Here is a 144,179-nt window from a genome sequence, read left to right as displayed (position 1 = left end):
TGACCTGGGCACACTGCCTCAGCCATGAGAGGATAAACACAACATGTCCCAGCCCAGCCCCTGAGGCAAATTCGTCCTGGAGCATGAAGGATGGGGCTTCCCTGGCCCCGGGGCCAGAAGACTGGTCTATCCCGGTCTCTTCTCTCACCCAGGCCATTGCCCACCCATCCCCATTCCCTGGCTGTAGCGGGTTCCCACTGGAAGGAAGGAAGGAAGGAAGGAAGGAAGGAAGGAAGGAAGGAAGGAAGGAAGGAAAGAAGGAAGGGAGGGAGGAAAGATGGAAGGAAAGAAGGGAGGAAGGGAGGGAGGGAGGGAAGGAAACCCACCAGCAACTCAATTTCTTAGCATCCCTAATGACAGAGGAAAGCAATCAGGCCTTTAGAAGTGGGACTGATGGAAATGAGAACACAGAATGCATTGTAATGAAAACCATATTATTTCAAAACTGAGCTTTGAGAAAAAAGCTGTTGACACAAACATTTGTAACTCTGACTGCAAAAATGTCAGTGACTTTTTTTAAATCAAGCCTTTAATGGAAATCATGTTTGAAATTATTATCACATCTCTTGGCTTCCCAAATTCCACAACGGTTTCAAGAACAGTTTTTTAACAATATTGCAAGTTGTATGGACTTTCTCATGAAGTGGAAAATGAAAACAGTTTCCATACAAAGTGAAATAATTTTGACATTCTCTCTGTTTGTTAAATCAAGCTCTTTTTTTTTTTTTTTTAAGGTCTCAGGGATCTGAATCATCCTGGTAGACACATGGCTTCTGTTCTGGATATAATATATAAACACAGGCCAATATTAGACTTGCTAAAGAAAATTAGATGCAATGTCTGTTCCTTATATATATTGTGATAAAATATAAACAAGTCAAAAAAAGGAAGGTTCTGCGGGAGTAGCTGTGGGAATTGTGGTACCTCTTGTTTCCACCGAGTTTCCATTGTGAAGCTTGGACTGACAATTGATGTCAAACAGAGATTTTGCCATTTTTTGGCGTGATATATTGGTTCCATTGAGCCATCCTTTTTCACTCTGTATATTTTCCCTTCTAGTGCAGCATAGAATTACAGAAGTTAAAAACGGTTTCAGAAATTGCAAGACGTATTATGTTTGCTGTCCGTCTTGGTTAAAAAAAGATTATGTCCACCGTGCTTCTCTGTGGAGGCTGCCAATTGTACCCACATGGGAAGTAGTTTTGTTACATTTGGAAACATCCACTCAATATAATTTAATCATTAAAATCCCTCTTGCTTGTGACCTCAGGCAGATGTTGAAAACAGGTTTCCAAAGCCTTTGGAAACATAGTCCATTATAGTAACAGAATGTATAAAAGAGACACAAAAGAGGGATGGGAGAAGGTCATTTGCTCCTGAAAAACAGTGTTTTCCTTTGACTTCAAGGAAATGTTTGTATCAGCTCGTGAGGTATTGCCTTTCCTGACCATATTGGATTCTGCCTGACCTCTGTCCCGGAGACCCACTGGTCTTCACCGATGTGCTGGATCGCCTGGCCGCTGCAACCAGAGCCTCCTAAATTACAGTATTGGCTGTCACAAGTGCTTCCTCCAGATGTGCCAGAAGTGTGCTACCACTGACAGCCTCGCACTAAAGAATCCAGCCCAGAGAGACATGGGCCAGATGAAGAAAGATGTAGCAAATGTTTGCAGACATTTACTCATAAGGTAGCACAGGAGATTTTCAGTAATGCCTGCTTGCAGCCAGGCCACGGATACTGTGTGGAAGTCTGTTCTCGTGCATCTCAGCCCACCTGCTTTCGGGCCTCAGTTTGTTGCTGAAGAGAGTGGAAAAGAGGGCTACAAACACCATTAATAGCAAACCAGTTCACAACTTCTGAATTTCCAGAATACGGCTTGAATGATCGGAGTCAAATATTGCCTCAGATTCAGGTTGCTCTCTTTTGTGGCCTACCAGATACCTATATGACTGCTGACTTTAAGTAAGACAACCTATTCTTCCGTAGCTGCTCATGCACGAGAACCCTGCGGTTCCCACGTTGTAGCACGCTGTGCTTCTGGATCCAGCATCGCAAGGTGACATGCAAAAGCTCACTTGTGCGGGGGATGAGGGGAGCCAAGAGGCATCCGTATCAGGTTATAAAATACCCACACATTTTTACTATATATACACCCACTGTATTACTGTGCTATGCCATCATAGCATTACTAATTATTTAGGTGATAATCTCTATTGCGCTATAGTATACGATGCAATAAGCAGCTGGTGCGATTGACTAAATGGCAAAGCAAAGCTTTTAAAGTACATGCTATTTCCAGCTCATTTGCACACCTGCCAAAATCCACTGGTGCTCTTCTGGATTTATGAGGAGGAGGAAGAGGTTAAATTTTGCTGAGGACTTCAGGTTAGCCCAGAAATTTAGAAAGCTATCAAAATGGGAAATCTGAAATTTTTTTATCCTGCAAGTTTGACTTGATACCTGTGGTCCTGTGCCATTTGTAAAAGTTTACACTCTCATCTAAAACCAGGGCATAAAACCAACACTGTGTAATTTTACATGATATGAATACTGACCATACTCTTACTAAAAACTAAGTAGCTAGCAAAATTTGAGACTAAAATTAGAGTCTCCACAGACTAAAACATGCTTTTAAAGACAAGGCTTGCTAAGCAAATATAAATGCAGTTGCACATTGAAGAAATATTGACTGATTTTGCATTAGAAAGCTTGCTGTTCATAAGAAATGTATTGAGACACAGATATTGGCACATCAGATAATTCTACCCTATAATTACATTACTGCAACTCTTCTGTAGTCCTTAATCCTGTTCCTCAGGGGTTTATTTTTTTTTCCTGGCATTTCCGAAAGTACCTGCAGACACAGGAGCAGATGTGTGCCATAAAAAGTCCTTAGAGTAACAGTACCAGAAGTGACTAACTGTTCCAGCTCCAGAAGCATCAACCGTCAGAAGTCACCTCCACCATATAGCAACCCGTGCTGTCATATTTGGGCTGAAATCACAGAATCATAGAAATGTTGCTTGGAAGGGACTCTGGAGGTCCTCTGAACCTCCCCAAAAGCACTTGTGGACATTGCACATCCCCCTTTGCCACTCCTGAGGCAAGTTTGGCTCTGTTGTCTTTGTAACCTTCAAGCAGTTGCCAGCTGCCGTTGGATTGCTCTTCACCCTCCTCTTCAGCCAAACACTTGGGAATGTCCTGTGACAGAGAGTGCACGCCGTCCGGTGAACTGGTCAAAGTGGAGGACCTAACAAGAGCTGTCAAGATGCTGGGAAGGGAACTAACTGTTTTAAACGTCCCAATCTGCTGTCTTTCCTTTGCGATACAGGCAGGATTAGATACCTGTGTAGCTCTTTACCAGCTGCCTGCCTGTCACTATGGGAAGTGAGTTTTGTTTACCAAGGGGACAAAAGTGGACCTTTATCTATCAGTAATGGGGTGCTAGCACTGTAACGATTGTCCCTTTCCCTGTTCTCATATACACTAAAGAAATTGGTATTAAGGAGCTTGATACACCTGATACGTCTAAAGCGGGGGTGTGGCTCAACAGTACACTGAAATTTCCTTCTCACCATATTACTACTAACAGCTGAAGCGAATTTGCTTATGAATGTCACAGGAAGGGGACCATAAGTTTATGCTACAAATCATGAAGGATGGCAATTTTTTTGGAAAGCAATAAAACCTGATCTCTTAATTAAACCAAGAAACGAGATGGTACCAACCCCAGATCATCAGCTCATGATCTGTGATCTGTCTGTGTTGACTGGAATTGTAGTCGTTAATATATTAATACATTTCCAAGCAAACCATTTAGCATGCAAGTACTCTTGGAAGAGTAAGCACTGTACAATGGATGACCAGTGCCTTTCCTGTAGACACAGACAGTGCTGGTATTTCCTACTTGATACCAGGAATATTCTCTCTCTCTTTCTCTCTCATCTTTCCTTATGACTCTAACTAAAGAAAAAACTAAGATTTGACATACCTGCTTGCAAGACTTGGAGATTTGCAGCCAGTTGAGTATGTGTAGTAAAAGAAGCTCAAAAAGGTTTAACTTTGTAAAATATTTGCTGTCACGTCCGTAGTTATCCTTTTAGAATGTCTGGAAAAAACATGAGATATGTGCAGCATGGTTAAAATGTAATTTCCTTCCTTGGTTATAGGATAAACTTAGAATCGGTTTACTGCCTACTTTTTCATCTCTGTCGCATTTTGACCTTGTTTGGATGATATAGTCAGTTGATTTTGAAATTTGTGTTGGTTAAGCAGAATTAGCTGATATGGACTTAATATTTCATTCCCCACGAAGGTATAAGAACTTGTTCAAACTTGTCCAACACTTAACCATTATCAAGGCGGTAACAGCTGTTTCTGACCACACAATTTCCTGAGCTTTAGAAGATCCTTTCCATGTTTTATATAGAGCTTAGTAGACTCTATCCATCTCCTCTGCTCAACAAGGGGTGTTAGGAAGAGAAGTAAGTGACTCCCCACGGGCTTTCCTTCCTTAGTGCCTTCTGTTGTGCAAGTTACCTTGTTCTGGTCACAGCTCAGTTGGTGAACTCAGAATAAGAACCATGGAGCCTGCAGTGCTTTTGGAAAAACTCACTAGTGAACCCTCATGTTTGGCAACAAGTTAATCTTGTTGACGTTTTTACTGTCTTATGCTATGCAGTGCATTTTGTACAGATACAACTGATGCAATTATATATATATATACACACATGTAATTGCAAATACATACTTGAGGTGATCTTTGTAAAAGGAGGGAGCTAGAAACTTACTTCTTTAGAAGCAATAAACTGAGCATCTTCTTTATATTTCTACTTTATATGTTTATATATCTAAGTATTTGAGACATTCACTGGCCCCAAGGACCAGTTCTGCTGATCACTAGTATATACACTCAAAACACTGGAAAATATCCAACCAAAGTATCAGTCTGGCTGATGATTTAAGGGCTCAGCTGCCACAAATCTGGGGTCAGCAAGCCACAGTTGCAGTCACCGTGCCTGGAAAGCAGGGCTGGCTGGGATCATTTGGAGCCCCAAGGTCAGCTTTCAGAAAACCAGGGCCTGAAGTCCTTATTGATGTTGGTGCCTGGGTCTCCACATGGAGCCTTGCTTTTCCTCCTGCCCATGTTTTCTCCTCCGCTCTCCCAGACACGGCTCACGGGCAATGCCCTGTGTGGGGCTGGGTGCCCTCACCAAGGTGGGGAGATGCGGTAAGTGAAGAAAGATGAGCCAGACTGGAAGGAGGTACCCATCTGCTGGTGTTAGCTGTGCGCTGGCAGCCACCGGGCCAAGTTTCCTAACCCGTCTCTTTTCCTTCGCAGATGGTGCTGCTGGCTCGCTGCGAAGGGCGCTGCAGCCAGACGTCGCGCTCGGAGCCCATGGTTTCTTTCAGCACCGTCCTGAAGCAACCTTTCCGCTCCACCTGCCATTGCTGCCGGCCCCAGACGTCCAAGCTGAAGGCCATGCGGTTGCGATGCTCGGGGGGGATGCGGCTCACCGCCACCTACCGCTACATCCTCTCCTGCCACTGCGAGGAGTGCAACTCCTAGGGATGTACCTGCCGCAGCAGAGAGGGGACTGGGATGCTGCTGTTGGGGAAGGCTCCCAAGAAGTGATCCAAGGTGAGGCTGACGCTCCCAGCACACGATTGTAGCGAGGACAGGACTAACCAGGCTGGATCGGATCTGAGAGCTAAAGTGTAAAATATCCTGGGGCCCTGGATGGCGCCGGTACCGAAGTGTATGCTGTGACAAAGGCAAAAGCACGAGGACTTGTTCTTAAGAAGCCTTTCTGTTTTTCTGAAAGGATATTTTTGTGAGTTTCTTCTTTCTCAGGCTCAGCTCCGACTACGGAAAGGTGCTTTTACTTTAGGCCAAGGGCAGCAGGGGAAAAGAGAGGAAGGTCAGCCGATGACAGCACTGCGCTCTGGAAGTTGGCGTTCGGACAGAGGATGGGCATCAGTTCCCACATACAACCTCTTAACCTATCAATTTATTCTCAGTCTCCTAGTTATATTGGCCTTCAAAACAAACTGTGTTGTTGGCAAGGGTTATCTGTTACTGATCTAGCAGCCAAGCGCTGGATGACTTTAACTGTGGTTTAGCAGAAATTACAAATAAATCATTGAAAATTGAACTGGATATGAAATGTCATGCTGGGATTACCCAGCCCTAGCCAGCTGAAATGATTATTTGCAGCGTGCGGCATCAGAGTTCAGTGGCTGAGTGACTCTTGAGAAGTGAAAGGTCATGAGACTCATTATTCCCCTCTAAAAGCCTGGAAATGTGACTTATCACAGCTGTCACAAAAGCCATTATTCAAATGCTAAAAACTAATCAAAGATTAAAATGACACATACTAAATGGTGTCTTTTCTTAACTTGGGTAGACCTGCTGATGTACAGAGCCAGAGCCACCAAAATAATGACCAAACCTAGGATTTATTTTCATCTATAGCTCTTAGGCCATTGAGTAAGTAGCATTTTGCCTTTTAAAGACAGGCAGTCCTTAACACAGGGGAATCACGCTGACGTGCCCATAGGAAGTTTAAGGCAGAGTCTGAGTCCCAGCGTTACCCACTCGACCACAAAGGCTGTGTTTTGATTTACCTGACCATCGGCTACCTGGGGTCCTAGTTGACCCACCATCCAGCCTAGCAGCTGCTTGGGGAATGGCACAGCTCTTGGCTGGTCCATGTGCCCAAGCGTTCTTTGTGCACACACAAGGATGTAGGATGCTGTGGTGGGGTTAGTGCAAGCCCAAACCTCACCCGTGGGTGAAGCTGTCCCACAGCCAGGGCATCAGAGCTGCGGGGTCCTGCAGAGCAGGTGTAGCTAGAATTTCTCTGTAAGAAGCAAGTGAGGCCATGAGCTGCTTTCCCCTGTAGGACCATTGCAGAAAGAAATGCCTTGAGGAGCTGAATGAATTGTAGTGATTGATGGGGTGAAAGGATCTCAAAATAACAAAGGATCCCGAGTTTTGGAATGGTATTTGGTATTGGCAGAGAAACTCTGTCTGTCCTCCATTAACAGGAGGTTTTAGGAAGGTTCAGTCATAGTCTCTTGTGACTGCAAGAAAACAACATAACAGTTCTTATCTCATATTACAGTTCCTATCTGCTTAAATGGTATTATATCCAGTCAGTCAGCAATATGTCTGTGATGCTCACATAAACCTGTCTAACCCATTTTTTTGATAGAAGTCATGAAGATGTTGAGAGCATCTTTGCTGTGTAAGGATTCAGAGTCAGTGCACTTTCTACCCGTGTGAGTGGTCCCAGTTATTCTCTGGGATGTGCTGGAGCAGCTCACCTGCACAGCAGTGTCTGGCAGGGCCCCATGGTGAGGAGGGGAGGTCCTATCCAAGCCCAGCATTTGGTCCATCTGTTCAGCACCATCCAGTCTGTCTGCAGCAAATGCCATACGCAGCATCTCAAGGATGCACACTGACGTTGCAGGGGATTCCCAAGGTCTGCCAGGGAGGGCAGTTGTCCTGTGGTCTACACAGGAGTTACTGTGGCTGCTCAGGCAAAGCCAAATTCCTTTGCCACTGCCTCCTCGTGGCGAAGATGTATGGGATGTGAAGGCAGGCAGGTGGCAGACACTGGCCTCGCAAGGCAAATCCTGGAGCAGGATGGCAGTCAGTACTGGAAAGCGATGGGGGACAGGTACACCTGCAGACGCCAGTTAGAGAGGTTTGTGATACATGGGAAGGACTGTCTCTGTCTTCTGGAGATGACTTGGAGATGGCCAGTTTTCAACAACACAGGGCTGTGGGCAAACAAAAGGGTGAATCAAACTGTTAGAAGCTGAGGGGCTCAAATTAAAATGTCAAAACCGGGAGTGATGAGCCCCAGTGAGCTCGTTAGACTCTATGCGTTGTTTCAGCACTGTCAGTCATTCCATTCCATCTGATGCATGGTCTGAACATCAAAGGGTGAGCGAAGGGAGCGTGAGCTGGGCATTATCACCAGACTACTTTATATGAAAGATCATATGTGCATCTCTTTTCCACTCTCTTTCAACCTCCAGCATCTAAAAATCCCATTATCGAGAAAAGCACCACCCCCTACTGTTAATTATATATAGAAAATCCCAGTCCTTATCCGAAACATCAGCTATACCTTTGATAACTAAATAACTATACTGCAAAATATGTGTGACCTCTGAGCGTGGGTATAGACACTGCTGCGCACAAGCCATGCTATGCAGTTATCTAAGGAACAGGGAATGTCTGAAGGGTAACTGCTATATCCAGCATCACCTTCCCCGGGGTCGTGCTGCCGCTGGCCTCCTTTGCTGGTGCAAAATGGGATACCGGGGGCTGTGACATGAAATTCGGGTAACGATTTGTGGTGATCCTGCCACACGATGTGGCAGAGAAGTGTGGCCCTGATAACGGTCCTCTAGTAAGGAGAGAGGAGGGGGTTGAGCAGAGACCATGCCTGAGCCAATTTAGAAAAAAAGAGAATATTTATAGTGAGAGAAAATCTTGGCTGGTATTTATTCCCACATCCCCTCACTATCACAGTGCCAGAGCTATAATTGCTCCAATCAGTTTCACAGAAAATATTTGTGTTTCAACAAAAGCTTTTTTTTTCCCTCTCACACCCCACATTCCTTCCACTTTTGCTTGGTTCCTCTAATGAAATCATCGCCTTGTGACCACAAAGGCTGTTGCCAGGCGTAAATGTTGAGGTGAATTCAACATTATCTAATTTAACTGTTGAGTCAAATAAATGCATGGAAGGAATATAACAGAAATTATGAATGACAAGACAATACATACTTGTAAATAGCTAGAACTGGATATTAAGCAATGAATCAAACTTTCAAATTCTCCTTTTGGCTTTGTCAGGCAATCTTCATATTAACAGTTAAGAAAAGGAGGAGCTATTCTTCAGAACCAAATGCCCCAAAGTCACTTATAAATCCATATTTTGATACTTTTTAATCTGTATTTTAGGCAACTAAGTGCTGAACGAAGCACACAAGTGCTACCCATGTTAAAATTCAGGAGGCGTATTAAGCAAAAGAAAATGAGGCTTCAGGTAAAAACTACAGGGTATGGCTCATGGTGAGAAAGAGTATAAGTGGTGCTTGGAGATGAAATGGCTTCCTGATTTCTTAGCCTGACACCACTCTGGATACTTAAGCTCTGTTTTTCAAGTCAGACTACCGTGTAAGCACTTCTTAAATTTAACAACAGGGAGGGCAATGTCTAGTTGTGCAGATAATGTTATGGGGCTTTTTCTTTGCTAAAGCATCCTCCCGCTGGGACTCAAATGAGAAGGCTTTGTCCTTTTTTCTCCTCACCCTTCAGGCACTGTCTGCCCTCAGAGGAAGGCTGGCTCAGCTGTGATCATCCTGTGGTTTGCTCAAGATGAGATGTGTTACAGACTTTTGACTGTCACCACCCTATGCCCTCTTTTCTTTTGATTAAGTTTCTGAGTCCAGCTTGGCTTACTTTTGAAAGCCAGCCATCCCAGCAGTGGTGGTGTTAGGTTTCAGCTGGATTGACTGTACTCATGGAGACCAGAGGGAAACGCCAGACCTTTGCTGGTACCCTTTGCTTGTAAGAAAAGCCTTATAATGCCACTGCATTTTGTGCTTATCGGAAATAATCTGTGATTAGCCAGAATGAAAGAGCCCATGACCTAGCAAATTTTAATTATTCTGCTCCCAGCGTCAGTGGGTCTGTTAAGCGCTTAAAGCTGGATAGATACAAAACCGGTTTGCTGGTTCAAGCTTTATATGAATCATTAAACTGAAGAATTCACTGCTTCCTTGGAGATGTCCCCACTGACTTTCCTTACACCTCACCTTGCCCTCGGAGCTCAGAGAACTTCTACCAGAGAAGGGATCCCGAGCCTGGCTGTCTCCTGGTGGCCTTTATTAGGGCTTTTGTAAGCTACTGTCACAGTGCTCACGGCAATCACAGAGGCGAAGTTCGCTGACGTCCGTGGTACACCACAGCCTGTGCTGGACCTTCACATCAGCCTCAGTGGAGACCTGTTGGCCAAGTCCTTGCAGTTCTACCGTGAAGCCCTGAAACTCAGGCAGGACTGTGTAGCTTGCAGCCAGAGTGTTTTTGTGAGAGAGGAGGGAAATAAAAGAGGAGAGGTTACTGTCTCATAGGAATAGTCCGATGCTCTGCTGCTCTGTGTGTGTCTAACTTCAGTTCTTAGGACCTGGTGTGAGAAAAGAGATGCCCCCGAGCTCCCTTCTGTGGGTGAATGTTTTTTCAGTGCCTAGTCCTACATGTTTAAAGACAGTGGGTTCTTACTGAATTTGTCTGAAACAGGATTAAACCCTCTAGGAAACACAGTTCTACTTAGCAAGGAATTTTTCCTCTGACTTGGACCATCAATATTATTGAAAAATCTTAATGCCATTAAAAAGGTCAGTGTAATGGGGAGGGTGTGTGTGTGTGTGTGTGTGTGTGTCTTACTTTCTTTGACTCTGTAGTTAGTTAAAATACAAGGGCTTAGAAAAAAAAAAGATGACTTCCAGGGTAAAAGTGATTGACAGCTTTCTAAGATTTCATTATAGCTAAAACATATCGAGACAGATACTCTTACAAAAGTGCAGCAGGCTGTGTTGGAAAGTAGTAGCCCAGTTAAGTTTGCTGTGTGGCATGTATACAAATAAGCTGGTTGGAAATCCAAATAGTGAATCTATCCTTTTTTTATTTTGCAAGCAAGGGGTCACAATCTTTATGGTTCAAAAAGGAGAGGACAGGTAATCACTAGTCTGCAAACTATGACAGTACGCAGGCTAATGCACTGAAAATGGTTCTTGGTGGTTCTATGATATGAAGAAGAGGTTTTATGTACATCAAGATACAAAAGATCAGAGTTCACTAACAAGAATAAGTAATCTTGTTTGGCCTGCACCAAGAATGCATATTTCAAAATGTTTTGTTTTGCTTTTTTTTTTTAATAGACCATTAGGGAGCAGTCTAGGAATCAAAAACATGTATGAAAAGATAAAAGGACGTTGATCATTTGCTGAGTCAGGATTAATACTTCCTTTACTTGCTAACCAACAGTACATCCCATGAAAATGAAATATTAAAAACAGTTAATCACATTCCCAAGTAATCTACATATATTAATCTGATCTTTTTTCTAGGAAGAATTAAAAAGCAAATCCGGAGTTAGAGCTGGTTTGATTTGGATGCGAAATTGCTATTCCAAGCTCTACATGAATGTCAAGACTTCATAATTTGCCATTCTTTTGAGGCTTTCCAGACACAAAACCTAATGGATGTTAGCATTGATGTTGTGTAGTGCAGACAATCACTGTGTAAAAAAGAGGATTAATCCGGGAACAGCAGTAAGTGTTGTGCCAGGATTTATCTCCCCCAGCTCCCTACCCTAAGCACTAGAGACTTTGTCTTGTTGGGTCTAGTTCTGCCTCCAAAGTGATTGATACTCTGGATGAGAGGTGGAAGGTCCTCTCCCTGGAAAGCATCGATCTCCAGCTCTGTAACAGATGGGGATCAAACCCTGTTTGAGTGGAGGAAGGTCTGGAATCAGTCTCCACTGCCTTGGGTGAGCATGTTTTCCCGTGGGAGATGTGCAAAAGTGAGGTGGTAAAATCACCAAAGCAGTTGTCACTAAATGCAGTGCAGTCTGAGTGAGCTAAGCACGCTCTCAGCATTGGCAGAAAAATGAAGTTCCTCTTTGGATTTGAATTTTCTATATGCCAAATGATTTTATGCAGATGTAAGTTCCGAGGTAGTCCCTGTAGGAAAGGCAGAGATAACCTCTGCTGGTCAGAGAGACTTCTGTCTGAAATTCTGAGGCCAAAAATGTCCCAGGTAGGTGCCTGAGTGTATTAGAAATTAGATTTGCAGAATTCACACAAATAGCATTGAAAATACATTGAAAGTATTTGAAGTATTGAAATATTGTGCTTACTGCCTGCTTTGCTCTCTGAAAACGAAATCAACATGTTTTTGCAAAAGTCAAATATTCACAAGAGCAATCAGCCCCATAGCTTTATTAAGGAGCAGTTTGGTACTATTAGAAGCAATAACTCTTAATCTTTTTGTTATATTCCTGTGTATATCTATATGTACATATATGCACAAAACAAGGCTCCATTTCACAGCCATCTCCCTTCAGCTTCACAGCCGTCTACCACTCCCTGAGAGCCTGGTAGCTGGAGAGGAGCAAAGACCTCTCCTAGACCCTCTCCACTGCTCTCAGAAAGCAGCTATATTTCACCACTGTTTGCAAGATGGACAAAATTTAGCAAGCAGGTGGCCTTAATCACTCATCATTCTCCTGAAGTGAGGCATCACAGTAGGCACCCAAATCCACCAAAGTCCCTCAGCGGACTGCTCAAATACAGCTCCCGGGGGTCACATCAGGGGTCACTTCTTGGAGCCAAACAGATATTCCAGACATAAAGTTCTGTTGCTCCTGGTATAAAAGCGATCAGAATGATCCCATATGAAGCTGCATGTCTACATGTACTCTTTTCATCTGTGCTTTTTATGGGTCTCTTATTTTTTAAATTGCAGATCTTCCTGACTCTTGTTTTCATCCCTTTGGAATATTGACAAAGAGATTATCGGCACTTTAACAAAACTGTTGTATGGTGTTTAGAAATTGTGCCATTCCTCATCTCTGGAATTATATTTTAAAATGTAGGTCTTTTCTACAGACTGTAACTGTGGGAAAAATACATCAGAAGATGAAATGCAGCAGAGGATGCTTGGGGGAACTAAGACACCATATTCTACACTTTGATGAAATGACAGGGATTTTCTTTAGCTAAAGAGATCCCATAATTAATACTTAATTGAATAAACAGTAAATGAATTCTAAGTGGGATTTTTCAGAGGTGTTCAGTATTGACTTAACTCCAGTTTCATTCACACAGAAGGAGAGCAATCAGTAACTTCGGCGAGAACAAACCCTGGCCAGCACCACAAAGCCTCCTGCCTGAGGGTGATGGGGGGCCAAGGAGGGAAGACAGGGGGAAGGATCCAGTTCTGCGATACACCTGCTCAGGATATTAGCAGAGTTATGCTCATTTAAGATTTCTTCATCCCTTTTGCCCGCCCTGCTCCTCCTCACCCACCCTGCACCTCTAACACATGGAAACAATCGTGCTGCTGGGCTCCCACTGCTAATGTCAGATACATCTCCACATTGTCATGTACAGAGCTTTTCCAAACATTCCCAGTAACTGGGAATGGGATGCTGGAAGAAGAAATCTGTGACCGGCTGCAGCAAGACTGTGCAGACTTAAACCCGATTCTAATTTTGTATGAGCGAGATATGTTCAAATATTACCACTCCAGGGACTAGAGTTACTACTGCCTCACATATTTCATTCCTTTTGAAGTGCAAAAGAGACCCTACACTGGGAGAACCCACTCCTGTGCTTCCTAATTTCTCCCATGTTGTTTCTTTGTTTATATATGCTGCTGCCGTTAAGGCCTTGAGCAATGAGGAGCTGGTAGTCCACTTCTCTTCCTCTCTACTCTCCAATTTGGAAACAGCCTCGGGGCGGCGGCGGGGGGGATATATGCATAATCCTCCTCTACAACTAAAGACTTCTCTCCTCTCTTGCATCTTGTTTCAAAGACTGAATGATGTGCTAGTTCTGGCTTTTTCATCTGCAGGCGCTGTAAAGTCCAGAACACTGGGGCTATTCTGTGACCTGGTGTTGGAAACTCACTACTGACTATTTTGTGATTATTTTCCCTTAAACTGTAATGATAGATACAGGCATATGTGTATGTGCACACACGCACACAGAGAGAGACAGAAAGACAGGGAGGGTGAGGCTGTGTTCACTCTAGGATGGGAAAAGCTATAGTTTCTAGCCTTGTCTTGGACAATCCCAGCTTTGTAGGAAATTATTTATATTACAGTCTTTCAATGAGATACAAAAGAAAAACATACAGAGACACACACAAATCTACTTTTATATATTTTTATGCATTTATGCATTTAAACCTCAATAGTGCCATCGCTGTCAGACAAAATAACGGCGTGAATGACCTTGAACACAATAAAATAAATGTGATAAGTACAAAAAGATGCTAGGTCAGCAGCACACCTGGCTGCAACGGAGGCAAAGGGCATTACTGACTGCTCCCATATTTTGCTGAGTAACCTACGCTTTTCCCTGGAGGTGGAGTACAGCTTGAGGCTCAGGCATGATGAAATCCCTGCGGATTCCTCCTCCTTTTCTGGGAGAGAGCTGGGCTTGGGGCTGAGCCTTTAGGTGGAGCTCACGTACCGCAGCTCCTGCTGGACACAGCCAACCTGGCCCAGCCCTGTAAGGAGAGTGCCAGGCGAGCAGAGCTAGTCTCCTGCTTTTCACAGCTCAGGTTAATAGCCAGGTTCCTCACAAGCTGAAAAATGGTTTCTTTCGAAGCTGTTTGAAGATGACTTTTGTCCTGCGTACACAGCGTTGACTAGTGTCTACGGGACATAAGGCTGCTAGTGGATCCACCTTGGCTTGGCTACGTTACCTGGGCTGGAGGTGTTGTGTGCACCTGGCTACTGCTGTAGGATGAGTATGGTCTCAGAGACTCTTTGTGTAGGTCCACACAGCCACGGAAGCTCCCTTCAGGTCTACCTCACATCCCAGTCTAAAAGGATCCCATGGACCTTCAGCTCCAGAATGAGACACAGCATGGCCCAGGAGCACGGGACAGCGGATGCATCTGGCGCATTTTGCTGCACGGCTGCAGAAGGCTGTGGTGGGGTGTGGGATGGGGAGAGCAGTGCGGAGGCTGTGTGACTGGGACGAGGGCCATTGCACAAGTGGAGTGCAGTGGAACGCATGAAGAAGCAGGCTTCTGGGCAAGTTTTGTGCTCAGCAAGGGAAATTTGGCAGGCTTGCATCAACTGCAAAGAAGTGTGTGGTTCCCAGTTCTTCCCATCCCTTCTGTGAGATCTGGCAGGCTGGAGAGTAAGTAGAAATAAGTGGAAGAAAGCTTTATGCTAGCAGCAAATCCCAAATCAGTGGACTGCAATTAAGTCACATGTGAGGGCTTGCAATTTTGTCTCACAAAGCCAAGCTTCTAAAAGCTGTGTTTATTTCACGCTGTAAAAGGGATACCAGGCATCACAAACAGGGGTTGTGTCAGCTCAGGAGGACGAAGAATGTGAGCGTCCTGGATAGCACAAGGGGATAGCTCTAGATGGCAGAAGGGGACAAGAATGATCCTTAAACCTGCAAAACACGAGAAGGCAAAATCACTGCATTCCACATTTCTTATTACAGATGAAGCTGCCAGCAATATCACACCATACTCACAGAAGAGCTTGAGATAACCCCAAATCTTGCCCACCATGTTTTTAAACTCCCCAGCCTCCTAGGACGAACAGATGTTTGGGACAGAAAACTTTTACAAAAGCAACTTTACCCTGAGGGTGTCCTGCTGCCAGCTGTGGGATGGTGAGGATCTTGCATGGATATCAAAGAAGGATCAGGAGGTGCCCAATGCCCTGTTGAAGCCCTGGCAGTGAATGGAAATGTAAGATTCATAACAACTGCCCCTAGCCTGTGGCCACAGAGCTGAAATAAAAGTTTGGTGGTTAGAGTAAGCCTGGGCTGTGGAGTCAGCTTGCAGACGGCCTCATCCAACTCTGCTGCTAGAGTGGTGACATATGTTAACAACAGAGTTGCTCTAATGCTCTTGTCATTTCATGACATTTCATGAAATACCATGACTATGAGCTCTTGCTCTTTCTTGCACTTCATATAAGTTGACGTGAAGTTTGGTCAGGGACAAACAAGGCTGATATTGCCAGTCTACAACTTCATCCAGGAGAGTCTGTCTTACAGTATCTGAGTTTATGCAGCTGGGGCAAATAAAGGGGAGGCAAAGTTCAGATATTCAGTTAGCAGCCAAGGCCTTTGAAGAGCAGATTTTGTGACTGAGCTTCAGCTTTGTACTTAAATGATATTTAAGTCTTTACAGCCGAGAATCAGTGACAGGTAGAAGAGCAGATGTAAAGCGATGCCTCCAAGGAAGAACTGTCTGCAGCCATGCTATAGATAAAGGAGAGTCCAGAAGGGCAAGACGCATTTTGGGAAAAAAAAAAAAGAAAAGAAAAGAAAACAAAGCCTAAATCCAAACCAAATAGGCTTCGTAATTCTGCAGCCTGCAGAGCTACTCTTCTTTCTTACTTTAGTGCCTGCTTATTTCAGTTGGACTCTCACAAATTCCTGGTCTTTTTCTCTACTTGTATAAGAAAAAAACCCCAATGATTGTGAATATCTGTAAAATAGCAAATCGTTTGGTGAACTGTTTTCCAGACAAAACTTCATTAGCTGAAACTACATCTGTACCAAAAATCCTTCTTCATTTTGTGATCTCTCATACCAGTATCCAAACCTCCCTCTCATGTATGTGATAAGAGGTTTTGAAAGGAAATCAAGTTATAGGGAAACAAATTTTAACAGTGTTGTTGGTGCATGCATCTCATTCTGTTATTACTTTATTTTCCTCCCCAGTACACTATTTTTTTAAAGGATAAAGTCCAATTACTATAAACGTAAGTAACAGTAGTAATTTAAGATGATCTCATAGGTCAGGGTTAGGAAGACTCACTATCTCTTTCACGTGACAGATCACTACCCACTACTCTAAGTAGTTACTGAGATCAGCAATAACAAATTCCAGTGTGGCGGCATTACTCCTATTTGCACTGTAAATATTACCCTTCTCGCTGGTTTTCTTCTGCACTCTAAAACTGTGTACCAGAACATGGCTAGAATATACTGAATACAGTGTATTATCCTGTCTGTTGTACAGAACTTAGCAGGCAGGATTTGTCTCACAGATCAAGGCACCCAGAATCAGGCCTATGTCTAGCTTCCCACTGCAGTCGGAGGAGATCCAGTCAAGACGACTAAGTCTAGAGTCAACCCAGCTGACTAGATATTAGTGTAAACCTCTGGGTGAGCTGAGTAGCCTTCTAGACTGAACTGACCCAACGAGATGCCCGTGGATTATAACAGGAGGTTAGACACCTACTGCATAGGTAGACATATCCTCTCCAATCTTAATCTGCAATCTGAATCAACCTGCTATTTCTTTCCTCAAAGAAAAAGAGCAATTCTGTGACTTTTATTATCATTCTTATTGCAGAAAGTCGCAGGTACAGATCAATATACTGTACACACAAAAAAAGGACAATTTTAACCCAAAGAATCCAGATCCAGGTATAACTGCACAGCAGCTGTGGAGATCAATAGGAGTCACAGGGATGCTCTTAACATAAGTCGCTCTAGTGATATCCTCACAAATAAAATGAGGAAACATGATCTAGATGGAACTTCTGAGAGGCGAGTAAGCAACTACTTTCTAAGAGTAGCTACTAGTAAACAGTGTCAAAATGGGAGATTACATCAGTTGGGGCCCTTCATATTTTCACTGATGACTGAGACGATGGAATAGAGAGGATGCTTACTGTATCTGCATGTGGCATTAAGCAGGAGGGACTGCAAATACAAGTTAGTATTCAAAGCAATCCTGACAAATTGAAGGTAGCGCCTAAAGTAAACAGAAGGGAGACCTGAAAGATACAGCAGACAGGAAAGAATAATTAGCTGCACAAATACAAACCTTCAGTAGGAGGAGATACGGGGGTTATGGTGAGTCACAGCAGAGCATAAGTCAATAACATCATGTTGTTATGAGAAAGCTAAATGCAATACTGGGCGGCATCATGAGGTACCTGAAGCAATCCTTCCACTTTATTCAGTGTTAGTGAGGCTTCAGCTGGCATAGTGTGATCAGTTTTGAGGCCAAGAAAGATGTTCACTAACTGGATAAAATATAGAGAAGAGAAATTCGAAGTATCAGAGGGCATGAAAACATAGCCTCTAAGAACGAACTGAAGGAATCAGGTTGTATAACCTAGAAAAGAGAAGGCTGAGGAAAAATCTGCTGAAAATATCAACATTTGCAAAAAGCAGCTGCAGGGATTAAATTCCTAGTATCCATAATGAAAAATCATTCTTACACAGAAGACAATGAAAGACTGGAAATAATTGCAGCAGGTGGCTGTTAAGACATATCCTTAGGTGCCTTTAAGAACAGTTTAGATAGATAAATGTTTAGGTATAGTCAATCCTATCTCCGGATGGTGCAGTGAATTAGATGATCTCCTCAGTACTCTTTCCATGCCCCCGTGTGTAACAGTGCGTCACGACCATTTTGTCACAATATCTTTCTCTTGACCGCTGAGGAGAGGGTTAAAAAACTGTGCCACTAAACTAAGCAGAAGAGGTCAAGGCATGCATCCTCATTGCCAGGGCTGCTGCAGAAAAATTATGTCAAAGTGATTCTCTGATTGGGAAGCAGAAAAGGAGAGTCATTTGTGAGGTGCTGTCAAAACTGAGCTAAAAAGACAGCAGAGCTGCAACATTTAGAAAAAGTAAATATACCGTGAATTTGTTTCACATAACAGGGCAGCCTGTAGAGGCCTGGCAACATTTGGCTTGTTAAAGTGTAGGCTAGGGTAGCCTATTTGTTCTGACTGTTCTTTGCCAAGAAGAAATCTAGCTTTAGCTTGCAGCTGTGAGCGTGAGCTCTCAGTGCCTGCTGCAGATGCCTGTAGAGCTGAGGTAGATTTAACCCAAAGTCTTGAAGATACCTCTCTGCATCTGCTTTTAGCCATTTTTTCCCCAGTTTTCTCTCCAAGAGTGACTTGTTTCTTTTTCCTCCTGGTTTACGTTTCCTACTCCTGTTCTTGTTTATACTTTGCACTTTCCAAAGACCTTAAAACATTTGTCATGTAGCCAGGAGGCTTAGAAATCTCTTGAGGTTTGAAGTCAGGTCCTGGACACAGCCAGTATCAACATTAATCCTTCCTTACTATAATCATTAATCCTTCCTTACTATAATGCTCCAGCAATAAACAGATATGCCACTGGTCTAAAGTACAGTGTCAGGACCGTAAGAAATAAGATATCTGGGTTTTGAATAAAGGAAAAGAGAGGCTTAGGCCTTATAGCTGTGAAGGTATATAGGAAAGGGGATGTCCAAAAGGCAGGGAAAAAGGTGTTTTGAAACCTCAGTTAACAGCCCAAGAGAAAATATTTTGATGGGAGAAGGTAGTGGTGAGGCATAGGGATATGACTTGTAACTACAATGCAAAAAAAAGATGTAAATGCAGGTTCTGTAGAAAATAGGCACACAGAGGTACACTGACTATAAGGTCAGTCATCTCCTGGGAGTCTCTGCTAATGGCAAAGAGCAAAGGTTAAGTGAAGAGGTGTGAGGAACCTCAGTCTTTTCCTGAGTGAGGTTTGCTGTGAGTATGCCTCTGCTAAAGCACTATAGCTTTGAGATCCCTATTCAGGAAGCTCCTGGGCAGCTTCGCTGACTTCTTGTAATGCAGTGTCACCTTTTACTAACCCCGTTTTTCACTAGAAATGATCAAAGCAAGTACTTCTACTTTGAAAAAGAGCTGATTATGCTTTCCTCCTATTCTTCACCCCCCAAACCCCAGCTGAAGAGGGAGTTATGTTTGTGTATTCCCTGCTTTCCTACCTACTTATCTGTGCTCCTGGAACAGCTGATTTTCAACTGAAACAACATTAAAATGCCCTCCCTTGAATTCAAAGACAAGCTAGCGGGACAGGGGGATGGGGGGGACACCAACACAAAAACAGACCTGCAGTTGCACCAGGAAGGAGCGAGGCCCAATTCTTCATCCTTTAGATACAGCAGGTTACCTCATCATATAACATAAAGATGTGCTACACCATGCTTTTTTCTGGTTTTAAGGTTTGTAATGTTTCTTTCCGCTGTCTGCACTGACAGACAGCAGCAAAAGCCTGCTGGACACTGGCTCTTCTGCTGCCTTTCAACATCCGAGGCAATGAGCAGCTCCATGTTGCCTGGTGTTTAGCACCATCCAGCTGTATTTTACAGGCTGGTTGGAGTGTGAGAGGCAGCATGGAAACAGGATGATTGTGGGGAGCTCTTCTCTTTTTTGTGCCAAGTGTAAATCCTTCAGTCACAAAGAGACCGCAGTTACATAGTCAGTTGAGGAACAGAAGTGCCCCTTACAGCTCATGAATGTGTATGACCTATGGACCATTTTGGACAATAACTATGACCCGGAATATAATCTATGGCAACGAGGACATAGGGTGACATTATCATAGTTTATTTGAAGATTACTTCATCTGTAATCTGTCTTGAAATCACTAAGGTTATGAACCTTCTGGAGAAGTATACACCAGCCAGTAGAATGCTTTGCCTCTATCTCATTTAATTGCCATGGCCTTTTCAAATGCCAGCACTGAAAATTTTTCTGTACTGAGATCTAAGTACAGGACATGTGTTCAGGCTCTGCAGCTTCATAGGACTTCAGTAATAACAAGAATATAATTTTTAATTGTATTCTGGGATGTCGTTCTGATTTTGCTGGATTATGAATCATCATTGAGTATCAGACAAATATACCAAAGCTAGACACGTAAAGGAAAAAATAACCTCATTGTTGAGAAAACTCAAGATTTTCCATTTTGCTGCTTCATACATTTAAACCAGGTTGTTCTATCACTTTCATTATAAATAAAAACAGCTTCTCTGTCTTCTGGCAGGCAACATATGTGCTTCTCCCCTCCTTCACTCTCCCTCAGGGACTGATACTTTGATGGGAGCATGATTAGATATTGGAAAAAGAAGAGGAATCTCGCTAGAACAGAACCAATGTCAAGAGAATGTAATAAAAGACCACACTGTTCACACAAAAGACAACAAACAGGTACTTCATAACATAGCTGAGACACATCACCTTTTTGCTTGCCTATTCAAAAGCAAATAGTGACAATACAGTTTGTCTTACATTGAACGTGGATCAAAATGCTAACGAGATGAAATCACTATCAAGTAATGAGGCCTGTGATACAGATTGTTATTCTTATGATATTCCTCTTCAGTATTTATCTCTGTTACAAATATTTAAAAAGAATTCCTCTTGTAGAGCATTAATAATGTTGAAATACAACTAAAATTGCTACAGTCTATGACTAATATTAGTCTAGGATAGGATGGGACTAATGCTAACTGCAAAATATATGCAGTGACAGCTGTCCTTTGAAATAAACTGTTTGATGCTGTGTATGTCATGCTTCAACTTTAAGCTATAGCTTGCACCTGGAAGTGCTGGAAGTATTTCTTCACAGTAAGACATTCAAGTCTTACACTATTTCTGGTGGAGAGAACTGAGGTGTGCACTTCACATCAGCCAGAAAAAGACAGACATTTATGTACAGAAAAACCTTCTTTTTTTAAACATCTCTAATCATGATCAAACCAATTCCTCTCTCAGAAAGAATGTTGTTCCAGACTTAGGAATTAATGATATAATTTCAATTTTATGCTGTATCATTAAGCTGTCCCCAGACATTGATATTCATTTATATTTTATCTTCACTCTTTCATAACACCCAGAGGTTATGGAGTATGGCATTCTTTGCCCAGTGATTTCCAGATTTTTTATCCCTCAGGCCCATGTCACCTCTCAGAATTTCTGTAGGCAGCCATGCATCTTTAGCACAGTTTTAGTTGGAAATACTGTGAAGGTTATGTTAGCTCCATGATCATCTGCAGATCACTTGCCACAGTCTCGGAGAACACCATGCTTTGAAGACAAACAGTTCCTCAAGATTCATTTACAGGGTACAAAGAGTAATTTCCTTTAAAATTCAGTATGACATTATTTGGTGGCTAATAAGCAACACTGTTATCTCTGGAACAGGTCCTTGTTCAGGATGCATTTTACAGTTGGTGGAATGATGAAGACCAGCAAGCTATGAATGTTGGAAACTGTTTTAAAGAAATTACACAGTTACTGCCCATGACATCATATTATCTAACCTCGGTCATTTGGGGAAAGATTATTCTGAATGCACAGTGCCATCTTAAGACATAAACCTCAGAGCCAGGTTCCAATGTCCCCAGGTTTAAAAAGGCCATCAAATCCAACAGGGAGTGCCCTGGCCACATCAGACTTCCTGTATGCCTGCAAGATTATCCACAGAGAAACTGGGCTCTGGGTCTGCAGAATCCCTGTGCTTACCTTTATTAGAGTGTGCCCTATTCACAGGTGCCATACCTGTTTCTGGAGTCATTGGTCAACATTTATCTGGAGCTCAGAACACTTTGCATAGGCTGTTATCATGAATACTTTTCAGAGGGGAGTGAAAACAAATTACAGCTATTCCTAATGAAGAAATCAATCAACATCAAACAGCTGTCATGACAATATTCCATGTCTGGATCAATTAAATGTCACTACATGCACTCCTTTACAATACCTGTGCCAATATTTGTGCTATCTTAACCTCCTGTCACCATAAAGTCCTTCATCTAAGCTTGACCCGCACTTCCCTGTGCACTGTTCATTGCCAAAGTCTTGTACATCTGCAACCTCTTCTTCAAGTATAGCAAACCACTGCGAAAGTAGGTGTAGCAACACCACCATATCACAACAAGACGAGAACTAGACACAAAATTTCACAACACAGTTTAGAAGGCATGAACACTGTTTACTTTACAAAGGCTTATGCAAAGGAAAACATGATATGGAAAATTCCAGGCATGATCTTGGAAGAGATAAATCAAATTTTTAGATAGAGCAGAGTTCACTGGAAGGAATTTGTTGCGGTTTAAGGCATGACTACCACCTCCCCATTCAAAGTGGCGCGAAAGACTTCAAGTGAACAACAGCACTGCTTTTTTTGCTGGGTTCCTCTACACCTTCTTAGGCCAAAGTCTCACTATTTCCTGACATGGATTAGCAAATGTGTTCAGTATCAGCACCGCCTGAAATAGTGTGAATGCAGCCACCATCCTGGCTTCAAGAGGCCTCTCTGGCGCTCCATCAGCACGGAGCTCATGTCAAACCTGCGAGTTTACCTCTGACCTTTTGATCAAACTGAGTAAATACAGACACTACCAGCCAGTCCTGCTCTGCAACACAGTTTGCAGTAGCACTGAACCTAGAAGACAGTTTTATGCATAATGATCTCCTAGGGGCATGAAAATGGTGCTGGCTTTCCCCATAAGACAGCTCAAGGGAAGAACAGACAGTTTTAAGAGTTTGACTCCCAGGTATTTAATTCAGTGGCTACTGATTAGCTTCTGCAAAATCTCTCACCGCTCACCATGGGACCAAGTCTATGGAGGCCAGACCCCAGCAGCTGTGCAATGCAGTGCTAATCCAAGTTGTGCAACACCTTCTCCAGAGGAAAACGTATACCTGTTTCTCAAGGGAATGATATTTTATAATGCAGTAAAAGCCAGTGTTCATGGGGATATGGCTACTGAGTGCCAGCTTAAAGATACAGGTGCATTGAAGAATCTCACTTCAGAATACATTCCCTCATTAAGCAAGCCTCATGGTTATGTAATGTTTACAGTCCCAGAGTCTCCTATGAAAATGTCAGGATTTTTTTTCAGAAATACCACATATATTTGCTAATTAATCACAGTGCTTACTTTGCTTATCTCTACTATTTTTATTGGTCAGTCAATCCCAGATGAAATGCTGACTATTCTAATGAACTCAGGGTATTTGAAATCACTAACCAATATTCAAAAGGCCATTTTTCTGGTATTGTCTATACATATTCTCCAAGTATGAAAGTATGCAAATATACTTGGTTTATTAAAATCTTACATCAGTGCTAAGGCATTTATGACTGTGAATTCCTAAGACCTGACTGACAGAATTGCTTCAATTGCTTCACTTGACTGACATAACTTAAATGTCACATTTATTTGAGATATTTCTTGTACATTTGTCCAGGTATCTCTGGACATGTACCAGTTCCAGAAACCTGTGTGACTTAGACAAAAGTCTGTCTAAGTTCAGTGAACTGCTTGCACACATTAATGTTCTTTTAATCTAAAATCATGCATGAAAAGCAAATCAGCTTTTTTCAAACCCAGGAATTTTAGAATAGCAATAAAAACCATGATACAGACTCTCAGAAAACAGTCGCTGGCATGAGTATGAATCTCTCCACCAGCTCCAACGGTCACCAGAACAATGTGACACCACTCACAAAATACATTGGTGATCAGGAATACGCCAAGCAAAAAAATGTGGCAGAAGTTGTAGATGGCTATAAACTAGCCCCTCACACCACAGTCTGCAATACTAAAAAAACCCAAACAGTGAAACTTCTTTTATGACCTATCTCCAAACTGGCAGAGAGACATAGCAGATGAACCAACCCACAGCTGAACTGGCCACGTGCACAGTATAAACAAGAGCAGTAACCAGGGCTACTGTATTCAGAAACACATCAGAGCAGTTTCTCTGATCGCTATGCTTATATTGCAGATACATGCAGGTAACGGGGATAAAGACTGAGGAAGTTTAGGCTCACTCAGCCACGGTAGAGAATGCCAACAATGGGGAACCAGCAGAAAATAATGCAAAACAAGACAGACCAGAAAGATGTCAGGGAAGCAGGCAAGACTTCAGAAAGAGTACAGATGCAAATTAGTGCATGGTCTGATCCCAGGGCATCATTTGGAGTTCTAATAAAACATTTAAAACAAAAGAATACTTGTCTGAACAAGCACCATCAGGTATCAACCATTCCCCAGAAGGGCATGAGAGAAAGTAATGGCCACTGCATACAGAAAGGAGGCAGTCAAATGCATGCGATAGCTCAGGACCAAGATTTTAATCCCAAGAGAGAAAATGCAGAAGGCTCACCTTGATTTTTTCTGCCATCTGCTGTGAAACGATAATTGCCAGAAGATGAAGGATCACTGCAGTTCTTCTTCCAAGCATGCAGACCGTAGGGTCAGGTATTTGAACATGACAAGCTACTGTTTTCATACCACAACCTAGAGGGTTGATGATATTCTAGATTTTGGATGATATTCTGATTCAAGAATCTACTTCATGAAGATAGAGTGAGGACCAGGTGAGGTCTTTAGGTATAATAGTTAAAGTTGCTCTCAGCTCTGACAACTCCATTCAGTCACCAGCAACAAGAAACTAGATCTCCTTAAACTAAGGAATGGGACAGAGACAAGGTCCCCTGGTGCTGTCTGGCTGGTTGCTGATCTCTGTAAAGTAACATAATTTTAAAATATCCTGTCTCTTATTGACCTCCTCTAAAATCTACCTTTTGCGAAATACAACCCACAGTAACACTAAATGCTGGCCACCTTATGAAACCAAAACACTGATCATGAGAAATGTGAGAGGAGATCAAATAATATTTTTATCTGGAAACTACTGTTCAGTGTCCGTATGAGACAGTAGTTAAAATTCTGATGTACCTAAACTCAAAATATTTTTATTGCATTGAAACTAGAAGATTGGCTTCTGTAGGAGATCTGTAAACATAAAGGGAATGTAGCAGTCTCATTTTGCAGAAAACAAAGAGACTCCTGACTGATCCTAGCTGCAGTGTAGAGAAGTGCTAATATAAACAAAACACCTTTGCAAGTTAGGCTTATTAAAATAAAAAAGTGTTTCAAAAGAAGCAGACTATAAAATGGAAGACCATAAGTGAAGACAGACCTAAATACTTAGACAAAAAAATAGGATGAAGACAATATGAAAAGCCCTGCTTAATTTTAGATCCAGATTCTACAGATTTTAAACTATTGTACATCTAGTAAGTGGATACATATGTATTTTTTAATTCTCTGAAGGAGGTTGGTCTTTTATGGAAATGAGTTAAAGGAAGCATGCAAGGAAAAGTTGATGAGGAGCTGGACTAGAGAATTTATAGGGTAATTAAAGATTTTGGAGAAAGTTTAGACCTGAAAAGAATGAAAACTGTGTATACAATAGAAAGAAAAAATAACATGAGTATGGAAAATCTATCCCAAGCCTCAAAGAACAGGATCAAGTCCTGACCCCAGAGGATTTAGCACAGAAAGATTTGGATTAAGCTCAGCGCTTTGTAATGCCAGGATTTTGAATGTTTAGAAAACACAGAGTGCAAAGGGCAATTAGAACATAAAAACTTGATTCTGGTCTAGCATACAGCTAATGCTGTTTGTGTTTGTGGGTGCTTAAAATCTGTGCTATGATGTTAATAATTAGCAAGGCCCCAGCCTTTCTATGTAAAGGGGTTCTCCAAGCCCATTCAGGAAGCTCTGTCAGCTTTTCTTCAGGGCACTGAGGGGCACTAATGAAAGGCACAGAGGATGAGCAGGACAACACAGGCCTTTGCAGAGGTAGTCCTAGCCTTTAAGGAAGAGCAAGGAGCCAATTCACCTTGAAGTCACAACCTCCTGCTGCTTCTCAGGAGCAAAGACAAGACCCTATGATCTGTACAAGATAACCCGAGTGGTAAGTTTCCAGGGGAAGTTTGGTATTGATTTCTCCTTTTCTTCTAGGTTAGAAGTATTAGCACTTCTGTCAACTTCACTGAAGAACTCTATGAGTAGGTCTTTGCTTCCTAAGTACATACCTGGAATGGGACTTAGTTCACTATTTCTAATAATCTGAAAGTTTATCTAGTCCAAGTCAATTAGTCTCCAAAGGTCCTTGGAGAGAGCCAGGCATCTCAGGAGGAAACTTTTCCCACCTCTCTTGATTAACTATTGTAGTATAGTAAAAATCAGTCTCTAGACCTACCTATCTCTTCCATTGCCCAGAGAAGGGAGCTCGTTGGCCAGTGCAGATGGTCAACATAAGATGAAATGAATCACACCTGTAAAAACTATAACCTCTTAACCTTCTCCTCTTTAAATTTAGATTTTTCACTAGCAAGCATATTTTCCAATCTGTTAAGTATTTTCAGGGCTCTTCACTGAAGCCACTTGAATATCACACTGGGCCATCTTGGACTATGGAAGTGTGCACAGAAGAGTAAACAACATACCCCTAGTAGTGGCAGCAGCATTACCATATACGTGCATAGTAATACATAATACATGCATAATAGCCTCCTCAGTGATAACCTCCATATCAATACACGATAGCCTGTCATTCACTATTTCAATTATTTCCTAAGTTTCCATGGTAGGATCTCCCAGAGTATCTTCCTGTATGCTTTCTCCTGCAGAAGAACATGAGTTTTGCTACTGATGCTGCTCTATTTCACCACAGCTAACAACTAGGGAATGAGGCATTAGAAGAAACACGGGGGGAAAGACATAATTAGAGAATGAGGAACCAGAGGAATGCAAACCTAGGAACTCCTTTTGACTCCAGCTCAGGTGAAACAGGTTAGCAGTGAATTAATGAAGGCCAGCAGTGGCCAGACTGAAAGGGAGCTATCTTTCAAGTGACAGATGGAAATGGTGTGCTGTGACTTTGACAGATGCAAAGCAGCAGGACCAGCATGATTAAGAAAAAATAAAAGGTCACCTGCCATTATTCACTAGGAAAACATTTGACATGAGTAAGAGGCATAACCTGTCTCTTCAGGAACTCTTCAGATTAGGTTATCAGCAAAGGACATGGCAGTCATTTTTGTTAAAAGGATCAAAGTGTTTTATTTCCTCATGTGTTCTGAGGTATGCCAATTCATATTACACAGGGCACTGTCTGTTTAGAGGTATGAGAAGGAATTTCACTGCTATCATCTGCTTTACTTCTTTAGCCTTTGCTCATCTAGTTCAAGAAGAAAAAAACTGAGGGCAAACAGACTCTAAACAAGGGTCAGAAAAAAAAATAGGCATTACACAGCAGACGCTGTTGATTTTCAGTTCAGAACATGTCTTCTGATCACTGCTTACAAAACAGTGATTATTTTGGAACAATACCCTTTGATTGCAAAATTAAGTCTGGCTCTGTCTGAAGCAAGAACAACTCATTTGGACTGCTCTCTGCCATTCCAGGTCATGCCCTGCCTGCTGCTCTCTTTTGTGGCATTTAGGCTATAGGTGAACTGGAGGGCTTGGGAGCACCTCATTCAGACTAGTTCTCCAACACGGACAGTGGGGGCCAGTGCTCCACCTTGCCATGATGCACACATGGAGCTCAGTTTAGCTGCTGCTGTTGAGATTTTTTTTTTTTCTTTTCCATCTTTGTTACCTTCTAAGAGACTTCAGTTTTTCTAACTCCTCTATATATACTTAAAATGTTGCTTTCCATTCTGTATCCTTGCCTGTATGGGCCACCTGTGGACCTGTCTGCTAGGACTTCTGTATGGTGGGAACTGGAATTGTCTGAATGAATGCAAAGTGTCTTTTGAAATTGGTAGAAGTCCAAGTCACAGATGCCATGGCAGTACCAGGCACCTCTGCCAGATACGCATGCTAATGCCAATAGCGAACATCACTGCAAACCTGATGGTGGATTTCTTTTGGAGAAAAATTTTGCAAAAGAGAAGAGTAATAGGAAATTGGACCAGCTTATGCTGTAGCTAACGGTCAGGAGGAGGTTAGCATAGTGCAAGGGTGAGCTTGACGTTGGGAAAATAATTTATGTTAGTTTAAGTTTTTTTCCCTGCTTTTCCTTTGTTGGCTACATTAGTAAGTATGCATATACTTGTATAATTAACATAATTGTTACTAATCCTTGCATCGGAACTGTGGTTACATCAGTCACAGATTTGTAAAAGCAGGCTCATTAGGACAAAGAGGGGGAAAGGAAACTAGAGACTATGAAGGAGAACTAGCTGGAGTGGTTTGAGATATCACATCAACTTTCCTCCACTCCTTCTTGGGGTTTCATTACACAAGCAGTCTTGATGAATGGGTTCTCCGTGAGATCTAACGAGGGGACATGTGATTGCCTCCTTGTTGTGTTAGAGCCTGCATGGCCTCCCTCCACTGAACAGGAGGCTGCATTTATACCCATTACAGATGCTTTTGGCCAGGAAGATCCTTAAGTCTAAATAGACAAAGAGCTAATAAGAAGAAAGCAAAAATTATTTGGTGCTATAATGCTGCGGTCTAGAAGCTTGTGTACCTGTATTTAATGATTATGGTATCAGTAGGGACCGAGTTTTACTGATCTTTCTGACTAACCTGAAAATACGCAAAGCAGTTTTCACTCAGCTTCGGGGCCCTGAAGGCACCACCAGGCCTGACTGCCCCATGTCAGCCCCCCGGGGCTCCCCCCCTGCCCACGGCCCAGGACCCCATGTCAGCCCCCCAGGGCCATCAGCCCCTGCCCCAGCGAGACCACGGCAGGGCCGGTCTCCAGCTCCGCACAGATCCGCCCTGCCTGGCCATGGGACCCGCTGAGCTGGGTCCACCTGCAAGTCTATGGCCTCCCCCGGCCTCAGCTCATCCCCATCCTTGGGGATGTGCCTGATGTCCGGGGCTGGGGCTGCCCCGGTGCCCCCGGCTGCTCCGGGCTGGCGGTGGGACAGGCCTGGGCTGCCAGGGCCTGCCTGTCCGCCATCTCATTTTGGGGGGGACCCCCACGATCGTGGACCCCGGCCCTAGGCAGCTGCTGGCCTGGCTGCACCACGGCACTTGGACCCTCGTTCTGTTCTTGCACTATGGCTCTGTGTGCTCAGGAGTGACAAGTTTACATTCACTCATCGCTTCTACTAATGGGCTTAATCTCGTAGGTTTTACGTTTAGTGGACAGTCCTACTTTGAATGGAATCTGACTGATAAAACATTCAGTTTTTGCTTATTAGCTCTAGATTAATGTCAGACTGTTTATGTTGGATTAAAAAATCTTGGCTGTTAACATTTAGCCTCTCCAGTTAACATTTGCTGCTAATCAAGATACATTTTGGTCATGGCTGATGCCACCATAGGGCAGAGAGACAGACTAGACAACCTCCTGAGATTCCTTGCAGCAGTTCTCCTTTATTGGAAAGCCTGGCATGGAGCTTATGCTCATTTAATTGTACAGTACTTCAAAATCACTGACATGTGCTTTTCACAATTTCTGCACTGACTGCTTTAAAGAAATTTGAAGCTATGTAAAATATATGTTTAAAAATTTATTTAAACCCACCTGTCCTCTGTAACATCAGTATTCAGCAGACACAAAGGTACTAAGCAGAAGAACAGCATGACCTGGTTGCAGACTAGAGAGGTAGCAAGCCATGTTCACCCTACCTTCAAGGGATTCTCCACCACAAACCAGTAATGAAGTACAAGCACCGCATTCACTAGATGCCTGAAAGCACCAAGTCTCAGTGTATGCTCGTGGATGATGGAAGATGCAATCTTGCTCTTCACAAACAATCTCTCTGTTATCTTTCTCTTCGCAGTTTCTCTGTATGCGATGGTGATGCCCTAAGGTTGTGTCTAGACATACCTGTGCTCCTGGGCCCGAACTTCTGACCATCAAACAGCCTAAAACCTGTCAGGTCCTTGTACCCTGACCCCAATTACAAAGGTCTGGGACCCACTCTGGTGTGCCATGGTGTCCACCTTGCCTGCGTGCCTGGGCTTCCTCCCTGTGTGGTAGGGTACAGCGGCAGTGGCAGGGAAGGGTGGGAGGTGGGATGAACACCCAGGGCTTGCTGACATGGACCTGGCACAGGGGGAGTTTGCATCCAGACCCAGGAATTTAGAACAAATCCTGGCTCTGATCATATCACTGTCACTGAAGTACCCTAGCGATGCAGGTGCTAATACAGCTTGCAGGTAACGGAGGAATCCATTCTGACGCTTTGATTAAAGGTGATGTCAACATGTATTACCCACCAGCAGCAAATTTCAGCAGTGAAAACTGACTTGTCCTGAAGCAGAGAGTTTCCTGCTGAATATGATGAAGAGAGACTGTAACAAATAACGAAAAGCTGGCTTATTAAACGCACTGCTGTTGAAGGAACAGAAACTGAGAGGATGTGTAATTTAAAATGCCGCACTATGTTTTTACCAGCCACCAACCAGACAGTCATGAATCATGTGCCTAAATTCTACCTCTTAGTCTTTGCAAATTTGGAAATCTTTGGCTTTGACCCCTACTTCATCAGCTTTCCACTACTTTCTCAAAATTTAGTCTAGGGCTGTCAGTACATTTTCCACCAGACAGTATAGCTATTTATGCCATCTCATCACCACAGTGTCTAAGTGCCTAATAAAATTTATGAAAACAATGTACTTTGTCTCAGATGAGTTCTCTTCCAAGGTAAGAAAATGTGGAGGCTCTCAGTTGCTCTGTTTTCTCAGAAAGTTTGCTTTGCTTTTAACATTATGCATTCAAAGAACAATGCACCAAAATCCAGGCAGAAGACTCTTATCTGTTTAATTAGTTAGAACCACATGGGATGAGGGAAGTAATGGGGCCATAAAAACCAGAAACAGAATCCTAATATGATTAGAAAAGAGGGTTCCAGACAAAAAAAAAAAAATCTTTATGCCATGAAAAAGGCTTTATCAGGATTATGTATACCATTCTGGTCATACCTGTTGAAGATAGATACTTACAGACTGAGAAAGGTGTATAAAAGAGCTATTAGGATCAGCAAATGTGTATCCCAGTATGTGAGGATACTAAAGTGCTCGACAAGCATCAACACTGCAAACAGAAAAGCAGAAAGGGGAATATGGTATCTGTTTAAGTGTATCATGGTGTAAATACTTTGGCAGCAGAAGCTACTGAGATGAAAAAAAAATGAACCTTTGAAACAGAATTATTGTGGGAGAGAGGAGAGAAAAACTACAAACCAGGCTTTGGGAGAGGTTTGGCCTGCGCTAGACAGAGCTAGATTTATTCATTAGAAGGATTATATAATGTGTCCATGATGATAGAAAAGCAGTCTTAATGACACAGATGTTTCCTCTATTGTATCTCAATAGCAGCTCTTTGCAGGCTTTGTGCCTTCAAACACTCTCATGGACCTTCATGTGACTCCTGGGCATGCACCACATACCCTCAGTTGCAGGCAATACGGCCCTCTGTTTCAAACGCTCACATTAAAACAAAAATTAATTACTATCCCTTAGAGCCACAGGAGGAAGATAAAGGCCAGAGGAATCCCAGGAATAAGTGCTATATATTGTGGACACTGGAAATCTGTGGCACTTGGCATTAAGTACATAGATGTAACCGTAGCTACCCTGGCCAACAGCCCAAATAAAATTACCCACTTCTGCATTTGGAATAGCCTCCCCTACCTTTCAGTGTTTCTTATGGGGTTTGAAATAATCTCTACAACTACTGTTTCTGAGAGCCATTTGTGTGTCTCTCAGTATGAAGAGGTCTTGGAGTTGGATTTAACCATCTTTGAATCAGACAGATTCTTTTAATCAGAGTAAGAATATGTATTTCTGAGCAGAAACCAAAAAATGGCATCTTCTATTAATTCAGCCTCATCAGTCTCCCAATAACTTTTTATTCAGGTTGTTTGGAGAGATGTCTGTCTGTCTTCTCCATTAACCAGTTCTCTCAAAGAAAAGTAATTTCTCCCTGTAAATGATCAACCATGCAGTATGGCTTCAGGCAGGGCAAATATCACTCAGAAAAACTGTTTTGAGAGGGAGATATTTATGACACTTTTAACAAGGCAAAGGTTCGTGTCTTCACATATCTTCTAGGTAGAAATGCAATAATGAAAGTAAAAATGTAGATGGTCTCATTAGACTGCTTTCTTTTGTAAGAAGTTGATACATATATGGCCTTAAGGAGGAAGAGATCACACCTAAAAGTAGACAAAAAAGGTAAGCAGGCAGCTAGGCAAAGATCTAGAGAACAGACCTTTGATAAGGAAAGAGAGCAATAGAGAAAAATGGGGTAAGGAGCAATAAATTTTATTCACAAATTTTCATAATTTTTCAAAGCAAAAGATCAGTTCGATCAAAGCAGACTTCATCAGCACAAAATAGAATCAAATGTCTAAAATTATCTGGAACTGCAGTTCCAGATACAGCGTCTAACCGCAGTACGATATTTGTAACTACAGTGGTGAAATGAGACCCAAATCTCATATACAATAAAATATCCTAGACATTAAACATATTAGGTGTGGCAAGGCAGCTAATTGCTGACCCCATCAAAAGGAACATATGTACTAGCTAACTACTGCTTAGGACTAGCATCCTCAGAAAGAAATCCAGTGAAAGTTCTAAAATATATTGGTTGATTTTTCACATTCAGAGAATTAAAAGTGAATTAAAAAAATGTTCATAGACAAGAGGCAAATAAATTAGGGCCACTGCTCTCTCCTCTTCCTCTTTTACTCCTTTTTCTTCTCCTTTTATCTACCCTGATCTCTCCTCTTACCAGCAACCAGCCTGAACTTCAGAAATATAAATGTGGCATTCTGCTAAGCATATAAAAAGAAACAGCACCATGTGTCCCTTGCCTTGTAATGAATTTCCCTGTATATTCCAAGAGGTGAACTGGCCCTCCAGATGATGTCTGAATCCCTAGCACTCTGACATCCCTTGCCCCTCTGGCATGCCTTCTCCCAGACAAAACAGAAAATACTCATGATCACGGAGGAATTGCATTCCCATGAAAGATAAGTGCTGCACCTGTTTTCTGGGTATCACTGCTGCAACTATTAATGTAATAGCCACAAAGTAATAAAGATATCAGGTAAATCAAATGAAAATTTCATACTTCGGATATTGAGAACTGTGATAAACTAGTTTCAGCTAGATATTGACCTTTCTCTAGGTTTTGGGGTTTTGTTTGTTTGTTTATTTTTTTTTTTAATTTAATCTTTCCTTTAATCCAAACTTCCCCTTATGAAGAAATCATGGGGTTTAGTTCACTAGTTCTTCAGGTTTTGGAGGGCTTTCATCCTAAAGGCTGGACTTCATCTGTCAATTGGCAGCTTGGAGAAAGAGTGGGTAAGATACAAAGAAAGGAGGTATCCAGGTGGAGAAGGCTGTGAAAGCGATTAAAAGAAGGGCAGGAGAAGTATGGTGAGCACATCTTTAGGGAATGAGAGATGAAGCAGAGATGGGGAGGAAAGTGAGGTGGAAGCACACGGAAATTTTTTTTGTGAAGAAATTTTTTATGATGAGGGTGGTGAGATACTGGAACAGGTTGCCCAGGGAAGTTGTGGATGCCCCATCCCTGACAGTGTTCAAGGCCAGGTTGGATGGGGCTTTGAGCAACCTGGTCTAGTGGAAGGTGTGCCTGTCCATGGCAGAGTGGGTTGGACTAGATGGTCTTCAAATGTCCCATCCACCCTAAACCGTTCTATGATTCTGTGATTCATCCAGATTGGCCTGCATACTGAGAGTGGTCTGCTGAGACCCCCAAGAGACTTACTCACTGGGAAAAGGACGGGATCCCTTTATTAGTCCTCTGAGGACTGTCTCCCCTTGTGTATGACTCCTCTCAGTAAAGGCCTAATGATCGCTTTAGCAACACCAAGGGAATCCTGCTGACTACGCCAAAAATGTCACAAACCATGCTGGACAGACCAGGGAAGGGTTGTGGTGAGTTCGGAATTCCCTTGGGCTAAATTAAGGTGAAGTGACACCAAATGATCAGTTACACTTTTTATTTATGGCAGGAGCAACCTAAACCTGGAAGGTGTAATAGTAGGCAGCATGGTTTCTACTGAAACATCTACAAAGGTAAGGAAGAGAAAAAGAAGAAAAAAGAGGAAAACAAGAAAAGGAGAGAGATATCACCACCCTTGGATCCCACAATGAAGTTAACGGTCAATGATGCTGACGGTCATGGTAAACCTCCGGTGATGGGCGCACACGGAGCTCCTCGTGCCTGCATCTTTTACAGCCCAGTTCCCGCCTTGGTTTTCTACACACTGGCCCTAAGGACCTATGTAACTCTCAATTTTCTGTGCAGGCACCTTCATGGGGGGTGGTTGTGAGCCCCTCCCCAAATAAACTCTGGGTGACCCCTGGCCATATATGTGGAGTTGTTCCGCCCAGTTCATCAGGATGCGGGACTGCCCATCCTCTGAGATGCCTCTGGCGTCCCGTGTCACATGTGGTGTTGCTATGCAGAACTTTATCTTGTTGCAGTGCCTTGCAAGCAAGTTCCGTTCCTTCCCTCAACAGCAGAAGCCAGGCCCCAGTCTCTGTCCATCATGACGGGTGTTTGAGGCATTCACTCTGTCCAGTCTCTGACAGACCATCCAGCCAATTCCTTATCCACTGAGTGGTCTATCCATCAAATCCATGTCTCTCCAATTTAGAGACAAGGATGTCGTGTGGGACAGTGTCACATGCTTCACACAAGTCCAAGTAGATGACGTCCGTTGCTCTTCCTTTATCCACCAAGGCTGTAACCCCGTCATAAAAGGCCAGTAAATTTGTCAAGCATGATTTGCCCTTAGTGAAGCCATGCTGACTGTCACCAATCACCTCCTTATTTTCCATGTGCCTTAGCATAGTTTCCAGGATGATCTGTCCATGGTCTTGCTGGGCACAGAGGTGAGACTGACTGGCCTGTAGTTCCCCAGGTCTTCCTTTTTCCCCTTTTTAAAAATGGGGGTTATGTTTCCCCTTTTCCAGTCCCTGAGAACTTCCCTGGACTGTCACCACTTCTCAAATATGATGGAGTGTGGCTGAGCCACTTCATCCACCAGTTCCCTCAGGACCTGTGGATGCATCTATCAGGTCCCATGGACTTGTGCACCTTCAGGTTCCTTAGATGGTCTCAAGCCTGATCTTCTCGTACAGCGGGTGGTTCTTCATTCTCCCAGTCCCTGCCTTTGCCTTCTGCGACTTGGGAGGTGTGGCAGGAGCACTTTCCAGTGAAGACTGAGGCAAAAAAGTCATTGAGTACCTCAGCCTTCTCCATGTCCCGGGTAACCAGGTCTCCTGTTTCCCTCCGGAGAGGGCCCACATTTTCCCTAGTCTTCCTTTTACCACCAATGTACCTATAGAAGCTTTTCTTGTTGCCCTTGAAGTCCCCGGCCAGATTTAATTCTGTCGGGGCTTTGGCTTTCCTAACCCGATCCCTGGCTGCTCGGACAATTTCTCTGTATTCCTCCCTGGCTACCTGTCCTTGCTTCCACCCTCTGTAAGCTTCCTTTTCGTGTTTGAGTTTGTCCAGGAGCTCCAGGCACATCGACGCGTGCCGCTGTCGCACGGCACAAACTGTGGTTGGCACAAGGTGCCGCCCATTTTGAGGCGCTCTCAAGGAAAGCACTAACCGGTCTTCCAGAATCCACGCCGCCACCTGCGGCAAGCCACGGGTCCCCCTACGGAGAAGTAGACGCCACGGCCTTTGGAGAGCAGAGGGCTGCTGCCCTTCGGGGGCCGCGCTCCTCAACCGGGGGCACGCTCTCTCCCCAAACCCCCTGGGAGGTGGCAGAGAAACCAGCACCACGCACGGCTCTGGCTGCGGGTGAGCGAGGCCGATGCGAGGTGTCCGTCAGCCATCACCCGGAGGGTCAGCGGCCCCTCAGCAGGAGCCCTGTTCGCCCCTCACCCCGGGCGGGCCTGCGGCCCGGCAGATCGCCCTCACCGGGCCGGCCCCGGCACAGCCCCCGGTGCGCGGCGTTGCGCCTCGCCGCCAGCCCTCGGCCTCGCAGGGGGGCGGCGGGAGGCGGTGCCCATCGGCGGGGCGGGCTGAGGCGGGGTCCGCCCGGGGGAAGCCACAGAGCCGGGCAGGAGCAGCCGCGGGAGGGAGCGGGCGGCCGGTGCCGGGGCAGCGCCATGGCCGAGCGATACGACGTGGTCGTGGTCGGGGGCGGCATCTCAGGTGAGTCCGGCGGCCCGGGCCGGGGGGGTCCTGTCAGCCCCTGAGGCGGCGGCCCGGGCCGGGGGGGTCCTGTCAGCCCCTGAGGCGCCGAGCTCGGGCGGGGCGGCGGCACCCGGGGCGCAGCTTGCTTGGGCCCCGTCGCCCACCGGGGGCCCCCGTACAGCCGCTGGCCCGCCCGGCCGCGGGGGGGAGGCGGCGGTACCGGTCTGGCGGACGGAGCATCGCGGCGGTGGCGGCGGCGGGGGAGAAGCTGCGCTGGTGGTCGCCTCCTCCTCGGCCTGAGCGGGTCTCTCTCCTCCGGGAAGCCCGAGGTGCGAGCGCATCCCGACCGGCTCGGTAAAGCTGGCTGAGTAGAGTCCCCATAATTCAGGCTGAATGCCGCATGGTGCGGGCAGTATTTTATTATTTTTTAATTTCATTATTTATTATTATTATTATATTTTTCTGAGTCTTCCACTGTCCAGCCCCAGCATCCTCTGAACCTGCGTAACTCTTACTGGAGCCCCTGGAAGTTTTGGGCAGATGAGGCTATACGCACTCTGCATCCTCTGCGCCGAGTCCAGGGGTGTACGCAGAAGCCCTCGGTCACACACAGCTAGTTTAAATCTTGGGGTGCCTTCTGTTTAGAGCAGGTAGAAGCATAAAGGAAAAATGCCTGAAGTCTGCTGATAGTAAATTTCTAGTTCCTCATTCAGCACAGCTATGGATTTGAGAGCATGAGCAGTCTGGCAGAAATGGGCAGCAGGCCTGGAAGCCCTTCTTGCACTGAATGGCAATCTGCTGGTTTTAACCTAATCCTGGCTGGAAGACCTCTGTGCCGGCCCAGAGTGAATCTCTCTCTAGTGCATTTTGTTCTGAGATACACATGCCAAATAAATTGTGTATGTGCAGGAGATTTATTTTTTTTTTTCCTGTGCCTTTGACTTATCAAACAGTTGCTTTTTGGCCTGTTAGTGTCGGGAGGTATGCAGTGTGATAGCTCCTGTGCTGTATGTTAATCTCCTCAGTGCGTAATGAGTATGCATACGTCCACAGATCCAAGTAGTATCTCTTGCCAAACTGCAAACAAATTACTCGGGATGTGTTACAAACCATGATTTTAATAATCCTTTTTTAACATGGCTTTTAATTTCCCCTATTTATTTATATATAATTCTAGATATCTGTTTAACCATTGTATTAAGATGTGCAGCGTGCAATTTGAATGATATCCAAAATCCAGTGAACAAAATCATTGGCATTGTTTCCTAAGGATGATTTTCTGATAACAAACTGCTTTATAATTATAGAATGTTTCAAGTATGTTTATGTGATTAGCAAAAATTAACCATTGTTTTTCTATAAAGCACAGTTGATTCTGAACGCAGTGTTATGGCTAATTTTTAACTTACACCGTGGTTCACAGTGAAAGCTGATTACAGAAAATTAACCAGTGGTAACTACCTGTTCATGCCTTCTAAACTAAAACATTTCCAGTGGCCTGTTTTTATACAGCAGTAGTGCTACAGGTTCCCTCTGTTGAATGAGTTGGAGTGAGAGTTAGTGTAACAGCTTTTAATATACCCTTGTTTTTCATGGTTGCCATGGAAATATTTTCATGGCAGGCCTGCACAGCCCACATATCTTTTTCTGAAAGAGCAGTCAGAACAGAGAAGCAGTGCTATGCCATGTTAAATTGTGTACATCGCTCTTTGCTACCTGCAGACAGCAGCAAGTGGCGGGGGGGTGTAAGGAACCAGTTTTCTCCTTGCTTCCTTTTACACCAAATCTTCACTAAAGCACTCTGGTTTCGTGCTGTAGCAACTTTTCTCCTGTCTTCACACAGAGGCTGGAAAAATACATGTGCACAAAAATTACTAATGACTAAGCACCTCTTTTCAGCCACTTTCCTTCATCTACTGTGTACCACTCCTGCTTCAGCTCTGTCTTCTGCCCACACACTTCTCTGTAAATCATTGACCTTGCAGCCAGGTGATGAAACTATGGTTTTGTATCTCCTTGCTCTGATTGAAAACTCCTACTGATGTGCCAAACTGCTGCAGAGATCTCTTCTCCTGTCTACTGAAGAATGAAGTATATGATTTTTAAAATGAGTCACTCCTTGGAGAGCAGGTTTGTTATTCCTCCAGATTTGATGTGCATTCCTTCAGAAAGTCACTGTATTTGAGCCGCCTGAGGCACAGCTGACTGAGACTCTACTGTTACTGCCTTTAGGTGAGGAAGGCATCAGTCGGTGCACAGCTGTAGAACAGCAGAAAGCTCTTGTAACCTTCACGTGTGCTTGAGTTAGCTGCTACAGCTGTAAGCAAAGCAGGTAATCACAGAAGAAACAAAGAGTTGCTGTGCCCATGTGAGGATGTGAACAAACGTGTTACAGAGATGCCACTCAGCTATCTCCTCTCTATTTATTTATTTAGGTTAATGCAAGCTGTCCATTTCCAGTGCTCTGACTCTTTTGGGCAGCAGTTCTGCCCATCTTTTTATTCACATTTAATTAGCAGGGTCTAAAATTTAAAGAGTAAAAAACCTGATAATGGAATAGCAGTGCAGAGGCCTTCAGAACCCTGACAGTCACTGTTCTTCTCTGAAGGGCTGATGTTTTATCTGAAGATACCACTTTCTTTGCTGAATCATTTTCAGTGTCCTTTATTACACGTTTGTTGAAAAGCAAAGAATAAAACTAAAGAACTGGCTAATTTAAGTATTATGTAATGAAAATCTACTCAAAATTAGTCTTCATTAATTTCTTTCAAGTCTTAAAAAAAATGGTCTGTGGCTTCTCTGAAGATTTCAGATCATCTCAATACAGTTGATGACAGCGAAGACCTTTGAAGAGCAGGAGGATTTACTAAGGACTAGATTCTGGTTTATGGGTAAAACTTCTGCTGAAGTCCTTGAAATTTTTGTGAATGGTGTAGGTTAAAAAGGAATATTTTAAAAGAAAACTTCTCAACTTAAAAATGCATATATGAAAACGCTTAGCCACACACTGTATGTAGTGTGCCTGGTACTAAATAATATTTAGATCAGAAACATAAAAAGTCCTCACAGAGCTGGAACTTGTGTCGTCACAGGTTCTTCTGTTTGCTCAGAGCCATCTCTTTTTCTTTGAAGGGCTCCTCAAGCACAAGGATGGAAATGACTATGAGAAAACTATGAGGTTGTGTCATCAAACTTGCTTATCTTCTTAAGACACCGATGACAGAAGTTTTCTTAAAATCAAATCGTGGAATCTGTTCAGAGGTTTTGTTTAAAAACTTCCTCCACGTGTTTTCAGAAGTGCCTTCCTGTCTCTGCTTTTGCCATGCGGACCTCTTTCCATTTTTTTGTTTTCGAAAAAAGTTATCAGATTTTATCCTAATGTTATGCCAGTCCTACTTAAGACAATGCTTCTCTTAAATTTCTGGTGCACAGATTTTACAATCAAAGTGAGGTGAATTGATTTTTTTATTTTTTTTTTCTTCCCTGAAAGGTGGAGACTTTTCTTAATTGTGGTGAATGTTATTTGGAGTATGCTTAGTGTTTTCCTGTTCACAAGCAACCTGTCATGTTCCTGTAAGTGTAGAACCAAAATCTACTGTAAGATAAAATATTTCTGTTGAAATGTTAGGTTTTTAAAATATTTAGATACCTATTCTTGTGTTACTGAGATGCTACTGTGCTCTGTACTCTCCTTCTTAAGCCTTGCTTTGTATTTGCATGGTGATCTAATATGCTGTATAATTACAATAGCTCTCACTGCATCTGTGGGCCAATTTCAAATTACTCAAAAAAACCCAAACCCCAAATCCAAACACCCCAAAATCAGGTGTTTTGGGGGTTATTATCTGAAGGTGTTCAATCTGTTTTAAAATAGACTGAAGCAGAGAGCAAAATTGTTTTTCAAAACAAAACCGGGACATGTAGTAAGACAAGTATACATGAGATGCATAACCTCCACTAGTTACTTGTTTCTTTTTTGCTCTGTGGTAGTAACTTACAGTGTCATAATACTCCTCCTTTGAAAAGATAGTTTGCCAAATGAGACACTATTTTTGGAGAACATTACTAGTCTAGCAGTCCTATACTAGATGCCCATTTGAAGAGTAAAAAATCCCAGACCAAAACAAAACATAGGCATGGATGAAATAGCTGTACATGATGAAATGGAATGGATCCATCCATGGGAGGACTGTGATTCTCTCTGAGGGATACCACCCTTTCCAGGATGCCCTCAGGCAATGGGGATCCAGGACGTTTCCCTGTCATTTGACATGATGAAGCTCTTCGTTCATATTTTCAGTTGTCTGTCTCTGTATCTGCCATCAGGGGGTTCTTCCGTTTATATTCAGCTACTCTCATGGCTACTGCAAAGGAGTATGAGGCAGCTAGGTGGAGCCTGCCATTTGACTTCCAGATTTTTCACAAAAAAACCTTGGCAATACACAGTAAACAGGACAGAAAGCAGCTTTGTAATGTTGTGAAATAGTTTGGTAGCCTAGGCAGCAGGGACAGCAATTGTAATTCACTGAGTGATACCTCCTAATTGGTCTGAAAGTTGATTTGATAAGAAGCTTTCCAGTCCACCTGCAGGAGCCATCTCATCTCCCAAGGCTCAAAGCAATGGATCATTAAGGAAAGCTTTTCCGTTAGCTTATTTAACCATTATGAAAGGGTGGTATTAGGGAAAGTTATTTAAGTCTGTTCAGCAAGAGGTGAAAACCACCCTGGAAGGGGCAAAAAAGGGGAGTTAGGATGGCAAAACTTTGGGCAAGGGACTCCTGGGTAGCTATTATGGAAATAACTGGTGAAGAACCCAAGTTTGTGTGTAGGAGTTGATGTCGGGGTTACAAACTGCAAAGTCCACAGGATTTTCTTATATGTACTGCTGAATTGTGTATTTTTTTTACAAACAAGGTTAGACACAGGAGAGGCTGAACATTCTTCACAAGAAAGTTGAGTGCATTGTTTACTTGGATAAGCACCTGCAGTGGTGCTTTGAGTTTGTTAGATTTGTCAGAGTCTAGTCTAGCACTTGGCTAGAACCTTATCACACTGCAGGTGGTGGTAGGTATTCATCTGCATTAGTGTATTGGTTTGGATCAAGTGTGTACCTTGAGCAAACCTCCTGACTGACCCTACTTACTGCTGTATGGTGTACACCACAGAGCAGGCTCAGAGCATATGCACTGGATTCCTTTTTGCAGGAGATCAAATAGGAAGACATGGTCTAGGAGCTCACCTTTTGAGCTCCAACCCCTAATGGGATGTTCAGCCTGTAGGACCACACAAGAGCTAGTCTGAAATAAAGCCCCTTTCATGCATATAGTATGGATACTGGGTATTCAGGATATGACTGTTTTACTCTGCAGATCTTATGCTGTTCTGCACTATTTGCTAACATAGACACTGCAAACTTGCTGTCTTGGGATACTTTTCGTTTTGCAGATCAAAGGTAGTAACATGGAAAGAGCAAGTATTTCAATTTGTGCTCTTTTTCCATGAAGACACAGTCAAAAGTAATTTACTTGGTCATCCTGACCACAGATGTGCACCTGCATCCTCTGTCTCTACCCTCTGTCTTCTCCTTACCTACCTTTTTTCTTTCTTTAATTTTCTTGTAGCATCAAGAGGTTGCCAAAAGATCATATTCTGTGTACTCATGAATTTTGATTTGCTCGTTTTACTCCTTGGCACCATCAAGGACAGGAGTAGTTTTAAAGACACATAATTCAGCATGCTTACACCCCTGTAGTGAGTGACCATACTTGTCAGTCTCCAGCAAACAGCAAGATGTCAGTTGCCACAGTGATAAGAGTCTGGGTCAAACGCTGGTGCCTGCAGTCCCGGAGGCTATGAGGAGCAGCCCACTGCTCTGCCTCCACCCTGGGAGCGTTCAGGCTGTCTAACGTGATCTCAGGAGTACGCGAGGACTTAAGGACAACTGCTGAGTGGAGGTTGTCATATCAAAAGGTGGAGAACTGTGGCAAAAAGCTAAGTAAGCATGCGTGTATTGGCTAAGTAGGCAGCCTGAGCAGTGCAGGCTTACATAGCCCTGATAGTCCCAGAGGTAAACTTTGAGCACTGCTTGTAGTATCATAAACCAGCAGAGAGTTTGTTATATATTTACATATTTTACACAGCAGCTAATGACAATGAATTAGGTCTTATGCATAATTTAGTCAATTGAGAAGGCTTTTCTTCTTCAGAGGTTACTATTCTGTATGTAAACAATCTGGGTAATTTTGGCACATTGCCCACTGGTGCAGTTTCTTTCTCTATAGCACAACTGACAACTGTAGTTAAGTAGTTCTGTTATTTAAAGATAAAAAGCCATATTGTCTCACTGCCGCTTCCCAGAACAGGGGTTGCTTGCCTTTGTGTTTTGTCTTGGTTCTGTAGAAGCTACTTCACAGAGTGCACTGATACAATGGTGAAGTTCAGTATGGTTATAAAAGTTTGCTGAGCAATGCCATAGTGGATTGAGGACTTTCCTTTGTTTTTCCTTTACAGAGGATGTGTCTCGATGCATTTACAAAGCTCTCAGTTATGTTTCTGAAATCAGTCATCATTCATAGAATTACAGAATCATAGAGTCATAGAATGGTTTGGGTTGGAAGGGATCTTTAAAGGTCATATAGTGCCAACCCCCCCTGCAATGAACAGGGACATCTTCAACTAGACTGGGTTGCTCAGAGCCCCATCCTATCTGACCTTGAACCTTTCCAGGGATGGCGCATCTACCACCTCTCTGGGCAACCTGTTCCAGTGCCTCACCACCCTCATTGTAAAATATTTCTTCCTTGTATCTAGTCTAAATCTAGCCTCTTTTAGTTTAAAACTGTTATCCCTTGTCCTGTCGCTACAGGCCCTGCTAAAAAGTTTGTCCCTGTCTTTCATATAAGCCCCCTTTAAGTACTGAAAGGCTGCAATAAGGTCTCCCTGGAGTATTCTCTCCTCCAGGCTGGCTTTTTTTTATAGGAGAGGAGTTCCATCCCTCTGACTGTTTTTGTGGCCCTCCTCTGGACCTGCTCCAATAGGTCCATGTCTTTCCTGTGCTGAGGACTCCAGAGCTTCAGCTGGGCTTGAGTTTCTTGAGGAAATTCCATTCATCTCATTGCCATTTCAATAATTTAATTTTTATATAGCCATTTTTTAACTTAACATGTTTTTCCTTCTGGGCTGGTAACCTATTTCATCCTTGTAAACTTATGGCAGATATTAAGGTTCTTGCTGCCTTGTGAAATGGTTTGTCAAAATGTGATCGTTTGTCTAATTGACTAGCTTTATTTCCTTACGGACTGATTTGTGTCTAAGGTTTATAATTTTTTAATGTTGTATGATAATTGTTTAAAGTTGTTTTTTTGGGTTTTTTTTTTCTGATTTCAGTGGTCAATGAGAGTGCACTGCAGCACATTGGTATTTAAACCATGAATGTCTAGCAGTCTTTTAAATAGCCCACCCATGCACTTGTATTTTGCACAACTTTTTCTGTCCTGTCAATTTTCTGTTCAAACAGCTTGCTTAAAAATAATGTCTGTGTGAGTCCCTTAGAAACTGTATTTGCTCCACAAACCATTGTTATGACCAGTATTTGGGGCTGGAGTGCTGTAAGGGAACAGAAAGAGGAATGGGCATCAATATCTCAGTTGTGGAGACCCTGAGTTCTGGGTAAGTTAGCAAAAAAAGAGATGCTGGAAAGTGCCTGTCAAGCCACAGAGGAGTTGCATTGACTTAGTCAAGAAACAGTGATAATATTTATGGGAAGAACGGGCTTCCAAGGAGAAAGAGAGTGAAATATTTTCAGGGACAAAGCTGCCCAAGGGAACTCAACCCATCTTTTTCTTCTCTCCTATCTGTTTTTCTCTCCCCTGTCCTTCTTTGTGCTGCTCCCATTGCCAGACCGATGTTCCCACCTCCCTAGCAAGTATGTGGGGCTGCTGTCCCCACACCACCCACAGCCCCACGGGACTCAGCTGCCATGGACTTAGTGTAAGGAGGGATGGGCTCTTGATACCATCAGGAGCAGTAGCAGTCATGGATGAAGAGCAGGGAGCTGCTCAAGGAAATGATTGGCATCAGGATTTTTGTAGGGGGCCTGTGTTTTTTTGTGTAGAAGAAGGCAGTGCAGGGGACAGGATAGGGGAACACAAAGTGCAGACCATCCCTGGAAGAAAGGGTAGTTCAGTCTAGAAAGTTTGAGACCTTGTGAGCTACTTCTGGTAACTGGTGTATATGGCAAAATACATCATAGATGTGCTAATTTTTAACACTGGCTTAACGCTGAAGAGTGGCTGTGGTTCATTAGAGCCTCTGGCATCTTGCAGTTACAAGCATTAGGTTATGGTGGTGACCACTGGCACTTCATGTTTCAGGTGGTTAAAGAGTTCCATGAAGTTTTAATTAATTTGAAAGCTGTTCATCTTACAAATATTACTTTGTACTATTCAACTTCATCACATTTTTCAGTTTCCACCATATAACTCAGCTGGGAGTGAGTGGGGTAGGGAGTAAAGATGCCTTTGTAGCCTCCTGCCTCCCAGCCAGCTGGTCTTTATCTTGATGGTATAATTTGTATATAAAACATTGAATGCAGTCTGTTTAGTTGACTGCATATGGCAACAGCGGATCAAACAGCTGGTTCATACTAAGCGTTGTGATGACCTGGATAGCTTGCATCTAAACTTGCATTCTGTTTGCTTGAGTGATAGATCTGTGTTTGAATGCACTAAATACTGGAGCAAGACACCTGTTTTGTTCCAATATGAGTTGATTTTTTTAATGAGGCTAGCTTGGTGTCCTGGTTTCAGCTGGGATAGCGTTAATTTTCTTTCTAGTAGCTGGTATAGTGTTATGTTTTGCATTTAGTATGAGAATAATGTTGATAACACACTGATGTTTTTAGTTGTTGCTAAGTAGTATTTATACTAAGTCAAGGATTTTTTCAGTTTCTCATGCCCAGCCAGCAAGGAAGCTGGAGGGACACAAGAAGTTGGGAGGGGACGCAGCCAGGGCAGTTGACCCAAACTGGCCAAAGAAATATTCCATACCATAAGACGTTATGCCCAGTATATAAACTGTGGGGAGTTGGCCAGGGGGGAGCAGATTGCTGCTCTGGGACTAACTGGGCATTATTTGGTGAGTGGTGAGCAATTGCATTGTGTATCACTTGTTTTGTATATTCCAATTCTGTTATTATTATAATTTATTATTATTATTATCTTCCTTTTATTATTATAATTTTATTATTATCATCATCATTTTATTATTATTATCATTATTATTATTTTCTTCCTTTCTGTCCTGTTAAACTTATTAAACTGTCTTTATCTCAATCCCTGAGTTTACTTTTTTTCCTTCTGTCCCCCATCCTACTTGGGGCGGGTGGTGGGAGGAGTGAGCGAGCGGCTGCATGGTGCTTAGTTGCTGGCTGGGATTAAACTATGACACTTGGCCAGAGGCTGAATCATTGAGTTATGCTAAATAGTGAGCACAAATGAAGAAAGGGAAGAGTGTAAATTCTTTTATTTTACACTTTAGATACTTCTCTTTTCCTCTATGCTTCCTTCACTTTTATCCCCCATGCACTATATCAGAATGATACAAATCTAATGGTAGCATTTTTTCTTTCATAACACTGATGTTTTTATGAGCTGTTTGGCTCAAACTTTCTCCTTCCTGCACTTAGAGATGGAGGGAAGACAGTCACTTTAAAGTCTTACCATTCTGTAGTTCCCTTTTGGACTTCTCTGGATGATGTGTATGTACTCAGTCTTTGGTATCTCAGCCAGGGAATCGTTCAGCATGAGCTGGCCATCAAGAAATGGTCTTTTTGGGATATCAAAGAGCTGGCTGCAATGTGAAGTGATTATACAGGATGCTGGAAAGTGGAGGGGTTCATCTTCATTTTTCAGTTGTTCAGATAGATAGAATGTTCACAAATCCTTTTAAGCTTTACAACCTAGTAGTATCTAGCCAGAATGTTCACAAATCCTTGTAAGCTTTACACCCTAGTAGTATCTACCCTGTGTGTGCATGTGTGTGTACACTTACCAACTTGTATACGTGTGCTATGATGATGATAGGAGTTTCCAGAGAGTCACTGGGGCATGGCTTGGTGGATATTTGAAAGTGACACCAAGACATGCTCAATATAAATCCATAATTCTTAGGTGCAACGGGGTGAAAATAGTTAGCGGAAGATCAAGGAAAACATGAAACGAAATGGATAGCCATAGAATGAGGGCATGGGGGCTTTGCTGGGGGTTTTGCTAGCTGCCATGAGAAGTGACCTTCTCTAGATGGATGCGTGTGAGTCATCAGATATTGAGAAATCTGGGAAATTACATGTTACTCTTTATTGTCAAGATAGCCTCTGTTTATTTTTTAAGTTCACATCTTTTATTTGATCATGTATTTTGAGCATTTACTTTTCCTAGGGGACTAAAAAAAAGTGAATTCTTTGCTTGAGAACATGCAAGAGTTGGCAAAACAGGTAAGCATTTCTCTTCTGAGGCAACTGTTGCATAATTTTGCAAAATTTGCTAGATGTAACTTAGTCTTTTTTTCCCCTCATTGCTGTGTATGGAAGGCAAAACTTTTCTGCAGAGTAAATCTGGCTGGCATTTTATTTGCTTGTATATCTCTTCATAATAGTAATGCCTAAAAGGATGCTTTTAGTAAACTACCCATATATGTCTCAGCCAGTTCATTGTGCTCAGCTTTGTTTGTTCCAATGCTATGGTATGTTTGTTGTAGTGCTATCTTGTCTTTCAGTTCTGTCTCCTTTATTTCTTCGCTCTGTCTGTTGTGTTTTGAGGCAGCCTAGGTTGTAAACTAGCAGAAAGGGATGACCTAAGCCAAAGGAGATCTGGGATTGAGAGTGTGAGATAATACTGCAGTACAGATAATAATAATAATAATAATAATGATGATGCAATTAACTTTAACTCTTTGTTATATCCTGGGGCCATAACAAGGACATGCAGAATGTGTTTGGGACTCTTTTTTACCTGACTGGAGCCTAGAAACAGATTTCTGATTCTTCCTTTTGAAGTGTGAGGTGGGCATTGAATGGGTGTACCACTCCATGTGTAAGAGATGACAATGAAATGAACAGACTACTGAGTAAATGATTGATACTACAAATACTCATCCTCTGAAATGCTGGAGTGTCCAGTTTTGTCAATCTAAATTTTCATTGGAAACTTCAAATGTAAAAATGCAATGGAAACTAAAGGGAAGCCCTGGGCAAGGGCAGAACATCTGTGGCTTCAGCGCTTGAGCCTGGGCACCACCACACTGAAGACACTGGGTTTCCATCCAAATGTGACAAGCTGTCTTCATGCTGTGTTTGGCAGGGCTTGAGCTTAAGGCACCACCAGTTTGCTTATCTCATTCGTAACTGGACAGGCTCTGTATCACTTAACCAGGTGCAATGCCTGGGACAAATGTAGACTGAATGTTTTTAATGTTGTTTTTAAGAACTCTGCTTAATAAATACTGCTTCCAGCGCCATGGATGAGTCGTCTAGGAGCACTGCCAGGGAGAAGAGGTCACAGAAAGTTGGGACTAGAGTTTATGCTCATGTAAAGTCTCATTAACTTGTAGGGACGCTCGTACTGACCTCAGTGACGAGGTTACAGAACCAGTGCTCAGACAGAAAAACTCATTGCCTCGGCTAGACAATGAAATGCTAACAGAAATAAATTATATTTGCTCGTAGAGTGCAGTATTCTAGGCAGACATGTTATGTTCTTTGTACAAATATTTTAAGTAAATGTAAATTTTAAGCAGATAGGCAGGTTGATAATGTCTTTTTCTGCTCCTTGGGGTTTCAGAAACTGTAATTTTATTATTTTATTATTTTTTAAGTTCTCTAATGTTGTAGGTGAGTGATATTCATTTTAATGGCATTCATTGCCGCACAGTGATACAGCTTAGGAAGAGAGAGTGTATCTTCCCCCATGGTCAAAATGCTTGCATCAAAAAAGAGTTGCTTTGATACTTTCACTGTACTGTTCAGCACATGAAGGTAAGGCATTGAGAATAACAAAGCGACAATTTACAGAGACACAGCTCTACCATGTTTTTAGGTTCTGAACTATAATTTTTGTATCTTTCTTCCATGAGACTGAGTCAGGTATCTAAAGTACTTTTGTAAAGGTGGCCCAAATTAGAGAAGTTAAAAATGTTATCTTCACCATGAAAGCATGTGGATGTAGGTGAGGGACTAAGTTTATAAAAGGTATTGTCAAGTTACAGTATCTTGTTCTCCTTGTAGCCCTTTGCTTTTCAGAAGTATTGTCACCTAGACAACTCTTGGAGCAATCTGGATGCTGTGTACCTTGTCTTGCAGAGGACTAAGAGAGCAATGAAGCAGGAAATCTGACTGTTTATGCTCACCAATTTTGATAGCAGTGTGTCAGCCTGATGTGAACTGAGTTTCAGGCAGTGTGATCTTAGCTGTCTCTGTTGTAGTGCTCCCATTACATTCTGAGCATGTCCCTTGAATTTATAAAGGGGTAGTATTCTTCACGAGAGCAAAATCCCTTGACCTTTCTATAATGTGAGGAAAGTTACAAAAAATGCCTGTATCACCCTAACTCACCCAGACCTGGGGCCAATGTTGGTTTTGGATTTTGTTGTTGTTTTGTTTTTTATTTTGCTTACAATACTTATCTATAATGCCTTACAGGCATTATTGTCTCAAGCCATTATTTCAATTAAAACATTTTAGCTGGCTAATGATGAGTGACAGAGGTAAAGGTGACCGGCGCCAGGTTCAATCTCTTAGTGGCAGAGCAGTAATCGAATTGTGTTCATTAGAGCAGTCAACACAAACAAAACCAATGCTATTAAATTGCAGTTTCTAACACAGTAATGCAATAAAGAAACTGTGGAAGGCTGGAAGGAGAAAACCCACTGGTGCAAAATGGCTGCTTAGCTGCAGATAAGAACATGCCTTTTCTCTGGTTCTGCCCTCCATCTCTTCAGTATCGCAGTAGCATGCGAACTGTATTACGCTAATGGCACTGAAATAACAGGATGTTTTTGTGACATATCTTAAAAGGAGGTCAGAGAACTCTGAGTATAAACAAGGAGGGGTTTTATTTGAAGTTTAGAGTAATTAGGTCTAAGCAACAGCAAACGGGATTCTTCCATTAACTGATCTAATTTTTAGATGCTAGGAACGTACCCAGAGGGTATTCCTGGTCAAAGGAGTGTTTTTCTGCTTCCTCAACAATTTACCTCAACTGCTTGGGGCATATTCCTCTTTATTTCTTCCTATTGCCCTAGATCGAGCACTGCAACTGTGTTGACCACTAACAAAGGAGTTCTCCTCAAAAGTTCTTCTGCAGTGTTAAGACAGATGGATTTTCTTTCACTGGGTACAGTGCAGCAGTTTTGGCCAAACTCATTTATTTGCTGTATGCGTTTTCTACATATTTCTCAGCATCAGAGATGGTAGGCAAGGGTTACTGTATGAAGACTTCTAATAGTGAGGAAAGTTGTGTTTCCTGTGTGATCTCACAGCAATACCAGCTTCTATAACTTTTCATAGATTTTGATGGACTTGCTGTTTTTTCTTAAACATTACGGCTACTTCAGGTTTCGTGATTTTTGTGAGACTCATCACTTTCATTAAGCAAAAAAATTAAATTCCTGGCCCCTCTGGTCAAAATGAGACTTAGACTCAAGATCAAGAAGAAGAATACAAATACTGAGATTCATAAATAACAGCTTCAAGATGTTAAATGTCCATGGACAAAGGTGGTCTGACTAATATTTCTGAATACTTACGTTAAGAAATATTTGAGTTCATTTACCTTACTGACCCTGAACTCAACTCTTATTTGTTTATCTAGAATCAATTATGTTGTGTTTCCTTTTCTTGCTATCAGTCTTGTGAAACTTTTTTACATCCCACAATTTCTCAACACCAGGGCAGAGGACTGTGTTTGTTGTGCAGGCTAAGTATTATGCCATTTCCAAGGTGCATTTTGTGACAGATCCTCATGCTGAGCCTCATGCTGTGCTTGTTTACTGCCCTGGACCCCATCGAGGTGCTCAGGCTCAGACTCCAGTGCTGCACGCTGCTCTGCCCACTGGCTCTGCGTAAAGGAGCATGTGTTACCTGACATCTCTGCAGACAGCGATTTAGATGTGGCTGAACAGGTTGAGAGCAAGGAAAAAAATCCCCAAGAAACACATCAGTTTGGGCTTTATTTACAAGGTATGTTACGGCAGCCACTTCTCATGCAGGCAGGCTTGAGCTTTCAGCTGGCTGCCTGGAGGATGACTTGCAGTGCAGCTGCTGCATCTGCAAATATGCTGGGAAAACCAGGTGTTAGCCCCTGCTCAAACACATGATGTCAAGGGGGACGCTCTCAGCAGTTAACCGAGCCAGTGTAGAGCTTGTTCCGCATGTATATCCAAGTTGTGAAGGCACAACAAAGGTAGAAATCAGCTCCTTGCCTCTTTTTAACTGTTGGGTGTTTCTAATCTATGTGTACAGCCCATGTTTGTACGCAGAGCCCAAGTGTCTGGCATGTGTTACAAATGTTAAAACTCCCTTGGGCAGTACTTTGTAAACATATCTTTGGTGTCTAAATAAATAAATAAAGAGGAGGAAGGAGAAATATCAGCAAATCTCATGATTCTGAGGAATTCCAGGTGTGAGACATGCAAGTTCTGCAGTAAGACCTGCAAATGAGTACAGCACAAGTATGATGGCAGCCTTTCTTCCTGCTCAGCTTACAATTTTAGTTGGAGAGAGACATTGTTAAGGTTATAAAGTAAACAATTTTTTTACAGCCATCTTTGAAGCTATTAAATGAATGCCAGTGGCTTAGAGGCTTTCTTTGCTCCCTACATGAATTAAAATTCAGAATTTTTAGATTATTTTTATAATTACTTATATAAGAGAAGAGATTATTTATTTTTGCTCTTAGAAGAGAGATAATAAATGTGGGGGAACATGGTAAAGTAGTGAATAATAGAGAAAGTACATCAAGAACTGCAGGAATGCCTTCAGAAATAAACTTTATTTACAGCTTTATAATCCACCCCCCTCCAAATTACCCGCCCTGTCCCTCGTACACTGCAAGGGAATTGGGTGTAGCGTGAGTGAGAACTATAATCTTGCTGATAGGCTTGCTGTTGTGTATTGGTTGTCTAACCATCCAGAGAATGACAGAAGTACCCTATGGAAAAAAAAAAACCAACAAACCCCAAACCTAAATGGAAGAAGACACAAGTATTATTTAGAGACGTATCAAAGGTCCAACTTCCAATCATGTCCTTTCTGGTGAAATTTTTGTGGAAATGCTAAGGTTAAAAAGATATTTCAGTAAATTTGCTGATTCCAAGCAGAATCAGACTGGTGTTACAAAATTTCAAACAGTTTTTTAAAAATTTACTTTAAAATGGTTTTTAGATAGCCAGATGTGTTTGATTGTAAGGCTTCATTGTAGTGCATAATACATGGGGGTCAGATGAAAAATGTGACTCTTGTCACATTTGTCAATCCAAATGCGAGTTTGGATTCTGCCCTAGCACAGAAATTTAAGATTTTCTCTTAAAAACAAACAAACAAACAAAAAAACTCCACCTGAATTAGTTGTTCTCTTAATTAAAAGAAAGCTGTTAATGTTAGGAAGTGAGATTATACTAAAGCTGTTTAATCAAATGGTGCAATTTAAGATGTTTAGTAGGTACAGAGATATCAAACAGGAAAGAAATAAGTTGGACCTGACGATGAAATAATTATTGTCATGATTACATTTGAGTAAGATCCGTCTGAATGCAGAGTGCTGTATGACGGAGAAACAATTTTGATGGCTTGAACTTGCATTATAAAATTCTGGGGGTGGCAATCTCTCACCAGTATCTCTGAGTGGCTGCGGTTGGGTACTGGGTTGCTACGGTAACGGATGAAGGCTTGCCCAGTTAAACATCCTCTAAGCACAATGGTATTTTCAGTCTGGGGCTTCAAATGAGACCGATCATCTTTGCTTCTTTGTTGTTTGCATTAATTGCCTGCCTATCAATTCTCTGAGCAGAACTGCAGGTGGGGCTGCTTAACTGTATGTGTTCTGCCATATAGATACGGCTGTCTGTTGTCCCTTGAAGAAAGCTGACCTGCAATGGAAACTGAACCCAGTTACTGTCCTCTGCAAAGTGGTGGCAAAAGTGGCTGAGCCCTTATGTTGCAATTCAGATATGATGCTGTTGAAATGCTTCTGGGGAGGAGGGGAAAGTAACACTGGGTGACAAAACATTGTGAATGAAATGGGAGTAATAATATCATCAGTCACATTTTTGGATGAGCTTTACGTTTGAATGTGGCTGTTTGCCTCACTTGTGAGGAGTGGGGGCAATATTAAAGATTTGCCTTTTGTTAGTGATGTGCAAGAGAGTGAGAGGTAAGCCAGAGGCTTACCTTGAAACTTGTGAAGGGTTAAACTTCTCAAGAGGAGATCTTGCATCATGTATGATAGGTTTTTCCAGGCTTTGCTTCAAATGCTTTGTGCGTGCTCTGTTTGCAGCAATTGGAGTATTAAGGACGGAGAGGCCACTCTGACTCTTGCCCAGAAGAGTGGTTTGTAGGAGTTTCCTGCAGCAATTTTTAGTTTCTGAAAAGCAAACCTCAACCTCGTGCCCCAATATTCATGTGCTAGTATTCATTTCCATTTTAATATGTTTTTGTTGCTGTTCCTGGCCCCTTGTCTGTCCTTGTATCACTTTGGTTGGGAGCTGTCCTTCCACAGCACCCAGTCTTTTTGCTGTTACATTAACAGTCCAAGAGCCCATTTGGGGTCTTGGGTCCAGCTCCAGGTAACAGGTGGGGGGGTGATGTAGCAGTACCATGATTCCAAATGTGTGAGATACCAAAAATAGCAACGTTCCCAACTGTCAATATTGCACTGTAGTGCGGTATCTGTGACAGCAGTCTTGCCTTACCCTGTACTGTGTGTGCTATGAGACCCAGTCTTCGCTGTGCCATCTGACCCTCCTGTGGCACCTGCCCCAAAATAAACAGTAGGGAGTAAATAGTAGGTAGGTGCAATAGGGTGGATGAAAGGTGCATAAGGAAACAAGGAGGTGGTATCTGAGCTGACCACCACAAATCGGCTGCAGTTCAATTGAGTCTAGAGAGCTATCCTTCCACAAGCTTCTCTGTCTGTTCAGCTCTTGGGAATAAACTGCCTTTGTTCCCAGCTGTACTGAAATGTTTATTCATTAGATTTTAATAAAGAAAGTCAAAAGTCATAAACCTTAATAAGTGTTGGTAACTGAATATTATTAATTGATTAGTCAATACCTGTTGGCATGATAAGCCAACAGAAACCTGCAGTGACAACAGCCTTCAGATTATGTATTCGTTCTTTAAATTATTAACTACTATTGATCCTCTCCCAACTGTCTTTTTTGAGGAGCAACATTTATTTTTTTTTCTTTAACTGGTAAGCTATATTTATTTAGGAGTTTTGTTGCCTATTTTTCCTTCAGGAGCCAATCTCTTTTTACAAGTTGTTTGAAGGAGTGGTCCAGGTTTGCATACCATCACTGTTTTCTGTATTTTGTTCTTCCTTGGTATCTTCAAATATTTGTGAGTGTAGTCAAGGACGCTGATCCAGCCAGCTGTTTTTTTCAATATAATTTCCTCAATAAGGAACTATGGAAAGACCTTTATCAGTGTCATTACTGGTTTTCTCACTAACATGTGAAAATCCAAGATAAATAGGCCCATGAAGCTAGATATAAAAGCAGGACAGTACAATCTTTTAATGGAAATGTCTGCTGCTTTTCTTCAGAAAATGTCAAATGCTTCAGATAGATAGGTCTACACCATCCTGTCTTTTTTTACAGATGGGGAAACAAAGAGCTTAAAGTGGTTTAACCAGCACAGTGCAGCAGATTCACTGCAGTGCTAGGAACAGGACCTGGTTCTCCTACTCCCAAGCCACTAGTTGATGACCAGGATGTCCTGTAGCACCTTTAGTAGCTCTCATTAATATTCTTTCTCTATCCAGGGCTGCTATACTTTCTTCATTATCATTTCATTCAGTCCTGCCATGCTAGCTTTGGCCATCTGTTTTTCCTGCCAGTGCTTTTGCCATTTCTTCCATGGCTGCCTTATGCTTGGAACAATCTGTTTCGATGATGACTCCTCAAAAACTACATGTACTAGAACACAGAGAGGAAATTGATTGCCTTCTGATGGTGACAATGCAGAGAGCCAGAAAAGGTAGCTAAATTATGATGTATGAGTGTGGCTTCTAGCTTGGCCTGTGCTGAACTGTATTCAACACATCCTATCGGTTCAAGAGGATGATGTAACCCTCTAGAATATAATTCTTGTCATCCCACTAGAAATTCACTCACATGTGGCCAAAGTAAGAACCTCAGCTTATACAAAGCTCAGTTTGTGTGCTGAAGTAAAAGGCAGAGATGGTCTTGAGAAGTTGAGAGGTTGCAGGCTGTATTCCCTCCATGTTGTGCACCCTTTCTAGTTCCCTTCGTTCCCATAGCGGCTTGGCACACTTGCTGCAGGGTGTGACACTAATATTTTCCTCTGCAATTATGAGGATTTATGGCATCAGAGCTAAAATGAGATGTTCTCTTCTGTATTCCCATTGTTCCATCCCTTGGTGTCTCTGCTTCAGGAATTACAAGATTGAAATAAAAGTTTGTGAAGAGAATGGATGAGTGTCCTGGTTTCAGCTGGGATAGAGTTAATTTTCTTCCTAGTAGCTGGTACAGTGTTGTGTTTTGCATTTAGTATGAGAATAATGTTGATAACACGCTGATGTTTTAGTTGTTACTAAGCAGAGCGTATCCCAAGTCAAGGGTTTTTCAGCTTCTCATGCCCAGCCAGCAAGGAGGGACACAAGAAGGGAGCACAGCCAGGACAGCTGACCCGAACTAGCCAAAGGGATATTCCATACCATATGACATCATGCCCAGTATATAAACTGGGGGGAGTTGGGCAGGGGGGTGGTTTGCTGCTCGAGGACTGACTGGGCATTGGTCAGCAAGTGGTGAGCAATTGCATTGTGTATCACTTGTCTTTCTTGGGTTTTATTTCTCTTTTTTTTTTGTTATCTCCCTTTTCATTATTATTATTATTATATTTTATTTCAGTTATTAAACTGTTCTTATCTCAACCCATGAGTTTTACTTTTTTTCCCAATTCTCCTCCCCCTCCAACCAGGTAGGGGGAGGAGTGAGTGAGTGGCTGCGTGGTGCTTAGTTGCCTGCAGCAGTTAAACCATGACAGTGAGAAAAGAAACGATGTTTTTGGATAGACTTACTCATATTTTTTCTTCTTTTTGCCGCACACAAGCGCACATTCTGTCTCTTCTGAGTCAGACCCTGTGTTCTTCAGAAGAAGAAACCTGTGACCTGACTGTGTGGGAACTTTGCTAATGTACTTCAGAATATTCCAAGCTGGAAAGCAGACACGTACAACAAGCTTCAGGAAAACTTTTACAATTTAGGACAGTTGTAATAAAAATTCACCTCTTCCTTTTTTTGTTGGGGTTATAAAAGATGGCGTGCTGATGTTAGAAAACAAAAGGCTGTCCTTCCCAATTTCTCTGCCTCGCTGACTGACTGTCATTAGAAGTGCTGCCTTATGCATCAGAAGAGCTGAGCATGTGGTGCAAAAGGTGCTCAGCACATGTAAAATTTGACTACAAACTGTTCTAATATGTGGCTTCAGTGTCATTTCATGATTATTGTTTTTCTTTTTAATTCCACCTTGCCCCCCTGGCAAAGTGTTTGAATGAAAAATTCAGGATTTGGACAGATAGCTAGGAGTGTTTACATATCAAGTCACAAAAGCCATGGGGTCCGTATACAGAAGTATTCTTGTAACTGTTTTTATCTTTTAGGTCTTTCAGCTGCCAAACTGCTGACTGAGTCAGGCTTGAATGTGGTGTTGCTGGAAGCCAATGACAGGGTTGGTGGAAGAACTTTCACTGTAAGGGTAATTATCTCCAAACCCATTTATACTACATATACATACATATAGTATATACTATAGTATATGCATATGTATAATTATACACAAGTATGGTGTATGTATATATATATGAATAGTATACATATACTACATGAATAGCGTACATAAATGTATTTATTTATCTTTCCTGCTAGAGGACCTACTTAAGGGAAAATTTCTAGAGCACTAACAGGTGGGAAATTTCCAGATATTGTACCAGGAAGAGTAGGGATAGACTGCCATAATGGTGGGGACAGAATATTTCCATGTGATCTGCAGGCTCTGGAGTCATCAGTCCTTTCCTCTGGGAAGGAGAACATGATTAGCTAAGTTTCAGAATAATTTCCTGGGGAGAGACACTGGAGAAATATCTATGAAAAAATACCCATAAGGCCAACAATGCCGTGAAGATCCTTGAGCTGAATCCTAACAAGCCCCGTGAGGAGTGATGGAGACTAAAGTAATGGTGGAGGTGGCTAGGAACTAGAACCGGCATGTCTCCCATCACTCCTCTACCTTCTGCTCTACCTTGACCTGGGAGACCCCCTCCCACTCTGCTCATTAGAAAATCTTACCTGTGATACTTCCTAGTACAGTCTGTGTTGAACTAGTCATTGGCAAGATGCCTGACTGAGCAAGAACCGCACAGATATCTCTGACTCTGTCCTCTCTTTGCCTGTCAGGCTCTTTCCTCTGGTGTTTAAGGCTGTAATGTAACAACAGGCCAGCTAAGCTGGTTATGAACTCATTAGCTAAATATCTTGGTATAACGTATCTTGGTAATCGCCACGCCAGAACCCTACCAAAGAACTGAAGTTTTCCATGGGGAGAGGAATCTTGGCCAAAATGTTCTCTGAGTGTTTCATTTAAAGAATTCCTCTGGATTGCTCTTTTAACTTGTGTGCTATTTACAAAAGGCTTATCTTTTTTCAATCCTTTTTTTTTTCCTTTTGTGTGTTGTGTGTGATAAACTAGAATAAGCAAGTTAAATATGTGGACCTTGGAGGAGCTTACGTGGGGCCAACACAAAATCGTCTCCTGCGGTTATCTAAAGAGTTAGGAATAGAGACGTATAAAGTGAATGAAGTTGAGCACCTGATACACCATGTCAAGGTAAGATGCTCTCAAGCATGCTGCTCTAAACAGACAAGTTGTAGTGATCTCCTTTATCATTGTTTTCCATCCATGCTACAGTGGAGTATACCTGTTTAACTACCTGAGTTTCTCGGAGAAAAATAAGTATGTTAGTAATGAAGAATTCATACAAATTACTGTATGCATGCACATCTACATGTGTACACTGTAGATGCATCCTGTTAACTGATGCCTTGATTCAGGTCTGACCTCTTAGTTAAAAGCTCTCAAAAGGCTTCATTGTTTATGAACAGTGCAACTGTTGACTCTTCTGTACAGGTTAGCTCTCATATATACTGCCTAAGGTGTCTGAAAGCCCCTTTCAGAAGTCCTAGAAGTACCTTCAATCAGGCTGAAAATTTCTCAGGATGGGCTTCCTAAACCAGTGACAATTATTATCCTCACTGAAACAAATGTGAGAGGTTAAGTCTGGTTTTGCTGATGGGGAAACTAACATGCAGAGTAGTAAAGGCATTGTAATAGTAATTGCAAATGGCCCTGGGAATCAAATGTTCTTGTGGAGACAGATCTAAATGATCTGTTCACAATCTGAAACAGGACAGCTATGGCAAAGCTGTTAAAAAGCCCACATATTCTCAGTATTAGTACTATGCTTTCTCCAAAAGAGCATCCTTTCTCCTTTCCTGATACAGAGCAGTGTTGCACTCCCACAGAAGGGAAACTTTCTGTGTTAGTCCTGAGGAAATTAATGTTGAGTTTCATTATATGCGTATGAAAAGCCATTGTGCAATGACTAGCAAAACATTCGTCAGATAGTAGTTGATGTTTGATCAAAGGTTAAAGAAAACATGGACAGATTTAAGAACAGGAACAGAGAAAAGGTGTTCTGTCATGTTTCCAATATTTTTTCCACTCAGTTGTTATTAAAAAGAAGTATGTTCTCAAAGTGATTTGCTATGGTGATTGTCCACAATTACATCTGCTGTGGTAGAACTGATGGCTACATCCACACTGTTCTGTTTCGTGTGCCTCTGGCATCATCCTCAAAGCTAAATTTTCTGCTTGTTTACACTATTTAGCCTTCAGAGTCTCCTCGATAGCAATAGGAGGTCATGCCATGAAGGGAAACCTTAATGGTAGAAGACAATTGACCTTAATGGTAGAAGACAATTGACATGGCCAGTCAGGATGACCAGCTCTCAGGACAACCTTGCTGTCCTAGCACAGGGGCATTCCGAAATGCTGCCAGAAGTCACTGAAGCCAAAACTGAAGCAGATGTGGTCCTGATTTATTGTCAGCAGCCAGTCAAGCATGGCTGCTTGTTTGGTAAGCCAGACCCCATTTTCTTTTAGGATGTCTAGGAACCAGCTTGTGGGGGGATATGACTATGCTGGTTGAAACAGCCTTTTTTTTTTTTTTTTTTTTTTTTTTTCCAACAGGGTTTTAGAGTGAGGAGAACAGAGAATGGCACAAAAGTAGAAGTTTGGGCTCTTGACAAGGGCAGTCTGTCTTCCCCTTGACCACAAGTGTTCTATTGCATGAGTTGCCAGAGGTTGCACATAGCCTTTTATTGTTGTCTCTGGGTACCTTTTAGCCCAGGATGGTGAGTGCTGGTGTGAGTCAAGGCTCTCAGCTTTACTCTCCACCAGCACTGATAGGACTTGCTGACATTCAGTGATGTATCCCAGGCTGGCAGAGAGCGGCATGCCTTGGCTTTGTCTGTAAGTTGGTCATAGAAAGGGCCTTGAATTGGACACTAAGGCATTAGGACACAATTCCAGGGAATCTATACAGTAGCATGACTCGTATCCGCAAGTCCAGAGGTGGGGGAAGCCACTCTGCCTCTGGAGGCATTCAAGCCATCCAAGCCTGCAGATACGGGGCGCTTGCTACTTTGGTTAATGCCTGCATCTGTGCAAACAGATCCTGGGGAAGCTGTGAGGAAGGCTGAGGGCCTGGGCTTGCTCCAGCACTCATGTGCCTGTGCTAAGACCTGCTGAGAGATGCTCATAGATGACAGGTTATGCCCTTGTATATGCCAGAGGGATGAATCATCCATGGCAATATGATGCAGGCAAGTGGCTCTCTCTGAGTGCTGGCAGGCATGTGTGAGATTGGCACTATGCCTTACGCAGAGCCATTGAAAAAGCTGCCCTGGAAGGGACCCTTGGAGGTTCCTACTCCACCGTGGCCTTGGAGCAGTGTCTGCCTCATAGTTAGGTCTGTTGCTTGGGGCCATTCCCAGTCAAGTGTTGAAAGTCTCTGAGGGGAAAGAGATCCCACCTGCTGGCTGAGGTGCTCCCAAGGCATGCTAAGAGCCTGCAGGTTGCTTTCAGACAGTGTGTAGGCTCAGGCTCCCAATGTGGCTGCCTGTAGGAGAGCTCCTGAAGAGAGGAGGGAAAGAAATGTGTGCCAGGACTCCCTGGTAGCCAAGCTGGAGGTTAAGAGAGGAGATATTCCAGAGTCACCGATATATATTTCAAGAGGAGATAATCCACAGATATATAGCAACTCCTTTGAATCTCCTAATTTCATTCATTTTACACCTTTTATTTCCTTTTTGCTTCTGTGTGTGTACAACTGTGGAAAAGCATTAACATAGTTGAAGAATTACTCACAGTTAAATGATTGGAACATGAACACTATATAGTAGACATATGCATTGTTGTGTGGCCAAATCAGTGTAATAATCTTCAGCCTTTTGCATTTCATGTATCTGTAATACGTTCTTTACAGGTGTCTCACTTTCAGCCATGTGGCTTGCCCATGCTTTCCCTGCAAGTGCACAATGCTCCTGTGTGCTCCCTGAAATCTAAGCGGTACTCTGAAGTCATAGCTTGCAAACCACATTCCAAAATATACACACGTCTGTCGCCCCTGTATGAATTTGAATTCACATGCTGACCCAAGTTTTGTGACTGTGGTCACATATAATTAAATTCTGGACCACAAAATTCTGTGAACCCAGAGAGGCAATGAAACCTAAAGGTTTTAATTCTTCTCTCGCTACACAATCAGGCATCACAGTGCATCTTGTAAAATCAGCTGCTGTTTTTACATATACCCAAAGGCAAAATCAAGCCTTTCATCGTTAATTAAATTCATTTTAGAGGCTTTTTAATACAAGTAATATATGCAGCTTCTTTGTACTACAAAATGAAAAGAATGCTTTTTGTTGATCTCTGGGTGGGTCTCTGCTAATTAGGCATTACAAACTTGATTGGGTTGTGTGGGGTTTTTCCCCTTTAATCTTTTTTAATGTCAGGTTCTATTGTGAGAATATTTTTGGTCTCACTTGTATTGTGTGTGATATCTTCACAGAAATTCAAAATTATATTTCTTGCCCTACATTTTTTTCTTTCCCTCCACTTGTTAAGCAGCCTTTTTCATGGTCTTTGAAAGGAGATTAGTATGTTCTTTTCGTTTGTGTAAATACCGGTACAACAGTCTTAGTGAGAAAATTAGTATAGCTCTGCAAGTAGTATTTGGTAGGCAAATTACTGCCTGAACACCATTGCTTTTCAATAGCATACCTGAAGTTACCTTCATAAATCCAGATTTAAGAAGCAAAAGCAGAACTATCTGAGAAGTCATCATCTCCTAACAGTCCTCCCATTGGACTCGTAGGCAGATGTAAAACACTTCTTAAAATAAGGTGACTTTTCCTTAGCTGCCCAAGAGAGGATTCAGGGCCCTACCTTAGATAGGTAGATTTGCAAGTTTTGACTGGTGGTGTTTATTTTCCTCACCAAAATGACAGCTTTTGTCTTAGAAAAACAAGCCAAAGTACATATAGTCCAGGATCTTTCCATATACCCTGGAAAGAAGTGTTGAAATATGAAAACATGTCAATTATCATGAGGGTTTAATCATCAACATATTTTCTGCATTCATTCAAATTGCACTTCTCCTTTATGCAGTCCCAATAGCCATGCAAACTTCCTGCATTTTAAACCACAAATTTACCAATGTTATCAAATGTAACGCAGGTTCTTTTGCTAAGTAAGGTAACTGTGGAACTGGTTTACTCTGCTACCCTAAATCAATGTAAAGAAACATTTCTCTGTATGACTTGTTTGCCAAATTAATCTTTTTAGAACTTGATTCCTTCATATACAGTAAGGATGATCTACTCTTTGTCCTGCTGTGGTGCCAGCTGAACATCCTCTGATCCTGTTTTTGCTGATGGAGAGCTTGCATGAAAACCTGGCAACACGGACTGGCAGCAAGACTGCTTACTGGCTACATTAGACCAACAAAGCTTGTTTCTCAAAATACAGTCATTAGCCTGTGGTAGACCCCCTCCACTGCCATTGATGGTCCTTGTCATTTTTTTCCAGATTTTTTTTCCACTGGAACTTTCTATGGGCTAATGCTGTAATTCTTCCTGGAATTTCCCCAGATCATAGCATCATTGCTAGAAAGTGGTAGTAACACTTGTTCCTTTTAGTCTCTGTGTTGTCTCAGTGCAGACTGGGGATAGTGCTAACAGCTGGCTTAGGTAGCTGGCTATTTTGACAGTGTGTTGCACCTGAAACATTCCTGATGTGGTTATAACTGAGATAAGTCCTGCTAGTTGTTTCCTTAGGGCTTTTTCAGGTTAAAATGCTGGGTGAAACATGAAGCATCCCCTGCCTAGTCACGTTCTTGACAGCGACTTGCCAATACCTCATTACCTCAGTTAAGTTCCCTGTAAGAGGATGGAATTTCCTCATACTCATTCATCTGTCAGCAGCACTGGCTAGAGGTGTCTGAATGCATGTCATGCCCTCTTCAAGTTTAGCACCGCTTTCATACAGGTATATACAATCGACACCTCTGGGGAGAATGCTAATGTGAACCTTGTTTGCCGCACATCACTGAAGGTGAATATTTAGTCTTATATATGTAGTACTTTTAACTAGGACCACAAATCTGCACTAATGTTACTGGGTTACATACTGATCTACAATAGATCTGCAGAAAAAAATTTTACAGCCCTCTTGGGTGTCATTCATTTTCAGCACTATTGTGCTTATTAAAATGCAGTTTGCTGTGGTCTTGTTCATTAATAAAAAATGTGATGGTCGTGTTGTACTGGGATTTAATTAGCAGCTGGATAAGCGACTGCTGTATCTAAAGTTACAGAATTTGGTGGTATTTCTTCTGTGATGTCAGTGATACATGCACTGAAGCTAAGCAATATGATTTATTTAAGCTTTTGACCTGCTTCTCTGCAAATCTAAGGGCAGTATCTCCTGCTCCTGGCATAGTCTGTAGTAGAGAGTGTAACAGCTTAAATGGATTTTTGAACGACTAGATAAAAGTGCTTTTATTTTTCTTTGTGTATCTTAATTAGAGTGCAGTCAGAGAATGAAAAGTCTGTGAGAGTCTCCGTTGCCATCAATTTAAGCGAGGCGAAATGGCATCACATCTTTTGTTTTTTCCACTTTTTGCTGACAGTTTGTAAGCAAGAACTTGGGGAACTCAGAAGAATACATCTGAATCTATAAGAAGCTGGGCATCTGGTGTCTTGAAAAGGAAGCCAAGTAAATTCAAAGATGCTTAAATTACTGCAGGGCCTTGGTAGTTTCACATATCATTACTGGAATGCAGATCTATGTTATTTTAACTCTTTACTATATATGGCAATGCAGGCATTCCTGTCACAAGACGCCATGTCATTAATCACACTCGCTGGTAGCCTCAAAAGCAAGTCTGAGGATTGAATAGGCTGAGGTTGGTGAAAGCATCTTCCAGACTCCCACAAAGGGTATCCTCCACACTATGAATTGAAGAGCAGGCATTGGCAGGAGTATAGGAAAGGCTGGTCTTGTTTTGGTCTTGTTGGACCTGCCCTGTAAATAAAGGGGCATCTTTCCTTCTTTTTTGTGCCATCCACCTGGCAGTAATTGCAAGAAGGAAGTTTGTAATTAGGCCTTTTTTAATTAAAAAAGGATAATATTTGTATTACAGCAGCCTAAAAGAAGCAAGATTACATACAGCAAATCTGCAAAGTGATCTCTGTCAAAGGAGACTGTAAAGCAAGGTCTTGCAAGGGATGTTTACTGATCAAGAAGATTGACTGGAAGACTGGCAGCTGTGACGTAATGGTAGCATGAGGATGAAAGTAGTAAGAAAAATGAACTGGAAATAAAGTATGCATTTCTTAATTAAATCTGAGTGGAAAGAAACTTCCTCAGTCTTTAGCCCTCCCAGACCCCAGGGTCTGTTCCCTAGGAGATAAGGAAAAGGAGCTGTGCTCCCACCTAGCTTATTTAATTCAAGCTGCTGGGAGGAAAGCTTCAATTGCATCTGATTGTAAGAACTAATTTTTGTTTCCCTTGAGAAGCTGATTGAGGTCTACAGAAAAACAGAGTTAGAGAAATGTGTATTTCATACGAAACAGCTGGCTGAGCATACTGGGTTTCACATGTCTGTAAAATTTTATGTAAGGTTTCTTTTTTTTTTTTTTTTTTTTTTTTGGTAAGAAATTTAATAACCTGGAGTATCTCAGAAACAAAACTAGTGAGCCCAGTGTTGTTTTCTACTTTAAAGACAGTGGTTTAGTTGTGAGAGAGTGTGTGTGCCCTGTGTGCTTGGTTGTGTTATCTGTGGGCAGAGCTCATATGATGGCTTTCTCCCAAATTAGACTCCTCTTTTCTTGTGTTTTCATTTATTTTTACCCATTTATCTGCTTTTGGGAGGGGAAGGAGGGTTTTTTAAGACTAATCCTAGAAATACTGAAAAGTTTTCTGTTGATTTTATCTACTTTGTTGGCAGGTTCTGTGCTTGATAAGACACCTGGCTGCTTTTTGTAAAAGTGGTTTTTTTAGTGTCCGAAAACAAAAAAACCCTGTTCTAGTAGGAAGGAGACTTAGTTAACTCTTTTCTCAGCTGATAAATATTCACTTTTAAATTCAGAGCAGAACCTTAATTACTCTTTCTAAATCGCTTCAGTGTTGTTTTTCTCATTCTGCCTTTGTGCAGATAAGTATTCCAGCGATTGTATGACTGATGTTGTGACAGAGTGAAGATGGACTTTACTTCTATAATATGGCAGAAACAAATTGTTCTCAATTAGCTCCTTTCTTTTTCAGGATGCATGTTTCAAGCCAGTGTGTCTGGCTATGCTACACTTAAAACGGAATTACTTTTGCTGACCAAATTTCACAAAACACTGGCATCCACAGCTGATGATCTCAAATTAGATATTAAAAGATATTTGGGGGATATTGTGGCATGTCTTAATACTGTAGCTTTGCACCATTAGTTATGTAGATTTTCTTGTGCTGCATTTGGATTTTCTAACCTATATATCTTTTTACCTTTAGGATATCTGTCAGTATAGTAACCAGCTAAGCGTATGAGCTCCTGAACAGTTTCTCAAAGAAGGGAACTTCATTGAAGTTCAACACTGTTAACAGTTTTCTGAGTAGGCCTGTATACTATCTCAGCTTGGTCCAACTAGTTGCCATGTTTTATTGAGAATTATGATTACACAAGAGGCTTAGTCCCAAAGACACATATTGTTAGATGCTTTGGATTAAAAAAACACACCCCCAAAACAGCTCCCACAAACGAAACCAAAAAGATAGTTTTCCACAGGGCAGCAGATGAGAAACTGAGTATCCGAGACAGGTACTGCGTTACAGCCTGAACTGATGCTTTTCTGTTTCTGGTTTTCCTTCTCACAACTTTGCATCTTACAGTTTCTGTGCTTTGTATGAATGACATTACCAGGATTTTAGTTGAGAGAACAAGGTGTGTGTGATGTACCAGTGCTGTGAATCAACAGAGGGCACTGCGTGCCTATAAACCTATGTAACTGAATTAACATGCAGTGTGACATCTTGGTGAAGTTAGCATCAGTTACTCCAAGGTTTAGATGATTTAGCTGAGGGAATATCTGTGCTCATTCAGTGATGCAGAGAATGCACCACACCGTCTCGTTCCTTCCAATGAAAGCTGACTATATTTATAAGATGTTTATACCGTGCTATAAAAAAATGCACACATCATTGGCACCAGGGGCTTCGATTCACAATACTGCATCCCACTTGGGTGCTACCTGGGTACATAATGTTTAGGGGAGCATAAAGTTATCTTATGCATGCAAAAGCAGACTTTCTCCTGAGATACCACTCTTCATTGAGATACTGGTGTTTCCTGGCAGAGTGTGTCCTTTCTCAGCTAACCATTCACTCACTCTCACCCTCACAGGAAAAAGTGTGGGGGATCCGGTCCCCATGCCCTCCCAAGTGCTGGGCCTGATATTCAAGTGGCTACTGATATTCAGCTGCCACGCTGTGGTTTTTTCCCCCTGTAATAACCTGCTTCTTATGTCAGCTATGTGACCTGAAACAGAGCTGATGTGTGCAGAAAGTTTATTTCTATTTCTACTCGTATTACATGGGTCCAGTGTAACTAAGTCAAATATTAGTTGATGTGAAACAGATGGATGAGAAAATCTATTGGGAATTGTAATATTTGTGACAAACACTGGATTTCTCATTTCCCTGTTTGTTTATTCCTGAGGCAGCTGGGTTGCAATGAGTTTCCTGCCTATAGTTTCAGCTTCTTCAGTATGCTTTAGCCCATACTGCAGCAATAGCCTTCATAAGCAGCAAAGCAGCAAGTGACCCATACAATAGCAGGTAGACCTCCAACTGCTGATGCTGGTGTTCTGTTTTTGGAAGCATTCCAAGTGGCACTGTGAAACAGTTTATATACATATATATATATATACACACCTGTATTAAACACCATTAAGCCCTAAAAAAAGAAAAAGGTAAGAAATACTTCTGAGCATTATAGTACTGGTGTTGAAATATCATGTGAAATGATCAGAAGGGGTGGTTATTATGGCTGGTTTTATACTGCTCTGATTTAGGTATAAAAATACTTGAAAAGGAAATGTTTTGTGCATCTGGGGCATATTTTTCATCTGTGTCTTGTTTTCCTTTAGAGATTATACAGCACCAGGAGGTACGGAGAATGCTATTCCCAGCAGTAAAATAGAAATAGGCAAATTTTGCCTAAGTATCAAAAAGGTGGTTGTATTTGCAAAAGCGCAAATTCATCAGAATTAGAGCTGAAATGTTTCAGTTTGTTGGAAACTACTCAGAACTATGTGTAGTCTTTCTTTAGTGCTGCTATTTTTGTTTCTGTGTAGAGCCTAGTCTTGCAATCTCTTCTCAAACAAAATTCTGATTGACAGCTCCTGGAGTTTTGTCCGTGTAGGAAATAAAGATCAGGCCTTAGGTAGTGTCTTAGAGCTCTTGAAAGTAACTTTCACAGGAGAGTCCCTAACTTTGATGATCATTTTTATTTTTGCAGGTTGAAGTTGTTCTTGTGCTTTATTTGATTTGTCACCCCAGATTTTTGCACAAGAGACATACCCAAGATTTCCCTTTCTGCAGTTCAAATTCAGTGAAATAGAAGAATAGTAAAACAAAGATATGTTTGTGTATCTCTTAGCTGTGCGCTCATGAGGAAGCACCACAGGGAATTCATAAGACTTGAGTTAACTCAGAGGGGATAACTCAGTTGAGATTGCCTCTGGCAGAGCAGGAAGCTGAGAACAAAATCAATAATTGGAATAACCCATTCTGATGCTGTCCTGGTTTTCTTGAGCATAGAAGTATACATGTTTCATAAATCTAAATCTGGGAAATGCTAGGTACTTAAAACCAAACTGATATGCTCTGTCCTTGGAATACCTACATGGCGTTTACACTAGTGAAGGGTGGCTCCAGTGTTCAGAAGAAGGCACAGTAAAAACTGACTTCTTGCTGCCGAAGGAGTGAGTTATGGAATTTTAATGTGCCCAAAAGGCTAAAAGGTAATTACCAACATGGTTCAGATGTTACTAGCTGGGATGGGAAGGTACTCAGTCTGAGAGCTTTTGCTCTTCTTTCATAGCCCTTTGGCAGCAGAGTATGAAGGTGTGCCCCAGGTCAAATTAATTTCATGTTAAGAGATTCCATAATAGTACGCAAATGTCCATGTTGGGACTAAATGCTTCTGATGAAACATACTCATTGAGTTCATCTCTATCTACAGGGATATGTTTTCCTGATTCCAATTTAATGTATTTTCATATGGTTGAGCACAAGAGCTGTAGAAATGTGCTTTTGCTCCATGCTGAATGAAAAAGAAAAAAACAAACCTCCATTTTCTGGAGTATTTGTGAAGATGTGCTATAATGTCCATTCTTAAATTGGAAATGCTGGGTTTTCAACCATGGTGCCTCTGGCTCATGAAGTGACTGGAGATCTGCTCTGGCTGTGACAAAACTTCTGATTGAAAACTTTTTAAAATTTGATGTTTTGGCATTTTACAAACCCTAATCTCTCCTCAAAAGCACTGCAAAATGAAATAGTTGTTTTGCAGCTACTTCATATGTCCATGTACCAAAGAATTAAATCCTTTCCTCCCACACTTTGGTTTCTTCTTAACTTTTATTACCTTGGTGTTTCTGACAAGGATTCCGTTAGAGTCCTGCGTCTGTACAAAGACTAGGTGAAAACCAGTTTTTTCTTCACTTTCTCTAGCCTGTTGTGGTTTTTTGTAAACTAATTTTCTCTTATTCTTAGGTTTGATATTTTTTTGTCCTTACTGCTTTCTAAGTATCTCTCTCCTTGAACTGGAAGTCCTCAAAGTTATTAGCCAGCATTTTTCAAGGTTATATCTCATTTTGTTATTTCTGGACCAAGTTTTGAGTCTTTCAGGATCCCTTTGTGTCCTTTTACTGTCTCTTCTGGTGCTTGCAAACACCTGCAGATTTGCATAATGTGCTCCCTGTCCCTCCTTTCACATTATTAATAAAGAGGCTAAATCAAATCTAGCCCGACACTTCTTTGTGTAAGTGGTCTTTGGATACTTCTCCTCAAGAAGACACGGTGTTATTATTGTTACGTGGTTCTAAATATTAAATCTTGAGGCAGTATTTCTTTTGAAGCCAGTGTAAATATTTTTTTAGTGATGGATTGGTGTGGCATTGCATCAATTATCTATTAAAAGTTGGCACTTCTACCAATTGACATTCATGCTGATACAGTGCCCACTTAAATACATAATTCAATGTAAGTTTTGAAAAATCAGCTGTGGCACACAATATGGCCTTTATTATTTATCTGTTTTATGGTGTCCAGAATGCATTGTGGAAAAATGAGTAACCACGTAATGCTAATGAGCATTTCTTTGTGAATTTTTAAAGCTATTATGCTGCCATCCATAGAGTCAGCCAGGGAAATCCCATGTAAATAAAATAGCTCTACAAATTCCCTGTTGTCTTCCACTCTTAATTAAGCTAGACTTTCTGAATTCTAGTAGCAGAGATACAGATATATAAAATCTAACTGTTAGATATATAATGATGTAATTGGGACATTTGTATTGGCCATACTGTCGCTTTCTGGAATTTATGGCCAGAGGTGTTGGATTGGAAGAATGAGTCATTATTAGTAAATGCTACATTTTCTGTAGGGCTGGGGATTTTTAGGTTAGCAGAAACCATTTTTTTCCAGGAAGGTCTCTCAGCTATGATTTTAGTGTATAGTAAAGCTCATCAGAGACGCTTTTGTCTGATTTTGAAAGAAAAAAATCCCACTAAATACAATTAACAGTTCAGTCTTTTCATGAACCTTTAGGAGAAAAAAAATGTAACATATATTTCTCTTTTTCAGTAAAAAATAGCCAATTTTTCATCCCAGTTGAGCAATGCTGTTCTGTCTCATTTTTTTGGTCTGATCTTAGTGACTCTACTGCAGGGTATTCATTTTGTTGCCCAGAAGCACCCAATATAAAGCTTTGAAGATATAAGGCAGTGTAAGTTCTGCACACAACTGACTTAATTCAACTGTGTGTCACACTTAAGTTGCACATGCAGAATAACAGGATCACAGAATGGTTGAGGTTGGATGGGACCTCTGGAGGTCCTCTGGTCCAACCCCCCTGCTCAAGCTGGGCCACCTAGAGCTGGTTGCCCAGGACTGTGTCCAGGCGGCTTTTGAACATCTCCAAGGATGGAGACTCCACAGCCTCTCTGGGCAACCTGTGCCAGGGCTCGGTCACACTCACAGTGAAAAAGTATTTCCTGATGTTCAGAAGGAGCCTCCTGTGTTTCAGTGTGTGCCCATTGCCTCTTGTTCTGTGTGCGTACACAGACACAATCTGTCTGAAGCTGTTACATGTATTGATTAGATTTGTGCTTTCTTGCAGTGAACACTTAACCATTTGGTGCAGCTTTCTGCACATGGAAGCCATGATTATGGTTGTATTTAGTTTTTATGATGTTATTGTTTGTTTTTTATCTTGTAGGGTAAGTCTTACCCCTTTAAAGGTCCATTTCCTCCTATGTGGAATCTGTTGGCCTACCTGGACTACAATAATCTATGGAGGACCATGGATGAAATGGGAAAGGAGGTATGGCATGAGGAATTGCAGCTGACCGTCTCAGCTTGGCTTTGCCTCCATGAGGGGCAGAGTGAAGTTGGGAGTAGGATGCAGATAGGCAAAGCTGCTCTAGCTTGAACAGACCTGGTGATGGCGAGAGCAGCATCATGCCATGCATTCTGGTATGCACTGATGGTCAGAGCACGTGTAAGTGGCATCCTGGCAAGCTCTTCTGAAGACCGTGCTGCTAGGTCTCCAGTCATACCTTCATTTTTCTGGATATATGAACATTAGGGTTTATGCTTGTGATCTTTAGCACTTTGCCTGACGATTGGGTAAGTAATATTTTAAGAGGCTGGTAGACCTCAAGTGTATGCCCTTCTCCACCCTCAAATTCAAGTTGTCTGTTTTAGTTTCCAGTTGTGTATGCTCTTCATTGACTGAGCTACAAGACTTTGAGAAGAGATTGCTGTTACTTGCATAGATGGATGGGAGGGATATGGAATAACTCAGAGAAATTCCCCAGCACTGTATGTTGCCTTTCTAGGCAAAGTTCTTAACTCTAAAATTATTCTGTATTCTTCAATCTAAAAAAAAAAAGATCTTAAAACAAGCAAACAAACAACAAAAAACCTAAAAGCATCCTCTGTTAAGTTGGCTGTATTACCTGCCAGGAATTTGCAGGCTGAATTACCATGTAAAGATGAGATTGATTGTGATTGATTGTGTTTGTTGTCTTTTTCTTATGCCATTCATTCATTTGGTGATGAATGCTCTTTTGTGTCTCCTTAGATTCCCAGTGAAGCCCCATGGAAGGCTCCACATGCGGAAGAATGGGACAAAATGACTATGCAAGACTTCATAGATAAAATTTGCTGGACAAAGTAAGAAACTCTTTTAATATGAAATACAATAGCTTACATTTATATACCTTAGAGCTCCAAATAAGTGTTACTGCTTTGCAAACAGATATAACTACCACTAGAATGCAGCTATTTTAAAGGAATGGAGTGAGAAAATCTTGTAATAATGGACCACAACACCTGTCAGCACACACAGTAGATTCTGTTATATTTCCATAACTTTTAGGCTAAATAAAGATAAAATGAAAATTTGGGGAGGGTTGCTTCTGAAGATAAGGGTAGTAACTTCATCTGTTATGTGCACTTTCCCTCTCTTTACTGTGTGTTTAACCTTTAAGAGAAAAATGCTCTGGCTACAGCAGGTTTTTGAATGAAACTTTTGATGGAACAACACCCATTTATTCTGTGCTGGACCAGCTGATTTTACCAAAGTGCTATAAAAATAACATTTGTCTTGAAATAGCACTAAATCACTTTAATACCTATCATTCTGTTGTTTAACTGCTGCACTATATACCACACAGTGAAACTGAAAATGCTTCCTGTTTTTATGTATACATCAAAGCAATTTTTCTTTACTTGCCATTCAACAACAGTTTGATTGGTTTTCTTCGCACTGAAGGAAAAGAAAACAGTAATTCTGCCTTGCTGTAAAGCAGATTGATTTCTACAGAAACCTCTTCAGAATTGCTAAGCACCTGACATGTGGCTGCCACAAGTCTGCATGAGCTTGGTGCAGAAGCCTGCTAGCACCCACTCAAGCTGACACTGTCATCGACAGGGGCATTTTTACGGCTTCAGACAGTCTCTAGAGTGCAACATGATCTTTGTTAATGGACAGTAGGCTCTTGTCCAAAAACTTTTAATCTTCTGGTTGTTTTGCTTTAACAAGAGTGACAATTGCACAAAAACATATAGAAACCCTTTCTTGTTTGTATCACCATCCATGTTCAGTAAAACCAAATAGAAATGTATGCTGGTGGTTCTGCTGGCCATCTGAACCTCTGATTTGGTAAGGAGCTATACAAGTTAGCAAAACACCACGCATCAGTAGTCATTCAATATCCAATAGCTCACGTGACTACCGACATATTTTTTTCAAATTCTGATGGAATAAGACTTGACATTTTACCTGAATGTTGGCATAACTGTCAGCCTTCCTTAATTCCAAGATGCTTTTCAGATTTTATATGTGCATCTCAGCTTGATTTGCCCAGTTGTTCAAGATTTAGGTAACATGCCATAGAAACTTCCCACCCTGGAAGGTAGTGATCCAGAAGGGTAATCTTCTACTGTTTCCTCTCAGCTAACAGACTATACAGATTTGCTTTTGGCTAGAGTTGCATGCTGGAAATACCCTGAGTGCTCTTGGTTGAAATCATACTGCCATTTCTAGGTAAAACACCAGGAGAAATTGGGGAACTGAAATGCTGAAAAGCACTGGGAGAAGGCAGCAGAAACTAGGAAAATTTAACCACAATCTAACAGCTTTTGCTTTTGAAATATTAATAAATACATATACTAATTCTTCCATTAGACAAAATATCTTTCAGAGTTGATCATATGTGTTTATACAGACAAAAATTGATAAATATTTTCTGTATTATTTTTGGCTATCAAGAATGAATCCAGAATGCACCTGTATTTCAGAAAATGGATCAGCTCTTTACTTCAGTGAGACTATGCCTTTTTAAAAAGCACAGAAGATGCCTTTTTTTCTATGTAGAGCTACAGCTGTTTGAAATAGTACATTTAAGTTACACTTTTCTTTTTTTCTTTTTTTTTTTAAAGTTCGAAGACCTAAGAAAGAAAGAAGTGACTAAAAGTGGATTCTGTACTGGCTTTGGAAATTATTGATTGCCTGATGCCTGGCATATGAAATACCTATAAAATCTCAGTCCCTGTCAATCAGCAGTTAAGCTGAGCATTTCCTGGTCCTGTCCATGTCCCTTTAAACTCCTCCTCAGAGTGAGGGCAGAGAAAGTATTTACTTCTAACAGGTGGAATGTTTCCCTGAGCCTTAATTAACTCTGTCTTAGTGCACCCCAAAATCTTGTATAGATTTATACAGTAATTTTCAGTAGGGCTGTTATGAAAGCACCAACTGGAGGACATAAAGCAGTGATTCTTTTTCAGACAGAGGACAGTTTTCCACTTCTGTGTTCATCACCACTAGCTACCAGACTGCTGTTTAAAATGCTGAGTTGGGCAACCAAATGCATCCTTTCCCTTTTCTTGCCAGAGTTTTGCATGAATGTGTGTGTGCTGTCTCTTCACTTACGGCTTTCTACTTACATTTCTTTCCTTATTGTGTTCCAGCTGCAGCACTCTCCCTGAGCACAGCAGAGGAGTGGGCAGTGAAGGGATGCTGACTAATCCAGAGAGCTTAGTTAACTAGCTTAGACAAGATCCCTAACTTTTTTATGACAAGTGTTGAATAATCTCTATGCTGTGTGCTTGAGGGACGGGCATTCAGAAGGTGCAAACGGAGCTGTAGATCTTGTATGTAACCCAAGAACCATGGGAGAACATGGTGGTTTTGGAGTCCAGTGAAGACGGGAGGGCTTGCTTCCTTTTATCCTGAGTCTAGGATGACAAGCTAACATTGCATTAGTAGCATAAAGTGACATAAGCTTTCATGGGCTCTTATGAATCCCTATTTTGGCTGGAATACAGCAGTGCTTGATTAACACTTTTTTGCAGGGTTACTTGAAAAAATGTTGGGTAAAAGGGATTGATAGATTCCTACTTCAACTGAAATTAAGGAATCCTTTGCCCGCAGTGAAAGAAGAGGTTGCTGAAGACAGTCTCTCCCCTACTAAAGAACAATCTTGTCACCCTTCTTCAGTTTTTAAATTAACTCACTTTCTTGTCTTTGTTGCAGTGCTGCCAAGAGTTTCGCAACTCTATTTGTGAATGTGGATGTCACTTCTGAACCCCATGAGGTCTCTGCCCTTTGGTTTTTGTGGTACGTGAAGCAGTGTGGGGGGACAACAAGGATATTCTCAACAACAAATGGAGGACAGGTACTGTCAGCCATCACTTTCTGTGGCTTGTGACAGGCCTTGTTTTAACTTCATTCTTTTGCTGCTTTATTTTAGTTCAGAGGGCCGACTGAGGTGTCCATGACTTTGAGCCAGTAGCACATTGATAACTGGTTCTGTTCATTTACATGTTAATTGAGATCTTGCAAAACTGGTGCTGAAGGCTGTTCCTGTGCTGAAGGCATTGGCCCAGGCATCAGTAGATTTGTATCTGTATCCTGTTTCCTTTGGGGCTCTGGTTAGAATACATACTTTGCTTATCCACATGGAAAAAATAAAGTTTTACTTATTCTTATTTCTGTCGTGAGGCTGAAGCAAGCCTACCACTTCAGAAGCACTTAATGGAGATGGCAATGCTAGCTACACGTGTGTAGAGTGCTTCCAGATTAATACTGAAAATGTAGCCCAGAGCTCGGTTCCTAAAGACGCAAGCTTCCATGGATTAAAACTGTTAAGATTTTAAAATCAGTCTGAAGAAAATGAACACCCCTGCTTAAATATGATATTGCTCTGAAATATTTGAAATCTGGTATATTAGTGCTGCTTCTGCATTTCAAGGAAGTAAAGACTCTGTTAACAGTCTTCTACTTGAGAAATGTAAATTTTACTAATTGTATTAGAAAGAATTATTTTTTTTAGAAATGCAAATTATTTAATAATAAATAAATAAATAAAAATATAAATTCATTAAAACATGTTAAAATGCATAACTCTGCATAGATAAGCAATAATTATAGATAATTTAACTGTAAATACATTGAATAAAATATTACTTGAATTCTGTGTTATGTCAGAGGTGATTTGAGTTTAAATTAGGTTAGATTATATGCTGCAGGAGACATTTTTGGTGTGAGCTACATCACTTCTTATACCTTGTTATTTATTATGAGGATCAGGGTTCCTACTTCTGATACACAGACCTCTGCAGGGATAAGAGTGAACTCAGAGAAAGGTTTAAAAGTTTAAGCACTTTCCAGAAGTCTTGCTGCTTCATGCAGGTCTGTGGAATCCATTTGGAGACCCCATGAGAAGGGATTTTCTCATAAGGTTACTGATACTTCTAGTTGTGGCTGGTGGTCAAATATGGGAAGTATTTGAGGAGTTCACTGAAAAAGAAAGTAATGTGGATACGTTTTCCAGGTGAGACTGCCAAACTTCCCCAAAATGTTTTGATAACAACAGAAGAACAGGGTTTGTTTTGAATGCCAAGCAAAATGTTTGTCATGAGACACGCTTCACAAGCACCGGTCTGCTGAGTTGTTGTTTTCTGTGTTTCAGGAGAGGAAGTTTGTTGGGGGCTCTGGCCAGATCAGTGAGAAAATGATGGAGCGCCTGGGAGGCCGGGTGAAGCTGAGGAAGCCCGTTGTCCGCATCGACCAGTCGGGTGAAAGTGTCATAGTGGAAACCTTAGATCATGAATTATATGAGGTAATGAAACCTCCAGCATTTAAGCAACTGTGTGTGCAGGGATGGCTAGAAAACCTTCAGCTTTTCCTTTTTGACTTCTCCAAAATCCTGTACAAAAATGTAGCAGAGATTTAAGTGAGTATGACAGACAGTCACACTTTCTGATTGTCCTGAAGTAATAGCAATGATAGAGCTTTAAAGTGATGCCTGAAAAGCAAAGTATATATTCAAACTCTTCCTTTGCTAGCATCTCTTCTTTGTGTTCAGTTGCCTTTTGAATTAAAGGATAATTGTAAGGTGAACACAAAAATGTAGTTTAGTAATGAACCTTCTGTGAAAAACATGGCAAGCTTTGCTTCCAGGTTGTAACAGGGGAGTCTAAATGGAAGGGAGACCAATGGACTTTTACAACAGAGTGTTTTTTTTAAGTGCTGGGGAAAGAGCAGCTGCCCATCATTCGAAGAGATGGCTGTTTATATAATGCTTGTTTGTTGTTCAACAAGCGGGATTTTGTGAGGGTTCAGTTTTGCAATTCTTATGCTAAATACCAAAATTGCTTCAGAAGATACACCCTGCAGCCTCTCCAGATGTCTGCCAAGATCATTAGAGCAGTATACTTAGGATGAAGTAGTGGAGAATGTATTTGGCTTATGTATAATTTCTTTTGCAGGGCAAATATGTGATCAGTGCCATTCCCCCAGCTCTTGGTTTGAAGATTCATTTCAACCCACCTTTGCCCCCAATGAGAAACCAGCTCATCAACCGAATCCCCATGGGCTCAGTCATCAAGTGCATTGTATACTATAAGGAAACTTTCTGGAGGAAGAAGGGTATTACATTTTAATTGAAAGGAGTAGTAGTGACAGAGAGAGGGAAGAGGGTTGCATGGTAATGGAGTAGACTTTGTGTTTAGAGGATGCTGGACCTTCGAAGGAGACTTCACACACTTCTATGCCATTTTTGCCTTCCCCTGTTTGAGAAAGTTGAGAGAGCGGTTGGGAAGAGAGGGTGGATGGGGGAACAAAAAGGAGGTAGACATGAAGGGAGAACTCATGCCTGTTGCTTATTGCCTTGGTTGTTCTTTGTTGTCCTCTCCTTTTCCTTCAGTGACACCTGGCTATGAGATGAGTCTCTCCCACTTGTACAGTAATGTAAAGGTACAAGTGATGTGTGATGGAAGGAGGTTTTATCCCATCAATTATCAGCCTGCAAAATTCTGCCCTCTGGATGCACTGGCAATTGAAGGTGTCTTCACATAGACATCCCCAGCTGGGCTCGTCATCCTGGACTCCCTTTACTTGTTAATACTTCCATCATGATTCCTTAGCTCTCTTAGAACTTACCAAATCTAAGACAAACTGCAATGTAATAGCACCCGTTTGTCATCACTGGTTATAATGAGTCCACATCTGTGTTTGTCTACAAATGTCATCTACCCTTTGTCTTTGTGAATGATTTCAAGAGTTCTGGATCCTGGCATATTCTGGATGTTAGGTTTGGGATGGATTGGCAAGAGATGATTCCTATTTCCTGATATAACCCATAGCTTGCATACTGTGCTTTGCTAACACCATTGTTCTTCTTTTAAGAACAATTTATTTTCTTCAAACCCTTCTTTTAAGAACAATTGTGTTTTCAAAACAAGGTCTGAATATTTCCTATGTCTGACATAAATGTCATATATGAAAACAACTGTGGTAGAGGCATTTGAATATCTTCAGTATCTGAGAGCAATCTGTTTCTGTGCAATTAATAGTTACCTTGCTAACTGGGTTGCAGAATAATTTATTTTTCTATCATGAATTCAACAATAGGAGGTGCTTTTATTGACTTTCTGTTTTAAAGACGCTTGAAAAGGATTGTTAATTGTCAGCCCATCTCAGATCTAAACTTTCTCCTCTAGGGAGGATCTAGCACTTCTCTGACTCAAGGCAACACTATACTACACTGCCTTGCAGATCAGCAAGGGAGCTCTGTGCTAATCTTCGTCACTTGAGGGGGTCGCTTTACTTGGTTTTTTTGTTCTCCTTTCCTTTGTTTTCGTATCTCCCTGTATTAGAATCATAGAATCAGAGGATGATAGAGATTGGGAGGGACCTCTGGATGCCATCTAGTCCCATGCCTTGCTCAGAGCAGGGGGAATTTAAATCAGGTTGTTCAGGGCTTTTTCCAGTCAAGTTCTGAGTATTTCACAACTTCTTGGAAGCTTGTTCCTGCATTTGGATACATGGATCCTAACTTCTTTTCCACCTTGTGCTTAACAGGGTATTGTGGTACCATGATCATTGAAGATGAGGATGCTGCAATTAGTTTAACACTTGATGATACTAAGCCTGATGGCAGCTTTCCTGCCATAATAGGGTAAGAGACAAAGAAAGTGTCTAGTTAATGCCTTTTTATTTTGTCTTAGAGGCAACAGTTGAAACAGAAAACCTGCTACTTTTGAAGGGAAATACTTTAAAATAGTTAAAGGGTTGAGTTTCTCGGTGTGTGGTGAATATGTTCTATGATTTTTTTTCTTTCAAAAAATGTTATCTCTATGATTTAATTGCTAACTTAAAAAATGAAATTCTGTTTTTCTTCTTTTTCTCACCATCATCTTTTACCTTTTTGTTTGGCAAAGTACAAAATTGGAGAAGAGGAAAGGAAGGAGAAGAAAAAAGAGGGTGATTGCAGAAATGTAAAGTTTTCTCCAAATATTTTGCCTCCCCCAAATCTTCCAGTTCTTTAAATTAAAATTTGTTTCTAGAATTATATTTTGTTTTGTTCTGTTTTTTTTAAACAGCCAGAGAGTATGATCAGTCTTAAATAGTGTATCAAACAATAATTTCCAGTTCAATCCCAGGCTTCACCTCTCGTTGCTATATGCCTGCACCCACTGCTGTATAAAATTAAGGGCATGGGGAAACAGCTCATATAAATATTCTAACCTGAATCTCAGAGTGGTTTCTTCCACAGTGAGTCCTGCAAGCAGCAGGCAGAGCATATAACATTATGCAGAGAGGTGACATAGATGTTTTGGATAGAAACCCAGAAGCTAATACTATGAATCACAGCATCCCATTGTAAGGTATTGGGATTTTAAATAATGGAGGAAATGTAGTAACATAATGGAAGTAAATTGTTCGTGATCTTCCTACAGCTTCATTCTTGCTCGGAAGTGTAGAAGACTGACAGGTCTCACAAAAGAAGAAAGGTAAGTACAAACACTGGAGATCTGCATGGAATCTGAGTCAAAATTCTGTTATAAATGACCAGAGCAGGAAAAAAATGCCCCAGTTTGAAGGAAGTTGTCTGTAACCTTGTGACAATAGGCAGGTGTGTCGCTTTAAGGAAGAAAATATCTTTCTTGGTTTTGGATGAAAGTCCCATGGAATTCCCACAAACCAGCAGCAGATGTGGTAGCTGGACCCTGCCCTTTGGAAACTCTCTGGTCCTGGTTCTCATTTTCCAGCAGGGTTGCTCTGCTTATGTGACTCTAGCAGAAGAACTGCTCTAAGCTGCTGAATATGAAAATGGTGTAGATATTCTGCTGCCCTCACTGGAAAGGGTCCAGGGCCAGCCTCATCCCCCCCAACACTGCCACCTCTCTGGCTTCCTGCAAGTGCACTGAGCTCTTTGAAAGCTTGTCAGAAGGGCCAGGTTTGGCCACTGTTCTTAATTTTTTTTCTAATTGCCCTGGAGGGTCCTTTCAGTGGCTGTAACTTAGTGCAATCTTGAGGTTGCTGTAGCTGCCATAAACAAAACCTCAGGATCATGAAGGGATCAAAAAGCTGCCACCAGCTCTCCACCCTCAGTTTATGGGGGAAAAAAATTGCCCTTCAGGCACAAGATGAAGGTCTTTTTTACTGTCTTCTTGAAACAAATCTCTGCATACAGTAGTGCTCTGTGGTTTATTACTAAAATAGATTTTACAAAGTAATGAGGTTTTTTCCATCACACTGATTCACAGTATCAGATAAAATTAAAGCTACAAGTAGAGAGTGTGGATATGAGGAGAGCCTTATTTTGACATGGGGAAAATACATTTGTTTTTAAAGCATGCCACAAGGAATACTGTGTCCAAGTAAACATTTTTACAGTAATAGCTAGTCTAACTAGAGAAGATGTAGTCATCTCAGATTAGCTTTGCAGGTAGTCTAGCAGTCTGTGAATAATGGGTCCAAATGGGGCTGTTAATGTCCCAGTCTTTTTAAATGACAGCCTGGTAGCACAAAGCACTTTTAATTTGGGCAGTAATGGACAAGGCAGCCTTTTCCTCAGCACTCAGGCTTTGAGATAGACCCCCAGCATGTAATTGACAATAAAAGTAGTGTAGGTATTCTGAAATCCAGTGTGCCCAGCATTTTAAGCTGTAATAAACACCAAATGGTGTCTTATGCTGTGTGTCAATACACTAGATACAACTGAGCATTTGCAGTATTTGGGAACAGCTTCTCTTTCTGTGAAATGAATGGCTGTCCTGGCTGTTTGCAAGGTACCATGAAGGAAAGGTTGCTTTCCCCTGGGTGTTAAAAGCATTAGCACAATTACCTGACTCTGCTGCTGCCTACAGCCAAGGTATAAACAAAAGGATTTTGAACTCTTTGTCTTTTGAGTAATAAACCTTAGACTAGGAAGGACTTTCCTTTGGTAAAGGATAGTTATGAAATATGCTTGGGTTGGCACCTGATAGATGTACCCTGGTGCAGGGGTACCTCTCTGGCTCCTGCAGTCCTGGCCACAGCCATCCAAGGCAGGAACCCGCTGGGCTGCATTGCAGCTCCTGTCCTGCACATGAGCACAAGTCCCCTTCCAATGGAAATTGGGGTCCAGGAGAAGGCAGAGCGTGAAGCTGGACCTTCCCCCAGTGTACACTCAGGGTGCAACCAGTCTGTGGTGTTTAGGTGGAGGCTGTGGTGTTTGCAGGGAGGGATCTTTTCTGAGGACAGGCTTCTTGTGGCACCCTACAGAGGATGCATCTCGCTGAGATGCTGTGCTCACCTATCACTACAAGTTGGGCTCTCCCTTTATCACACTGATGACAAGGTAAGGTTTTCGGTAATCCTTGAATATGAAGAGTAGGATGTAGAGTCCGTGGCAGCTATCCTAAGTCATGGCTGGGAACAGCAGTTGCGGGAGGGGATGGAAACTGTTTTACAGCCTAAGCCAGACTGAAAGGAGTAAAACTCACTGCTGCCTTCCAGCTGGTCTTCCCAGGCCAGGTGCCAATGAGTAATTACAGTGGTTAGATTCTGCCCTACCTTTCACAGCTTTGCAACGAAGGTGATGGTATCATACACTGCTGTGGAAAAAGAGACCAGGAAAAAGAGCTGAATGTCTGCACGTGCACTTCTTCCACACTGAGCACAGTTTAACTCTCAACAGGACCCCACCTAGGTAGCTCCAGGCATAACATTCCTCTTATTTAGTGCTGGTGGCAATTTCACAGCTGAGCCCAAAGCCAAGAAATAAGGATTTTACTCACTGCATATTCCCTATGTTCTATGCTAGAATTAACCATAAATCCGTAAATAAGTATTTATATAAACTGTTCTAGGACAAAAAGTGCAGATGTTGCAGAGAGACCAGCACATCTGCAAGGATTTGCTCTTATTAGGGCAAATGTCCTCAGTGATAGATTACTGTTGGTACAATTCGATCCTTTAGAAACTGCTTTTCTGTGTTTCTTTTCTGTCAAATAATACCTTATTATTGATGAATAATTCCTTCCAGGGTTGAAATTTCTTAAGAGTCTGAAGATGCCCTTGGCCTGAAGCTTAATATTTTCTTTCGCACCGCTATCTTATACTAACTTTATCTGTATCTGCAATGTAGTTAGCAAACAGCAGTGAATTTGCACCTTCTTGGAGGCCTGCAGTTGGCCGTACATGAGAATCCCTACCAGCCTCTGGGATGCCATTTCCAAGCTCCCTGGAGGGTCTGGAAGTCATGTGTGGAAAAAGGGAAGGGCACAGGCAGATCTAGAGGGGTCCTTCTCATCCCTGTTGTGGTGCTGGGAGGAGCAGAAGCAGATGGGTCCCAAGGTGGTAACTCGCTTTCCTGTGGAGCCCTGTGGTGTTACTGACCTGCCCTGAAAGCAGGAGCCGGTGGGCATTTGTGAGAGTTGGTGGGCAGACCTCAGCAGAGGCTTTGATGGATCATGCTGTTAAAATGGCTTTATTCTGTTTGGACACTGGGTAGGTGCTGGTGGTCTGCAGGGCATGATGATCACCTCACTTAGGGAGAGACGGAGAGAGAGATGGAGGAAATTATCCCTTTTGTTATGGCTGTTGCTGGATTCATGTCACCCCCTGCCTGCAGTGGGATGTTCATATACAGATCTTGCAGCTCTCTGAGCCCTACAGGCCAATCGTGTCACCATGCATTTCTGCTTCTGGAGCAGGCTGACCCTTGTCCTCTGCCTTGGGGCACAAGGAAGGGACTGCTTCTTTCCCCTCTGCTGCTGCTAGGCTTGACACCCGCCAGCAGCAAAATCACACCAGGGCCACAGCTCTTCCTGAACTGTAGCAGCCTTCCCTTTCTTGCTCAAGTCCCAACCTGTACAGGAGGACACCTTCTTAAAGGCACTTCAGGTCTTCCTGGTGGTTTTTTTTTTCCTCCTCACCCCCTTACTATAGTATTCTTTAAGTTCAGTTGCTCATGGGTATAGCTGGCCTCCTGTATAGCTGGGTGCTTCATACAGCAGTATAGATATGGTTTCCTCATATTCTTATATAGCTGCAAGCATAGCCCATACAGTTACAGAGCTGGGACTGCTGTATTTCTGTGCCCAGAATGGCTTTCTGTGGAGTACAGGATTTTCTTCCAGAAGTAAACGTCTTTCCAGTGTTGTGTTTGCATGTTTGTTTTTTGTAATTGTTAACTATTATTTCATCTTGATCTTCTCGTGTTTGGGAATTGGTGCAGTGCAGCTAACAGTAAACAGTAAGACCCAAAAGATTGTAGGAACAAACGTAATTGCACTTGGGGTTTGCTACAGAATGAAGTATATTCATGGATTTATAGACTCATAAACTAAAACAGGAGAAAATTTTATAGATACAGAAATAAAGTACTGATTCCTTGAGAGCCTCAGGCTGTCAATACCTGCATCGTTGTAGGAACAAAGCATAAGTTAGGCTATGTGCCAAGACAAAAAGTGCAATGCCTTACTACTTTCTTTTCCTGACAGCCTGGAGAACCTTTGGATAATGTATGGATCTGGGCTGCTAGAGGTATCTTAAATGAACAGCTTGCATAACTGCTGGTAAAACTGGCACTTACACAGCACAGGAGTTTGAGTGAGTTATTTGTAGTGATCCAGAGGCTGACCAATTAGGATAGATCCCCAAAAGCTGGAACCTCAAGTTGAAGCAGATATTAATACTTGCTCTCTTGAAACTAGGATGTATTAGAGGTGGTTTGTTTTCTCTTTCTTCAAACAGAAGTCTTCTGTTGCTTTTCTCTTGCAGGAAGACAAGGCTGTGTGAGCTCTATGCAAAGGTTCTGGGATCAGAGGAAGCTTTACATGTAAGCACAAAACCTAAACCACTGCATCTCTTGTCAGTCTTGTTGAGCTGGGGAAGGGCAGAATGAAACCAGAATGCAGCAGTGCTCTGGCACAGCACTGTGTAGCATTTTGGAAAAGGTACCTGTTATGGGAGCACTTGCTGCCCTCTGCAGAGGAGTGGAGAGAGGGTCATGGCAAGTCTTGGGTTGAGTTTGACAGTGAGGGCAAGAATGAGCTTATGAAACAGTTAAAAGGCAGATATGTTCTTGGCCGGGTTCATGGGTGCCATTCACAGTGCTTACCACCATACGTCTCAACTGTTTTCAGATGTGACAGGCTTGCTTTTCCCTCTCGGTCTATGTGGAGCATAATGTTTCTTCTCTCTTACTAGTTGCTAAGATCCATTGCTGCATGTGTTTTTTTGGTTTGGGTTTTGTTTTGGTTTTTTTTTTTGCCTTTCCCTTGCCTTCTCTTCCCTGCAATGGTAAATAACTGATAGGATTTGTGTGATCTCACATTTAGTTTATGTGAACAACCCTGTTTATCCTTTAAGGGCAATTTTATGTGAGTTAAATGTTGCAGACACCAATCTAGAGATTACATCATTTTAAACACAACGGTATTGTATGCGGAACCATGCAAGTGCCATACTTTGTGTTTTTAACAGTATATGTTTGTATCCAATGTACATATTACAAGTATTACACCTGTGTACAGCAGAGGTTAATTTTGCTTTACATGGCTCAAAGCATAAATTTTTGCTCAAAGAATAAATTTACATTGACAGATTAAGAGGATTATGTTTTACAGTGGCCAGATTAGCTAGTTTCTTTAAAAATACCTGGCAGTGTCTAAAATTAAGGCTTATTGTGTCAGATCCATGTTGCATTAAAAGACTTGTTAAACGTGTTCATCTTGTCAGACGTTGACATGCAACAAATCATAAGCTATTCTTCTCTGCTGTCTCCTCAGTTCTTTTATTACCTTCCTCGGGTCTTTGTCCTTTCCTTGAGTGAATTAATCTCTGTTTTACAGCCAGTGCATTATGAAGAGAAGAACTGGTGTGAAGAGCAGTATTCTGGGGGCTGCTACACAGCCTACTTCCCACCAGGCATAATGACTCAGTATGGAAGGTACAGTCTCTATTTATAGTGGGCTTCGGAGTAGTAAGATAAGACCAAGTTAATAAATATCCTCAGAAAGGGTCATAAATCCTCTGTCACTGTTCGCTTTATACCTTGAAGATCACTGGAGAATATTTTAAACAGATATCATAACCTTCCACTTGTCTCAGTTGGGCTTTATGATGGATGAGTACAGTATCATTTAGGGGTTTTTATTCACTTTTGTTATTCGGTGAATACAGCTGAGTACGTTCTTGGAAGGGAGTTGGGAAGCTTTCACAATCTGTTTACAAAACTGGCTTTGTGTATTTGAGATTGGTGTTACCGTTTCCAGCACATCTTTAGCTGGTATTTTATAAATACTGGCAGAGAGTTAGTTCTTGCCAACGTTGACAGTAATGAGTGATTTCTTTGGACTGTTTCTTTCCTTTTAGCAGTCAAGGCTTAATATAGTAATCAGTGTGTCATTGTATACATTCCTCTCCGAAATAAGTTTTTGCATGAAAATATGATGTACCAAAAAGAAAAAGTCTTACTGGTCAGACCAAAGATGGGATTCAGATACATAGTTTTTAATGTGATGGCATAGCCCTACTTTTGAAGTATAAGTTTTCACAGTGTAAAAAGAACTTAGAGCAATAAAGCAGTTGTAGTGAAGAGCATATGGAGGTCTTAGTATTTAAAGTAATTTTAATTATAATTATTGCAAATTCTGGCAAAAACAGAGTAAAAAAAAAAAACTTTTAAAACTTTTTTTCATTTGCTTTTTACATTAGATATCATGGGGATCTACTTCAGAATCCTACACTGCACCAGAAATGCCTAGCATTGGTATTTATGACACTGGCTAAAATCATGGGATAGAATAAGTCTCATCTCAAATTAATTGTCCTTTACACCTACAAGCAGTGTAAATGTTTAGAAAATATGAACACTGCTGTGTTTACTATAAGAAATGAAAAGCAATGCAGACTCACTCTCCAGCTCAGCTCACCCAAAGCTACTATCTTTTAAGTGCTTGCTGTTATTTAAAACACTTTTATTCTAATATTAACCCAAGTATTTCAGTTATCTTTCCTGATATGGCTGATGTGACTTACTGCTTGTTGCCCTCCAGGATTATTCGGCAGCCCATTGGCAGGATCTATTTTGCTGGCACAGAGACAGCCACAGAGTGGAGCGGATACATGGAGGGGGCTGTACAGGCTGGAGAGAGAGCAGCCAGAGAGGTACAGGTGCAAGCCCAAAACAGGGGACACCATCAAATATCCTATGGAAGATGATCTTCTGGTTGGAGGTGAAATGGGAACTGAGTGTTGACAGCTTCAGGCGTTCTGAAATCTTGATGCAAATCCCTGCAAAGGGGATAGACTTCAAAAAGGATGAAGGTTTTGCACTTAGATTTGGAGTGCTTAGGAAGGGCTCTGGCTATTTCATCAAACTCTTCTCTGTTTCCAGGAATGAAATCCTTTCTTCTTTAACAGAAATCCCAATTCTCACCTAGTCATTTTTTCCCCCAAATGGGCACTTTGTTAGTCATCATACCGAGAGATCATGGGCATTAACCTCACTAGGAACAGCTCAGTCCTGCAGCTCTGCACACCAAGCCAGTCCCTTCCTCAACTATTTCCAACAATACTATTGACACAGTGATATACCATTGAGACAGCCTTACATAAAGTCATTAAACGAGGGCTTAAATATTTTGCTTCTGAGAACGTGCCAATTCCTCAAGTATTTTCAGGAATATTACAGTTTATTGAGCAGCAAAAGAAATGTCATCTTTGTTTTATGAGGTGAAGGGAACCTTGTGGCTAAAAACTATAGTTGTGGAACAGAAATGGGCCTGGAAGGGATCTGGAGAGTTCGTCTAGCCCATACATCTGCCCCAAAAGACAGGGATCAATTGTCCCTAGACTGTCCCATTTTGAAGGTTATACCTAACATGTTCCTGAGAACCTCCAGAAGTAGTGCAAGGAAAATATGTTTAAAATCTAGCGCAAGGGTGCTTCGCATTCTCCTGTGTTGAAAAGTTGATGCGGTCCATGAATCTTGTCTAGAATCAAAGCCCATCGTAAAAGGCAGCAAATCTTAAATCTACAAGTGCCTGGAATAGGAAAAACTTTAGTATCACCACCTCCATTTTATTTTACTGTAGAAGAAGTTAATCTTGCTGTCTTTCATGACTATAATTTCAGATAATCTTTGCTGTCCTACTGATTTCTGGTATCTTTGATACTTCAGATGGTTACTTTTCCATTGTGAAGGTTTTCTTTTTAGTCTTGCTTTTCTCTGGCTGAAAGTGGTGGTCTGTCATCACTTACAGGATTCTGTTCCTTTTCCTACATCATGGTAAAATTTGCAAAACAAGCTACTCCTGGCTCTGTAGCTTGCCCATGCAGTAGCTGGTTTATGCACACCTCACTTTACCATGAGTGTGTACTTAACTCTTAGTCATATTCATATTACCCTGTTCCCACGGGACTACTCAAGTTCCAATATCTCGCATGGACTAACTAAGCACAGAGAGGTTTTTCTGTTACTGTTTCTATTTTCCACTAGGAGGAGTATCTTATTAAATATCAGACCTCCCCAGAAATGAGTTGTACAAAGGTCGAGTTTTCTTTTAAAATTTGAATACACAGAGGTTTATGTGCTTAATTGTTGTCTTCATCATGCCATTTTAAAACAAAAATTGAAGCCAACTCTTTTTCCCTTCCAAAGAATGAGTGGTACTTACTGGAGAATGTTATTTATTTTCAGATACTGTTTGCTATGAGGAAAATCCCAGACAGTGAAATTTGGAAGCCAGAACCTGAATCAATTGTAAGTCTTTCTGTAGATTAAATGGATTATTTTTTTTTTGTGGTTTTGTTGATGAGATAAAATGTTGTTGACTGCTTTTATTTAAATTCACTAAATAAAAGCCACAATAAACTTTCCCCTACTCACCAAAACTACCCTTTCCTAAACAGGAACATGATAGAAACTCAGAGAGGTCACCCATCTGACAACTCTGTAATACGGGATCAGAAAGAACTGCACTTTTTAACTGGGCTATGAATCCTTTCCATGTGTCTTTTCTTCCCTTTAACTGAGCAGAGAATTTTGATACACTGTACTTCTTCATAACATGAAGTCCCTCAACCCAGTTCTGCTTCTGCTGCAAGAATCTCTCAATTTACATCCTGCCTCTCACAGTGGAGATGTTATTTTGATAATGGATGCTCTCCCCACAGGATGTTCCAGCTTTGCCCATCACTACAACCTTCTGGGAGAGGAACTTGCCATCTGTGCCAGGACTGCTAAAGCTGATTGGATTGTCTACTTTCTTCACCTCAGTGGCTGCGGCTGGGTTATTTGCCTACAGAAAGGGACTTCTAGTTCGAAACTGAAAAAGGTGCCAACGCAAAGCCTCACACTTGAGTGGTTTTCTTTTTTTTGGAGGGTTTTTTGGCATGTACTTCCCTGTCTCCAAAATCAGATCAGGACTGGGGAAGAGGAGAAAATAGTAGAGAGAAGAGGCTGGAGGGGAGGGATAAAGGAAGGTGATCTGTATTGAAAAAGAACCCTTTCAATCCAGGCCTACTTCTAGCAGTAACTTTTTGGTTGTTGAATTTCTAGGATACCCTGCCATGCATTATCACCTTGAGGTTTTTATCTGGATCTCAGAACAGAAGTGACAAAATACCTCTATAAAGCCTGTTCTGATGAGATTTCCAGTTGTTTTTACACTTAGATCTGAACCAGACCCTGAACTCCAAGTCTTCACAGGCACTTCCATCTCTAGGTGTAAACTAAGGATTTCTGCCTTCCTGTGTGGTAGACTGAGAAAAGAAATCCATTGCTTAATGAATAACTAACTAGTTCATGCAAATTACTGGTAAGGATCTTTTTAGTGTTTTTACTTTTTACCCAGGTGTCCAGAGCCCAGGCAGCACCTAAGCGACAAGTCAGGCTAAATTTATCCATCCAAACTATGCAAGTGTGGCCACAGGTTGTTGGCATTTCCAGCGGCATATTTGTCCTACAGTGAGTTAAAGGACAATTTTTTTACTGCCTTTAGCAATGTGGTTGAATTTCAGGCTCCCCAGCAGCTTTCACACTGCCTGGAATGGCAGAGCTCGTGTGTCCCTGTCGAGTCCGTCCCTGTGCGGGATCAGATCTCCTCTGCCTAGAAAACTGGCAGGCTCCAGACTATAGCTGATGTGTACAGCAGTATGGCAGATCAGGCTGTTGGACCTGAGTGTGAATGGGGAACCTTGTGCTAATATACAGGCACAACCTTTCGAACCTTTTTCACCCTGTCTGACATATCTTTACCTCCAAGGTCCTCTTTTAGCTCCCCAAGTTGCTGCAAGATAGCAAGAGAACAAATCAACCTCTGCCTACCCCAGGAAGCTGCAATGCTGTCCATAGAAAACTTTTACATATTTTTTTCTTACCTCGTTTCTTTCTTTCATCTACTTTAAATTTCTATGTTGAACACCTTGATGCTGTGTTTTGCCTGGTAGGGCACAGTGGTCTTGAAAATGTAGTGTTAGCATTACAAAAAAAAACAACCGAAAAAACAATTTAGCTGCCCCCCAACACTTGCTTCATGCTGAACACAGTTTAGCTGATTCAGAGCTTCAATCTCTGCTAACAACCATATTGATGGGATTAGCACTTCCACTTCTGCCTGCTGTGCTGTGTTGTACTGACTGAGCACTTTTGGTAACTAATCAAGGATCTAAATGATAGAGAGACCAAAGAGAACCATGGATAGGATAGTCACATGCAAGGTGCTTCTGCCCTCCCTAGCTTGGTACCTTTCAAACAATGTAAAAAAAAAAAAAAAAAAAAAAGAGAAGAAAGAAAAAAAGAAACAAAAAACCCACAACCACCAAAACCTTAGGTGCCTACCTGTCAACATGATGGTACCTTTTTGTAGGTATTTCTGCTGTTTTACATCTGCACAACACAAACCAGGAAGACACAGGTATAACGAAGAACAGGATTTGGTGCGCATGAAGTTTGAGATAACTGGAATTTTTCTGAGCCTGTTTGCTGCACTTCTCCCTTCAACCAGTGCTGATTTATATGTAAAAAATTATATTTCAGTACAAAGCCATGGAAGGAAGTATAATAATACATTCAGCAACTAGTGTGAGCAGACGGTAGAGGAACTGTATCACCAGTTCTCAGGCAGACTTTTTGGGTTAGCATCTGATCCTGCTTGTGCAGAATAGTACTTCATTCTCTAAATAGTCCCATGGAAATCCACTGAACCACTTATAAAGCTGTAATATTTGTGAGCAGCGCAACAGTTTCTGGCCCTTAGGTTTCATTCTTTTTAGCTTGATGTGCCAGTTAAAAATCTTCTTGTAGCAGCAGCTTGGATTTTATCACAAATGAATATCCTCATAACAGCCTTTTAAAATGCATAGGGGAACTTTTCAAACATAAAGATCTTTAAGTCAGAAGAACAGTGCAGCAGTGTACATATGGCCTTTCTCATTGTATCACGTAGAGCACTAATTGGCTGGGACATTTGCCTACCACAGAGTGCTTCTACGTGGCTTTCTCTGTGTGATTTATTTACTAAATGAATTAGGAACCGAAAGCTGAATGGGAACTGTGTAAGTTCAGAGCTTTTGAAACTCAGACAATTCTCAGGCCAGAAATAAACATAGGAACCTAAATTTGGGAAGACATTTTTAAGTCTTGGCCCAATACTTGTAAGCACTAGACGGTGAATACATACATACATATAAAGAACTGCTGCATTTGCAGATGATTTCTCTGCCAAAACTGTTTGGAATCAAGTCTTGCTTCTGCCCTAGAAATACTCCAGAGGTCTCTAAAGGGGAGCAGATCCATGAGACTAATGAGGATAAACTGGTTTTATTCACGTCCAAAATGTATCTCTCTCTTCTTTGCTCCTGAATCTGGCAGAGGTTTTTGCCGGTCTAACAAGAAAATGTTGTGTGCCACAGGCGAAGAAGATCCAAGGAAATACAGAAGTTAGGTATAGTTAGAACTGAACTGAATCATAACCAAAGCTTTTCGTGAGATTGGTCAATTAAAAAAAAAAAAAAGTATATAATTAGAAACCTTTCTTATTCTTAGTTTCAAAGTGAAACAAAAATGGGAAAAAGAACCGGCAAAGTATTTATCATGTTATTCTGCCACAACTAAAAGTAGCTGTGACTTGAAATCTCAAATGAAATTTGGATCCCCTGAGATTTCTAGCCAAATCTGATAGAGCTGGGAGGTTTGAATTGCAACATCTGTATTAGCACTCAAAAGTCTCTGTCTTCTTCCTTCCAGACTGCCAAAGCATTAGGAATGCTCTCTTTGTCTTTACAGCTGTGTCTTGCCACGATTACGCTGTGGAGCTGATCACCACTATGGGATTAAAAAGAAGGATTTGCTGCTGTTTTCTCAACATCTTCCACATAAAAGGCACTTCGTGTATTTGGATGCCAGTGTGATGAGAAAATTGACAAATGTAGGTAGAGAATCAAGTTGCTTCCCCATGGGTAAAGGGAACTGTTCACACTGGCTTACATTTTTAAAATTCCTTCGTGCCAACCCTTCAAAGAGAGGAATGAAGTCTGGTTTTAACGGGTAACCAGTTGTGCTATATTCTTAATTTATTAACGTGATGAGAAATCTGCTATCATGAAAGTTCCAGCAGTTTACGAGCTTTGTAAAATGTATTATAGGAACAACCATGGAACTAACTGTATTTGTCTCTTACAAACTGATTTGTGTTATCATGCATATTTTGTAAGGCTCTTAAGAGTTTGCAAAAAAAAAAAGAGGTTTACTTGCTTGTACACTGTTATGATAGCAACTGTATATTGCAAAGGATGTCGGGTCAGGGCATGAAAATCTTGTGTTAACCAAAGTACTTGAAAGCTAATTGTATAAACTCCTTGACAATAACAAGGAAGTGAGCAATCTGAGGCAGCCCCTTGTCTTTCCTATACCCAGTCCTTTTTTTTTCTTAGTGCAGACTTGATTCCACATAGCACATCTGCTGTCAATACAAGAAAGACATTAATCACAATTAAGTATTTGTCTGAGCATTGTCCATCACTGGAACCCAGGGCCTGGAGGAGAAGCTAGGGACTTCTATTACAACAATCTTCGTGTATCCTCAGTGGGACTATTGTTTCACTGCGGTAGACTTTACAGAAGTGCAGATGACAACAGATCTGCTACTGCTCTCAGGCAAGAAGCAAACCCACTTAAATTGCAGATTACAAATGCTCACAAATAAACCTGACCTGTGTTTAAATGGACTAACTTTCCCTCTCCCATCTCCACCACCTTAAGATCACCTTGATCTTACAATCTGTTCTTCAATAGAGATAAAAATGAGATGGCCAAAGCAGGCTTGCTTCAAAGTATCTCTACAGTCAAATCATTTAGGCGTTGTCATAGACTGCTGCTTATAGCGTGTCTCCTGTGGTCATGTACAGGTCAGTGTTCAGTGATGCCTGCCTCTGTGTTTTGGAAAAAAAAAGAGTGACTTCACTTTGCAGGAATATATATGCTGTGTGTGTGATGAATTTGTGCCTTTTATAACTGTAGCATTTTCTCAAGTGCCTCTGTGGTGACTGTCTCCCTTGGTTTCCTTCTTAAGTTCCCTTTTCAATAGGCTCTGCAGATATTTTTATCTGACAGCTGTGAACTTTTTTTAACCTTAATTAGAATCAATAAATATTGTCATGTCACATTTACTGTTTAAGGCTTTTCTTTTGTGGAAGCCCCTTTTGACTTGGTTGTAATGGTGAGTATTACTTAGTAACACAATGTTTTGCATTTCATCCTGAAGCCAGTGAGGTATCTTCAGCTTTTCTCAGTAAAGCAAGCTCTGTAAAGAAGGAGGAGAGAAGGATAAAAAAACCAAACCAACCTCCCAGAAGCCAAAAGACCCTCAACCTCCACCCCCCCCTCAACAAACACCAAAAAACTCAAACCACATTTGGTAATAATTCTTCCTAACATATAGATGACCAACTGCCTTACACTTAAGATTTAGTTTTTATTGCTGTAGGTGGATTTGGAGTGTCCCCATCATGAACATACCTCTCTTGGAGCCCCTTGTTCACCAGAACATGTATGTGCAGGGACACATTTTATAGCTGCTCATCAGAGTCAAGGGCAGGTGCTATGCAGCTGTCACTGAACATGGGAAGAAACAGACCTTGTACCAAATATTGTGTGGTGTAAACATAAAAAAACTGGAAGAAAAGAAAGACAAACATCACTGGCTTAATTTCATTCAGCATCTCAGTGTCAGTACTAGAGAGATAATGTAACCAAAGAACAAATTGGGCCTTGGGAAGGGACCTGTTTTTCACAAAAACGTAGCGTATGAATACTGGCAAAATCGTAACCATCCATGTGAAAAATGCGTCAAAAGCATGCAGTGCTCTTTGTATAGGCTTAACTTTCAGTATTACTTACAAGTTATAAAGGAGCACAAATACCATGAAAGCAAATACCCTCAACTAATCCTTTGCATGCTCTATAAAGCATCCGTCCCCTAAGAAACGTATCAGAACCAGCAATGCATTTCACAGGCCCTCAAAGCAGCTCACAAATGGTTATGACTCTTAAGCATTGCTGCCTTGGGTCAGATTTGAACTACCTCTTTAACCCTTTGTTCAGACGTGTCCTGTGGCATCCCAGAGGAGGTACTGAAATGGTGGTATTTTAATTTTTTGTTTATTTATTTACACAGCTTTCAGCGTGCATGTCAAAGAGACTATGTCAGCTAGGGGGCACTTCATTATTTCCAGCAGTCCAGGGTACAGAAAATTAATTTGGAGAGATTAATACAGGAAAAATGCATTTTAGATAACATCTATAGAAGATAGTAATATAATTTCCTGAGAAACCAATTAGAAATCCCACTCATTGTTTAGGAGAGGGTAGGATGTGTTTGCAAATTATTTGGCTAAATCATACAGAACTCATTCTAGTATGAGAACTGAGGGTAATTTTAACTCTCACCTTGTGTAATTATACCAATCTCCTTGTCTGAAGCAAATCCCAAAATGTTTGAAGGACTGACAAGTTTTGCCTTCTGGTTCAAGGCAGGATAAATTCCCCTTGGGCCTGTAAAGTTGCCTCAGAAAAAAAACCAACCAAGAATGAAAAGCAAAACTGGCCTCAGACCATACAGAACCAAGATACAGTTTGGTATCTACTAGAAACAAGGGGAGGCTTTTTGTTTAATTTAGACCGATGCGTTAAGGCCCAAGTTTTTGCCACCTCGTTTGAGGTTCTTCCATCAACGGGGTTGCAGAGACACAGTTTCTTGTCTGGCTGGTCGTCCTCTGTGCGGTGAGCGGGGAGAAGGGGGCTCCTCGCCTGGTGGTTCAGCCGAGGCAGGACTGGAGGAGTCCTACAGACACGTCCTCCTCTCACTTTCCATGGAGGAGGATACCCAAATTGATGGGGTTTCTACCTTCAGCATCTCAGTTATGAGTTTCAAATAGATGGGATTAACTCATCAGATCTAATGCGTGTATTTCACTTGTTCTGCAAAGACATTAATAGCAAGGTTAGATGCTTTCAAAATGGATGTGAGATTTACCCACCTGGAGAGCAATTCAGGAGCCGAAACGCAGTTGCCTTGTGCCTTTCAGACATCTGAGGGCACCTTATCCAGCCTCCAGCTGCTGCTCCGAAAGGCAGCAGCTCTTCCAGAGGCTGTGAGTCCTAAACCTGTGCAGGTGGCACAGACGCTCTTTGGATACCGAACTAGGCAGCTTCTACCTCCCACCAACTACTAATAGCAATTAAGTGCTTAAATGCCTCCTTGGGGTATTTAGCTTTGGAGAAATGCAAACAGGGATAATGCAGGCCCTGTGAATCTAACATGATGCAAATTAATAAACTGCATGTTAATAGGTAGCTGCACGTCCTTTATGTGCTATACAGGCTATACAATTATTTTGTTGGTCATTGGAAAGACAAGCAAAGGCCTGATATTCTAGTCAGTTAGAATATTAGTGGTGTTTCTTAGAAAAGCCTTCAGTTAGCACCTAAGTGCCAAGTTAAGCTGTAAAAAAAATGCACCTTAGTAAAAGGGTTTGTAAGTTGATTTTAGTTTGCATGATTTTACAGTCAGTAGCAATAAGCTATTCTGAAGCTAGACTAGAAAAAACTCAAAAATGAATTTTAAATAGCTGTGATAAGCTGTGAAACACACACTAAGGGTTTCATCCACTGGGTCTTTACCCAGTGCCATGCTGGCTCATCCCTGTTTTCCATTCTTCCCGGCCTTGCTGAAAAAGGCAAACAAAGTTGTTTTAAATTTTTAGGTCCATCATAGGTCAAAGACAGTCTCACTCTGTGTTTTGACAGGATGTGAGAGATATCTTTTCTAATTTAGGAGTAATTGGCTTTCACCCAGGGTTGGTTTTTGCGATGTGCACAGGGAATTTTCTGTTAACAATGTTTACAATCCCTCCTTAGTGGAACGGCCCTAACAAAATAATCAATATCCATCCAGCTCCATTTACTCTGGCATCTACAGGCTCTGTAGGCTCCCTCCCCCCATCCCCACAACTTCGAGGGGGGAAAAAAGCCTCATCCAAATCTAAGCGATCCGTTCATCTGACCTACAGCAGAAAGGGTCTGAGCAAATTCAGACCAGCCTCGCCTGCCCAATGGCATAATGTCATTGAACACCAGCAGTAACTCTGGGGGAATCTCATCGAGTGCCACTTCCCTGCGGCAGCAGAGACTTTATTGAAGAAGCGCTCGAGGAAGCGGTACCCAGCAGAAACACCAGCCTTTGGCTGATTGGGTTTGTCAAATGGCTCGGTTCGCTCCTGCACCGCCATCTAATGGGATTCAACACTGCACTCAAATATGCTCTGATGCTTAGATGGGAAGGAGGGGAGAAAAGGAAGCGTATTAATAATGCACTGAGGCATCCTTGTTAGCTCGCAGGCTGTTCGCTCCCAATTTGCATATGCTCCAAGTTGTAAGAAAACACTTTGCACAGCAGTGTTGCATTTAGCAGAAATTACATTATAATTTCAGATGTGAAAACTTCTATTCCAGGTCTGAGGCAGTGATTTGTCCCATCAGCCTGTACAGTCATTATCTTAAACAATTGAAATGCATGCTTGCACTTAATCAAAATCAAGGCGAGACATTACTCTAGCCTCCACTTGCCAATTCAACTCAGAGTGGAACAAGAGTATTAGACTAAATTAGAAACTATGTTATTTCCCAATAATTTCTTCATGAGCTGGAGTTTGGCCAGGGTGCTTTTTCAGAGGTTGCACATTTAGAGCCAACTCCTCTCTATCTCTGTAAAGCCAACTGCTGCCAAAGAAGCCCCCTTCTCCGAGGAAGGAGTGCTCAGGTGCACTCAGGATCTGTGCTTACACTTTTCTTCCAGCTCCTTCGTGCTGCCAAGCAGCAGAATCGACTTCAGCTGCCCTTCAGAGGAATTCTTGCGGTGCTGGCAGAGGGGTCGTGCAGCAGCCATTTCCTTGCCCTGATTTCTGCCTCTGGGAAGCAGAGGCTGCAGGGATGGAGCCTGCCTTTCCCTGCTTCCTCCAGTGTGGCATATTGGAGCTTGGAGATGGGTGAGAACTGAGGCTTGAAGCTGGGGACTTGCATCCCTTTCCTTTTGTGTGTTTCCATTCCCGAATTTGATATTTTGGCTCCCTGACAGAAATGGTAAGCACTGGGTGCAGAAATACCTTTGCTGCAAATCAAAGTGTTAAGCTTCTGCCACTTTTTTGTTTGGGAGGTGATAAAATACATTTATTATGTAGCCAGAAGATGGCAGCCTTTATTTCAGCCTGGAGCCCTGCTGTGCCATGCTGGGGGCCGCCAGCCCCGCTTCAGCACAGCTGTCTGCAGCTGGTGTCTCCTAACAGTAATGTCCTTCATCGTGTCCCCCCCCACCCCCCCCACCCCCCCACCCCCCAAATGCTAGGCTCTGCCATTTGTAATTAAATCCAGACCTGGATTTAACCAACGTTTGGATGGAAATGATGGTGCTCAAGCTATAATCCAAGGAGTTTTCAAGTGAACGGTCTGACTGTGAAAGTCCAAATGCCAGCACAAGCAGTAATTATGGCCTTTGCTTCATTTTCAACCCCATCTCGAGTGGAAGCTCTCTTCATGTACTGTGAGTGGCAGCAGAGCTCACCGTTAATTTCGTAGAGGAAGAGTAACAGTGGGAAGTCAGAGATGGCAAAGGACGTCTGTCTTATAGCGTCTTGTGCTTGGTTCGGTCATAGGCAGTGCAAACTCACACCCCTGTCTGATCCGTTCATGGTTATAGGCCGGGGCACAGCACATCTCCTGGGAGCCCTGGGAGAGGAGACAGGCAGCTCGGAGGCATTGCTGTCCCCCCTCCTCTGGCAAGCTCCCAGCACCGCTCTGCTAAAGCTTTCCTTTCCTCTCCTAAAAGTAATGCACTCTCACTTGGGAAACTTTTTTCCTTGTTTCTTCTATGTGTCCTGGGTTATTCTGTCTCTGCTACTTAAGATGAGAAAACAAAAAAAGAAAAAAAAGAAAAAAAAGAAAAAAACAAACAGGGAACAGAAACTGGGAAGCCAAGCTCTACAAAAGAACAACAGGAATTGCAAACAGAGCCCCAAGCATTGATTGCCAAGGGCAGGAGCTGAGTGGGAAAAGAAGAAGTTAACTTCACTAATAAAGAGCACATTTAATTTCCCCTTCTGGATTTTCACCAAGATGAGATTTGCTTTCTCTGCCTGTGTGTGGAACGCAACTGTTACAGGGAATATTTACAAAGCAAAATTGTTTGCTTCCAGCTGCTCCATGGAAGAGAAACAGCTCAAAAGGAAAAGAAGAGAATGGACTAAAATCATGTTTCCACAGAATAGGACTCTCTGGATTTGTCCATTTTCCTATTTCTTGATGCTGCTGTCTGGAACTGGGAGCTAAGCTCGGTGCAGAGAACATAAGAAAAGTGCCCAGCTTGTTCCCGGCGTAGTTTCTGGCCGGGGAAAGCCCTTGATGTCAGGCAGCAGAATCTGGGCAATGGGACGTGGGAACCGACTGGTGGGAAACCTGCACGTTACGGGCCGTCAGACTGCGCAACACTGGCACATCCCTCTGGGTGGTATTTTTATTCAACTATATAATGCTAATTTCTGCTGGTGGTTGGGGGTGTGTTTGATCCTGGGAAAAGAGATCAAGTGTGAAACCAGGGGCTGGATCAAACGTGGACTGGAAAGTATTGCTGGTGAACGACTAGCGAAGAGACCAAACGCAGGCTGCAGCCACTTGCTTGCCCAGAGTGGATTTTGAGGTTGGATGTACCTTTAGCACCCTGGGCAAATCTGGTCAGACCTCCCCCTTGCCCCATGCAAGGAACATGGCTGGAGGGACGCTGCCGGCCCTGGGGGAGGTTCGCATCCACTGCACCAAAGCATGCAGCCCCTGTGACCCAGCGCTTCATCCTCGTGATGGTGGCCCCTTCCCAGACCTCTCACGTGGTGGGTTTCCAGCCGGAGGGGTTTGGGTTGTCAGTTCCCACGCTGGGCATTTTGGAGGTTGCATGACAGTCAGATGATGAGGGAAGGAAAGCCTCGCTGGGTTGATGGTGCAAAAAAGCCAGCCGGCGGCTCTTCTCCTGCACCTCCTGCCCGTCCAGCTCTTGGTGGCCCAGCAGCCTGTCCTCTTCCAAGGTCCCCGTCCGTCCCCATGGGGCTGGCTGATGGCAGCCAGGGAGGGGGCAGCCGTGCTATAGTCAAGGGGAGCAGGGCAGAAGGGAGGTGGGAAGCATGAGAGTCTCCCAGGAGTGTTTTTCCATCACCGGTACCCATTTCTGTAGCTCTCAAAGGTGTTGAAAGGCTAGTTATGTGACACGCTGTGAGGGGCTTGGGCACAGCTGAAGTGATATCTGTAAGCAAAACCAGCAATTTAATTTAAAAAAAGAGGCAGGTTGTCTCACACGCATCATCTCCCCTTGCTTATTTCAGACTGCCTGACCTATCTGCTCCATGGTGCTGCTTATTTCACTGCTAGTATGGAGTATTAGTCCATTTATTTTTTTTTCCTCTCTTTCCCCTCTGCTGCTCCTTCTGCCAGCGCTTGCTCTTGTCTTTGCTTTATTTCCAAGCAGCAAACAGCAGCCTTTTCACCTGAGGCTTTCCCATTTCCCAGGTGTGTCAATGCAATTCAGTTCCCACCCTGGTGCTGACGGACTTTGTGTGGACCTTGGCCTCTCCCGTCTCACCCCTTACTTTGAGAGGACAGAGCATCTCCCACCTCTGCCAAGGGAGTGCAGGGCTCTTCCTCCCAAAACTGGGGCACTGAGCACCCCTGGTTAGGGAAGGTCACCAAAGGCTTTCCCACTCCACGGTCCGGGTGAGGACTCCGCTCGGTCCCCAGCAGAAAAAGGTGTTTCCACAGTGCTTCAGCCTCAGGGTTTTAACAATGGCAGCAGCTCGCTTGGAGAGTTGTCAGCAGTGATAAACTCAGTCCCATTCTGTTTCAAAATTGGTTTAAGAAAGATGCCTGGTTGTTTAATATTTAAGCTAAATGTTTAATGTTTAAACAGGGAAATTGTTCTGATTGTCAGAAAGGGCATTAAAGCAGGATGGAAACTGGTCTATAATCTCTGACAAACGCTGCCCTTTCTCTGCAGCAGCGTGGTGCCTGGGAGCTGCAGGAGTTTCAGAAATGCCAATTTTAATCAACCTCTTTCATTTCATTTACTGCTTACCACTCCCACAGCAGTGAGACGTGCTTTTTCCCTGTGAAGTGGGGAACATTGTACCTGGCCCCGTTTAACAGTTTGAGACTAGTTCAGCTGAATTGAACTTGCACTTCAAAACCCAAATTGCAACAGAAATGTGCACGGATAAGGTGAAAAGCAAAGCTGGATGGTGTCGGCTCACGGGTGTATTCCAGATGATTTGGGATCTCTTTTGCATGTGCACACAAAAGCTGTGAAATTCAGATGTCAAGTTTAAAGTCAGCACAAAAATGAATGGCTGTAATTGCCACAAATACATGTATGGATGAATTTTTTTGAACAGCTACGGACAGTGTTTTTCAGGCGGTGGAAATATCCCCCCTGGGTGAAGCGTGTAACGGTGCAGAACTGTTTCATGCCACAAAAGGCTTGTCAGGAGCAAGCCTGTGCTCCCTCCCCGAGCCCTCGGGCAGGCACTGTGGCTGTGCCAGGCTGCATGCACGGGGTAGTCCTAGTGCACAGGAATCCCTGCTCGGTAATGGCTGGAGCTGCGGAGAACAGTCAGCAGGGAGCCCTCGAGCCAAACAGCAATTCATGTTAGTCACTTTTCCCCCCTGCGAAGGTTCCTAAGGTGGATGCTAAGCTGACCTGTCAAATGACCTGTCAAAAATCCTTTAAACAAGCATTTAATACTACAGTTTATTGTGTTCAAAATCCAACATTGCTGCTTCCTACTGAGACTATTCTCTCATTCCACTGATGGTAATTTGGAGTGCATGTGTAAGCTCAAGGTAGATAGGCAAGTTGAAGCTGAAAGCTGAAAATGTAGATAGTCTTCTTATAAATAATCTGTTCAGGCTTTTTTCCCCCCAGAGAAACTGGTAGCGGCTGGCTGATCCTCACACAGAATGGCAGCGAACAATGAACAAAGTAACTCAGGAGACATGTACTGCCTGTACAGCCTTTTCTGTGCCGTGGTTAACACCGGCACCGTGAGCACCTGCTCACATCTGATGACAAGGGGCCGCCTGAAGCACCCCATCCCTCTGGAAATGGCTTCTGGTTTGGAGCCTACCAGCACCCAGGCTGAGATTGGCCTGCACTTATGGTGTCTGCAAGGCTTTTGTACAAAAAAGCAAGAGGACATATGAATATGGTTGAAGCAGAGGCCAGAAGCGAGGTCATCTTGGGTGGGTAGGTATTTCTGTTGGCGTACACATAAGGATCATAGTGAGCAGAGTAAGGGTTTGATGGCTGCTGCATGTGATGTGCCTAGTGATTTAACATACTAAAGAAACACCATCTTCCACAAACTCACAAAAAAACGACACGAGAAAGAATCTGAAGAAAAGTTTATAGAAGAGCTCCTTTTATCAAGGTTCCAGGACTATTGAAAGGCACATTTCACCCATGATGAATGACAGCTGAGTTCATGGACACGTACAATGCTCACATTTCATGGCAAAAAGACTGCATAATGATGGTACGTTGTGAAACATATATTCCAGACTTCAGTTAAACACTAAAGTGATTATTTTAAGTGTATCATGTACATAATAAGAGCGGAACAGGCAGATGCATCCAATTACTGTAATTTACAAGGCAGTAATTCAAGCCCCAATTTATTTCTCCTTATTGGAGGAAGGCGGTACAGATTACGAGCAAAACGAGGGGCAGCGAGTTGACAGGGAGCCAGGAAGCTGCTGCCATTTGGAAAATAACAGCTAGCACCTGCTGCAAGTCGGAGGGGCTTTAACTTCGCTAATTCATTTCACCCTGCTTTAACAGCAAACGTCTGGGCTGGATGGGATGCTCTTGGGCCAGGAAGTAACCGAGAGCCGCGCCATGGCCGTGCCGCACCAATGCAGGCACCCTGCAGAACAGATAAGCGCAGATGTTTGCTCGGGAGCGGGCAGAATAAAGTCCACTCGCGCTTCCTCTCTCGCCGCTTAGTGAGCTGCTTCATGCTAATTACCTCTTTTCATCCAGCTCGTGGTTAAGTTTCATGTTGCGATGATTAATAATTAATCAAATGCATTTGAAAATTAATTTGGCAATTCTACATCTGATTGGCATGCTAATCTCTTCTGTGCAGTGGGGATGTTATGGGAACAACCTCAGATATTCTGAGCTGCTAACTGAGATGAATACATAAGGGCATTTATTATCTCCGGTGGTAAAAAATAAAGCAGCAAGTGGAAACGAATGCATTCTCCAAGGCCTCTTTGCCTTTTGGGAAAGGTGTGATCTGCATTTTGCCTCCCCTGTATTAGGAATATACCATCGATATTATCATGTCCAATCAAAACAAACGGGCAAGGAAAAGGCAAATTTGAAGAATGCCCCCACAGCTGATTTATTTCTGTTTAGCTGGTAGCAACTGCTATAGATTTGATGCGAGAATTATGGTACTAAAAAGAAAAATCACAAGAACAACTATTGACCTTTCCAGCTGTCCATGCCACTTCTCTTCAAAAGTAACACTCATCTGGTAAAAGGGAAGAAGAGGGAGTATGCAGCTTCCACTGGACGTGTGGTCCCCACTACTTTCGAATTAGTAGTCCCTTTTTACAGGCAAACAGCCCCGCAGCAGCCACAGAGGTGAAACACACGGTAGAGCTAAGCAGGCACAGTAGTCCTGGCACGGACGGCAGGTTCCTCTCCCAGAAGCTGGTGGTGAATGGTCGGGCTGGGACATCCTGGGGGAGAGAGGAGATGGTACCACCACAAGGTATTGGTACCGCGTGAGCAGGGAGGTGACAAACATCCCCCACTAGTCTGGGGAGATCACAGGTTTTTCCCGAGGACCAGACTGGGGGGCAAGGAGGGTCACGGCTGTGAAATGTGTATTTTCTGTCATCCCAAACAGCCACAGGACAGTGAAGGTGGAGTTACTTGTGACTGGAAGGAGGTTATATTTGGCTTAAAATTATGGCCTGGGACTGGGCAGAACCAAGCTGATTTCCTGCATTTTTTAGTCCCCCACACTCCGAGGTCTTGGTCATTCATCCCTCAGACAGGGGTAACAATATTCCTTGGATAGGTCAAAAAAATGAATACCATCAGCATGTGAGGTAACCAAAACCTTGCCTGGGGGCAGGTCCCACAGGAATCGCCAAAGCAGGGACCACAGCCTGACTGAGGGGTGCGCGCCTGACCAGGTGACAACGAGAAAGTCTGGCTTACCTTCGACTCTGGCTCTGGCATCCAAATTTCATTCTCTGAGATCCTCCCCATACTGTGCAATATCTAGAAGAAAAAATTGTTTGTACCATGTGAGAAAAATTAAAACCCACACTACCTTCAGTTTTAGAAAAGCAGAGCAAGTCAGAGCAAGGTGACATTGATAAAAGGCTTTATGACTACCTGGAAGTGCTTTGAACCAGAAAATGTATAGTGATTTCTCTGTTTATGACAGCAAAGAGAGAAGGAGGCAGTTTTGGTAGTTTGTGTAAATATATGACAGCTGGTCATCAAATGGTCGTGTGCCTAACCAGTGTTTTAAGGATAAAAGGACAGTTTCACAGAGTCATTTGTAAAAAGTAGGACTTCACTCAGAAATCCACACAAACAACAGCTTCTCCAGATGTTTATTTTAAATTTTTTTCTGAGTACCAGTAAAAATGCTTTTTCACATGATAGTTTGAGAAACAGCAAGGTGAGGTTACCACCACAGACTCGGGACGCAAAGCCTGTTAGGAAAGATGCCGCTTGGATCACAAACTAGAAAGAGGAGAGATACAACTCTGGGGCTTTCAAAGCATAGAATTACGAAGTTATGTCTTGGCTAATCAGGCAGTACAAAGCTCACCGAGGATTTTTCTTGAGAATAAACTGATTATAACAATCATGGCGGTTCTCGGGGCAAATGAACGTCTCCAGAAGAGACAACTAACCATCTTTGTAACTACTCCTCACAGGCATGGAGAAAAGAGAACTTAGGTGACTTGCAACAAAGCAAGTAATGAGGATTGTAAGGCAAATATGATGTTCTGTCAAATGGAAGCAAAGGGCTGATCTTCCCTTAAATAACAGCTCCATGGCTCTGCCATACAGCTGTTGTAACTGTAATGTACACCCTTTAATGGTTTTTTTCCCTCCCTCCAGACTGTTGTAAAGGGATTTCACTGTGACTGGGAATCCAGCCCAATGTGTGTCATTCTGAGGAGATTTAGACATTATCAGAGCCGCCCATTACGAATTCATAAAGCCAAGCTAACCGTACTTTCTCGTAAAAGGGGAAGCAGAAGGGATAGATCAAAAAAAGAGAACAATGCTCAGATTTCCAGATTGCTGCATAGGAAATAGCTGTGAGCACTTGTAATGACTTAAATTACTTTTAAAACATACAGTGATTAATTTGTTAGAAATTGTGGTAGTATATCTAAGGGCAGCATCAGATTGGAGGTTATTTTCCTCTAGACATTAGGTATACAGCATGAGCTTCGTTTTAAGTCTCCAGTGCAGCAACACACTGCTTAATGTTCTGATTTGTGTGAGATTCTTGGCTTCACTTTATTCAATAATAAACTAAGTAAAGTTTGTTTTTTTTAAAAAAAAGGCTTTGGTTCTCATCCTTTTCTGAGATTCTTCCCCACCAATTCTAGGAGCCTCTGTACAACTACAGGGTGTGATGCACAAAACCAGACCCTCCAAGCTGTACTTAATCCTTTTTAACCTTTTAATAGAGACGTTGAAAGCAAACCAACAGTCTGTACCTCTCTGGCTGCTCTCTCTCCTGCCTGTACAGCCCCCTCCATGTATCCACTCCATTGGGTAGCTGTCTCCGTGCCAGCAAAGTAGATTCTGTCAATGGGCTGGCGAATGATCCTTCAAAACAAATGGAGAATGTCAGATGACAAGTAACAGGAAGGTGATGATCCTTCTAAAAGCAATTTATGGGCTTTGATGGAGCGCTCAACTTCAGTTCTCCAGAATTCCTGCAGACCTGGGCTGGGGAGCATGGTACAATAAGCTGTCCCCGCAGGACCACCTACTTGCTTCTGTACACAAAAATGAAGATCTGAGAGAGAGAAAATGTAAGGCATAAATCAGCGTGCCCAGCTTCTGTGCAAAATAATACGAGCCTTATTTTAGTGCTGGAATAAGGGATAATCCTAACAGCCTCCAGCAATGCAGTGCAGCTGATAGATTTATGTTATCCTGCCATTACAATGGGATGTGAATGATGTTTTTGCAGTGGCGAGTCACTAATACCAGCTTCTGTTTGGAGCCTGGAGTTGCCAGCCTGCAAGTCCTGCCAAAGGGGATGGCAGCTGAAGGCCTTAGCATTCAGGGAGTTGCATTCACCCCGCAGGGTCATATAAGCCAGCCCCTCCAGCTGTGCAAAGCTGCAGAAGCATCGCGGTCAACCCACCCATAGGTAATGAGCTCCCTTTCCCATAGAGAGGTGTGCTTGCTCTAAGGGCTCTCATCTAACCCCCGATTAGGTTTTCCCTGTCTGCCTGACACCATCTTCCCCAGGTCAGAGGCCTCACCCATCACTACCCAAGAGTTCAGGTATATTACGACAGAAGAGTCTGTGCACGAGATGACTTCTTCTCACACGTATCTTGGCACAGAGGCAGGGTGTAACTCTGTGATGGACATGCTAAGGAGCTCATGCTGCGATGTGCTATGTGGTTTGTCTGGTCTTTGAGTATGGATACAAGATTTGTCTGGCTGTTCCTACTACGTGCTGAACCATGCCTTCCACACACTTTTCAGTGATATACCTAGTATTCATTAGTATTATCTAACATGTTTCTGTAGGAATACAGCAGTTCTGCATGGGGAGGGCATGGGAGGTTTTGCTGGGTGGGAGAAGCGAATGAGTTTTCATGTAAGGGTTTTGTGTCTTCCCCTCGTGATGTGACTCAATGGGCTTCACCAGAACCTGATGCTCCACCTACACAGTCAGTGGAGACTCTTCATCTGTCCAAGATGTGTGCCCTCAAGGTCTCAGAAAGCATTAAAGGGATCTATTGCAAATACTGTGTAGCAGCAACTACTGTAAGTAACCTAGTGGGGGAAGGTTTCGTGGCTCTAGCGGGTCCCTTTATCACTGTGTTTGGTTTCCTTGAAAGTCACAAGAGAAACTCTGCTCTTACTGAAGTCAATAACAAGATCCTTCTTAGCTGGGGAGCAGGGAAATGGAAAGAGGGTTGGAGTTCCCCTAATATGCTACATATGCCATAAGTTTGTTCCATAAGGTATATCATTGTACACAAGCTAAGAAGTGTAAATTAAAAAGCAAAGCATTCTCTGGTTTACCTTCCATAAGAATACATTATGCCTGGTGGGAAGTAGGCTGTGTAACAACCCCCTGAATATTGCTCCATGCTCCAGTTCTTTTCTTCATAATGCACAGGCTGTAAGTATTAGCAAACATTAGAGAGTGAAACAGTGGCAGAGAAACTGGAAATAAAAAAACAAATTTCCTTTGAAGAGGGAAAAAACAGGCTAAGGATACCTGTCAAAGGAGTACCATGTCATCTGGCTAACACTATCCAACTGCACAAAACAAATCTTTGCACTTTTACAGAGGCACTAGCCTCCCATGGGGAAATGACAGGACAAATAAAACCATGCGCTGCCTCCTCTTTTCTTGTAAAGAGTGAGACTGGCAGCTCTTCTCTTCCTGTACTAGATGCTGCTGCCCTCCCCCTGGGAGCACAGATTGCATGGCACGACGTGCAATTTTAGGTACCCATTTTAGGTACCAGGAATTTTGGCTTCATCCTCCAGAACAAAGGAGCAACATTACTGTACAAAAGGGGTGAAAACAGGCATTCATTTCTTACATGTAAAGCCTCTTCCATCCCCATTGCCTTGGCGTATGCCTCACAGATCTTCTTCTTCCTATATAAAAATAAAATCAGAGTCAGAAAAAAAAAAGGTGGAAAAAAACTTCTCAGCTATTGCTCTTCTTATAAAAAAAAATAACATTTATTGCAATACATTGGAAAGAAAGTTGGGTTTGGCTTTGTTTTTAAGTCCGATTTCAAGTTCTTATCTTAACATACATATTTCAAATGCTGAAGCCTAAATGTGACATCCAAAATGGACCCAGGGAACGGGAAATGAAGGTTGATTTTGGCAATGAGCTCTGAAAAAATAAATCTTTGTACAGTTATTTTAGGATGCAGAGCCAATTCATTCTCATGTTCACTGGTGTAAGACCAGAAGAGAAGCAATATAAATCAATGAAATCCCTACAGATTTACTATAGCTGAGAACAAAATATGAGCTGGAGAATACTACTCACGTTCCTAAGCAGAACTCCTCTTTCACTTGCATGTGTACCAAAAATCACATTTAGAAAGTACTGTTTGTTCATTTCACAGACTAATGGAGAAACTATACTGTCGTAAACACAGGGGATTAAAAATTTTGTTACCCAGTCTAAATGTGAAGGACACCCAAAACTATGCATGTCAGCACTCCCTATATCCCTGGGGTAAAGCATCATTCAGTGGGAATGCAGTCTGGCCATGTCTTTAGAAAAATCTTCTCAGTTCACATAGAGACACAGAGCTGATAAGTCATAACACGGAAGAGTGGGAACTCAGAAATATCCATAACTGGATGGATATTATCATTAGTGTCTCGGGCTGTTTATGCTAAAAGCTCAATTTTTGCCCCAATTTCCAGTATTGGTAGTTGCACTGAGCATGTGTATTCGTGCATATGCACACACATACCCACATACATATTCTTGTGGGGAAGCATCCCAGAGAATCAATTTATTTCTGAAATAGTTGCCGTTTCTGAACTCTTACCTCTCTTCCTTACTGAGATGGGCCAGTTTAACAGCCTTTCTGGTAAGGATGAAACTGAAAAGAAAAATATAGCATGTAAGTATCATGCAGTGTCAGCACCCCAGCTGATTTGCAAGCTCTTGCTTGAAATGACTCTAAAAAAAGACGGGCAGAGCACTTTACCAGTATGTAATAGGCTTGGCATTTTTTCATCATACCTCATCACTTAATAATTACAGGTCACATGGGTGAAAAGGCCTGTGCCTGGTACCCTGGGGAGTGAAGTGAAAGGGAGAGCATGCATTCCCAGGGGAGGAGCTGCAGAGGACTGCCTGGCAGCTGCCAGATGAGAAAGTTGTGGATTGCAAGCCTGTTTTCAAAGCTGCCAGCACTGGCCTCATTTTGCTCTGTGGGAATGAACTCCATCCCCACTGACTCAGGAGAGCAAAATTATACCCAAAGTGGGCAGAGAGATGACAGTGTCCAGCAAACTAGCATGCGCTGCCTACCCTCTTATACCTAGGTCTTACCCAAAAGGACTGAGACCAAAAGCTCAAGAAAACGTGGGAAGTCTCACAGACAGCTGGCCATACCACTGCCCATGTCATTTGGTGTTAGTAAGTGAGGGGAGCCTGCTGCTCTGACAGGCACTGCCCAGTGTCATGGACCAGTCCTGTAAGAACTGGGACCAATATTTATTCAGCTTGAAGGAAACAGATTTGGTGATTAGTTCATCTGACCTTAGTGGAGATACTCGGGGGATGACATATGTTCCTGCACTCTTTTAGAAAGTTGCATAAACCCACAAGGAGAAAGCAGGAAAATGTTTGCCACATGGGGTTTGGAGGAGGCTTATTGCTCTCAGGTCATGGAAGTTTTTAAGCCTTGAACATGCCCATAAATATGTACAGTTCAGTAGAAGTGGCAAGCTTTCCTTGCCAGATACTTAAGGAGTAGCTGCCTGACATTTATATTGCCCTTTTTTTGGCAGTTTCACCTCAGATTACAGTAGAAACATTTGTAAAGATTGTTTGTTCATATTGGCTTAACCTATTTTAAAAGTCAGTCAATGCTGTTACATATTTTCCCATCTGTTTGTCCAAACTACAACTTTTCTACTTGGCAGTTTCTTCAGAATCCCGATTTCTTCACTGCACAGCTGCTGCCCTGCTGAACCACCAGCTGATGTTCATTGTCCTGCCTCAGCTCAACATGGAGAGGAGGCAAATGAGTATTTCTTGGACAACTACATTTTCATTTTGACTGAGGCACTAAATACAAGGCCCAACATAAGCCGAATACAGGCTCGCAAAGCTAGTTAAGAAAGTGATTTATTTCTAAATCTACTCTACAGCAAAAAAATATTAACTGAATGCTTAAAATGAACTATAGCTAAATTCAGCAACTCCTTTCCAACCATCTCCTTTGTATTAGGCTATTTGTAGCAGGGGCTTGTCAGAAGTGCTTTTCTCCATCTATGAAGACTGTAGGAGTGCGCACTACTGATGTAACCTGGCCATTTCCCCTCTTCCTCCTCCTTCCACTCCTTCATACAAAAAGAAATACACAGCTGTAAGTATGGGCTAGAAGCTCTTAACCCCATAATGGCAGGGAAAGATCCATCAGGTTTTGTGTCATCTATGGTTATTCCAATTGGAGACTCTTCATCCTCAATGATGAAGGAACCGCAATAACCTAAGGGGGGGGAAAGAAAACAAAACGATTGTCAGAGAAACTTGTTCATGATCATTGGTTCTGATAGTAATGAGCAAGGAAAATTATCCATAAAAGGAATTGTACAGTAATTTCTTTGTCACCAATAATACCTACATGTCTGAAGTGTTTTTGTAATAGTCTCTCTCCTCTCTTTCCTCTGACTCTGGGAAATTTAGTACACAGACTTATAAAAGTCATATTTAAATTCCATATTTACTTAGCAAGGAATTTCTGTGGATTGTTGCAAGTCCCTTTGGCTTTCTATATTGGGGGTGATAAAGATTAAAAATAAACAGATCTAGTAAGAACTATGATGGTTCATTCCATGAGTAACTTTGGCCAAAACAACAGCAGCAACAAAACCCAGTGTAATTATATCTGGTCACTGCAGGCTCAACTTTACACCCTGTATTGATTTTCCTGACGATAAGACTGTCAGGAATGGTGTCCCATAACAGTAATGCAGCAGAAACATGGGCCATCTAATCTAGTATCATATCAGTACATGTTTCAGATGAACACATAAAAAAATCCCATATAGATAACAATGTATAAACCTGCCCACATTTCTTTCTAAGCCCAATGGCCGGTTTATGCTCTGAAACATGCAAGATTATATTATTTTGATTAAGAAATATTCTCAGCCAGTGCAACTCTCAGCATCATTACATTCCTATGTGAAAACTAATCTGTTTATACAAATAGTTCTGGAAATGGTATCAGTTAAAGCTGAGAAACACATGATGTTGCAGCACATGGAAAAAATATCTTGAGTTAAACAAAAGGCTAACCTACTTTTTCCAGTCCTCTGAGGTATCAAGTCTGTAGAACAGAGGATTAAAAACAGGGAAAGGTCTTGCTTACACCTTAAGCTCTCCTTGTCATCTGCTGTCAATTCTCTTTGGCTGCCCTAACGCTGTCCCTGGCAGGGAGAAGCAGGGACCTGCTGCTGCAGGGTCACTGCTTCTGTGCATTGCAGGTTTCAGCAATGCTTCCCAGGGAAACCTTGCTTGTTCTCTCAGTCATCCCTCCTCAGCTAGCAGCAATGAGATTCAGGATCCTGTTTGGGTCTGGACTCATCTTTGGGACAAGGCATGCACTCAAGCTTGGAGGAAGAGCTCTCCTTTCTAAGGAGCTTTACCTTTCACTTTTCTGTGTGTTTGGTTTTGGGGTTTTGCATATTTACCACGCCCTGCCTTGGATTTATTCCCTGATAGACAGCAGAGCTTCAAAATTCACATCGCATGGGAGTCCCAAGTCCTTCACTTTCCCCACATACCCTTTCTCTCCCAGAAGGCTTCCCTGTAGTACACCATGCATTTTATGACACACCCCATAGGCAAACGCTGAATTAACTGGTTCCTCTTTGGCGGCAGTTCTGGTTTGTAATGAATCTTCGTTGTCAGGATCGGAGGGATAGCACTGATCACATACTTGCCCTGAAACGTAAAACGCAGTCAGTACAGACAAGGTGCTGCCTCTCACTGAGCTCGCCCTGCAGGACACGTTTCAAAGACGCACTCACTAGTTGTTAACAGCTTTCCCACACCTGACTCTGCTACTTGGCTTTCCCACACAGATATTTCCAGGTGACCAAAAAAATTCTGTCATTTCAGAAAAAGGAGCTGGGAAAAACATGTTGTTTTGTGGTTAGATAAGCAACACTGATGATGATTTCAGCATTCCTGAACACGCTGCATGCGTCTCGCAGGTCCTGCGTCTGACTGGAGCAGTGAAGGACGCTCTGCTTCAGGGCTCGGGGTGACACTATATCACAATGGACACTGCTGCTCTCAGGCATTCTCATGCTGGTGGGGCCGCTGAGTGCAGGAAGCCCATCTCCTCCGACTGGCCTGTCACTCAGCCAGCAAGGAGGGAGAAGCCAGTGGTTTAACTCCAGGGTTTAAAAATCCCTAGGGAGGGAGAGACTCTCTCCTCCAGGACATCCTTAGACCGGCTTCAGTGCCAAACAGTCCCTTCCCTTTCTGCTAGCTTTCCCTAAATATCCTCCAAACACTGTCACTAGTGAGAAAGGGGTCTTGCAGACCCCGACAGTCCTGCACAAACCCCTGTGGCAGGCAGGGCTCTGCCCGCAGAAGGGAGCTGCCGCCCTGTGGGTGCCACTGAGGGTGATCACATACTGATGGAGCATTTCACAGTACCACTGCAGAGAGGCTAAATCTCACTAAAGGCATTTGAAATGTCTTTTTTTTTTTGGTCTGCAAACCACAAACTTAGATACGAAAAAGAACGTTATTTTTCCTTTCTTTGAAATGGTCTCAATGCAGAACTAAAATGTAAAAATATATAATCACAGAAGAAGTTGAGGCAGAAAAGGCAGAGTAATGACACAAACCAACTAGCAGAACACCAAGAAGAGACCCAGTCATAAATAAATCTGTAAAGCTGGTTTCACAGAGTGTCAGTGTAGTCCGAGAAATAGACACACAAATGAGTACTTCCTGATTACATCTGGCTAAGAGCTACAGCAAATGTATTCCCCCACTAAATGCATACTCCACTTTTATTCTGATCAAATTACCTCATATATCTCATGGTTTAGAGTCTCCACAATGACATTATCACCTGTCTGATCAATACGGACCACAGTTCTCTCCAGTTTAACTCTGCCTTTGAGGCGTTCCATTATTTTCTCCGATATCTGACCAGAACCCCCTTTAAACTTCCTCTCCTAAAAAACAAACAGAAAAGAAACACAAACAAAAAATCACCAGTATTAATCACAATGACATTGAATATGACTTCTGCTCATAATCAAGAAACTCCAGGCCAAATCTGAAAGTCCTAAGGGTGCATAAAAAGACCCAGACTTTCAGAATAACGAAGGCATAAACCTGAGGCTCAGTGGGGATTGCTGCCTAACCCACTTTTGCAATGGCTTCCTCAATTAGCTGGCTTAAAAACTCCTGAAGCCTAGAGAACAAACACATATAATGCAGGTATTCTAGCTAGTATAAACACATCACTTCATTAAAAAGAGGTTTTGAGTATTTTACCCATCACTGTGCTACCAAAACCCTCGTGTGACAAAGACACCAACTCATGTCTGTACAGCAAAAACCTGCACTAGCCCAGAAGCAAAACAGATCTTTAACTGGGTCTGGCCTCAAATGCAGCAGGCAATGAGCTTTATCTGTTGCTGGGAAGACACAAAGACATTGCTGTCTGGAAAAAAGCACAATCTGTGGCACGTATTTCCTTGCGATGTCTGTGCAGAGGCTCAGGGGAAGCACTAACCCTCCTTTATCTACCAGCCACCAGTGTTATATCAAGCAGCTCACTTTTACATATAAGATGCTGGTACTAGCAGGGGGGAAAGGATCCACAACGTCTTGTGCTGAAAGACTGAAGTGGCTGCCTGAAGAAGTTTTGTAAGAGTCGTCATGGCTGCTAAGTCAGAAACCCTTAGCATTTTTGCTCAACTGATTTTGACTGGGGTGAGGGGAGAGGGAAGGATGCTAGAAACCAAGACAGCTTGCCCCATCCGGGCACAAAGAAAAGTTTTCCCCTCTCCACATGTCTTCTTTAGCTACAAGTATCCCGGGATTAATTTTAATTCTTGCTGCAATGCCTAGTAGTTGCTGACATGGGACAGCAAAAGTGGCTGAGGGGCTCCTAAGGAAGAAGGCTCTTAGGTCTTGCCCTTACCTCGGGGCAGCATTAGCTCTACTTAGATCCTTCCTGACACGTGGTTGTCTATTCTTACCCCAATGGACAGATGTTGATGGAGACTTTGCCTCTCTCCAGGGAACTTCTTTTAATGTCTCCCTATCCCGGCACACTTGGAAGGGTGTGGTACTCTCTCCACTTTTGCTGTTGGTAGCTTAAGTCTGAAATGCTGCACATGCTTTCTGAGGCTGAGTTAACTGAGGTAGAAGGCCAGTAAAGGGTGCCGACATACCACATCCAAATTACTTTGACAGCTCCCTATCCCCTTTTTCTGAAACTTCATCCAGAACAATCACAAGAAAACCATGCTGTTCTGCAGGCAGCCAGGCACCTGCCATGACCAAGGCAAGAAACAATCTGAAGTAGCTCATGAAACATGCTGCCATGTGAGCTGTCCCAAGAAGGAAGGGCCTTTTGCTATCTACTTCCAACTCTTGTCATCAAAGGCTTCAACATCAAAAAAACCTTATTTCACTCTGAAGTACACTTGAAGTACAAAAAAGTACTTCAAGTGGCCAAAAAGCAACAAAACAGCAACAAAAGGACTATGCTGAAGTGAATGCAGGAAAAAAAAATAAATTAAATTGTCCCAATTTATCCCAAAGCCTAGCTAATAAAATTCCTCATTGTACAGAGTTAGCCAAGAGGGCTGTTCCACCCCATGAGAAGGTGATTGTCTCCAGTGCTACATGCACTTGGTGTTTTGTCCTCTTTTGTTAATTGCAGGGCTTTGACGGGTACCACACTCCACTTGCTCTTTATGGTTTCAAGAGAGGAGGAAGAATATGAGACATTTTGTACCTGGCCCCCATTGGTGATAGAGAAAATCCTGGCTGTGCCTCCACACTGCCTCACGTACCACAGGAACCAGAGAGCGGAGACTTCATGAGGCTCAGATGTAACGTTGACATTCACAAAGAAGGTGGCAAATTCTTTAGCAGCTCTGCGTGAGACATAGGAGCAGAAACAGTCAGTGAGTAAATGTGACTTCCTGACTGCTTTCAGGATTTTCTTTGTTATTCTTAATAAGGGCTGCTTTCCCAAAGTCAGAAAAGCCAAGATGATTTATATCTGTCTCATTTTTTAGTCTGTAGCGAGACTGTTTCAATGGGTTTATATCAGCACCTCTCTCCCTCCCAAAGCATTTACCCGTTCAGTTTGAAATCCCACTGATTTCACCTTAGTTATTTCTTTAAATAGTTTCCCAGCTGCTATTCCTTTCATCAGAACAAATATTTTTCTCAACAGCAGAATGCATTTGGTAACCAGCTAGTGAAACTCTTCTGCATTTCTCATCCATGGGGAGGTCATCGGGCACATCATTTCCAAGGTCTGATGGGTCCCAAAGGACCCAACTAGCCACACAGCCAAGACATTCCCCATCTCCCATGTAACACTGCTGCACAGACCTTTTGTGAAACCAAGAATCAGACATGGTAAATAACCCTGAGAAACCAAATTGGCAATCATTGCCATAAATATAAGGAGATGTTCAGCCGTCTAGCCACACTAGGTCCTCTGAACGTAAACAGAGTTACAGCAGAAGGAAATGGGGACATAGCTATTCACATTTCTTTCATTTGTGGCTGCAGATTGTGAAGAGAATTGAGATAATTTTGCAAAGAAGGTGAAAGGTCTTTGACTTGCAAGAAGTTTCATGAAGCCGCATGAATTTATAATCATCTGCTACAGGAAGGAACTCTGCAAGTTATCTGGCCTAAAATATGTAACTTATAAACTTTTATAACCTCATTTCCCTGAGTATGAAGTCCAGTCACCTCTATTTCATTAGCCAGGATATGAAAATATCCTGCATGCAAGAACCCTCTGCCACAATCCTGAAAGCACCACTTCACTAAACAGTTGTAGCAGGTTCAGTCCTGAGAAATGTGAAGACAGTCTCCAGGATCAGTAGATGCTGATCTGTGACACATGACAAACAAATCTTTTATAATCTTGACCCAAGCCATATAGAAAATGCTGCAGAAGAGCTTTTCTGCTTAGGGCACTATGTTTTTAACTATGTGTAGAAAAATCTGGCTTGGCTTGAAGATCTAAAATGGCTTTTTACTGAGTTTTTGAATGTGTTTCAGCTGAGCACATCCATTAAAACCAGAATGCCACAAAACCATTGGCAGTAGAAGCAGTCTTGCAGAGAAGCATGTTACAGGAGAGATCGCTATAAACCCAGTTCTGCTTATACTCCACCAGCTCCCTGACTAAGAGGAACAGTAAAAACTAGAAGAGGAAGAGACAGTGCACTTGCAACAGAAAGGGTAGTTCAAAGTAACTGAGTTTGCAGGCATATGGCTCATAAAACTAACTGTAAAGAAAACTACAATGCCACAGAGAGCAAGAGAAGTCCAAACAGACATACCTTGTATCACATGGAGCTGGAGTAAGATTTAAGCCAGCAAAATAAATTTCAAACAGAAAGTTTTGGTCAGGAAGCTGCAGGCACAGTGCTAAACCACATTCGGAATGAAAGGGCAAACAGAGCACAGCCACACAAATAAAAGACTCTGAATACAAGGGAGGAAAGCGTTACAGAATAGCACAGGGGCTGGCATTGCAAGCAGGGACACAAATGCTCATACAAGCACAGTTCTCTCTGCCTTATAAAGAGAATTAATTGAAAAAGGAAAGGAAAAAAAGAGTATTTCCAGTTGTTGTCACCTCGTATTGAACATTGTTCCTTTTTTTTATTTGTACAGTGTGGTCCCTCACAGACATATAAAACACACTGGCCATTTTCTAGGTAATACAACACCTTGGGCCCTCTTCCTACCAACTAGGGTTGATGCTCTGTTGGACCTGCTACTCACAAACAAGGAAGACCTGTTGGACGATGCAAAGGTGAAGGGCAGTCTTGGCTGTAATGGCCAAGAGACTGTGTAATTTAAGATCCCGAGAGGAGTAAGACAAACAGCAGAATTGCAACCCTGGCTTTTGGAAGAGCAGATTTTATCCTCCTCAAGGACCTGCTTGGCAGCATCTCATGGGAAGCTACCCTGGAGGGCAAACAGGCCCAGGAGAGCTGGCTGGCATTCAAGGACAGCTTGCCAGGAGCAGAGGGAGGGTGCACTGCAATGAGCAGAGCTGAGCGAGCTCAGCAACAGGCCTGCTGGGACGAACGCAGAGCTCCCAACGGGGCTCAGGCACAAACCAGCCAGGGAGGTGAAAGGCAAGGAGAAAGGTTGCCTCAGCTGCCTTGTTTTCCCTCCAAGTGTTTCAGAGGCCCAGCAGGCACTACTGCTGAAACAAGGAGCAGCATTTCAACTTCTCCAGAGTTTCCAGAGCCAACAGCTGCTCAGTCCCCGCTCCATGGGTCTTGCACTGCCCCGTCCATTGGGTGACCACTGGAAAGTAGCTCCCCTCTGGCACGGTGTGCTGCTCTCCAGCGTGCCAGAGGCACCTGCCTGCTCCGTGGTACACATGACGCAGCCTACGCAGTAAAAGCAGATGCATTGATAACTGGAGAAGGCATAGCCAAGAGTCAGAGGACATCACTCCTCAGCTCCTAGGTTTCCCCAGTACCTTTAATCCCACCTGCCAACCAGCCCAGGCAATGTGTACCACCTTATCCTCTGCACGCCTTCACCCACCGCGGGACAACAGCCCGTCACAAAGGCCAGCCTCATCTCAAACACCTCCTGCTCTCTCACCGCCTGTACCCCAGCTGTACTCAGCTGTACCCCAGAATTTGCCAGGGAGCCACTATCATTCTGCAGCTGGATTTCAAAGTGAATAAAGAGTTATGTACTTGGTCCAGCATATCTTATTTATCAGCTCTTGCATGGTCATTTTGTCCCATTCTTCAGCATGCGGAGCGTCCCATGGTGCTTCGAGAGGAATCTGGAGACAGAGGCAAAACATTCTAGAAATTATTCAGTACTACATCACTGCCTGGTCATAGCTAGTTAGTAGCACAGAGTTGATTGATATGTTGGCCAGGAGTTGCTTTTGTCCCCTGCATTTGGCTGTAAACTTGGAATAAATTCACTAAATAGAACAGTTTCCATTAGCACCTTTGGGCATGAATTGTACCATGATCACCAAATCTGGCTTTGTTTGACCAATGAACTATATCCATATGTTGGGACTCATCTGGCCTTTAGTTGTCCAGAATTGAGGTGTCTATTCTAATTTAGTTGTCTTGGTGTCCTCTAACAGCTGAGGGAAAAATTCTTTCTCCAGTCAGAGATTCAGTCAGTTACAGATGGGTATCTGAAGGTCCCTATGTCTCTCTCTTAACTACAGAGGAAGCAAAGATGTCTAGATACTATTAAATTATTTTTAGACAGTTAAATTCTTAATAATAATCCATTGCATGCAAGTACCATGACATGTGAGAACACTGTTGTATATTTGAATCTTCAAAAAATATGTATTATTTGACAAAAAAATGTGTAGTATCATGCACAAATTTGCTTCTGCAAAACCACATAAACTCAATGAACTTTGCAGGAATACAGTTAGTTATGCTTGAAGGTTATCGTAAGGTAGGGCCCCTGCTTTGTAGCCAGATTATAAAGCAACTGATAAATATCTGAAAGACAGCATGACACTCCAGGGGCTACTTTTTGCACACAGAAAGATCTGCAGTTGTACTGCTTGAATTTTGAAAGTATTTTCTGTTTAAGAATTTTAGAAATAAAATTTTAGAATAAAATTACTATGAGGCCAAACTGGAGCCCATCTTAGGCAGCTACAAAAAAGAATCATCCTTACTGAAAAAGGCTGTCACAGGGGAAGGGGAAAAACCCTTCTCATCTCCCAGCTTGTGGAATGGTTTTCCCTGGCATGAGAAAGTACATACACTGAAGTTCAACCTCATTTTTTTCAGGTATCTTAGACACCTCCAGATCTTTTCGTACCTTCTCATAGAATCGTGGTTTAGGATGGAAGGGACCTTTAAAGGTCATCTAGTCCAATGTCCTCTCAGTGAGGAAGCCCTGTTATTCCTGATAGTTCCTGGGCAACATAGATATCTTTCCTGATGGATGTTTCTTTTTTTTTATATTAAAGAAGCAATAAAAAAGCCTGCCAGAAACAAAACAAAACTAGATTTACTCGTGGTGACATGAGCATTGTAGGAAACAGATGCAATTTACACAGCCTACCTCTTTTCCCAGCTTGTCCATGGTCCTCCAGAAGTTATTGTAATCCAGATACACTAAGGGATTCCATGTTGAAGGGGAAATACCCGTGAAAAAGCGTGACTTTCCCTAAAATACACATAAGAATATAAGCAACTGAAACACAACAGACCACATCTTCATTACTCAGGAACACAAAATTCTCAAAGTCATAGAATGGTTTGGGTTGGAAAGGACCTTAAAGATCATCTAGTTCCAACCCCCCTGCCATGGGCAGGGACACCTTCCACTAGACCAGGTTGCTCAAAGCCCCATCCAACCTGGCCTTGAACACTGCCAGGGATGGGGCATCCACAGCCTCTCTGTGCAACCTGTTCCAGTGCCTCAGCACCCTCACAGTGAAGAACTTCTTCCTAATATCTAATCTGAATCTACCTTCTTTCGGTTTAAAGCCATTGCCCCTTGTCTTATCACCACATGCCCTTCCAAAAAGTCACTTTTCAGCTTTCTTGTAGGCCCCCTTTAGGTACTGGAAGGCTGCTATAAAGTCTCTCCGGAGCCTTCTCTTCTCCAGGCTGAACAACCCCAACTCTCTCAGCCTGTCCTCATAGGAGAGGTGCTCCAGCCCGCTGATCATCTTCATGGCCTTCCTCTGGACTCGCTCCAACAGGTCCATGTCCTTCTTATGTTGGGGTCCCCAGAGCTGAACACAGTACTGCAGGTGGGGTCTACGAGAGTGGAGTAGAGGGGGAGAATCACCTCCCTCGACCTGCTGGTCATGCTTCTTTTGATGCAGCCCAGGATATGGCTGGCTTTCTGGGCTGCCAGCGCACAGTGCTGGGTTATGTTGAGCTTTTCATCAACCAACACCTCCAACACCTTCTCCGCAGGGCTGCTCTCAATCCATTCATCACCCAGCCTGTCCTTGTGCTTGGGATTGCCCAAGCAAGTCATCACATGGCTGACCTTTTGCCCCAAAAGTCCTATTTTTCCCTTTTTAAATTTTTTTTCCTGCATATGCATGTAAGCAATGGAAATGCATGAAGCTAAGTATGAGGGGAAAAAACAGTTGGGCTGACATTAAAAAGGACAATAACACTTTTTTTTTTATTCAGAGGGGATGGGGAGGGGTACATTTGTTCTGAGCAGGTTGTCAAATTCTGGGTTAAGGACACTCAAACAATGGTCAAGGAGGTAATATTCCTTGTTCCTAAGCATTCTTCATTATTACATATGAATGAATCTAATGTTTTCCCACCTGCTGAAATGTGCATCCTAAAATTTGCATGAGTCTAAAATTGCATGCGTTTTAATCTTTTTAAACTATCTAAGCACCTTTATGGTACACCTCACCTATAGAAAGCAAACATACCTCTTTATTCTGCCAAGTACCTTGGGAGAAACCTAGCCTAAAAAAAAAAAAAAAAAGCCAAAAAGAAAGGTTTTGGCTGCAGGAAGAAAAATTTTGTACACTTGCAAAAATGGCATTGGTACTTACAATGTGTATGACACACAGCCACACCAGGAATACAGACTGTTTCAGATAATCCTGTGATATAATGATAAGTGAAACCATCTAACAGCAGCTGGTTGTTTGTGATAACTAATCTGAAAGATGACTGGATGAGCAAGCAACATTTTCTCTTATTAAATTGCTTTGAGTGTTCCCCTGTGTAAGTCAATGGCAAATTTCTCATCAGACCTCTTAAATGTTTGCTCTTCCAGGTGTGTTAGAAGTTTGCATGAGGTCACGTGGCAGGATGCAGCGAACATGCTGGACCACGACAGGTACGAGCTGTAACGCCAAGCTGCGTGCCACATGCTTTTCAGTGCAATGTGTGGCATGCCAGCCCATCGCACCTGGCAGGTGAGAGTCACAGACCAAGCGAGAGGCTGCAGTGCTGCAAATGCATGAGATGGTAACCCACGGACAGGGAACACAAAGCAGGAACCAAATGCCCCTTCCCCACACTCAGTAAGAGAGAATTTATCGGCCTTCCCCACTGATAATCGTCTGTGTGTGTAAATACATACAGATTTCTGATACTCTTCAAAACATTTTTCTGCAAAGACCATAACAAAAATACAAGGTGCAACATGAAACTTGGAAACCTTAGTGAGCTTTCAGACTTGGAAAAAAGCCACATTTTGGTCAACTTTTGTCATCTCCAGGGCAGGTACAACGGAGGAGAGAAGAGTACACACGTAGGGAACAGAAGTCTTGCTGTGACCAACACCGCTTGGTCCCTTTCTCCGCAGAGGATGGCTGCAGTGATCCCCCAGCTCCAGCAGCTGGCCAGGTTCGCAGCCCACCATGCTTTACCTCCTCCCCTTCTTCAGTGAGGGCAGCAGCAAAAATGCTCTCCTGTTTCATCTAGACAGAGTAATCTCTGCTCTGGGTCAAGCAAAGCTCAAGGTTGTGATCTCAGCACTTAGTTCAGCTTGAGATCCAAGTGCTTAAAGGGTTTTTTTTAAATTTCCAACAAATGCTTAGTTTTCTTTTCAAGACACCAGGATGACTCTGGCGGTGGTTGGTTACCTCTGGATTTCTGGGTATGTAATCTTAATCTTGTGTACCACATACGTTTTTTTTCTCTTTTATCCCCATTTCATTCTGGTTTAGAGAGTTATGTTGGAGGAAAGTGGGTGGAGGATGCTGCTCCAGTCTTCTCCAGGTGCACGTGTGCACGCAAAACACACTTCTGCCACGGCAAGAGCAGAGAAAATGCTCCTATGAACTACCAGCAAGGGAATCCTCTGCACAACACTGCCTCTTCCTTTTCCTTGAGCACGATTTCTCACTGCCAGTTTGGAGCACTGTGTGTTCAGCCATGGAAAAGAGGACCAAAAAAAAAGTGATATACTGCATGCCGCAGCTTTTACTGTCATAAACCAGTGTTTTATCAAACAAGGAAATTCTGATACAAAGCAGCAATAAATTGCTAATAATTTTCTTCTTATTGCACAATATTTTGTTCTTCAAAAAGGTCATCAAACACTGCTCCTTCAAAGTTCATTTATTGTTAGACTTTTTATTCTGGTCAGCAATGCAGGTGCTATCAATGTGCCTTCCTTGACATGCTTTAACACCAATAATCCTGCCCTTAAGCAGAGATGAGGTACAATGCTGTCAGGCTACCCAACAGCAGGTGCAGCTAAGTTATTACTGAAGTTCTGTCATGCCAATATTGCAAGCAGACAAAGGTAAAAGATAAGCCCACTGTTGCAGGAGCAGCAGGGAAAACTTCCAGTTTTTCCACTGTTCAGTAAGACTTCTTTTCACACAGCTTTCTGATAAGTGACTGTGCTTGTACTGAGTGGTGTAACTTGCAAATACCTATCCTTGGCTTACTTACCCCCAAAAAGAAGCACTTATTTAAAAAGAAAGTCAAAAAAGTAACTGCTTCTAAGGCTCCTCTCTTCCTCTTGTTTTCAGCCAAACCTATTCCTTATATTGCTGGAAACAACAGCCCAAGAAAAGTTTCTCTCAGTAACTCTGTGCTGAGGTTTGCACCAAAAAGGCTTTTCCAGCTCCCAGCGTTAACCCTACCGTGTTCAACAGCTACAGGTTCAGGAACTCCCAGACTATCCTGTTTGCTGCAGATGGGGCAATTAGTGAGAGAACTTGCCCACTGCCTGGCTACCTAATATTTTCCTTCAAATTTTCCACCTCTATGCTAGCTTTAGACCACCATAACCACAAACTGCTGAGGACTGATAAAGAAATCTGACAACCTCAGCCACTGGTATGACATGTATCACATTAGTATTCATTTATCTGCTATTTGAAAAAAGAACTATCCTTTCATTACTGATCTGAAAATATTGTTATCCCCACATCTTTTGTCAATGGCATAGCCCAGGAAGATCAATGGGAAAACATATTTTATCCCCTGACAACTATGAAATGCCAACTGATAATGAACAGTCTAAAGTTGCATTACTTGCTGCTCTTTTCTGCATGCAAAAAAACGTAATTTCATTAAGACTGGACACCAAGGGCAGGAAAAGCTGGAAAAATACAACAGTGCTAACAGACCTAGAAGAGGCTGAGACTGAATTCAGAGAGCCTGAAATAGTTCACAGACACACTAACTCCTTGTGCAGTGGGGCTGGACCTATAAGAGGTGGGAGCTGATCTGAGGAAAGCCCAATTCTAACAAATTCCAGGAGAGAAATTCCCACTGCCCGTCAGAAAGCGCAAGCCAAACAGCCTTAGCCACATCAGGTTTTTTTACTCTTTCTCTTGCACAAGATTCTCCACAGCAGGGAATAAATCTAGCCCAAATGACCTGGAGCTGGTAAGTTATTAATTTGTTTTTAATACTGTTTCCCTACTAGGCAGAGGAGCTCTAGCTGCATGTTTCACAGAGGAGCTCACTGCAAGCAGGCAAGGTCTTGCAATATTCCATTTTTAAACACATTTATAGTGGTCTGGGTGTATTAAATTTTGAGAACTACTGTTTTCTTAACCGAAAGGCAAATAACCTACTGGCTTTGTTCCCATGCTAACACAAGGCTGCTTGACTGACCCACAGAGTTTATCTAACTTTTTTTTCCTTTCCTAGTGTGTGGAATGCTTTCCTGCAGACCTCAGATTTGAGTCCTGCTGCCTGCCTGGATTAGTTACCCCATACCAATCCAAAGGAAACAATATCCCCAAGCACCATACTTCAGCGGTTAGAAAGAAGCCAGCAGAGAGAGATATGCTCTGCAAGATCTGTTTTTTTCCCTGCCGAGGGCTACGCTGTGGCTTGTAGCCATAACTACAGGAATTAAGCCCAAGCTGACCCAGCTGTGACACCACCCCAAGTTTCAATTTTTGCAAGAGGAGCAGACAAATTTTCCAGTATTGAGAAAGGCAAGTCTGGCTCCCGCCCACTATGCTGAGGACGAGCTACATGTCAAGAGGCACAGGAGGAGCATCCCTTGTGCCCCAGAGCAGGGATTTCTATCACCCTTGGGCCATGCACAGCACACACAGCTAGAGCAGCAGCTCCCTATGGTGCGAGCCCTCGAGTGGGCATCCTTCACTCCTCAGTATCTCCAGCAGGTCCAGCCTTGTGAGCATTGCAGTGCCTTGGACTGTCTGTGATTCCTGTGTCCGAACTGCAGATTTACAGTGATCTGCACAGACTTAGTCACAGACTTACCTGCTGCATCCCAATCTCTTAACCTTAAGGCTAGATGAAGAAAAGACTAGATGGCCAGTGTAAAGCATTGCATAGAAATGCTAATCTTTTGTCAAGTGTTACCTTGCTCTGAAAATCATAAGCAAACAAATAAGAAAAATCAGTCCTTATTTACTAATGTTATGTATACTGGAGCTGGGTGCTGCTGCCAGATATTAGAGGACTGCAGTTACATGAGAAGGTTAATACCACACCAGGGCCCTAATGCCTTTACCTTTTAGGGTCTTCTACTAAAGAGAAGGTGAAAACAGAGCACAGAGTGACTTTCAAGGACCTCTGTAAAAATTAAAAGCTATCTGTCTCTTCTGGGAAGGAGAACTCTAGCACATCTGCCTTTTCTCAGTCCTAAAGCATTCTTGATGAATTACAGAACAGTAGCCACAGAGCAATTTGGCTGGAAAGAAAGTCCGGAGCTCGTAACAAAATCTACAGTTTGAAGTTACAGATTTACAACAACAGGACACAGACAAATTCCTGATTGACATAAAAGTAGTCCACATTACCATGCTAACTGATGGGAAAGAATAAACAAACAGAAGAAGAGATAAACAATAGTTAAATATTTTGATTTTTCAAATAAACTGTAACTACAAAGGAAACATGCCTACACAAAGCAACGTAGTTTTTAAAGCTTGCAGTACATGGAATTTTTCCACACACATACGGGAAAAATTCCTTTCAGAGCAAAGAAGCTCACGAAATGCCTCTGGGGATTTCTACTTTCCCTTGGCTGCTTCCGCTGCTAGGATAAACCATTTCCCCACTTTCCCCTAACTCAGTCCAAGCAGTATCCTTGAAATCTTCAGAAAGAGCCAAACTGAACCAATTAGTATGGTAAACAAAAGACCAAAAATCTCTTAATCTGAGGATGATGGAGATTATATACAGTTGAATGACTGTCACAACAAAATCTAAAGCCACGTTTAATCATTCCTCAAGACATTCCCCCTCTCGCCTCTGTCAAAACCACACAGCATGGCAGATTTTGGAGAAATGCCCTTGGGAAGAGACCTTCCTGTCTGACCCTGGCTATATGCTCCCCAACAGCCATCAGCTGACAGAAACAGCAGATGAGACACATGGAGAAAAGTTTTAGTCATACTTTTCAAACCTGAAAGGCAGCAGCTGGCCCATGGCTGATAGCGTATTAGCCTAAGAAGCTGAACACATCCATCTTTCAGATTAATATTTAATTTCTGGGGCAATGATCCTTTAATATCAAATCACCTCTTTGCTAACACATTTTCTATCATCTAGGAAATACCACAGGTGTTTGGGCTCCTGGAGCATCTTTAGTGAACATGAGGGGCACATCTATAGCCAGAAGAGCACAAATGCCTACCTGGTCGACTCACCATCACAGCATGATAACAGTGTGCAGCGGATAGGTAAAACGTACAAGCCCTAAGGGCCCTGAGCACTCACCAACCCAGCCAATAGCCAGGACTGCACAGATTGTTTTCAATAGGCTTCTTGTAGAAATGGGATCTAAGAGAGGGTTCAACAACAGATCACTAAAACAAAGGGCATGGTGACTACATGATGTCTCAAGGAAAGAGTAAGGAGAAGCAGCAGTGGAAAACCTTAGGAAAAGTAAAGAAAACAAAAAGCCTGCAATTCATGGGAAGAGGATGCGGGAAGAAAAGCATCGTTATTATTTATCCAGTGCTTAACTGGCCATGCTGGAAGACCTTAAAGCCCCTTTGCTTTCACCCTGGTCCAACAACTACACCTCCCTTGGGGACCCTGCTTAGCTCAGCAGGACCACGATGCCAAATCTAGAACTGATCCACAGCCTGTGATCCAGCTGAATAGCTTGTAATGCTGCCTCTTGCTTAGAAACATGCTTTCACTTCAAAGAAAATTTACGAAATTACATGGTCATTAGCAAGGACATGCATAATGTAATGTGGGACAACAAAAAGCTGCAGCTTCAGTGTCAAAATGGATTAAGAGCTCAAATTCATGTAACCCATTAAAGCCTTTTATTTAACATAGAGAAGATAAGTGCCTTTTAGGATGCTAAGAGATCCATGTCTGAGCTTAAAGCAAATAGAGTGGGCCAAACATTCAGCTGGTACAAATCAGTGCAGCCGTCTTGCTGTAGAATTACACCAATTTTACACCAGGTGGTGTAAAATAACTTTTCTTAGTATTATGGAGTGACTATGCAATTATTTAAGATGCAACTATGTTATAAGCATGGCATGAATCTGTCCAGTAAGGAGAGGTTACAGAACCAGATGAGAAAACTTTACAGCATGAATGTATTGCTCTAATTCTTCGAAGAAAAAGTGGGAAGATAATAGAAATGAAACCAGTTAAGGATCCATTACATAGTCTTGCCTCTTTCACATATGTCAACTCTGACTCATATAGGCTTCAAGCCTTGTTCTGCCAGAGTCTGGGAAGTACCAAAACTAAAGGATATTAAAAAAAATAAAAGGCGATGGTCTTTGGAAAGTAAAATAGTTTGTGAGTTATGGAGTTTGTACCTCATACCTATGAATCTTAGGCCTCTCTTTGTCCCTCTCCCTGCCGCTCTCCCTCTGCACGGGTTTTGGCAGTAGGTCCTGACTAGGAACTGAGCAAAAATCTGGTGGGCTAAAGATCTAACACAAGGGCTAGAAATATGCTCTGAAGGCAGGTTTCATTCCAGTTCACTTTAGCTACATAAGTACCTACTCAAGAGTGGCCATCTGGACCCTTGTGACCCACATCTCAGATATGGAGCTTACAGCAAGCCTTGGGAGGGGCTTGTTTCTCACCATTAGCTAGAGGGGGAATCCCACTGAGTCTCAAATTAGATACCAAGCTTCCAGACATCCATTTGTAAGTAAGACAAAACCCATGCTACAGGACTGGGAGGCATCTCATGTGAATCTAGTTATGTAACTATATGTTATACTACTCCCAGACTCCCATAACACTGTTGTCTAGTACTGTTATTCAATATTATCCAACAGTATTATACTTTTTTTTCTTATTTCAACTTGGTTTTTATTTCAGAACAAGTGTTTTCTGAGTTTCAGGCAAAAATTCTTTACAGGATATGTTTAAAGATAATCAGGTGCTGAATGTATCCCAAATTTTTTAACTGCTGTCAGTCCCATTTTCTGAACACTTTTCAAAAGAAAACAAGAACCATTTATCCCACTCCCAATAGTTTAAAATAGAATAACTATGCTTCAAACAGGTGCTTACTGGATTACTGAAAGCAAGCGTTAAATGAAACCCTCTTAATGACTGTCAGTAATTTCCAAAGCTCAATGATATCTTTAAGTATCTCAAAATGAAAGATGCAGTACTTACCGCCTTATAATGGATTATATGGCCCTCGACATTCACTTTATAGGTCTCAATACCGAGCTCCTTTGCCAGTCGGAGAATCCGGTTTTGGGTAGGTCCCACATATGATCCACCAACATCTACGTAATTAACTTGATTGTTCTGTTGAAAGAAAGAATACAGGAATCAGAAGCTGTGCAGAAAGCTCCTCAATACAAACATCTAGAAGTAGAAAGAATTATTCCATACTGACTAGCACTGCAACTATATGCACAGGAGAAAATGAGTACTGACTGACTTAAAAGTAGGCAGTATTGAGCTCTGTAATGACAGACACACAGAAATCACAGTGTCTTCACTCTGCCATGCACATGTGCGCAACTGGGTTTAACTCTTGTTTAAATTTCACTATAGTTTTCAGTATTGGCTTTTTAGTCTCACAAAAGACGTGAGACTATGAAGAAATATCCAACCAAATTATTACTTTGGTTAAGTCTAACCCCACTTTTTCAGAATTCATGTTAGTTTTCTTGTCATTGCAAAACATTTCTCAAGTTGAAACCATCTCCAGCACCAAGGCTTGTTTTCTCTCTGTAGATATCTGCTTAGACTTAATGCCGTGGATGCTGAGTACTGCACTGCAGTATTCAAGGAGAGTAATCTCCCTTCCAGCATGGCACACCTTGGCTCTAGCCCGGTGCACTCTGGCTAGCAGTCCCCAGCCATGCCTGCCACCGAAGGTGCTCCACACACCGCTCAGACCAGCATCACACTCACTTGGAAAGCAGAAAGAAAGCAAGGAGTTTCAGGGATGCATACTATTACAAGCCAGCTGATTTCCCAAGATAGTAACTCTTTTTAACACTGTTCGTAGTGAGCATTTTAAGCTAGGCATTCTCAGTGTCACAGAAGGATGGTGTTTACGCTTCATGTTTCACGGACAATGATTTCTAATGAAACACCACTGTTTATCTCTGGTTCCCCAGCAATGGCATCTGACATAATTTAAATCTCCCTTACTTCCCAGGTGGAAAGCAGAGGTAATGTCTGTATTACATTACCCTGTGCCACAGGTGACTCATCATTTCTTTCATTTTCTTTTTAATGGCAATCAAGATGTGGTCCATATTTAGAAGCAGGAGTGTTACTTCAGATAATTTTAAGCCATGTTAAAATGTATGTCTGAGCTGTAATGATGTTTGGCCCTGCTCAGGCTGCTTCATTAGGGCTCTTAGTTATCACGCCTGTTACAGTATGCAAAGTGAGATGGGAATGAGAAGAGCAATGCTTTGATACTCACAGTCTCAGGTGATAGTTTCCCTCTGTAATGTTAAAGGCAGAGCAGACCCTGCCATGGACAAAGGGTATGGACTATGTAGGTGGAATTCAATTACCTTAATACAGATGTTTTACACCATTTTAGACAGCCCAAGGTATCCAAGACTTCTGTGCAAGCCTGACAAATTTGACTCATGATCCATGGAAGACCTGCAGCTGGAGGCCATGCAAGGTATCCTAGGGCAGCTAAAATGGCACTACACACTTCTCATTAGGCACCCAAATCCTACCTGATGGCTCTCAGAGTTGCTTCCAGATCAATTTTAAAGCATCTCCTGTCAAGAGAAGCCCACTGACTATTGCAATGCAACCTGTCCAAATAGAGCTCTATTACTTGACAAAAGTGATGGCAACTTGAGACACCCGTCTTCTTTGGGAACTCTACTCCCCCTCTACTCTTTGGCTAACGATGTCAAACCCAACAGAATCACAGAATGGTTGAGGTCGGAAGGACCTCTGGAGGTCATCTAGTTCTGTCATCTAGTCACTCCTGTTCTAGTAAGGTCACCTAGAGCCAGTTGCCCAGGACTGCGTCCAGACAGCTTTTGAATATCTCAAGGAGGGAGACACCACAACCTCCCTGGGCAAGCTGTGTCAGTGCTCAGTCACCTTCACAGTGCAAAAGTGTTTCCTAATGTTCAGATGGTTCAAACCTCCTGTGTTTCAGTTTTTGCCCATTGCCTCTTGTCCTGCCACTGGGCACCACTGGGAAGAGCCTGCCTCCATCCTCTTTGCACCCTTCCTTCCCTCCCTTCAATACACTGATGAGATCTCCCCTCAGCCTTCTCTTCTCTGGGCTAAACAGTGCCATCTCTCCCAGCCTTTCCTCATAGGAGAGATGCTCTAGTCCCTTCATCATCTAGATCATTAATGAAGATGTTGAACAGGATCGGATGCAGTATTGACCCCTGGGGTACACCACAAGTTACTGGCCTTCAACTAGACTTCATAGCACTGATCCCCATCCTCGGGCCCAGGCTGTTCAGCCAGTTTTCAGTCCATCTCACCGTCTGCTCAACCAGCCCACACTTCATCAGCTTGTCTATGAGGGTCTTATGGGAGACAGTGTTGACTTACTGAAGTCTAGGTAGACAATATCCACTGTTCTTCCCTCATCCACCAAGTCAGTCATTTCATCATAGAAGGTTATTAGGTTGGTCAAGCATGACTTCCTCTTGGTGAATTCATGCTGACTGATTACTTTCTTGTCCTTCATGTGCCTGGAAATGGTGTCCAGGATTAGTAACTCTATCGCCTTCCCAGGGATTGAGTTGAGGCTGATTGGCCTGTAGCTCCCTGCATGCTCCTTCTTGCCCTTCTTGAAGATAGGAGTGACATTTGCCATGTCGTAGACGAGCACAAGTGAGAGTCCAGCATCTCATGAAGCACTTACCCTGATAGTGAATGTCCTTCCTCCAACTCTGTTCCGGGCCTCAAGAACCACCACACTGACCCCAGACTCAGACAGCAATTTGGCAGCTGACAAACCTGCCAGAAAAAGAGAAAGTGCTTTAAAGCAAGTGGCAATAATCAGCCACATTAATGGTCAAAAACTGAACCAAAGCTTCAAGGTCAGAGATTTCCATACTGTTTTCAAAAATTCCTGAGAGAAGTCAGAAGCTTTTCATGGCGTCTTACCACAGAAATCATATGGCTGCTGCTTAGTTGCATGTTATAATCACCTCCATAAGTAGCATTCACAGACTGATGTTTTCTCCTTCAGGTTAGCATTTTGGCATTTTAAAACCAGTAAAATCTCAATTATTAAGGGACATGCATCTTACTCTTCATTTGTGCAGTGCATAGAAAGGTAGAACCCAGGTTGCAGGGCTTGCAGAGCTGAAGTGATAGAAATAATAATATACTAAATAGGTATGTTCCAGCAAGGTAGGCTTCCAACTTCTTCTCTCACTCATCAACTCTCCACTCTATTGCTATCTGTTGTCCTCATTCACATGCAGAAGGAAAGTCTGCTTCACTCTCAAGATTCATTGTAAGCAATGGAGTTTGACCATGGCAATCAAACAGGCTGTATGTAGATACTTTATAAAAGGAATTATGGTCTCAGCAAAAATCATCTAATTATGGGACTTTGTGATGGAGGCACTAGAGACAACTGAAAATTCAATAGGACAGGAGTCCTCTTTGCTTTTGACAAATGTGAGCTGAAATTGTAAAAAGCAATTATGAGTTTGTGAAATCAGATTATCCTATTGCCCTGCAGGCCAATTTGGCACTGAAGCATTGTTTCTTTGGAGTTGTTTCCCCTCCTTAAGTATACGAAAGCCAGCCTTATTGATCAGAACTTCCAAGATGCCCTGCAGTAAGGAATAACAATATTATATTCATGTTTATTACACTACCTTGAAATGTGATTAAAAGCAACTGTTCGTGAGCCTACAAAGAACGCACATCTGAAAAGACCAGAGGAGAGGAATTGTTCTAGGCAGCGTTAAGTGTACTCATTTATTCTGAGGACAATGCAGAATAGCCCATAAACTTCTGTGCACATAATCTTTTAATGGGGAAGTGGAACACCATTCACTGGAAACCAGAACTGAGGAAGTTCAAATGTCTTATGATATATACAATTTCCATTCTCATCTAAAAATAACTTTACATCCTTGCACCATATTCTTTAGAGTGCTGCTGGAGCAGGAGTATACTTAATTCTTCCATCTATTTACTATTCTAATTTTTAAAAATGCAAGCCATTTGTCAGTGGAGTGAACATCTTATAAATTGATCTAATTTCTTTCAGTAGTTTTTGATCACTTTTTTCCTGCATGGAAGTCTATAGAGAACATTTTACAATTTTTTCTATAGTTAATTCTTTAGTCCTTTCAGTGATGGTGTTCTCTTTGTCGAGATAAACATAGAAGACACAAGTCTATAATGTTGGAAACACAAACTGCAGTATTTTCTTACAAATATTTATATTTTTTATGTGAGGAAAAACAATTTTTCAAAATATACAGTAGTTTTTGTCACAAAAAAGTGTGGATTTCCTACATATATAAAATAAAAGGTTGAATTTCTCTATTCTGTGTAAATACCACTGGACACTCAGGCATGAGTGGGTAATTCTTTTGTAAGAAAGTTTACTGTAGATATACAAGTCTTGAAAAAATGCACAGCGCATTCACGTGTCACCCTACGGAACATGAAGCAGCAAAAAGTCTGGCCTAGGTATGAAAAAAAAAAGTATGCAAATCCTCAGCACCTGAGATCATCATTTCATGCTGTATATGATAGCTGTGTTCACTCCACAGCTATTTAGGATGAACAATGGTTGCACTGGACTGGGTTGGAAGTTAAGCTTATTACTGGTTTATAGCTTAATTATATGATATATCCAAATAAAGAAGGACAGCTAAAGGATGAGGAACGTGGTAATGTGACTGAGGTTCTCCAACCTGTTTGCCTGTTAAACTGTACTTCTTGCATTCCAGCCTTACAGTTTTTTTGTTTCATTATTGTCAACCCAAGTGTCACCTTAGACACTGATCAAAAAACAAACAAACAAACAAACAAAAGGCTTCCAAGCTACACAGGCTGGGAAAGGGCAAGAGATACATTGGGACAGCGATGGCTTACTGGCAACTGGGAGAGAGGCCTGACTCAGAAATAAAAACAATGCAAAATATGTTGATTAGAGATTGTTACTACACACTTATTTGTTTAAAGCATGGAAACAATTTTCCTTCAAAATGGAGGACTACCAACAACACCCCCACATGGCGTATCTCTGTGCAGCCGTCTGTTGAACCCAACTCTTTAGCTCCATTCTGGTGTGACCAGACACAGGTATGCCTTACGCGGCCCACAGGCTGTGAAGCCTACGTGCTTTTGATACACTATTAACCTCTAAATAGATGGCGTATTTTCCCTTTATCTTCTCCGTAACTTGAATTTTCAAGACTTTTGTCGCTGTTGCAGTACCCTCGACAGACCTGGACACCAGAGAGTGACCATTTTGTTTCTGTTTGATCGACGGGCTGAGAACGAAAAGGAGGCATGAGACCTTCTCCTTTCCAGCTCCTTGCCCCACCTCTGCCTGCTCAGCTCCCCTCAGGCCCCACGGAGCCGGCCTCCCACCTCCTCGCCAGCATCTCCACTGCTTCCCCAGAGGACATCGCGCACCTTCCAGGCGCTGCCGAGGAGGACGGCAGGACCTTCCTAACACAAGGGCCTCCTGCAACGCCAGCGCCGCTCTGACGCCACGGGCCCTCCATCACGCGAGGGCTCGGACACCACCCACAGCGTCCTGGGTTGTGGCGGACACCCACAGCGTCCTGTGAGCACGCCGTACGGGGCCAAACCGAGCACTGGGCTGCGACCTCTCAGGCCTAGGCTAAGACTCAGGCAAGGTATTTTAAAACGCGCCTGCGTACGCCTGTACGAGCGCAGCACAGACATGGCCGCCACAGCCGAGGCCGCTGCTGCGCCCCGTTGCTGCCTCCACCTCCTCCGGGTGCAGCCTAGAGATAAAGCCCCAAATCACCCCAAATCACTGGCCACGCTCCTTCTGGATATCACTCTAATTCTATGAATTGGAAAGATACTACTTGCCTCAGAAAGATGAAAGGAGCCTGCCAAAAGCATGTCTCATTTGAGGTATCTGGCTGTAGAAAATTCACTTGTTATTAGATGAGAATAAACGAGGCAAGATGACTTATACATCCTCCACAAGGGTTTCTATGGCAATCTCGCAACAAGCTCCCCCCCCATCTGAAGACACCGTGCACGAAAGCTCTATTCCTATTGATTTTGCAGTGCTGTTAAGGACTCGGAATCGCTGCTGCCACAGATCATATTGCTGCTGCTTTCATTTCAGAAAACTGTCATAATCCTATCAAGCAAAACAGTTTCAAGTGCATCAAAACACTGGATATACAGTTAAAAAAAAAAAAAAAAAGAAAAGATGAATTTATGCCAATCTGCAGACTAAAAGACACACACCATGGCTGAAACATAGAGATGCTGAACAACAGTGAATTTTGTATGTAGCCTGATGGAAAATACAACAAAGTATGTTTCTACCTCATAGGAGAGAAAGGTTCAACTCTACAGGTAGCACACAAGATTGGGACTTAAGACACCCGAGCTTGATTCCCAGCCGAGCCCATAATGTAGGAAATATTTCCCTTTTTGTAGGAAAGTGTTTATAAGGGTAGCATTTATAAGAATCATTCCAAGTTGCCTCAATACTAGGATTGATACAGGGCATATGAGCAGATATGAGTTCTGTAGCGCAAATGGTGGGAGTTTTTAAAAAGTTACTTTATTGGAAATGTGATAGTAATTCTATAGTAATAGTACAGTAATTCTACTTTTCAAAATCTAGGCTCTGTGAATCCACAACATCAAACAGATTCGCTGATACACCGTGATCAGAAGCAAAAATCACCAGCATTCTTTCCCAGAGACAGCACTTCTTACGTGATGTATGCTGAACATCTCCAAAACATGCAAGAGCAGTGAAGGGGAGCGATGACAGTCTGATACAATTAAGCTTTTAACCTTTCAAACTGAGGCCACTATGTATGTGCAATACTGAGCACAGCAAAACAAAGGCAGAGAAAGTTACCTGATACTATTGAAAAGGTAACTGTTTGCTGCTTTTCTAGATCCATTGTTGGCCTACTTGCTAGTTTCTTTGATAAAGTGCATTTGTCATTTATGGATCCACTATCGGGCTGAAAGTTTACCAAAACCAACCTAATACAACATTCCTTCATAAAATCCTTGTTAATCTGCCCTACTGTACATGGAGTGGGATAAATACATTGTGTGAAAGACGACTAACCCATTACTGTAGTGTTCCAGCAGGCTTTAATTGAGTAACACATGGAAAAAATCTAACTGGAAAATCTCTACATTCTTCTGATCTTAAGCAGGGGAATAATTTTAAAACTTTTTCGCTCATTATTCTAATATACATCGGTAAAGTAAGACAATTGTCAATATATCCTCATTAAAGTTCCACTGTAATGGCATGTTAATGCTGTAATTATTTTTACTGTTTCACTGATGAAAAACATAACTTTTTCCAAACACAATTGAGTAATTAAATCTGGCAATGGCCACCTTAGAATCAGCTCTCATTATTTATCTAGTAGTCTCTTTGCCAAGTAAACATGAATCTGTCAATAAGAGATGCAAAACATTTCTGCCATGACCATAGGGTAAAATCTCTCTTCCTCACCTCCTTCTTCTCCTTCTCCCCGCTCCCCGATTTTCTTTTCATTGGAATTTTTGTGCACACCGTGGTATTTAAATAAGTTTTTAAATATAGTTAAAATGTACTCAGTTACATCAGACTGACCAGAGAAATCACTAATGGGCAACAATATATAGAAAGCTGAGAATGAAAGAACTGGGGTTTTTTTCACAGACTAAGGATTTGAAGATTTAAAATTGCCACAAAAAAAGAGAAAAAAAATTAATTAAATTACAGCCCCTTAAATTTGCACAAAACAGCAAGAATACGCAGTGCAGATCACAAGTCTATATTCATTTATTCTTCAGTGTTGCCTACTACCATAACATCACTTTCTATTTGTCAGAAACTGTATTTTATCTTTCCATATGCTTTTTCACAATCCTTGTTGTAGAATACTTGATATTGGGGATGAGGTTGCGTTTATTTATTTTGTCATTTTCAGGTAAATGTTTTTCATTTCTTTTTCATCAAGTCTTTTTTTCCCCTTTAGCAAAAATAATCCAGCTGATTCAGCAAAGATTTCAGCCAAAAGAGAATAAATATTTTCTATTACAGAGTACATTGTCCAACTGAGCCCAAGCCACTCTGACTGGTTTCAATGGCGCTACTGTCTAAATGCTTTCAACAGATGCAAGCCTTGTTCTGAAGGGTACAAAGACAGTTTCTCATGGACAGTGTTAACAGAAGCACAGTGGGCAGGAAGACTGAATTGTATCCCAACGATGAATCCACTCCTCTGTACACACCCACCAGGATTTTCAAGTCCAAAGCCCATTGCAGTAAACACCCCCCCACCCCCCGCCAAAAAAAAAAAAAGGCAGAAAAAGTTAACTGGTATAAGCACAGGGTTAGAAATGCAGCATCCTCCTTCCCCTTATATATTAAAATGAGTAGCATCAGTTATGATGACAATGGTTTGATACCATCTAGTTAATGGAAACACCTAAGGTAATTATGCACATTTTGTAACTATTGATAATTGTTTTGGTCAGTATGCAGAATAAATTCCTGTTAGCTAAACGGTGATCTTCAACTAAGTAATTATGTGAAAAAGTGTTGCTGCTAAACTATGATCAATGTCATTGCCACAAATATCAAGAACTTCAGCATTGGTATTCCCAGGAGAGACAAAATGCCTGTCCCATGCCCATTTTTGTTATGCTAGGATATTTAGAGATCTGTCCTAACTACTTGGCTATTTCTTTTGCTTGCTGGAGTAAAATGACACTCTTACCTAGCTAACAAGAATACTCTTTCCTACCTTTCAACACCTTTCACCTAAGCCTGAGGCATGGTGCAAAATCAAGGACAAACCACAGGTTTACAGCGGTCTCTTGGGAGCTCTGAATTTGCTGACCTGTGAATCACGCTGGTGTACAGCTGGTTTTTGCCAGAAACAAACCTGACACGTTCTTCATTCAGGAGCAGAACCAGCTGTTGACTACTCAGGTTGCCCCTGGGTTAGACAATGTTTATAAATGATGCCTTTACCGTAGAAAACCACATGAAGAATATGATGAAAGATGAAAATAATAGTATTTTTACATCTGGTTATGTAATGAACACATGACAACCATGTTTTGGCCAAAACTAAATATCTAGCACTGAGCATAACACAAAGGAGTGTCTTAACCAAAACCCATGCCCCACATCATAAGGTTTTGCATCTTTAGTAGCAAAACATTAGAACACATTATGAAGAAGGAGGCAAATGGAAACTAGCATTTCTGCTTATTTGCAAGTATTGTATAAAACATCCACTACACTTTATACGGGGATCTGATAGTTTTCTTCCTGCTGTAAATTTTTCTCATAATGACAGGCAGCTTGCTAGCAGTACCTGGGGAACCGAGAGCTCTGTGGAACATTGCTGTTTATTTCTGCATCCCCCAAAATGGCCTCTAGGAATTTCTGGTACCGAGGGACAATATTATCACTGATTATCAGCTTTCCTGTTGGATCCAGAAAGAAACTGGGAAGTAACTGGGTAGCCGGAGCCCAGCACAGGGCAGATGTAAAGAGATAAATGCAGGATATGTTTTAGGAACCAGCTATTGCATTCCTACAGATCAAATTCTGGGTAAATTTAGAAGTAACACTAGAAAAAAAAAAAATCTACTGAAAACTACTCCAGATTTACACAGGTGGGACTGATTATATCTTCTACCAGTAACTGTGTATTTGACAGTTTATCTGACACTACCACCCACCAGCAGCTTGGCATGCTGTCAAAACAAACAGAGCAGTATACAACATAAGTTGTGCTGCCATCATAGCAAGCAAGGAAAATCTGCATTTCCTCATTATTCAGTCTTTCACTCGGAGACCACAGCCAACGCGTAGGTAGCTCAAGCGGTAAGGTTGTCGATCACACACCATGGAGCAGGAGATGCCAACACATAGTGCTCTTCCACAGAGAGAGGGAAAAAAAAGCCTTAATAGTGTATCATATGTTTTATTTCAATATAAAGACTAATTACTATTATTTTTACATCCCAGCTTCTCCTACAATTTGTAGCCGTTGGATTCCTCCGTAAGTGCAATAGAAAACAGCGCTGTTTTCTTCATGCGGCTGGCAAATCTAAGCATCCGTTTTGTTGACCCATGAGATCTCCTTGTTTCTAGCTAAGAACAAACATATTTTCATGTGGAAATAAGAACTATCCATGTCAAAGAATGATAATCTTCAGTGTAAGTTTCAATTACAGCTGTGTTTCCCTTGTGCTTTGTGCTTGTAACACGATGTGCTGAAATTTCTTCCAAAAAATATTTGCATACAAGTTTTCTTGGACTTGCCTGCTTCTGGACATACTTCTCCATATCTGATGCATCTCTGGTTTCCATTATGTAAACAAACATTCTTAATTCTCCATGCCTTCTTTTGATAAACTTGGCTTCCAGTGTCCAAAATTCACGTGTAAGGTCAGGCTGGCACACGAATATACGCCAAACTTCCCACTGAAAAAAGTTAGGGTAATTTGCTTACTCTTTTTTTGCCAAATTTTGAACTATTTAAGCTTGAATTTTCAGGGTGTGTTTTTCAGGCTGATTCTTTTTTGCTGGAAAATCTTGGTCAAAATTGGCTGGCTATTTCTAAATCTCCAGGAAACAAACATTATCTGATTTTGAAAACACATGGCTTCTTTTTATTCCTATTTTGGTAGTTCTAGCAGCAACTTGAAATTTGGCAAGGAGGTAGCCTTTGAGTCAACAGCGCATTTTGTTATCCATGTAAAAATATGCCCCAATAAGGTCAGTTGGAAAATTTTGAGGAATTACAGGTCACACGTAGGCAGCAGCCAATTCTATCTGACAAGCTGAAATATCTGCAGTTTCTGTCAAAAATCTCCAAGAACTGAATGCTGTCCAGTCATTAACGCTCAGTCCCCAAAGAGTGACTGAGCATCCCAGACTCCCCGACAACCTATCTCATACCTCAGAGCACCCGTGCACGCTGCATCCTAGGGCTATGGCACCAAAATCTGAATTACCCTGCAATTGCAGCCTTAGCTTGCAGAGCAGGTAATGGAGCTGGGATGGGGACAATGTGTCAAGAGAGGTATGGCAGTGACTTGCTGCATAAAAGGGACAACTTCCAGAAGCCGTCAATACAGCTGTTGGTCCACACAGATGATGACAATCTCCTAGTCCTCAACTAGTGGTAGCCCCTTAACCCAAGCAGCAGAGGACTGTCTGATGGGATGTCAGGGTTATGACCCTGCCGATTAATCAGACATGCATCCATGGCACGTCGTGTGCTGTCAGCTTGCTGTGTTTAAACAAATGAGGGAATTGCATAGCCTAAACCAAAATGCACAAGCAAAAGGTCAAAATCAATTCAAACCAGAACACCTTCTTCAGTTCAGTAGAAAACCCTATAAATAGAAAATGGAAGCAATATTCAAGGCATATAAATAAGAACTCCCTGAAGGTATAGGGAAAGTCTTTAACTTCAGGCATCAGTTTATTTAATATGCTTGAGTATAAAATCTTATAATTAATATTAACTGTATTACAGGGGACATTATCCATTAAGAATGATACAAACATGTGCCTGGGGCCTTTCCTGGCCATGATCCACATTTTTAACATGCATGACGCCCATGTGAAAAAAGCTCTGCAGCTCCCTCTCTCTAGGGGTCCAAATGTACTTGCTGATGCAGTCTGGACAGTTTGAACATGATTCCACAGGGTACAGCAGGAAAATCTCAGCGGTAGAGGCCACCAGAGCTGACTTCTTCTTCCAAGAGCTTCCCCACTGTGAAGCACTCTTTGCAGAAGCTCCCTCCATCCCTAGATTGCAGCTTCCTACAGGCAGAGTCGGTTCTGTGTCCCTGTGAATGACCACGTACAGATGCGTCCATGCAGATAGATCAGGAGCACGGATGAGAGAAGTGTGTTAGGTTGTACAGAAACTGGCTCTCAAATCCATGCTTCACTTTGAGGAACAGATAAATCCAGAGGTGCCAGTCAGGATTTGAGCTTCATTTCGCAAATACTGCACAAATATTTTAAAAAGCCACAGTCTCACTGCTGGGAAGCTCCCACTTAATATAACAAGCAGCTTGTGTATATATCTGATACACATTTCATGTATTTCTAGTAAAGAACTAGTTTATCCCAAAGTTTCCCATCCTTTCTTGCAAGCATCAGCTAATGAGTATTTAAAATACAGTAGAAGGAGAGAAGACAGTAATCTTACCAGATGAGGCAACTGCACCTATATCTTCAGACAAATAAGCAGCGGCAAGTCAAGACTGGAGTCAGAGAGATGTTGAGGGGAAACCCTGTCCATCCTAGAGCATGTTTTACTATTTATCTCACCAGAACCAAAATTCAGATACAGATGACCTTTTTTAAGACCAGAAAGCAGCACTGCCTAACCTCTTACAGAACTGAGGTGTAGGTATATTGCTACAGGATTGGCAGCAACAGAGAAGCTGTGTGAAAAGCAAAACAAACCAGGAGCTGATAGGCATTATTGTGCCCAGCTATGAATGGTATTGTATATTAAAAATGGATTAATTATGAAATAAAGTATTTATTGTCCATTTTTCTAAGGTTGCTTTCTCAAAACAATGCCTGTTCTAATATATAACAGGCAAACACCGATTTCTATGCCACTGGCATGACATAAGGGTTACAGCTGGCAAAAAAAAACGTTCCTGTACCCCAAGAGTGCTGTGGCATTTATTTGTCTTCCTAATGCCACTGACAAATTTTCAGGGACTGTAACGCCTTGAAATTTCCTGCTTGGCTCCATTTCAGACTCCACACCAGGCTTTAATCCAAGGCGTAAGTGTTCTGAAGTAACTTACTGATTCTTGCACTAGTGAGACAAGATACCACTTAGAAGTGCTCGATGCATTTTCCAAAATCTGCTACAGGTTGGAAAGCCGGAGAAGCAAGGTACCCTCAAGGGAAGAAATGCTTCTCAGAGCCCTAAAAACCATATTAAGATCACATCGCCATCAGCTGCACACAGTAGGGGCAGTAATTCCCTAAGGGCGCTCTGTGCATTACAGCAACCTTAAGGACGAAGACCAAATGACTCGTGCTAGCAGGAAAATACCCAGGCATCTGGTAAAACTAAAAAGCAAGCACAACTAGGTCCAAACTCTTTCTGTTCAGTGATACTACAGATCATCTATATAACTACATTGCCACAAATAATTGTTTAAACAATTACTGTTGTTTTAGCAAATGAAATAAGGTAATTAAGAAAACAATTTGCTGTTTTGTGCATTAATTCACTGCAGATTAAAGAAATGAAAGCCTCTGACTCCTCCTCAATTCTAATGAAAATTAATTTTACCTATAGCAATAATGGCTGTAGTATCACTGAAGTCACTCAGTCACATAACTCACCTTTTCTGAATCACTAGTGAAGTAAAGACTCCCTGAAAACTGAAACAGGGCCAAAGCTGCTAAAACAGTATTTATCTGATGGACACAAGAAACACAGATTTTCTCCAACGTGGCAACATTCTCATCTTAGGTACCATCAAGTGCCCTAAGAGCAATTACTTCTGTTTTTTTAAGCGTGAGGATCAGGGGCCACAATGCACTTGCTAGTTTTAAAGTAGATCTGAAGAATATTTTGGGAAGTATTTCCTAGTAAAGTGTGAAGTCCATCGCACGAGTGGAATTTGGCTGTCTGTAGTACGGCACTTCTCCTAGTAACAAAACCCAACCTGTTTTTACAGATATTCCCACCTGTTTTTCTGCAGTATTTATCAAAAGAACACAATTGCCAGCACTGCAAGAGCACCCTAAAAACCCGCAACTTCAAAACCCCGTCTTTCCCAGGATGTGAAAATCCCAGCCTCTCCCCCCCTGCATTCTCCTGCACCTGTGCACGCGATAAAAGTCAGTTTTCCTACAGACTCTCTTCTGACGAGCACGAAGTACAAACCAAGCCAAGAAGCAGCAAATACATCCTAAAACATCGACCCGGATCATTTTTCCCCTTTCCCTCCCCCCCAGGTGTATTGAAGCCCCTGCAGACCTGACACTCCCGTTAACCACCGCCCAAGCCTTAAGCCCAGCCGCGGGGCCGAGCCACCCCCGGCCCCGCCGCTCCCAGGCCCCACGCTGCCCAGCCGGCAGCACCCCGGCCCCGAGCACCGGTGCCCCCCCGCCGTCCCCGGCTCCGTCGGGGACCGTTCCCGGGCTGATACCCCGGCAAAGGCCGGCGGACGTTCTCTGGCCGCGCCGCCCCGCCGGACCCACCTGAGATGCCGCCCCCGACCACGACCACGTCGTATTTCTCGGCCATGGCGCTGCCGCCCGTCCCGGCCGTTCTCTCCATCCCGCCCTCCCGCGGCGGCGGCAACGGCGGCGGCGGCGGCGGCTGCGACCCGGCTCTGGCGCCGTCCCGCCCGCCCCGGACCCGCCCCTGGGCGGTCCCCGCGCCGCCTCCACCAATGGACGCTGCCCAGGGGCGGGGTCTCGCCTAGCCACGCCTCCCCGGTTCTCGCCCTCCGGCCCGGCCCGACGGGGCGGTGCGAGGCCCCGGCGGAGCGGGAGGACGGCGGGGGTCGCTCGGGGAAAAGCGGCGCCCGAGGGGTGGCTCCCGGTGCACGTTTTGCCTGCGTCCGGCTCGGTTTCGCACCAGCCCGTCCCGGGTGCAGCAGAAGGGCTGGTGGCAGAGAGGCGACAGCGTGGCTGTTGCAGTTCTAGCGAGCGGTGCTCGCGAACCGCTTTTTATTCCCTAAAATTGAGGAAGAATGCGAGCAGGGAGCGTGGGAGAGGAGGAGATCCATGGAGCTAGAGTGTCACGGGTTAGAGCAGTGTACAAGCCTCACCTTGTACTAGGATCAAATCACACGCGGTCCGTGAGCCAGGGAATGAAGGGTTAATCTTTCCAGGAAAGTAGCTTCCCAAAGACAATGCCTGAAATAATAACTGGTTGCCGAAATACCAGTTTTGTTTGTACTTGGCTACTATTACTGCTCTGATGCTCTCATGGTTGTGATTTTTTTCGTGCATTTTACAGCTCGTACAATTTTTATTGCCAAAGTGTAAATGTCATCTCTGTGAAGGTAAGTTGAAAAAATAGAGAGCCTGTCCATCCCTTCCCAAGTAAGCACAGAAGACCTTTACAGTTCACACAATTACAGAAAATCCCAATGCTGCTTCATGTTAAATATTGATACAAGTTCTGAGAGTTGCCCAGTTCCGCAATCATATCCCATACCTGCGTATGACCAAAGAATTGAATGAGAGTGCAATACTACACAGTCGGTGTCCTTGGAAATGCCTTGGCTTTCTTACAGTGGGAAAAATTAGGACTTTTGGTTTGTGCTAACTGTGCCAAATGAGTGAGACATGGACCTGTTGGACTGGGTCCAGAGGAGGACCACAAAAATGATCAGGGGGCAGGAGCACCTCTCCTATGAAGACAGGGTGAGAGAGTTGGGGTTGTTCAGCCTGGAGAAGAGAAGGCTCCAGGGAGATCTTATAGCAGCCTTCCAGTACCTAAAGGGGGCCTACAGGAAAGCCAGAGAGGGACTTTTTACAAGGGCATGTAGTGATAGGACGAGGGGTAATGGCTTTAAACTGAAAGAGGGTAGATTTAGATTAGATGTAAGGAAGAAGTTCTTTACTGTGAGGGCAGTGAGGCACAGGTTGCCCAGGGAAGTTGTGGATGCCCCATCCCTGGAAGTGTTCAAGGCCAGGTTGGATGGGGCTTTGAGCAACCTGGTCTAGTGCAAGGTGTCCCTGCCCATGGCAGGGGGGTTGGAACTAGATGATCTTTAAAGGTCCCTTTCAAATCAAACCATTCTATGATTCTGTGACAGCAGTGACTGAATGCAGAAACATCTATGAAATCACTAAGCAACAATACGAGAGACAGAATAATGGATGTTCTTCAAAAATAAAACCAGGTACTTTAAAAAGTAAAGTATATGTGCAGTGCTAATTGTGTTGTACTAGCTGCAGACACACAAGGTGCTGTAGCAAATAAGAACAAGATCCCTACTGCTCTGAGAGATCGTCTACTGACACAACAGCTCATTATCACTGAGACTGCTGCTGCTTGCATGCCAGAGTAAAGTGAGCAGAAAAGGTGACAATCCAAGACTATGAGAGTGCTATGTATTCTGAAATAGAAAATGCAATGTACCAACAGACATTTGTGCTTATTGGGGAAAAAAGCCTTTGCTACTTGAGGGTGGTAAGGATACCTGCTCCCGCAGCTCTGCTGGCCCCAGCGAGCAGGTCACAGGGAATCTGGCAAAGTTAAATCTTCACCAAGCAGCACTTCCCTCATAATCCAGAAGCCAAGTTTGGAGGAAAAACAACAAACACATCCTCTGTGATATCGACAGGAAACTTGTGTGTATCTAGATAACTTGCTGATAGATAAGCTTGCTAAAAAATCTCTAGTACTGAAGGGAGCTGCAACAGGCTTGTTAAAGAGCAGTGGAGACTGAAGTGGTTTTACCTAGAGCAGCTCTAACGGGGAGACATGACATCAAAGTGTGAATTGTGCACATTGTGGTTGCCCCAGCCCTTGGACTAAAGACCGAAAAAATGTCTAAGGGGCTGTCAAGGATTATCTCAGGCATTGGCAGCCTCCAGGGTAGCAGTGGCTGTCAGAACCATGTAACTGCTAAGCCCTTAGCATCTGTATGATACAAATAAGAGACCTCAGAATGATTCTACCTCAGCTCATATAGAAGTGCAGACATCTAGGATTTGGAAAAAAAAACCCAAGCAAGTTCTGAAGCCTTGCTTGAGAACAGTGGGATGAACCCAACGGGAGATTATCAAGGAGATCCTGTCAACCTCTCTGCTGGGTCCATCAGGGTTTGCCAAGGGCTTGCTGAAAATGCAAGAAGCAGGGAAGGAAGGAGGTGATGTGTCATATTGAGAGTGATCCTCCTTTCCTAAATGTTATGACCATGTTTTCAAAGCGAAATTTGAAATGTGTTCAGAAATCAACAGAAAACAAAGGGATGGCAAACTTTGCAGTAAAGGAAATTTTATTCCAAGCAGGTAAAATTTTATTTGGAAGGAAGTTAATTGTTGCTCAGAACAGAGAGTTGAATAATAAACAAATGCTCACCAATGGGCCCTATTTCTTATGCACTATAAAAAAACAGGGGGCAATGCTGAAGGGTGAACATAGGAAACTACTGTTGCTGAAACCATTTCCTAGCAATCTGTCTAGTTGATTTATGTCTGCTTCAGTGAATGAGTTGTAGTAATAATTTGCTGAGCTTGCAGAATGTGTGTGATCGTTAATGTGAAGGTATAGAAAGTCACAAGACTGACATAGACTTTTGCATATACCAGGAAAAAAACACTGAAAGTTGCTGAGAAATGCAGTGGAACATCCAGAGCAATACTTTCACTTGAGATCACAGCTATGTCACAACAATAAAAATTGTCAGGTAGCCCCAGTGGGCAAAAATGCATCAATTTCTTGATCAAAGAACATGAAGAAAAATATCCAAGGGTGTCATCACTAAGTTCTTTATTGTACTACAAGAGTTTTGCTTTCGGTTTTGCCAACTACTGATGTGAGGAAGTCGAACTTCTCAGGTCATGTCATCAGTAGTCACAGTTACATGTTATTTTATGTCTGCTCAGCATCCCAAATGATGAGTGAAATCAGTCATAATCATTGTAGAAGACACAGATGTTTTGATGTTTTGCATTCCTTCCTGATTTCACTGTTACATATTTTACCAATGCATCTGAAAACTGGAACACAAGCATAGGGAAAGTCCCTGGCATTAAAATAAAATGTTTTTGTCAAAATGAAAAAAAACATTATCTATTGTACATTCCTGTATACAGTATAATTTTTTAGTTCTTTATTTGTTTTATGAATGTCTTTTGACAGGTTAATAGAACCTACGGGCTGTAAGGCAAGAATGCGTTATCACTAGAAGACTGACTGTCATTATTAAGGTCATAATTACCACCACTTAGCCACCTCTAAAGTCACGTAATTCTTGTATCTTAATGATATCAACAGAGCTTATCTGAAATACCCTAGAACATGCCATCTTAAGTGACAGCTGAAATTTTTGCCATTAACTCATCATCTGTGTTGATTAACACTCTACTCTGCAGGCACAAAGATGAGCTTTCCAGAGTATCAGAGCCTTTTGCAAAGCTTGATTCACATAAATTTACATTCATACACATTTTAATTCTGGTAATTATATGGTTAGTAGTCTGGGTTACATCAAGCTGAAATATGAAAGACTGCAAAAAATAACGCAAACTCTTCCAAATGTCAGACTCAGTAGTTCTGTTGGGAGTCCATTTGTTGGGCAAAAGTGTGCACAGTATGGAGTAACTTCAGACCTCAGCTGTAGGTGATATTGTATTTTCTAAGGACAGTTTTCTATTTTGGAACAGTATCTTGGACTACCTTATGCTAAATTTGGGGTCATCAGTTAATTTACAACGCTAATGATGTTTACAGAGTTGTTTGGTTTGGTTTGGTTTTGGTTTTTTTTCCCAAGGACTTTATCAGTAATGGAAATGCTAAACGACCATGTAGCACGTGGAAACAGACAATGTTGTACACCATGAGTAGAAAAAAAAAGGAAATGTTCTATAAAATGTTTCAGGCTTTAGAGCTCTTTCCTCTGAAACAAGCGAATTCCAAACAAACAACCCCAGATCAAAGTGTCTCCAAGGCTTTTATGACAGAGGAAAGAGAGAAAACAGGTATTCCCAAACAGC

At 42.4% G+C, this 144,179-nt stretch overlaps 3 protein-coding genes across 6 annotated transcripts in view; 2 read left to right on the top strand and 1 right to left on the bottom strand.

The window, feature by feature from the left end:
- Positions 1 to 6,370, top strand: part of NDP (norrin cystine knot growth factor NDP) — a 19,943-nt gene extending 13,573 nt beyond the window's left edge. For all 4 annotated transcript variants that reach the window (XM_075034693.1, XM_075034696.1, XM_075034694.1 and 1 more), the window contains one exon: positions 5,343 to 6,370. In XM_075034693.1, the coding sequence (XP_074890794.1) occupies positions 5,343 to 5,570 (228 nt within the window). In that variant the 3' untranslated portion in view covers positions 5,571 to 6,370. The remainder of the gene's footprint in view (positions 1 to 5,342) is intronic.
- A 30,105-nt stretch (positions 6,371 to 36,475) lies between these two features.
- Positions 36,476 to 91,682, top strand: LOC142033995 (amine oxidase [flavin-containing] B-like). Its single transcript, XM_075034692.1, has 16 exons — positions 36,476 to 36,561; positions 56,442 to 56,536; positions 57,527 to 57,664; positions 69,951 to 70,055; positions 70,818 to 70,909; positions 73,773 to 73,914; positions 75,211 to 75,360; positions 76,010 to 76,169; positions 77,604 to 77,700; positions 78,482 to 78,535; positions 82,794 to 82,851; positions 83,867 to 83,964; positions 85,073 to 85,184; positions 86,719 to 86,781; positions 87,195 to 87,355; positions 90,307 to 91,682. Exons 1-15 carry the CDS (start codon positions 36,516 to 36,518, stop codon positions 87,348 to 87,350), a joined length of 1,566 nt encoding a protein of 521 aa, XP_074890793.1. The 5' UTR covers positions 36,476 to 36,515; the 3' UTR covers positions 87,351 to 87,355; positions 90,307 to 91,682.
- Positions 91,683 to 99,995: 8,313 nt separating this feature from the next.
- Positions 99,996 to 139,840, bottom strand: LOC142033581 (amine oxidase [flavin-containing] A-like). Its single transcript, XM_075033583.1, has 15 exons — positions 139,701 to 139,840; positions 128,136 to 128,230; positions 125,429 to 125,566; positions 116,949 to 117,053; positions 115,589 to 115,680; positions 112,627 to 112,768; positions 110,678 to 110,827; positions 109,415 to 109,574; positions 108,018 to 108,114; positions 106,441 to 106,494; positions 105,463 to 105,520; positions 104,933 to 105,030; positions 103,378 to 103,489; positions 101,846 to 101,908; positions 99,996 to 101,358 (listed from the first exon to the last, which is right to left on the bottom strand). The coding sequence occupies exons 1-15, from the start codon at positions 139,777 to 139,779 to the stop codon at positions 101,203 to 101,205; spliced, it is 1,599 nt and encodes a 532-aa protein (XP_074889684.1). The 5' UTR covers positions 139,780 to 139,840; the 3' UTR covers positions 99,996 to 101,202.
- Between the last annotated feature and the right edge of the window lie 4,339 nt (positions 139,841 to 144,179).

The sequence above is a fragment of the Buteo buteo genome, chromosome 8, assembly GCF_964188355.1.
Source record: "Buteo buteo chromosome 8, bButBut1.hap1.1, whole genome shotgun sequence".
NCBI lineage: Eukaryota > Metazoa > Chordata > Aves > Accipitriformes > Accipitridae > Buteo > Buteo buteo.
Note: the sequence above shows the minus strand (reverse complement) of the source record. Positions and strands in the feature narration are given on the sequence as shown.

Bases quoted from the DNA above. Each gene is read 5' to 3' on its own strand.
- LOC142033581 (XM_075033583.1), bottom strand. From the start codon at position 139,779: ATGGAGAGAACGGCCGGGACGGGCGGCAGCGCCATGGCCGAGAAATAC. The intron at 110,828-112,626 runs GTACAAAATGTC...TTTGTTTTTTAG, and splicing joins CTATCACCAATGGGGGCCAG to GAGAGGAAGTTTAAAGGGGG. The intron at 103,490-104,932 runs GTAAACCAGAGA...TTTGTTTTGAAG, and splicing joins ATAATGTATTCTTATGGAAG to GATCATTCGCCAGCCCATTG.
- LOC142033995 (XM_075034692.1), top strand. From the start codon at position 36,516: ATGGCCGAGCGATACGACGTGGTCGTGGTCGGGGGCGGCATCTCAG. The intron at 77,701-78,481 runs GTAAGAGACAAA...ATCTTCCTACAG, and splicing joins AGCTTTCCTGCCATAATAGG to CTTCATTCTTGCTCGGAAGT. The intron at 78,536-82,793 runs GTAAGTACAAAC...TTTCTCTTGCAG, and splicing joins GGTCTCACAAAAGAAGAAAG to GAAGACAAGGCTGTGTGAGC.